This window comes from Salvia splendens, chromosome 12, assembly GCF_004379255.2.
Source record: "Salvia splendens isolate huo1 chromosome 12, SspV2, whole genome shotgun sequence".
NCBI classification, from domain to species: domain Eukaryota; kingdom Viridiplantae; phylum Streptophyta; class Magnoliopsida; order Lamiales; family Lamiaceae; genus Salvia; species Salvia splendens.
In genome coordinates, this window is record NC_056043.1 from 22374887 (window position 1) to 22517633 (window position 142747).

At 39.9% G+C, this 142747-nt stretch overlaps 12 protein-coding genes, 2 long non-coding RNA genes, 1 other non-coding gene and 1 pseudogene across 21 annotated transcripts in view; 7 read left to right on the forward strand and 9 right to left on the reverse strand.

Annotated features, from left to right (window-relative positions):
* Positions 1–17751: 17751 nt before the first annotated feature.
* On the reverse strand, positions 17752–18765 carry LOC121757718. Its single transcript, XM_042153219.1, has one exon. It carries the CDS (start codon positions 18763–18765, stop codon positions 17752–17754), a length of 1014 nt encoding a protein of 337 aa, XP_042009153.1.
* Positions 18766–19758: 993 nt separating this feature from the next.
* Positions 19759–21486, forward strand: LOC121758094 (1-aminocyclopropane-1-carboxylate oxidase 5-like). The gene is made up of 3 exons (XM_042153533.1): positions 19759–19866; positions 19941–20173; positions 20743–21486. Exons 1-3 carry the CDS (start codon positions 19765–19767, stop codon positions 21338–21340), a joined length of 933 nt encoding a protein of 310 aa, XP_042009467.1. The 5' UTR covers positions 19759–19764; the 3' UTR covers positions 21341–21486.
* Positions 21487–30292: 8806 nt separating this feature from the next.
* On the forward strand, positions 30293–33539 carry LOC121756830 (PLASTID TRANSCRIPTIONALLY ACTIVE protein 6, chloroplastic-like). The gene is made up of 6 exons (XM_042152230.1): positions 30293–30831; positions 31172–31240; positions 31398–31502; positions 31933–32052; positions 32897–32986; positions 33059–33539. Exons 1-6 carry the CDS (start codon positions 30358–30360, stop codon positions 33173–33175), a joined length of 975 nt encoding a protein of 324 aa, XP_042008164.1. The 5' UTR covers positions 30293–30357; the 3' UTR covers positions 33176–33539.
* A 1567-nt stretch (positions 33540–35106) lies between these two features.
* On the reverse strand, positions 35107–39267 carry LOC121758183 (PHD finger protein EHD3-like). The gene is made up of 6 exons (XM_042153610.1): positions 39139–39267; positions 38648–38960; positions 37901–38056; positions 37314–37646; positions 36983–37072; positions 35107–36419 (listed from the first exon to the last, which is right to left on the reverse strand). The coding sequence occupies exons 2-6, from the start codon at positions 38879–38881 to the stop codon at positions 35568–35570; spliced, it is 1665 nt and encodes a 554-aa protein (XP_042009544.1). The 5' UTR covers positions 38882–38960; positions 39139–39267; the 3' UTR covers positions 35107–35567.
* Positions 39268–41812: 2545 nt separating this feature from the next.
* LOC121757320 lies at positions 41813–43821 on the forward strand. 3 transcript variants are annotated; one of them, XM_042152866.1, is made up of 4 exons: positions 41813–42492; positions 42852–43038; positions 43197–43301; positions 43479–43821. In XM_042152866.1, the coding sequence occupies exons 1-2, from the start codon at positions 42082–42084 to the stop codon at positions 42993–42995; spliced, it is 555 nt and encodes a 184-aa protein (XP_042008800.1). In that variant the 5' UTR covers positions 41813–42081; the 3' UTR covers positions 42996–43038; positions 43197–43301; positions 43479–43821. The 3 variants fall into 3 exon arrangements, with proteins under 3 accessions (XP_042008800.1, XP_042008799.1, XP_042008798.1); XM_042152865.1 differs by having other exon boundaries at positions 42852–43017; XM_042152864.1 differs by having other exon boundaries at positions 41814–42492; positions 42852–42980.
* Positions 43822–55090: 11269 nt separating this feature from the next.
* Positions 55091–58751, reverse strand: LOC121756904 (zinc finger BED domain-containing protein RICESLEEPER 2-like). The gene is made up of 4 exons (XM_042152329.1): positions 58528–58751; positions 55939–58067; positions 55785–55868; positions 55091–55289 (listed from the first exon to the last, which is right to left on the reverse strand). The coding sequence occupies exon 2, from the start codon at positions 57511–57513 to the stop codon at positions 56533–56535; it is 981 nt and encodes a 326-aa protein (XP_042008263.1). The 5' UTR covers positions 57514–58067; positions 58528–58751; the 3' UTR covers positions 55091–55289; positions 55785–55868; positions 55939–56532.
* A 6268-nt stretch (positions 58752–65019) lies between these two features.
* On the reverse strand, positions 65020–68047 carry LOC121756876 (ras-related protein RABC1-like). Of its 2 annotated transcripts, none has more exons than XM_042152293.1 (7): positions 67863–68047; positions 67606–67781; positions 66490–66558; positions 65995–66060; positions 65633–65754; positions 65375–65503; positions 65020–65256 (listed from the first exon to the last, which is right to left on the reverse strand). In XM_042152293.1, the coding sequence occupies exons 2-7, from the start codon at positions 67742–67744 to the stop codon at positions 65149–65151; spliced, it is 633 nt and encodes a 210-aa protein (XP_042008227.1). In that variant the 5' UTR covers positions 67745–67781; positions 67863–68047; the 3' UTR covers positions 65020–65148. The 2 variants fall into 2 exon arrangements, with proteins under 2 accessions (XP_042008227.1, XP_042008228.1); XM_042152294.1 differs by having other exon boundaries at positions 67859–68047.
* Positions 68048–74347: 6300 nt separating this feature from the next.
* On the forward strand, positions 74348–76343 carry LOC121758133. Of its 4 annotated transcripts, XR_006041346.1 has the most exons (7): positions 74348–74479; positions 74643–74699; positions 74800–74854; positions 74958–75002; positions 75292–75377; positions 75809–75906; positions 76076–76343. XR_006041346.1 is itself a non-coding variant. In XM_042153562.1 (6 exons), the coding sequence occupies exons 2-6, from the start codon at positions 74647–74649 to the stop codon at positions 76161–76163; spliced, it is 339 nt and encodes a 112-aa protein (XP_042009496.1). In that variant the 5' UTR covers positions 74352–74479; positions 74643–74646; the 3' UTR covers positions 76164–76343. The 4 variants fall into 4 exon arrangements, 1 of the variants encoding a protein (XP_042009496.1); XR_006041345.1 differs by lacking the exon at positions 74800–74854 and having other exon boundaries at positions 74350–74479; XM_042153562.1 differs by lacking the exon at positions 75292–75377 and having other exon boundaries at positions 74352–74479.
* A 4700-nt stretch (positions 76344–81043) lies between these two features.
* Positions 81044–81151, forward strand: LOC121759775. Its single transcript, XR_006041721.1, has one exon. It is a non-coding gene; the product is annotated as a small nucleolar RNA R71 (small nucleolar RNA).
* Positions 81152–98203: 17052 nt separating this feature from the next.
* On the reverse strand, positions 98204–99526 carry LOC121757719 (muscle M-line assembly protein unc-89-like). Its single transcript, XM_042153220.1, has one exon. The coding sequence runs from the start codon at positions 99524–99526 to the stop codon at positions 98204–98206; it is 1323 nt and encodes a 440-aa protein (XP_042009154.1).
* Positions 99527–100022: 496 nt separating this feature from the next.
* LOC121757720 lies at positions 100023–111491 on the reverse strand. Its single transcript, XM_042153221.1, has 5 exons — positions 110091–111491; positions 109591–109765; positions 108945–109059; positions 108403–108484; positions 100023–100175 (listed from the first exon to the last, which is right to left on the reverse strand). The coding sequence occupies exons 1-5, from the start codon at positions 111489–111491 to the stop codon at positions 100023–100025; spliced, it is 1926 nt and encodes a 641-aa protein (XP_042009155.1).
* Positions 111492–118329: 6838 nt separating this feature from the next.
* LOC121759156 lies at positions 118330–120435 on the reverse strand. Its single transcript, XR_006041603.1, has 2 exons — positions 118707–120435; positions 118330–118614 (listed from the first exon to the last, which is right to left on the reverse strand). It is a non-coding gene; the product is annotated as an uncharacterized LOC121759156 (long non-coding RNA).
* Positions 120436–130976: 10541 nt separating this feature from the next.
* Positions 130977–132685, reverse strand: LOC121759268. Its single transcript, XR_006041632.1, has 2 exons — positions 131318–132685; positions 130977–131225 (listed from the first exon to the last, which is right to left on the reverse strand). It is a non-coding gene; the product is annotated as an uncharacterized LOC121759268 (long non-coding RNA).
* Positions 132686–136886: 4201 nt separating this feature from the next.
* Positions 136887–138233, forward strand: LOC121757721 (annotated as a pseudogene).
* An 83-nt stretch (positions 138234–138316) lies between these two features.
* LOC121757722 (pentatricopeptide repeat-containing protein At3g21470-like) lies at positions 138317–139768 on the reverse strand. Its single transcript, XM_042153222.1, has one exon. The coding sequence runs from the start codon at positions 139712–139714 to the stop codon at positions 138317–138319; it is 1398 nt and encodes a 465-aa protein (XP_042009156.1). The 5' UTR covers positions 139715–139768.
* A 149-nt stretch (positions 139769–139917) lies between these two features.
* Positions 139918–142747, forward strand: part of LOC121757723 (pentatricopeptide repeat-containing protein At2g45350, chloroplastic-like) — a 7323-nt gene continuing 4493 nt past the window's right edge. The window contains exon 1 of the mRNA XM_042153223.1: positions 139918–140416. Within this exon, the coding sequence (XP_042009157.1) occupies positions 139918–140416 (499 nt within the window). The remainder of the gene's footprint in view (positions 140417–142747) is intronic.

The following is a 142747-nucleotide window of genomic DNA, read 5'->3' on the forward strand; positions in this document are numbered from 1 at the left end:
GATTTCAAAATCCACTTTTATGGGGAGGCGTACGGTCGCTAGCGTCATGCCTGCAAAACCGTCCTCTTCCATACCTATCAGCTAATTGTTAGGTTTAGTATACTGAAAAGCATGTTTCGAGCAAATTCGCATGAATAGGAATCTTGCTTGTATACGGAAAAACTCTACAATCCACTTTTGACCCGATTCAGTATTATTCGAGCATTTCGCACGAATAGAATCAGTATATTATTACATTGTGTTTGCTTGTGCGTTTATAAGATGTTTTATAATCATTCAAATGCATAAGAAGCAAACAAAGCCTAAGTCTTTTGCTTAGTAGACTGGTTGTGGACGTCGTCCACTTTAAGGTAACTACAGTCGGTTCTATGCAATGCTTTGCAAAAGAAAAAGAAGAATTTCACAACCTAGATAGGCTTTGGCTACCTATCGTGAAAGGTTGCAATGTCAGTCCGATTATTTCTAAACCTTATTGAAATAAGATGACGTTGGTGTAGTATAGCACTGAATGGATCTAACAGCAAGACGTGTCTTCATCCTTTCTACTGAAAGACGAGGTCTTGATAAATATCTATTTCTTAATCAATGTACGTTAGCATTGAGCATACGATATTGAGTATCTACTACTTTGACTTACCTAAGGTGTGGGTTTCTCGTCACCCAACGATCCAGGTATATTGGGTAGTGGTGATCATTATCTAGCGGTGCCAGGATTGCTATTATGTTGAATCGTGCGCGAGGTGAGTCTCGTTTGATAATGTCCTCAAGAGGAGCTTGAACAAGGTTTTATTATTCGGAAACTGGCCAGTTGGAATTTAATTATTCCATGAATAATAAATAAGTGTTTCTTGCTAAGTCCACTCTTGGAATTAATAAGATGTTAATTAATTAAGTCCATAGCAGACTTTATTAATTAATGGACATTTCTATCTTAAGCGCGAGAAATAAATAATAATAAACAAAATGGAAACCCGGATTACTTGTAATTTCGGATTTGGATGGGGAGGTCAATATTACGTCCGTAGTGGCTGCTCGTAATATTCCAATATAAGCTTGTATTAAATTGTGGGTTCAATTTAATTAGTAAAAAGCTAATTGGGAGAGCCCATATCCAAAACCTTCCATAGATCCATGACTGGGCCCAATATGAACTTAATATAAATAGGAGAATAAAAGAGACAGAATGATAATTCAAAAATATGGATGAAAATTTCGCCCACTCTAAATTATGAGAGAGAGACGATTTTTTTAAGAATTTCTCCTCCGTGAGATCTTCAGTTCCTCCTCCGTGAGAAAGTTCTGTCTTCTTTATTCGAGTCCTAGTGTTACGATAAGATCAACCCACCCTGATGTCGGAATACAGTTCGGGACACCAGTCAGAAGATCTGTGGTCTAGTATTGAAGATCATCGTGGAGAATTCATGTTTAGGATTTATATTCTATGAGCATGAATTATTTGCGTTCTAGCATGCAATTCTGTGTTAACATGTGAATAGATTAATTCCATAATCGGTCAAATAGATCCTACGTCTGATTTATTTGTTTGTACAAGTCTTCCGCTGTGCAAGGGGCTCCAAAACCCCAACACTAATAACCGTGTGATGCTTTTTATTTTTCATTACTCACTCTCTCTCTACATTCGAAATTCCCCAAATTTCTCTCTAGGTTTTCTTCATCAGTCAACCCTTGGCTACTGATCATATCACACCATGCAGCAGCTTCGACGTCAGCCTGCTCATAAACATCTAATGCTTGGAGTTTCTCCTGCAATAGTTCGGTCTCAAGAAAATCTTGGACAAGGGGGTCAATCACATCAACATAACACAAATTTTCAGAATCAATCGGTTTCTTCATGGCTTCATTGATATCAAAAGTAAATTTCTCTCCATGGAAATCAATGCAAATTATCCCCTCGGCCATGTCTACTATTGTCTTAGCCGTTCTCAAAAATGGCCTTCCTAACAACACTCCACTAGATTCCCTAGCTTCATGCTCACTCATTTTGATCACATAAAAATCAGCAGGATAGGTAAAATTATGCACTCTTACTAACACATTTTCTAAAACTCCCTCAGGATTATGCACGACCTATCAGCCAGTTGGATCAACACCCTAGTATTCGACAATCTAACTCCCTTCAATCGGTTATAGATAGACAATGGCATGACATTTATGGATGCCCCCAAATCACACATTGCATGTTTGACCTTCACATCTCCTATAACTATAGGCAAAGTGAACATACCTGGATCGGCTCTCTTGGGTGGTAACTTCTCTTGCACTATTGCTGACGTTATCCCTTCCACCATAATCTTGCCATCCTTCTGGGCTCTCCCGGCTATGAAGTCCTTTATGAATTTCCCGAGAGGGGGTAGCTTCACGGCTTGGAGGAATGGTATGGTGACATTCAACTTCCCAAAAATCGACAAGTAGTCAACCGGGTTCTCTTTCTTCCTCCGTGTAACAAATCGGAATGGGAATGGTTTCTCCCCTTTTTTCTCCTCTACTGGTTCCTCAGCAACCTTCTTGGAGTTTTTCTTGGGTAGTTCCTGGGTCTGGGCCTCCATTCTGGGCTCTACCTCTTGAGGAGGTTCCTTCCTGGTCAGTAGGGTGTCGGGTTCACTTCTTACACCTGGTGTATCATCCAACAAGAATGGATCCTGCATCCGAGGCATAGGTCGCCCTAATTCTTCCGCTAAAATGGTATCACCTCTTATCTTCGTTCCATTGGATCCTCCACTAGGTTGTTTCGGTTGAGGCGCGTCATAAGTGGTTCCTGACCTCAACGTAACCTTACTCACATTTGCCTTTTCGGGCATTTGGACTGTAGATGGGAGTTTCCCTGCATTTCCCTTCAAATCACCCACCGAACTGGCCAGTTGAGCTAATTGCCTATTCATCATATCCATGTTCGCCTTATGTTCCTTCTGGGCATTTTGCATCCCCTGCACGACCTCATTATGGGATTGCAATTCTCCTTTGATGCTCTGTTGTGAAGCTAGCATTTCACCCATCATGTCCTCAACGGATCTCCTTGACCTGTTCGAGTTTTGGAGATGACTCGGCCCTTGGTGTTGATAGTTCTGGGAGTTTTACTGGCCTTGATTAGGCGGGTATTGGTTATACAGGGCAGGAGGGGTGTACTGATCTTGAGGATATTGATTCTGGTGCTTGCCTTGGAATTGATTTTGGTTCTGATGGTGTTGGGGTCCTGGGTTCGGCTGATTTTGGAAATTTTGGAAGTTTCTCTGGTGGGGTGGCACATAGACAGGGTTCGGGTTCTGGTTTTGTGGGTTTTGGTTTTGGGAATGTTGGTTTCTTCCTGACCAGTTGGGCTGGTAGTCTGGGTTTGCTGGTCCACGGTTAGGGTTTTGGTTCGGATGGGGGTTATACTGGTTCTGACCTTGGTTCTGATTTTGGCTCCCGTCACCCCATCGGAAGTTTGGATGATCCCTCCATGGTGCATCCCGTTGCCTACCTTGAATCCAATGCCCACTAGAATTGAAGTACCCCGCAGCATTAACTTGCTCCATATTCCCGATGTCATTAGGCTGATCATAGTTCGGTCCTTGATTTCCCTGCTCTGCACCCTTGTAATTCCCAGCTGGGGGAGGTGGTGGAGTGCTCTTCTCGATCGCACTCAGAAGTGACTTCTTCAGCTCATCCATTTTCAAATCCATTTTCTGCTCCAGTGTATTTTCCTTATCAGTAACCGAGGTAACAGCAGCCCGCTCTCGGTTGTATCGTTCCCTTGAATGGTCATACTCTTTCTTTGCATTCAGTAGCTTCCTTAGGACTCTCTTTGCTTCGCTAACCCGTAATTGCGTGAAGCTTCCTCCTGACGATGAATTTGCCAGGTCCTTGGTTACCGCGTTCATGCCTTCTTAGAAAGTATGATGTACTTCAATGTCCGCCATGCGATGGTTGGGACATGATTCCAAAAGACCCATGTATCTTGCCCAATAATCACTCAAGGGCTCATCATACCCTTGCTTCACATTAGTTATTTCCCTCTTCAGCGCGCTTGTCTTGGATGACGGAAAAAACTCGCCCAGAAATGCTGACTTGAAATCGGCCCAAGTCTCAATAGAGTTGGGGGGCAGGCGCATGAACCAGGTGTTAGCTTCCCCCTTGAGCACAAATGGCAAAGCCTTCAGCCTATAATCATCCTCCGTCGCTCCTACTGGTCTCCTCTGCGCCCTACAAATTTTGCAAAACTCATGAAGAAACTCATACGGCCCTTCATAGCTCTTCCCACAGTATGTAGGCAGGATTGCGATCACATGAGGCTTCACATCGCAGGCGGTTTGCCCTGGAGTAACGACTATGGCTTGCGGGGGCTCTCCTTCAGTATGTGAGTTCAGCGTCCCGATCTCCGGGTCCACATCTCCCTGGTTGGCCATTTCCCTTGGGTTGCCTTCCAACAGTGGTATCTCTTCTAGTATCGGTCCCTCTATGGTGCCCTTCTCTTCGTCACTACTCGTGCCTAGGTCAGACAAGGTGGTCGACAGGCCAGAACGAGTGGTTACGAGTATAGATCCTCGCTGAAGTATCTTCGGTCTCCCCTGGTCAGGAGCCGAACTGCTTCTCATAAACTGAAATGAAAAGAAAAAGGAAGATTATGCACAATATATACGCCAAAGTATCACACACAAAAGTAACTAGTAACGCCATCCATCCCCGGCAACGGCGCCATTTGAAAGGTCTCAGGATGCGTAGGTGTCGTTCAAGCAAGGATTTATCCTACTGGTCAGGATAGAGATCCTAACTAAGCCTAGACCCTGGTTTCAAAGATTCCTCAACCCACTCCTACTGATCAGTATAGTGGTGGTAAGGGTCGAATCCCACAGAGATGGTGCGTTAAAACTATTATGGTGATATTCTGGATGGTTTGGTTAGCTACCACGCTCGGGTTGAGTCTCTACCTAGGCAAGAACTTAAAAGTAATCTCCTACTGACTAGAATGGGGAAAGAAGTGTAGAGGTGCAGCTGTGTACGTGGAAATGGGGAGACATTTTTGTAACAGAAAATATTTAGAAGGTACGGGTTTCTATTTTGGGCTAGACAGAATATTCAGAGGGTAGTGGTGGTTATGGTGACTAGGCTGACAGATCTGCAGGGTACAAACTAAAGGTGAAGGACAAAAGGCAAAAAGCATCTAAAAAGCAAAAGTGGTCCCCAACTATTGACATGGACATCATCTTCTTTAACAAACACATCCAAGATTCAAATAATAAATCCAGATTCAACACGGAAAACACAGATTATCGACTCGCGAACACAGATCCACAAATAAGAATGCCAAATCTGAAATCAAAACACAGAAACTGCAACTCCGCATACTGGTCAACAGAAAACGAAATGAACTCAAACTAGACTTCACATGCAGCGTTTCACTCACGATCAACAGTTCTACGTCTAACTAAGGAAAATGCGACAGCAACAGGGACCAATAATTTCACACTGAAAACAACTAGAAACACTAAATCTAAGCTAACTAGGCAGAATGGGAAGGAAAAGAAATCAACTTCATAGCATAAACACGTTCGGATCTTCAACAAGTACTTCAAAAGCAGGAAATATCTAAAAGCAACAAAGATCCAACGTAAAGAAAGCAAGTAAATTAAACTACGAAAGCGAATAAAAGTGTTTTGCCACTCCGGGCGATGGAATCTCTAACTACGGTCTTGCTGGCTGGAACGGACGATTTGGAACTCCAGGAACATCTAGATTCTTCAAGTGACCATGGCAGTGGCGAGGAACGAGATTCAGGACTGGGCTGAAGGACTAAACTCCGAGAGAATTCTACCTAAGAGTGATGATGATGAATAATCTCCTTTCTCTCTCCAAGTGGCTTCCTTTTATAGGGAGGCTTACCCTTGATTTTTAGGGTAAGACCTTGCGGTGAGATGACTTCTTTGCCCTTAATTGTGATTGATCAGTCCCAGCTATCCTCCTTCTCCATCTCGAGCAATTTTTGCATGTATACTGGTCAGTACGTGATCGTCCTGACGCCCTTTTCACCTGAAGTATCTGAAACTTTGCCTACTGGCTAGAACGCTTACCCTGCACGCTTAAGAAACTAGTTTTGCAGATATAATTCAATTATGCACATCATACTTATCAGTCGTCCACTTTAAGGTAACTACAGTCGGTTCTATGCAATGCTTTGCAAAAGAAAAAGAAGAATTTCACAACCTAGATAGGCTTTGGCTACCTATCGTGAAAGGTTGCAATGTCAGTCCGATTATTTCTAAACCTTATTGAAATAAGATGACGTTGGTGTGGTATAGCACTGAATGGATCTAACAGCAAGACGTGTCTTCATGCTATCTACTGAAAGACGAGGTCTTGATAAATAACTATTTCTTAATCAATGTACGTTAGCATTGAGCATACGATATTGAGTATCTACTACTTTGACTTACCAAAGGTGCGGGTTCCTCGTCACCCAACGATCCAGGTATATTGGGTAGTGGTGATCATTATCTAGCGGTGCTAGGATTGCTATTATGTTGAATCGTGCGCGAGGTGAGTCTCGTTTGATAATATCCTCAAGAGGAGCTTGAACCAGGTTTTATTATTCGGAAACTGGCCAGTTGGAATTTAATTATTCCATGAATAATAAATAAGTGTTTCTTGCTAAGTCCACTCTTGGAATTAATAAGATGTTAATTAATTAAGTCCATAGCAGACTTTATTAATTAATGGACATTTCTATCTTAAGCGCGAGAAATAAATAATAATGAACAAAATGGAAACCCGGATTACTTGTAATTTCGGATTTGGATGGGGAGGTCAATATTACGTCTGTAGTGGCTGCTCGTAATATTCCAATATAAGCTTGTATTAAATTGTGGGTTCAATTTAATTAGTAAAAAGCTAATTGGGGGAGCCCATATCCAAAACCTTCCATATATCCCTGACTGGGCCCAATATGAACTTAATATAAATAGGAGAATAAAAGAGACAGAATGATAATTCAAAAATATGGATGAAAATTTTGCCCACTCTAAATTATGAGAGATGGACGATTTTTTTAAGAATTTCTCCTCCGTGAGATCTTCAGCTCCTCCTCCGTGAGAAAGTTCTGTCTTCTTTATTCGAGTCCTAGTGTTACGATAAGATCAGCCCACCCTGATGTCGGAATACAGTTTGGGACACCAGTCAGAAGATCTGTGGTCTAGTATTGAAGATCATCGTGGAGAAGGCGCAAGCAATCGACGATTCTTTGGAGAATCAACGAGGTAAATTGGCTAACTCCGTAGAATTCATGTTTAGGATTTATATTCTATGAGCATGAATTATTTGCGTTCTAGCATGCAATTCTGTGTTAACATGTGAATAGATTAATTCCATAATCGGTCAAATAGATCCTACGTCTGATTTATTTGTTTGTACAAGTCTTCCGCTGTGCAAGGGGCTCCAAAACCCCAACACTAATAACCGTGTGATGCTTTTTATTTTTCATTACTCACTCTCTCTCTACATTCGAAATTCCCCAAATTTCTCTCTAGGTTTTCCTTCTCTAACCCTAATCAAAGAAAATTCCGTCCTAGTTTCTGTGGAAATTTTGCAGAATTCTTCATGGACAACAAACATAGTACCGGAAGCACTTCAAGATCCGTCGATTCTAACGCGGCGGTGTTCATGGTTGACTTACTACAAAAACTTAGGGGGCCAGAAAAAGCGATGGAGGCGTTTGCCATGTTCGCATCTGCGATGGGGGGAACCGTACCGACTGTTTCAACATCTGCCGTACCACCACCACCGGAATCGTCAGGGGTTTCAACACCCCAACCAGAGTCCGTTGCAGAACCCACCACTGCCGTCCTGGAGACAACCGCCGCAGAAAAACACAAAGAAGAAGCAGATCTAGCGCCAGGGCTGGAACTATTGGCTGAAAGTAAACCCAGGTTTGGTTTTGTCGTTGAGGGGGAATCCCCTGTTTTAAATGATGAAGTAGTTGGAATCTCTGAGGGGGTGAACCCTGTGTTTTCCACTGTGGATTTTGTTGAGAGAGAAACCCTACCTGAATCTGTGGGTGTGGATCTTTCTGCTGTTGCGCATAGTCGTACTGAGGGGGAAACCCCTGTTTTGGAGAAGTTTGGAGAGGGGGAAACCCCCTGGTGTTTGTGAGACTGTTATGAAGGGCAATGAAGCCCAAGAAAATGTTAGTGAATGGGTGACCCCTATAAAAACAGTGGGTGCTAAAACCCATGACGAGGAAGGTTCGGTTGGGGTAGAAACCCCTATTTACATCGTGGGGGCAACCCCATTGTTGATTGAGGAGGGAGAAGCCCTCGTTTCTGGAGATGTACAGGAACCCGTCAGCGACGGGATGAAATTGATGGTGGATCTGACTGATGTCCCCGACGGGACAGATTCACCGGTTGACGCAAGGGACGCAAGGAGGCAAGCTCGTCGAAGCTTACGTGATGACATCGAGGAACACGTCCCGTAGACAGAAGAAGGGTCGTTGGGTCTCGAGACCGCAGCCACTGAGCAGGTAATCTCTCCTAGACCTAGCGATGGGGAGAGCGACAAGGAGGAGCGCCGCCACGCGGTCGAGAGGAAGAGGAAAGGAAAACAGATTGCTCCTTCCTCGACCAAGAAAGCAAAAGGGAAGTCCGTTAAACCCTCTCTCCCTCCGCCTGCTAAGGTACCGTACGCTGCTGAGTCCGGAAGCCCTGATGGGTCCAGCGACTCTGAAAAGGAACAACAAGAAGAGCTCAACTTTGAGCCGACGGAAATCTGGATCACCAAGGAGCTGCTGGACAAGATGAGGAAGTTCACAGACCCAAAATGCACAGCAATATATAAGGAAAAGAGTGCCGTGTGGAAGTATGCTAAATTTGGGAAAATGTACGATACAGCCGAGCTTAAGGAGATCTCGAGCAACGATGAATTCCGAGCGTATATCGACGCAATCGGTTTTGACTGGTTGCTTAAGCACAGCACCTCCGAAGTTCCAATAGATTTGGCACGGGAATTCTTTTCGACCTTCCATTTTAAGTTCCAATAGATGTGCAACTTCCGCCTCTTCAATGAAGAGCATGTGATGACCATCCGTGAATGGACTCTACGGATGGGTCTGCTGACGCGAACAGAGGACGATGAAGGTTTATGGAACGAGAGAATGGTTGGTCCGCCGAAGTTCACGCCAGGTTTCAGGACACAGAGTGCATGGGAGTTTGTGACTCATCCAAGGGTGGGTTAGTTCAAGACCAGCTTTTCGAAAGCCCACCATATCGAGAACAGGATCCTGAGGTTTGCCTAGACATTCATTAGCTACAATCTGATGGACACCGCCAACAACGCCTTGACAACCCCCGACTTGTACTTTACTTGGTGTATGGCCACGGGAGTGCGTGTCCACTTGGGCTACTAGTTAGCCCAAGCTTGCCACCAAGTAACTGCCAACCCTTCCAGGCACCTATACACATGCCATCTTCTGGGGGCTTATTTGCAGCGCAATGTGATATCATGAGGATCCACAAGTCTTGCCGGGAAGTGAAGATGTGTCTACCCCCGGAGGTCTTCAACATGGATTACTTCTTCAACAAGGGGTTGTTAATCACGCAGGGGAAGGAGGTCTGCTTTTACGAAGTTGGCAAGTCAGATGTGCAGGTGAAACAGGAAGCAGCGAGTGTGGAAGCAGGTAGCGGGATTGAAGTGGAAGAAATGAGAACGGAGGTTGGATGGATGAGATCCGAAATTAAAATGGTGAGAGAAGAGATCGTGGCCCTACGGGGTAAAGTAAAGGACAATGTTGAGATTGAGAGAGTACAGAAAGAGGTCGCCGGAATGAGAACGGAGATAGACGAGATGAAAAGAGAGATCGGGATGAGCAGAGAGGAGGTCGTGGCCTTAAAGGGGCGCATCACTGATCTTGTGGCAGCGTCGTCGAGGCACGCTGATAGGATGGGAGAGGCCATCTCTTTAATGATGACAGTGATGAAGTGGTTGCGCGAGAAATTCCCGGACGCGCCAAAGTCACTTCCTGCACCTAGTGGCGGATCCAAGGCGCTAGGTCCAGGAAACCTATCTATCCAGAAGCCGCCACAAGCCACCAAGCCTCTAACCACCCCGTCTTCCACTAGACCCGTGACCTTGAAGAAGACCGTACCCAGACAGACAGAAGAGATGACAGAGAAGCCGGAGTCGCCGGCAAGAAAGAAAGCTAAAGTAACCCAACAGGCCGTGCCGCCCAAGTCTGGCTCCCGAGGGGGCCAGACCCCGAATTGATTCCCCCCAACCCAAGTAACTTTTACTTTTCATCTTTTATTGCTTTCTGTTTATGACTATCTGTGCCAGCATGCTTCGTTCTGTATCTATGTGTTGCACCTTCCCACACTTAGCCCAATCTTTGGTCTAAGTGTGAGAAGGGGTTGTGCTGTTTTTGCATGTTTGGTTTTGGTTGTTGAACTTTCTCCCACTAAGCCCGGTGTACGGTCTAAGTGTGAGAAGTTTGTTTTGTTTTTAGAATGTTGTTTGTTTGTTTTGTGATCTGTTTTGTGTTGTTTATACTTCCCTATTTCCCCCCTTCACTAGGATAGCTTGGGGACAAGCTTGAGTGAAGTGGGAGGGGGAGGGAATAGGTGCAAGTATTTGTGTTGTTTTGTTTTTCTTTTTCTGTGAATGAGAGTCTTAGAGTCTTCAGTTTTTTTATTTATTTTATTTCTGTGTATTGCGTGATACATGAGCTAGTGGATACAATAAGGCAAAAATTCCCTTAGTAAGAGCAATTGAAGAAAAGATGCACGTCAACTTTGATGCATTTTTCCTTAATAAACTAAAAGCGGTCTGAATGAAGTAAGGACGATGGAAAATGCCTTAGATAACCTAGTTGTGCAGCCCTACTATAAAAGTGAGTTATAAGCCTAAACGCTTTGAGCTAACATGTGAAAAATGGGCAACCACTTGATGCTTAGGGAGTAGAGTATAAAGGAGAAAAAAAGGGTTATGGAGGTATAAGCTGGACGAAGTCCAGGAACTGGTGGTATAAGCTGGACGAAGTCCAGGAACTGGTGGTATAAGCTGGACGAAGTCCAGAGGAGAAATAAAATAAAATTCGGAGGTATAAGCTGGACGAAGTCCAGGGGGAAATTGGGAAAAAGAAAAGAAAAAGACGGTTAACTACCTAAGGGCAGGAAGTAAAAAAAATTACATGACCCAGGAATAAAAAAAAGGATAGGGAAAAAGGAGATGATAGAAAGGAGAAACTCTCATAACCCAACGCATCAGTGGTGTAACTTTAACTTTGGAGTGTTTTGATCCTAACATCCCTAGTAAGGAATGAGTGGTCGAGCGAACCTAACCGCTAGGAAATCCATAGGTTTCTTGACAAACTGACGGACCGTTTAGGTCGACGAAGGAAGAAGGAGGATTTGAAGACTGTAGACGATCAGAGAGAACTTAAGCTTGTGGGGACAGTCACCTAAAAGTTGAAACTAGTGCATGCTTATTTGTTGTGTTTTGTGTTCTTTGTGTGTTCTTTTCTTTTCTGAGTCTGTAGTTGTCTAGGTTTAGGAGTCTGTTTTTGTGTTAGTACCTTGTTTGTAGAATCGTTCTTGGGAACCGAGCATAGAAATTCGTCTTACTTCTTTTTCTTGTCTTTCATACTTGAGGACAAGCATGGTTTAAGTGTGAGCAGTTTGATAAGGCTAATTTCATACATAGGTCTAGGGTTTTAATTCGTAAAATTTCTGGGTCTAACGCACGTTTTAAGCCAGGTGTGTGAAGATTTTCGCCAGGTCCAGGAAAGGAGGAAGACAATTGCGTGGACCTAGGAAATAGGCGAATGAGTGGACATTATGCGGAAAATTGCTTGACGGAGGAAGCCTCGGAGTTGAAGGGTAGAATAGAGATTTCTACGAAGACTATAGAAGGCTATGTCCGCGTCTATAAAAGGCAGAAGCATGCACGCTGGAGGGATCTTCTCGGTTGGAGACCTCGCTAACAACCTGTAGCTTAGTTCACTTTTCACACACTTGGGTTCTTTTTCATGGGGAGATTCAAGGGGGTCATGCACTGGGGTTTACTTGAGCTTTCATATATTTTCGATTGGGTTGTAACACCGTCCTTCAGTGGGGGCGAAGAAACAATTTAATTTCCGCTTTCATACTTTGCTGATTTTGCCGAGCTTCGTTGTTCGAAGCTCGGACCTCTGTTTGCTTTTGCCGAATATTCTCTTATTTTAATGCAAGTTTGATTTTCTGTTACGTCTGTCATGTTGATTTCCGGAATTTTGGAGTTGGATTGTTCGAACTGGGTGCGTTTCGCAGTTGTTTTCTGAATTTATGCAGGTTTGTGGTTGGATCTGGGTGATCGGAGTCTGTTTGTGGATGAATCGGAGGGTTGAGTTCGCTGGAGTTGTGGAGTTGTCTGTGATTGTTTGAATTCAGAGTTGATCGGAGCAGATCTGTGAAAACCGGAGTTATGGAGTCGATTGTGTCTGTTGTTGGGTTCGGATCGCTTGGATCGGGGATGGATTAAGCACCCGACGTGAATCTGAACAAGATTTATTTAATCTTATGCCTAGTTTACTTGTCTTCATTTCGTTTCGCCTACTTTACGTAGATCTGATGTATTTCTGGTTCATAGCAAGTTTCCGGCATCCCAATTTCTATAATCTGTTCGAATCTAGATATATGCTCTGTTTTCTCCATTTGTGTGCTTGAATCGGTTAGGAAATTGCACGTCGTTGTTAGCTGGAGCATGAGTTTGTTATTTGCAGCTTTAGCCGTACTTGCTATATTTGGAGCCATGGTCCCCACTGTTTTATTTTCCCTGTCTAGTCTTAGTTAGTTAGTCGTTTACTTAATCTAGGAAGTAAAATGTGTCTCTCAGTATTGAAGTCTGATTTTATTACATTTTCGGTGTCTTAGGTCTAGCATTTACATTTCGTGCCTAGATCTAGAGGTAGTTAAAATTCTCAACCCTTTTGCGTGGCAGCAGCCGCTTGTTTCTAGAGTCTCTAAGCACTACTTCACGAATCCATCTTCGTGGGATCTGTTAGGGTTTAGTATACTGAAAAGCATGTTTCGAGCACATTCGCACGAATAGGAATTTTGCTTGTATACGGAAAAACTCTACAATCCACTTTTAACCCGATTCAGTATTATTCGAGCAGTTTGCACGAATAGAATCAGTATATTATTACATTGTGTTTACTTTTGCGTTTATAAGATGTTTTATAAACATTTAAATGCATAAGAAGTAAATAAAGCCTAAGTCTTTTGCTTAGTAGACTGGTTGTGGGCGTCGTCCACTTTAAGGTAACTACAGTCGGTTCTATGCAATGCTTTGCAAAAGAAAAAGAAGAATTTCACAACCTAGATAGGTTTTGGCTACCTATCGTGAAAGGTTGCAATGTCAGTCCGATTATTTCTAAGCCTTATTGAAATAAGATGACGTTGGCGTGGTATAGCACTGAATGGATCTAACAGCAAGACGTGTCTTTATGCTATCTACTGAAAGACGAGGTCTTGATAAATATCTATTTCTTAATCAATGTACGTTAGCTTTGAGCATACGATATTGAGTATCTACTACTTTGACTTACCAAAGGTGCGGGTTTTCGTCACCCAACGATCCAGGTATATTGGGTAGTGGTGATCATTATCTAGCGGTGCTAGGATTGCTATTATGATGAATCGTGCGCGAGGTGAGTCTCGTTTGATAATGTCCTCAAGAGGAGCTTGAACATGGTTTTATTATTCGGAAACTGGCCAGTTGGAGTTTTATTACTCTATGAATAATAAATAAGTGTTTCTTGCTAAGTCCACTCTTGGAATTAATAAGATGTTAATTAATTAAGTCCATAGTAGACTTTAATTAATTAATGGACATTTATATCTTAAGCGCGGGAAATAAATAATAAATAAAGTGGAAACCCGGATTACTTGTAATTTCGGATTTGGATGGGGAGTTCAATATTACGTCTGTAGTGGCTGCTCGTGATATTCTAATATAAGCTTGTATTAAATTGTGGGTTCAATTTAATTAGGAAAAAGCTAATTGGGTGAGCCCATATCCAAAACCTTCCATAGATCCCTGACTGAGCCCAATATGAACTATTATAAATAGGAGAATAAATGAGACAGAAATTGATGATGAATTTCATTATGAAATTTTCGTCCACCCTCATATTTTGAGTGAGGAACGATTTTCTTGAAGAATTTTCCTCCGTGAGTTCTTCAGCTCCTCCTCCGTGAGAAAGTTCTGTCTTCTTTATTCGAGTCCTACTGTTTCGATAAGATCAGCTCACCCTGATGTCGGAATACAGTTCGGGACACCAGTCAGAAGATCTGTGGTCTAGTATTGAAGATCATCGTGGAGAAGGCGCAAGCAATCGACGATTCTTTGGAGAATCAACGAGGTAAATTGGCTAACTCCGTAGTATGCATGTTTTAGGATTTATTTGTTCCAAAGCATGTATGTAATTCAAGTTATGAGCATGATACATGTGATAATTACGCGAATAGATTTTGTCTAAATAATCTGCTAAATAGATCTGTATTATGTGATCCGTTTGTTTGCACGCTTCCGCTACCAACCCCAACAGGATCGACCCTGCTTCCATATGCTAATTTATAGTATTCGGGTTGAGGGATTTATTTTTGAAGGGGAGTCGAGTATGTCCAACGACAAAAACACTCTGTGTTCTCTTGAGTTCCTGGACCTGGTGATCCAGTGGATTTAAGGAGCGTAGAGTCTTGACCAAGCACTTGCATTAGTTTTCTCTGTGCACACTTGCTTACTCCGTGTGAAACCATGCTACTACCAGATCGTAGTAGACCCTCCAGTTATCTTCCCTTCCCTTTTCTTCAAGAACAGAGTATGATCAGCATTACTCTGTTTATAGCCATATTTTGTCATGGCTTGGCAAAATCGCCCGAACCACACTCTGGGTGACTGTTTTAACCCGTACAGCGTCTTCCTTAGCCTGTAGACTTGTCCTTTTCCAAACTCTTCCGAGAATCCTGGGAGAGCTTCCATATACACTTCCTCATTCTTCTTCAACTCTCCATGTAGAAAGGCGTTAGTTACATCAAACTGATGTAATGGCCAGTCTTTACAGGCTGCTACGGCCAACAAGGTCCGAACTGTACTCATTTTAGCTACTGGGGAGAAAGTTTCATCGTAGTCTATCCCATAGGTCTGGGTGTATCCTTTTGCCACCAAACTCGCTTTGTATCTCTCGATTGATCCATCTGCCCGTCGTTTGATAGTGAACACACATTTGCAACCTACAGGTTTCTTTCCCTTTGGCAAGTTACATTTTTCCCATGTATCATTTTTCATTAGAGCATCCATTTCTTTCTTCATGGCCTCTCTTCAGTGCTTATGCTTCATCGCCTCTTCCCAAGACTGAGGAATATGAACTTCTTCGTATAGCGCTGCTTAAAAAGCCCGAGCCATCTCCTTGTATTGCCCCCGAACAGTGTTTGCTATTGAGTATCTAGATTTCCGCCCCTGCCAAGAGTACCGTTTTGGTGGTATACCCCGGGTACTCCTGGGTGGTAAGTATCCACTCGATCTACTCGCGCTTGGATCCTCCTGTGGAGCCTCACTGTTTTCCTGTCTCACACTGTCAGTACTAACTTGGGAACTGTGAGCTTACCTCAGGATATGAAGACGGAGATGATGGTGGGGTAGAAGCATTGAACCTCTCGGGCTCTACATGGGATGAGGTCGGCTCGGCGGGTATGCTAACCTCCTCTGGCGGGCCGACATCTAGTGCAGATTCTGGCATTGGACTGGGAGGAGTAAGGGCTTGGTTTGAGACTTGGTTTGGGTTTGGGATAGGTAGGGATGATGGTGTATGGAGCCAACTTAGCGAGTCTGTGTTCTTATTCTCCCCCTGACTTCTAAGTTGGTGGTAAAAGTATTCGGACTCGACAAAGTCACAATTCTAGGTGGTATGGAGATGTTGTGTTTTGGGGTCATAGCATCGGTATCCCTTTTGGTTTTTTCCGTACCCTAAAAACACGCATTTTACAGCATTTGGGGAGAATTTGGACCGGTTTTGTTTCGAAATATGGACGAACACTGAGCATCCTAACACTTTTGGTTCGAGGGTAAGAGATGATGGTATACTTGTATAGGCTGAGAGATAGTCTAAGAGAGTTTTTAAGTGTAAGGCATGGGTCGGGAGTCGATTGAGGAGGTACACTGCAGTGGCTACGGCTTCGGGCCAAAAGGAGTTTGGGATATGGGATTCGATGATTAGGACCCGGGTCATTTCTAAGAGTATCCTATTTTTCCTTTCTGCTACCCCATTTTGTTCAGGTGTATAAGCACAAGTGGTTTGGTGGACAAGGCCTTTTTCGGTGAAGAAGTTTTTCATTTAGGTGTTTACATACTCTCCCCCATTATCTGATCTAAGGATTTGGATATTCTGTTTGTATTGAGTTTGTATGAGGCTATAGAATTGGGTAAATTTATCAAAAACTTTGGATTTAGAGTTTAAAAAATACACCCATGTCATTCTAGAACAATCATCAACAAATAGCAAGAAATATCGAAAGCCATTATCACTAGTAACAGGTGCGGGACCCCAGACATCAGAGTGGATTAAGGAAAAAACAGATTTCGCACGAGTATTATTGAGTTTATATGAATGTCGATGGCTTTTGGCCAAAAAACATGTCTCACAATTCAAAGGATGTGTAGTGGCTAAATTTGGAATAAACAAACGCAAATATCCTATGGATGGATGTCCTAACTGACGGTGTCAAAGCCAGGCCTGTCTGTCAGTCAGCCCTTGAGTCAGCATCGCGGTACCCTGTTGAGCCATCCTGTCTACGTAGTAGAGTCCTGGGTGTTCAGTGCCACGCCCAACTATCTCCCCCGTCCTTGTATCCTGTAAAATGCAAAATCCAGGTTGCATTAGTAAGTTACAGTGGAGGTCCCTTGTTGCTTGACTAACAGACACCAACTTATGAGATAAGGAAGGGACGTATAAACAATTGGAAAGGCTCAATTTAGGTGAGATGTCAATAGTTCCTGCCCCTTGAACATGTGCAATTTCCCCACTAGCAGTTCGAATGTATTTTTTTCGAGTACTAGAAATTTTCTTAAAATCAGAGATATCAAATGACATGGTATCCGTGGCCCCACAATCAAAAATCCAATGATAGTCTTTTTCTTGGGTTTCGGTGAAGGTGGATGAGAGTGCTAAGGCTTGGAAGGAATTTGTACATGTTATATTGGGCTCAATATCAAAGTGTGCATTGTCCTGGGTCTTAGATTTCAACATGTGGGTTTTTTTGGGGTTAATTTGGAGTTTTCCAGATTTTTTGGGGTTGTGGAATAATAAGTGGGTAGAGTGGGGCTGATTATATAAATGTGGAACATTGTGGGGGCCGAAACTGAATAGGGAAAAACTATGGGGTGAGAAGGAAGATATTTGAAAATCTGAGGGGTTAAAATTGATTAACCCCTCTTTACCTCCAGACTCCCTAATTGACATCGCCGCTCCTTCTTCTCTGGGGTGACTCCCCACTGGTGGTGCGCCGCTGCTGCTCGCCGGTGTCGCACCAGTCGTGCCGGCGCTGGTGGCGCGGTTCTCGCCTCCCCAGCCCCCAGTCGCTGCCGGCGATAGTCCCTGATTGGCGGCTGTCCAGACGCTGATGGCCGATCCTCCTTGCGTCGCCGCCTGGCTGCCGTGACTCCACGGGTGGTCAGTGGTGGCGACGGCAGCCCGTCCCCCTTGGCTCCGATTCCGAGCGGCCCTCGCCTTCTTTATCTCATCCCACCACTCGGGATAGCCGATTCGGAGGAAGCATCCTTCTCGGGTGTGCCTCTTTCCCCACAATGGGAGCAGGTAAGCTTGCTTTTGTCTTCCTCTGGTTTTCGGCCGTTCCAAGATCGATTGGATGTGTGTGGCGGGTGGTTGGGCTGCGGTGATGGTCGGCTTCTGTCGATGGCAGCGAGTCCAAAGCCTATTTCGTTGTTTGGTGGTTTTGTGGCTCTGAGAACGCCGTCGTTAATTGCTTGCCTTCGTACCATTCCGTAAGCTTTCCGGACTGATGGTAATGGGTCCTTATCCATGATTTCCCTCTTGATGTTTGCGTATCTGTCATCTAGAGCACTCAGAAATTGGTATAAGCGATGACGCTGTTCTCGCTTGTTATAGTTCTCCACGTCGGTTGGGCTGGGGTCTCGGGTATCGATTGATATCCACAAATCTTGCATCTTGTTCCATAGGCCTTCCAAGGTCGAGTTTCCCTGTTTTATTGTCATAGCTTGTCTGTGCAGATCGTAGATCTGAAATGGATCAGACCCACTTCCGTAGGTGACCGCCAGACCTTCCCAAAGGTCCCTGCCTGTCGCGTATCTTGATACCTCATTTACAAGTTCCATCTCGAGGTTGTTGATGATCCAGTTGAATACACAGTGATCCCGTTGCTGCCATTTCGTGTATCCGGGATCGTCGATTGGGGGAGGTTTTGAAACTCCAGCAATGTGAGAGGTCAATCCCTTCCCCCCAATTGCTCGTTCCATGAGATTGACCCATAGGGGGTAATTATCCCCATTGAGTTTGGTTTTGATGGAGATTTCTCCAAAGGATTCAGGTTGGTTTGAGTTTGGTGGTTGGGAGGTCGATGATGAGTCCGATTTTTCGGGATTTCTGAGACTTTTTTTGAGGAATTCTGCAAATTGGGCAGCAAATTCCATTAGGAAGTTTGTGTTGGTTGAATTGGCTTTTGGTGTGTTGTGGGGTGACTTCGTGTCAGAGTTTTCGGAATCTGACATGGTGATTTGGTTTTGCAGGGGTTAGTAGCTGAAAAGAAAGGAGATAACCTGCTCTGATACCATCTTAAAGATGGTAATCAAGAGAGGAGAGATTGGTAGTAGAAGACATTGTATTGTATTTCTTTTTCTTGTTACAATTTGTGTACAATACATCCCCTTTTATAGGTAAAGATATGAGATAACTAAGGAAAAGATCAATCTATTCTAATTGTATCAATTTCCTATTAATCTTGATTCTTCTACCTAAAATAGAATGGTTTATTCCTTTTTCCTTTCTTAGTGTGAAGTTTATTCTCTTTTCCTTTCTTGATAATTATCATAAAAATATAAAATTAAAAGATCCAACACGTGTGCATGTGGTGGTGACAGACTGTTCTTTGTTCAAAACCATGGACTTCATTCTAAATTAAGAAGTTACCAATGGTGAAAATTAATGATCAAACGTTTAAACATTAAGAAAAAGAAAAAGAAATGATTCAAGAGTTGTGATTTTTATTCTAATCGACAGTTTGAAACATGACAGTTGTAGCAGGAAAAACAATTACTCTGTGGGGAACATAAATCAGCACCATAATAATACAATAATCCAATTAGTTAAGAGCAATCTCGCACTCACTTTTAGTTTTTTCTATCATATTTTTTCATCAATTCCAATTTTGAACAATTTAATTTAATTTTGCAATACTATCAATTAGAGTATATGATTATTTCAGCATTTAATTTCACTCTATCCATAGCTATGGTAAATAAAAAAATTAATTAAAAATGTGGTATGATCAGACGCCTTGACCTTGTGAGCTTTCATTGACATTCTGTCACCGTCCATTCCGTTTGTTCAACGGCTGCTAATCATTTTATACATACATGTATAAAACACATACTAATTACGTGTATGTGTGTGAAGTTGACATGAGGTATATAAATAGGCCTAAAGGTTTACTTCTTTAAGCACACATTAAGTGGTTGAGTAAGAGAGAGAGAGAGAGAGGGAGTTGTCCGATGGCGATTCCTGTGATCGATTTCTCGAAGCTCAACGGAGAAGAAAGGGCGAAAACTCTGAGTGAGATTGGTAATTGCTGTGAGGAGTGGGGATTCTTCCAGGTATTTTCAATAGTTGTATAGAAGTAGAATCATGTTTTTGAATTTTAATGGATATTGTTGTTTGTTTATGACAGTTGATAAACCATGGGATATCCGAGGAGCTTCTGGAGCGAGTGAAGAAGGTGGCATCGGAATGCTACCGGGTGGAACGAGAGCCCGGTTTCAAGGACTCGAAAGCGGTCCAACTGTTGAATGAGTTGTTGGAGAAGAAGAGTGATGGAAGAGTTGAGGATGCGGATTGGGAGGAGGTTTTCCTCCTCTCTGATCACAATTCTAATGACTGGCCTTCAAACACCCCTCAATTCAAGTAAGCATCATTTATTTATTTTTTCTTATTTTTCTTACTAAAATGATGCTAAATGTCAGATATTGGATGATTATAAGTAGGGGCTGAAATTATAGAAATAATCGAAGATTCATTGATATACAAAATTAGTTAGGAAAAAGAAGAAGAAAAAGTCCTACATAAACATAATTTTAAGTTAGATTACTAATTTTAGAATATGTTAGCATGATCTTTTTATATTAATATGTTAGTATTTTATATGCATATGTATATGAAATTTGGCTCAACGAAGTTCCTACCAACAATTTTTTTTCTGTGTTCCACCCATACATACAAAAATTATAATGGGATAGTTAATCATATGGTATTAGTATATAGAATTATATGAATTAACTGTACCAGTCTAAAATAATGGATTGGTATAATGAATGCATGGGCATGTATATTAAAATTTCTCAACAATAATGAAATACAAGATTCTGAGTCAGTCCATGCATGTTGGGACATGACAACTAGAATAAAAAAAATATTATTACCAATGTAGAAACATACTAACTAAACATGCATGTATGTCTACACTCTTATCCCAGGGAGACAATGAAGGAATACAGAGATGAGCTAAAGAAGCTGGCAATCAAAGTGATGGAAGTGATGGATGAGAATCTAGGGTTAGAAAGGGGCTACATCAACAGGGCCTTCAACGCCGGTGAAGACACCACAGATGCAGCCTTCTTCGGCACCAAGGTGAGCCATTACCCCCCTTGCCCCCACCCGGACAAGGTCAACGGCCTCCGCGCCCACACGGATGCCGGGGGGGTCATCCTCCTCTTCCAGGACGACGAGGTCGGTGGCCTCCAGATCCTGAAAGACAGGGTGTGGGTGGACGTTCAGCCTATCAAGAATGCCATTGTTATAAACACTGGTGACCAGATTGAGGTGTTGAGCAATGGGAGGTACAAGAGCGTGTGGCACCGCGTCCTCGTCAGCACCCATGGCAACCGGAGGTCGATTGCCTCCTTCTACAATCCCTCCTACAAGGCCACCATCCAGCCGGCGCCCGGGCTGGACCAGGAATTGTCAGAGGCTAAGAAGTATCCTAAGTTTCAGTTTGGGGATTACATGTCAGTTTATGTTGACCAGAAGTTTCTGCCTAAGGAGCCAAGATTCAATGCTGTGAGAGCAGTTTAGAACATGAGATGATCAATTGGATGGGAACTTTGATTTATTGATGTTTTGTTTCTTCTTTTTTTTCAGTTGCTTTTGTAATTTTATTCTAGATAGGTGTGGTTGTGTGAAATTTGAGTCCCTAAAGCAAAGGCTATGTTGGGAGGCTATCATTCTGTTTGTGAAGAAGATTGCTAAGGAAAATGTGAATCCAATCATGTGCTGTTACAAAATCTTGTCATCATTTCATACTTCAAGAGTCATGTTCACTATATATAATTCCAAAATTAGTATCCACATATAGGACAAAGACTAAATGCATACTACTGCGTGAGATACACCACACGGCATGATACCTACAGTACTCTGAACTCACGTTTCTTCCACGATCAGATTGTTCTCCACCTCCCATATAGATGATGATGGTGATTGTTTTACAGGTGGTAGTGGAAATTTGGCACGTCTTGAGTCACCCATCAGGGTACTCTTTTTGCCATTTCAATCTGTCTCACAATGGATTACAGTGACTTCCACTGTAATCCACTATCTCCAAAAGTTCATTTCAATAAGTCTAACGAAAGAATTAAATAGTTTTGAACTTATAATACCAACTGAGAAACTAACGATATTTGAAGAAAAGGAGAAGGAAAAGTAATACTCCCTCCGTCCCATTGAAGATATCACTTTTCTTTTTGATTTGTCCTAATCAAGATAACTCATTACCAGAAATGAAAACGCATAATTCGGGAAACATTTTCTTATTCACTCTTTATTAAATGGTTTAATTTAAATTGTTTTTTTTCAAATTGGATGAAGAGAAAGGGAGTGGGCTTTAATTGAAGCGGTCCCGGCCCATTTGATATCCACGAAAGGGTAAATATGGTATGTGAGACACTATATATAAAGAGCAGAGAAGTGTATCCATTTTAGCTCAGAAATGAATAAATGAGACGGCGGAGGGATGGGATTTTCTCAGGGTGGTTACCCCTCTCCGGCGCCGATGATTCAACAACCAACAACAGCCCTTTATTTCAGAAAGAAAAAGAAAAAGGGGTACAAATAAAATTGTGGTATGATATGATCCAACGCCCTTTGTATATATGTATGTGTATGTATAGAGAGAGTGAGAGAATAGGGGTAGAAATCAAAAGAGGCATTAGCATTTTCAGGTGTTGCTATTGTTGTTGTTGCTGTGTTAGTTGAGGCTGTGACGATGATTATGGTTTTTCTGAGCTAATGGATCGGGCATTGAGAATCTCGGTCGTATCTTGGCTGGGCGGACCCACCTGGATGGCGTCGTTGAAACGCAACCGGTGATTCGCAGCCATGGCGTGCTTCATTTTCTCTTTTGCCTCTTTTTTCTAAACTGATCTGAGCCTCCTATAATTTTCTCCAAATATTTAATTTATAATTTCCAGAAAATTTTTTAAAAAAATTGAAATAGACACGCTACACTCATCTGCCAAATTCTTATCAACAAATACTATACATTCACATGAATTTTAATTATCCAGAGCTTTGTGATTAAACTTTTAAAAATTAACGATTCCTAAAGTTAAATCCAATTAATTTTGGTAACTTTTGCAATTTCTAGAAAAATTAGTTGAAAAATCAAATCAGGGATGAACTGATGAATGTTTATGCTCAGATGCCCTGATTCACTATTGGGCTGTCTAGCACGTACTTCCTTTGTTCAATAGCAGTGGATGCGTTTCTTTTTGGCACGATATTTAAAAAAATTATATTTTATGAGTTAAGTAAAGAAAGAATAAAGTAGAAAATAAAAAATGTAGAAAGATGAAGAATAAAGTAAGTAAAAAGAAATATGTTTTACTTTTCTTAAGAAGGGAAATGACTTCACTATTATTAAATTCACTACTATGAAACGTATTAAAATGACAAACGATAGTGGTGACTTGTACAACACACATAAGAGAATTGCATGCAAACGATAATTTTCTCTAGTTTGAGTGCTATGGTTTTGAAACTATAGGGTTAGAGAAGAAAGGATTTTATCATTTATTTCTCAATTTTTTTACTCTCTAATGGACTGAAGCAATAAAGATTTCGAACCCTAATGGGCACGACTCAAAAAGAGCTCCAAATTGAGAAGTAGGTCCAAGGATAGATATGACACACCGAAGAAGATTAAAGTCTTACCCATCAACAACTACTTAACGAGCCGTGATGGTGTTTGAGGAAAAAAAAAAAGTACTTAACGAGTAATGGAGATGCGTCCATCGACATGAATACGACAGGGGAGGAACCACCGGCCAATTGCGCCTCATCTCAAGTTAGAGTTGGTATACAGAAAAAACATAATTTCGAGCGGAACGACTGCTTGTATACAGTAAATTCTGAACTCAATTTAACACGACATGAGAAGTGATATTATCATATTGTCTTTTTGCTTATTTATTGAATGCTTTGGAGAATCTACACGTAAGTTTCGAATTAGTTGAGGCTGTGACGATGATTATGGTTTTTCTGAGCTAATGGATCGGGCATTGAGAATCTCGGCCGTATCTTGGCTGGGCGGACCCACCTGGATGGCGTCGTGGAAACGCAACCGGTGATTCGCAGCCATGGCTTGCTTCATTTTCTCTTTTGCCTCTTTTTTCTAAACAGATCTGAGCCTCCGATAATTTTCTCTAAATATTTAATTTATAATTTCCAGAATTTTTTAAAAAAAATTGAAATAGACACGCTACACTCATCTGTCAAATTCTAATCAACAAATACTATACATTCACATGAATTTTAATTATCCAGAGCTATGTGATTACATTTTTAAAAATTAACCATTCCAAAAGTTAAATCCAATTAATTTTGGTAACTTTTGCAATTTCTAGAAAAATTAGTTGAAAAATCAAATTAGGGATGAACTGATGAATGTTTATGCTCAGATGCCCTGATTCACTATTGGGCTGTCTAGCACGTACTTCCTTTGTTCAATAGCAGTGGATGCGTTTCTTTTTGGCACGATATTTAAAAAAATTATATTTTATGAGTTAAGTAAAGAAAGAATAAAGTAGAAAATAAAAAATGTAGAAAGATGAAGAATAAAGTAAGTAAAAAGAAATATGTTTTACTTTTCTTAAGAAGGGAAATGACTTCACTATTATTAAATTCACTACTATGAAACGTATTAAAATGACAAACGATAGTGGTGACTTGTACAACACACATAAGAGAATTGCATGCAAACGATAATTTTCTCTAGTTTGAGTGCTATGGTTTTGAAACTATAGGGTTAGAGAAGAAAGGATTTTATCATTTATTTCTCAATTTTTTTACTCTCTAATGGACTGAAGCAATAAAGATTTCGAACCCTAATGGGCACGACTCAAAAAGAGCTCCAAATTGAGAAGTAGGTCCAAGGATAGATATGACACACCGAAGAAGATTAAAGTCTTACCCATCAACAACTACTTAACGAGCCGTGATGGTGTTTGAGGAAAAAAAAAAAGTACTTAACGAGTAATGGAGATGCGTCCATCGACATGAATACGACAGGGGAGGAACCACCGGCCAATTGCGCCTCATCTCAAGTTAGAGTTGGTATACAGAAAAAAACATAATTTCGAGCGGAACGACTGCTTGTATACAGTAAATTCTGAACTCAATTTAACACGACATGAGAAGTGATATTATCATATTGTCTTTTTGCTTATTTATTGAATGCTTTGGAGAATCTACACGTAAGTTTCGAATTAGTTGAGGCTGTGACGATGATTATGGTTTTTCTGAGCTAATGGATCGGGCATTGAGAATCTCGGCCGTATCTTGGCTGGGCGGACCCACCTGGATGGCGTCGTGGAAACGCAACCGGTGATTCGCAGCCATGGCTTGCTTCATTTTCTCTTTTGCCTCTTTTTTCTAAACAGATCTGAGCCTCCGATAATTTTCTCTAAATATTTAATTTATAATTTCCAGAATTTTTTAAAAAAAATTGAAATAGACACGCTACACTCATCTGTCAAATTCTAATCAACAAATACTATACATTCACATGAATTTTAATTATCCAGAGCTATGTGATTACATTTTTAAAAATTAACCATTCCAAAAGTTAAATCCAATTAATTTTGGTAACTTTTGCAATTTCTAGAAAAATTAGTTGAAAAATCAAATTAGGGATGAACTGATGAATGTTTATGCTCTGATTCACTATCGGGTTGTCTAGCATGTACTTCCTTTGTTCAATAGTAGTGGATGCGTTTCTTTTTGGCATGCTATTTAAAAAAAATTGTATTCTATGAGTTAAGTAAAGAAAGAATAAAGTAAGAAATAAAAAATATAGAAAGATGAAGAATAAAGTAAGTAAAAAGAAATTTGTTTTACTTTTCTTAAGAAGGGAAATGACTTCACTACTATGAAACGTATTAAAATGACAAACGATAGTGGTGACTTGTACAACAAACGTAAGAGAATTGCATGCAAACGATAATTTTCTCTAGTTGGAGTGCTAGGGTTTTGAAACTATAGGGTTAGAGAAGAAAGGATTTTACAATTTATTTCTCAATTTTTTTACTCTCTATTGGACTGAAGCAATAAAGATTCCGAACCCTAATGGGCACTACTCAAAAAGAGCTCCAAATTGAGAAGTAGGTCTGAGGCTAGATATGACACACCGAAGAAGATTAAAGTCTCACCCATCAACAACTACTCAATGAGTAATGGAGATGCGTCCATCGACATGAATACGACAGGGGAGGAACCACCGGCCAATTGCGCCTCGTCTCAAGTTAGAGTTGGTATACCGAAAAACATGATTTCGAGCGGAACGACTAGTTGTATACAGTAAATTATGAACTCAATTTAACATGACATGAGAAGTGATATTATCATATTGTCTTTTTGCTTATTTATTGAATGCTTTGGAGAATCTACACGTAAGTTTCAAATTCGTTGATTCATGTATACTATTTAATTGTTCTTGAATTAATTCAAATAATTACTTGAATAAATTTGCGATCTAGTTTATTTACTTTGCAAAGTCTTTGAAATCCCCCCATCACTCCCAACTCAGAATTGTAGCATGATGACTAAAGCGAAGGGGAAGGATTCAGCAGCTCCTAGCACTGAACCGCCCCAATCGTAGCTATCATTTTTTTATGGTTAAATGAACATAAATTTAAAGGCCGCGCTACGGAGGACTCGAATCTAAGGCCTTTGATCTCAGGCATTATTAACTAGTCGCAGCTATCTTGATTCTATATATGGATGCTCTCTCTATGAACAACCACAACAAAACTCTCCAGCTCTGGCTATTGGAGGTGACAAAAAAAAATATATCGACGATGTTCGAATTGGCTCTCCAGTGGTAAACCAACATGATTGTTAACTCTACGTCGACATAAAGTCGAAGAAATCTGACAGAATTTAATTCCTAAATTTTAGGAATTTAAATATATTATTTCTAGGTATTTTACTTTTTTAACATTTTAGTAATTGTAATTTTAAAGTTTTTTTAATGAAGTATTTAGTTATTTACTAGTATTAACATTATATACTCCTCCATCTTGTAAAAATAGTTTCTTTCTTGATTTTGGTCATTCTCATCAAACTAATTTATTTTTATATCTAATAAGTTTTTTCTTTATTAAGATTTTTCTTTTTATTTTTAAATAGTTTCTTTCTTCCTTTTGGTTATTCTCATCAAAATAGTTTATTTTTATTAGTCTTTTTTTATTATAAGGTGGGTCTTCATATCCTAATTATATTTTCTTTCTTTTTACTATTTTAACAATTTTATGAAGTATTAAACATGTGACATTGCTAAAGTCTTTAATTTTATATTTCCTTCCTACCTCATTAATTGACACTAATTTCCTTTTTTGCCGTTCTCAATTAATTGATACATTTATTTTAGATTATTTTTGGTAATGAATCTCACATTTCACTATCTCATTCTACTCATAATTTATTACGTATAAAATTAATATAAAAGAAGGACTCACCTTACACTAACTTTTTCCATCTACTCTCTATTAAATTTCTTAGAACTCGTGTCAAGTCAACCGATACCAATTAATGAAGGATGAGGGAGTAAGACAGAGAGTATTTCTTATTGTGAAAATGAAAATTAAAGTAAGTACTCCCTCAGTTCCATAGTAGTAGAGTCATTTTGCTATTTTGGTATATTCCGTAGTAGTGGAGTCATTTTCTTTTTTAATAAAAGTCAACATATTTTCTTCTCACCTACTTTTCCCTCTCTCCTACTTTATTATCTCTACTTTTTCATATCTCCTACTTTATTATCTTTTTATTTAATACATTATCTCTGATTGGGGTGCATCCCACTCAGAGTCCACCGGCAGGAAGACGTCGGGGCAAGGGTCGCGGTAAGGGCAAGGGGATGGCATACGGGTCTTCGCAGGCGGTGGCAGGGAACGATGGGGAGGAGGAATGGAGGATTGTTTTGATTGAGGAGCAGTGTGTTGCGCTGTCCAAGGCTTAGATCAGTATTTGCGATGATTCCATTGTGTCGAACAATCAGAAAATCAACAACATGTGGTCTTGCATCGCCAAAGCCTACAAGGTGTTTTCCCCGGATAGGAAAACATACACGTCGGAGGAGTGCCGGAAGCAATGAGACCGAATAAAGGTCATGGTCTCCCGATTTTCCTGCATCTATGAAAACAACAGTCGCACCTTAACCAGCGGCCAGACCATGGAGGATGTGAAGATATTGTCGATGGAGCAATTCTCCAAGCGCGGGAAGTACGCCAAGTTTAAATGCTGGGACGCCTATGTGGTGCTGATGGATTCCGCCAAGTTTCGTGCGAGTGTTGAGGCCAGTTGGCCGAAGCGGCAGAGGGTCAACATCGCCAGCGAGTACAGCAGTGGCGCCAGTTTCCACTACCTCCCCGACGGTGTCGAAGAGCCTCCGACCCCTCCCTCGTTTTCCCTCCGCCGTCGCCCAGTTGGGCAAAAGACGATACAACGGATGTCTAGGGGAGGCGACGACGGGTCCCAAGAGGTCCAATCGGCAGCTCCTAGTGTCCAGCCGAGTCCCGAGCTCGCCCACCTCGCGTGCATGCAGCAGCAGCAGAGCATGATAGACGTTATACAAAAGTGGAGTATGACGATTGACCTCTTACACAAGGAGATGCTCAAGGGGGTCATCGACACTATGCGGCGCAATTTGGGGCTTCCACCCCTTGGCACGGGGGGAGGAGCCTCTGGGGACTTCAATGTCACCATGTCTGCCCAAGGGGACGACGAGGAGTGAGAGAGGGGCCGCGGGTGTCGAAGCTGTAGGATGGGTTTTTTTTCGTGAACTATGTATTTTTTTCATTATATAAATTTTTTTTTAATTATGTATATTTTTTTATTTATATAACATGGTTGCATTTTCTTCGTATTTGTGTAGAAATTTTAATTTCATATTTGTGTGAATTTGTGAATTTTTTATTTTATTTGTTGGGATATCCTAAGTGCTAGACTGCTAGTGCACTATTATGCATTAAGATGTCCTAGTGATATGTGGCAGCACAATTGTGGTTGCTCTCAGTGATGGTTGCTCTCAGTGCTAGTCCGCCGAGAGACATAAGACCATCCACAATAGGCGCCCAGCGACCGCCCAGCCGAGCGCCGGCGCTGGGCGGTTCGCTGGGCGGTCTATTGCAGCCGCCCAGCGGACGATTGGAGAGAGAAACCGCGCAGCGCTGGGCGGTTTCGTGGCGCTGGGCGGTGCGCTGGGCGATCCGCTCGGCGCTATTGCAGCGCCCGGATCGCCCAGCGTGATTTTTTTTTTAAATTCGAATTTTTGAAATTCGAATTTTTTTAAAAAAAAATCAAATATAAAAAAATATTATTTATTTATAAAAATTGTTTTCTATATATAAAAATCAATTTTTATAAATAAATTTATACTAGAAATTCGTAATAGCCCATATATATATAATGGGCTTGCGAATTTATGAAACTCATTCTTGGTTGTCTCTCTTTTATAGAGACATCCTTGAATGTTTTATGTTCCACTTTCGATGTGGGACAAACTCATTCTTGGTTGCCTCTATTTTATAGAGACATCCTTGAATGTTTTATGTTCCACTTTCGATGTGGGACAAACTCATTCAAGGATGTTTCTCTTTTATAGAGAGATATCCTTGAATGTTTTATGTTCCACTTTCGATGTGGGACAATCTCATTCAAGGATGTTTCTCTTTTATGGAGAGATATCCTTGAATGTTTTATGTTCCACTTTCGATGTGGACAAACTCATTCAAGGATGTTTCTCTTTTATAGAGAGATATCCTTGAATGTTTTATGTTCCACTTTCGATGTGGGACAATCTCATTCAAGGATGTTTCTCTTTTATGGAGAGATATCCTTGAATGTTTTATGTTCCACTTTCGATGTGGGACAAACTCATTCAAGGATGTTTCTCTTTTATAGAGAGATATCCTTGAATGTTTTATGTTCCACTTTCGATGTGAGACAATCTCATTCAAGGATTTTCTATAAAATTGTATTTTAAATTATGTCATTTTTATTTTTTTAAGATTTTAATTATGTCTTTTTTTTATTTTTTAACTTTAAGTTGTAATGTTATTTTAAATTTTCATTTGTAAATTTAATTAATGTAATTTTTTTTAATTATGTAATTTTTTTTAATTATGTACTTTTTAAATTTTATTAATATTAGTGAATTTTCCCGTATATGTCTCGTAAATTAAATTTCGTATATTGCGTTATTGTTAATTATTGCATTTTGTATATATTTGTTAATAGTGATGTGGATAGTATGTGGCTAGGCTATGGCTGGGCTATTGCTGGGCTATTTGCTTGTTTTGATGATGTGGCAGAAGGATTTTTAGTGCTGATGATGTGGCAGTGGCTAGGCTATGGTTGGGCTATTGCTGGGCTATTTCTATTGTGGATGGTCTAAGAGAATGAATGGATGATTACATGAGGGAATTTTGTTTAGTGCTGCAGTCGTACGGCAGCGAGCCGCGAATCATGATAATCCATTGGAACAGATAAAATAAAATATGTAATCCAAACTTGTACACTTTCCCTCTCCGCCATGAATGCCGCCGCTATCCTCCTCAGTCCTCACACCCCTCTTCCCGGTGAACTCCAACACCGCTCCCACGCTTTCCATCCCAAAGCTCAACATTATCCGCTCCCTCGCAATCGCCCGCCCCATTTCTTCCAGACCGGACTTCCGCGTCCGGGCTGACGACGGAGATGCCGACGGCGGAGGCCCTGACGACTACGACATGGACGACGACGAGGTAGAGGAGGTCGACAATAAGAAGGACTTCGATGTCGATTACGATACGGCCGCCGCTCTTGCCATCGCCCCCGCCGGCAACTCCGGGGAGGAGGAAATCGCGATGGTCCACAGCAAGAGCTTCGTGTCGATTCAGGGTTGGGATTCCGAGAAAATCGTCGATTATCGGATAAACGAAGACGAGTTTCATAAGATTTGTTTGCTGGATTGCGATTTTTTCATTCGGAAGCCGCCTGATCCCGATAATGACGTCTACGACTTCCGGGAGGTCGAATTCGACTTCTTTTACTTGATTAATTAGTTAATTGATGCTTCTGCCTCAATTTGTTGTGTAATTTATAATTCTAGGTCATTAATTTTGTGCCTGGTTGATCACTATAAGACACAGATATTATTGCCAATTAGAGGTCATTGATTGTTGAAGATAAATCTAGTTCAATTGTATCATGTATGTTGTGTGTAAATGGTCTTGCTTATCTGCAAAGAATGTTGTTACTGTTGCTCATGTAGATTCTAGTGTTAATCTATGAAGATGAATTGTTTGATGATGTATTTCTCTTCTTTATTATCGTTGCTGATGAATTCGGTTATTATATCTTTCTGTTTAGATGTATGTCACGCCTCCAGACACTGACGTGTATGCGATTCCAAAGGTTCTTGCACCGATGCCTGAGAAGGTAGTCTCTTTTGTTTGGTGATGGTTCATATTTACGCCTCTGGTTTAAAGGTTGTTGGTGAGAATGATTTTATAGCTTTGGATGTGATCGCGATTGACTATAAAGTTATCAACAGATACATCATTATGGACTTTTGTAACTTTGTTTCAATTTGCAGTATATCCGATGTGCTCAAAGTGATTACGGCTGCTACAATGTGACAGAGCCACCAATTGATGCACCTAGAGATCCCATGTATAAATCAGAGAGGGAAGTCCTAAAGGTTAGTTAGGAAAAGCCTTTGAACTTTATCATAAGTGGTTTATTAGTAATAATACTGAGCAAATAATATAAGTTTGCTTATCCTTGCCCTCCCTACGTAGAACGGTTGAAACTGTAGTTATATTTGGGTGCACTTCCTAGATAATGTAATATTGCTGGTGGAATTTGGATGATTCATGGTATATAGCATCTGCAATGTTCAATCTTATATTAGGACTTTCCAAATTAATAAGTGATGCTGAATTTTCTATCATATGAGTAGTCTGAGCTTCCAATTTACATCTGCTGGGATTTGGAGTTGGCTTTCAAAATTTCAAGAATGTGTGGATTGCATGTTTCTCTTCTCTAGAAAATTATAAAAGACGGAAACTAGACATTCTTTTCCTACATTATGATATTGACTTAGTGCAATCACGTTGCTGCTGTCACAGGTTTTCTTGACGAAACACTATAGGAACCGCCGGTACGGCGATCCAGAATTTATGCTGGACTTTGAAGAGATTTATATCATTGACTCCAAAACAAGATCAATCTCAAGAGCAACAGTTATGGTAGGAACCTTTCTTTCAAGTTTCTATTTTTCCCTTTCAAATACAGCAATAATGAAAAGAAATACTTCAAACCCTTGGACATGTTGTAGCTGATAGGAGTAAAGGCTGTCACTCAATTAACCAATCATGAAGAGAGCTTGACAGAATATCTAACTCACACTTTGGCTGATATTATTAAAATAGAAGGAAATGAACAAGAATGGAAGTAACAAATGATAAAAGAAATCCTCCGAAGAGGCCCAAGATAATCCTCCGCAGAGGCCTACGAGATAACTCGTCCTAAACTGATACTTTCCAAGCTTTTCCCAATCTACCAAGAATCTCACTATTTATAAATGATTTAATGCAGCAAAACTAATCATGAAACTGAAAAAACAACTTAACAAGATTGCCTATTTCTTCTCCATTAGTTAGCTGAACAAACTAACCACTCAACTAGATTTGTGGGCTATTATCTCTCTTCCATTATCCGTATCAGTAGCACTCTCTTTTAAGCTCTTTGTTGAGTCTAATGTGAGATTTTTTTATGTTATCATCACTGATTCACTATGCATTTCATGTTTGATCATCTCCAATGCACGCCACCCTCCGTAGGTAAAGTGAAACATGAGTTGTAACTCGAACATAAAATAGAGAAACTCAACAGGGTTGTTCTCTCACTTTTTCTTTAGGTTCTTGGTTATTCCCATGGAGCTACTCAACTGACATTCTATCTGCAATTAATTTTCTATTGGGTTTATACTAAAGATAAATTGCTAATTTAAACCTCTATCTTATTCTGACTACAGAAGATGATTACCATACCACTAATTCTGTTACTCTTGATGCTTTCTCCTTTCTGCAGGTGACTGTTCCTGATGGCAAAGACCGGGATAGAAAAAAAGATTTACTCGTTGTTCGTGATAAAGGGAACACCTTCAAAATAATTTCTTCGGTGAGTATGAAAGAATTTGTTGTTCTTGATGGTGTCTGCTCCCCTTCTAACTGATTCTGCTTTTGCTTGCAGGAAGAAAGAGACGACCCAACCACAGTCATCGAGAAGGAAGACTGGAACAAAACACGGGATGAAATGGAGAAGCATCTTAGAAAGCTTCGTGACTTCAGCGTCTCAAATTGGTTCTAGATACACAGTATCTTGTGTAGGAATTACTGTGAAATCGGGGAGAGACGATGAATACCAGCAGGTTCTTGTAGCCGTCTGCCTGGCTAAGAAGATCAAATATGAAGAGCAGAAATTTGGCTGTGGTGAGAATGAGGGGAGATATTTAGAAGAGGTGCCAACAAAATTCACTTCCGTTGTAGTTAAGTTTTGGTAGGGTGTAATATTTTTTGAGAATTTGCTGGATATAATGTTATTTCAAAATCAAGGATAATATGGTGTAATATTTTTTGAGAATTTGCTGGATATAATGTTATTTCAAAATCAAGGATAATATGGTGTAATATTTTTTGAGAATTTGCTGGATATAATGTTATTTCAAAATCAAGGATAATATGTAGCTGAGAAATTTTACATGCATTTAAAACTTCATTTCTAGCGCTTGAATGCATGCAAGTGAAGGAAAACAAAGAGATGATATGATTTAATTAATCAGATGTGATTTAACTAATAAATCTCAAAATACTGTTGGCTATTAATTTTTTACGGAACTGTAAAGCAAACCAAAACATGTTCTTTAGAATCATATGTTAACACGTTGAATATATAAGTCCACAAAGTTTTTTAACAAATGTATGATATCAATTTTGGTGTTACGAATTTAGTTTTTGTTCAACTCATTCCAAAATTATAGTATCATCATACACACAATTCACATTAACGTCGACAACCCTTGCCCGTCAGTCGTCAGGTCAGGGCTACAATCTTAGGCGCTCACTTTTCTACGGAGTAAGTATGAAATTTTACCTGATTTTATGAAGTGTTGTTTTTGAGAATAAGGTGAAAAAAGAACAAAGTAAAAATACAATTAAAGTAGAGATAATATTGTTTCCATCTTAAAAATATGTTCCACGAGACATTAAAAAGACATTTTATACATAGTGGAACAGAGAAAATATTCTAAAATCATCCACTATATATATAAGGATTATAATAAAAAATGAAATCTTACAACTAGTTAATGTTTATTTTTTATTTATAATATATTTTATAAAAAACTTAAAAAATATATGCCTAATAAAAAATGCATGAAAAATAATTTTCTGTGTAACCCAACCTGGCCCGCTTTGGTGGTGGGCTTGAGTGGAGCCCCAAGCTACTTGGCACATGGCATATATGGTTTGGGTTACACCGGCTCAACTCATTTGACAAACTTTATTACTCCCTCCGTCCCATAATAAGAATCACATTTTGCCATTTCGGCCTACCTACAATAATAGACACATTTCATTTATCAAAAATGATAAGTAGTTCTCACATTCCACTAACTCACTTCAGTCACATTCTATTATAAAATCAATATAAAAAAATAAACTCTATATTGCACTAACTTTTCCAACTCACTATTCTTTACAATTCTTAAAATCCATTATCACACCAAATGTGACTCCTATTGTGCGACGGATGTTGTAGTATATTCATTATACTTAAAAGTCAATTGTATTAAACCTATACTAGTTCAATCCTTTTTCATTTAAGGCATTTCTTTTCGATATAAAATCTAAGAATATTGTGTTTAGTGAGAGTTAAGATAAATAAAGAAGAGACGGAATAAAGTGGAAGAGAAGAGAGTAATATGAGATAGAATAAAGTAAGTGAAATTAAATGTTTTATTTTAACCATAAAGGAAAATAACCATAATAACTTGAGACAACTCAAAATGAAATACTTCTACTCAAGTAACTTGGAACAGAGGGAGAAAATGTTAATTTTGTCACGGTACACATGTTACATTGCGAATAAGTATAAATATTTCAGCAATAAATTTGATATCCTCGCAAGTAAGTTGGAAGTTACAAATTCTCATATTCTCATTTGAGAAGGCTTGTATCCTATCAACATAACCAAATTTATAAATAGGGAGGAGAAAATCTGTGGTTAATGTAGGAGGAAAATGCATAAAATAGAGAAGTGGAGTATAACATTAGGCCTAGTCTTAGGCTGTTAAACAAGAACATAGCAAAACATTCAGTGAAGCTTATTACAATTGCAACAACTCATTCAATACATGGGATATTCAGTTAAACCTATCTCATTCAATACAAGGGATATCCAGTTAAGCCTATCTCAACTCCAACTCAGGGGCAGCAACAACTCTTTCCGATTGATTTACCACAGAACACTCAGTATCATGATCTTGTACAAGAATATTTACTACAAACTACAACCGTCAGTCTACAGTTTCACAAGAGAATTTACCTTGAGGTGCAAAAGCAGAATCCCATTGACTACAAAAGGGATGATTGAAGTCAAACGTTAGCCTGTTGCAAAAATGTCAGTTGTTCGAATGATGCAGTAATGTACAAGCATAAACTTCCTTGTTTTCCTCCTAAAAAGAGCGTTTTTGTCAGCTCAATTAGCTTTCTGACTCCATTGCAGCCATATTCTCTTCGTAATTCAGAGTTTTGGCTGCATTGAGAAGCATATCAACCCCACCTGATTTGTTCAAAGCCCCGCTGCACTTCAGTTTTCCATTCAAGGCTCTCTTTTTGGATGTGTTTTGCATATGCTCATATGTCCTCCGGGCTCTCTGGATACGCTGAATTCCACTATCGCATTTTCGGCAGAACCATTTCCCATTTGGTATGGTAGAGCGCGGTGGCTGCATGCAATAGATGTGGTACCCATGATCACAGCCATCGCATAGAACAATCTTATCATCGTCTTTATCAGTCAAGCAAGTTCTGCACAGACAGGAAGGACAATACCAACATGGGCCATGCGAGATAAGCTGCTTAGTTGTTAAACATTTCTCATGGTAAAACTTGTGAGGACAAAAGTTGTGCCCACAAATTCTATATTCTTCATCACCGCCAACTTCAGTTCTACATACTGTGCAGTGCTGAAACTCTTCATTGGCAATAAACTCATTTGAACTCCCCTCTAATTCTTCTGTTGTTACGTCATTCCCAAGCCCATCTTCTCCACCACTGCCATCACATGGTGACAAAAAGGCATTTAGCCTCTCACAAGCTATGCAGTTCTCATGTGAGGATTCAATTCCCTTTGCTATACAGTTGGCACAATGCCAACTTCTACTAGGGATTTCTGTAATGGCAGGCTCAATACAGGAGATATGATACATCTCCTCACATGAATCGCAGGCTAAACCAGTTCTTCCATCTGCCTTTTCCTTGCAACGCCTACAGGTATGGGCTTCATCAAGAGCACATGTCTCTGTCAGCTCCGGTTTAGTGTGCACAAGGAACTGTCAACAAACATAGAAAAAGTCATATCTGCCCCTTAATTACCTAAGATGTGATAGAAGCTAAATTAGTTTTCAAATATATTTTCCACTGAAATCTATGTCTTTAATCACTTCTGTAAGTGTGTAAGGCATAATTAGTACAATTTAATGTCAGGGACTTCAACCATAATATAAATACATTAGTGATACAGGAAAATTGCATTTATGGCCAGCAGAATGTGCAATAGTACTGAATCGATTATATATTTTCAGCTCAATTCTCATATAAGCAGAAACTAAATCAAATACATTGAATAAGTGGATGTCCCATTAATTTCATTATCCTGATGAAACATTTAGCATAGGAAAAACTTTGAGATTGAAGTCCCCAATGCTTTTTTCTAACTTAATGAAAAGTACAGAAAAAGAAACAAATACCTGAGGGTTGCTTACGTGAGGATACTAAAAAATACATACATGTCAATACCAACAGTGTAAGTAGCAGGAAGCCAACAAATTAAGACAATCAGGCAAGAGCCACGAGACAAAACACAGAAACAGCATTTGCAGCGCAAATTATTTACCTGTCCGTGGAAAGAAGTGATAGTTTTGTCTGATAGGCACTTTGCAAGAGCAGTTATATCTGAGCCAATCTTTTGGAGCTTGGCCCAAATCTACACAAGAAAATTCAATAATGATAACTGAAGCTCAAACAAATGCGATACATATGAAATTATGAAGTATTTTTTTCTTCAATTTCATAATCCAAGATATTCCACAATGAAATATTCAAAGTAGCCATAATTAGTCCATAAATAAAATTCCAAGGAATGTGTCCAAATAAATACATCTAATGCAGCAAGATGATCACACCCAACCCAACAAGCAGATATATGTAACTTCAAAGAAAAGTACCTCTTGAACATCAGACTGAAATAGCAGTGGTGACTTTTCATCTGCTTTCTCCTTCATCCTTGTGTTTATGCGATTCAAATCAAAAAAATTGTCAGCCTTTACGCCTTCGAAATTTTCAAGGAGTAAACTGCATAGCTGTGCAAACTGTTCTGACATAAAAACATCCACAAAGGTGGAAGTACAGCGCTCTGTGAATGTTGTAGTATTAGTTCCATTGACTAATCCGCTAGATGTCAAACCAAAATTGGACTTAGTTGCATTCTGGAGACAATCAAGCACAGTCCCAGTTTGAGATGTGCTTTTGCCCCAATCTTCACTAGAACAAACAGAATCCTAGAAACAAATCGCATAAAAGAGTTAATGCTACTACTAAATAGAGGATGTGGTTGAAAGAGTCCAAAACATACCAATTTGTTATCTTTGAATTAAAACAAGTTACTCCTACAAGATAAGTCTTATGAAGTACAAATGATATTTAATCAAAAATTTTCACAAAAAATAAATTATGCTTAGTTCTGGTAAATATGAAATAAAAATATGACAAAGTGAATAAATTGTAAGGTTAGCCTCGAAGATAAGAAAAATACCTTCGCAGGAGTTCCAGTACCACTTCCTTCTGGAAAAACAAGTGCATTTTTAATGCATTTCTTCAATCCACCACTATTGAGCAACTGACAGATTCGATCCAGAATAATGTTTCTTTTGTGCTTGAGTGAGCAATCATTGGAACAATCTGCACCTTTCTGAGGACATTTAGCTAGGTCAAGTAAGCACTTCATTGACTGGGAAAATCAAAAGTATCTCAGCAGCCTTACAGAGAATATACATAAAACTGATAGACACCCACAAAGATGGATGGTTGTAAAATTAGAAAATGAAAATTAGGTAACAAAATATTTGTAAGCATGGGTAGAATTATAACAAGCCATTGCTAAGTGAAAGGGAAGTAGAGAAGAAATCCAACACTACATTCAAAATCAAGGGGAATGATAATTCTGACTCATCAATATTCATAATTCTCTAACGTGCACCCATAGTAGTAATCCTTAACTTAGTTAAAGAGCAGCAACAAAGCATTATTTTTCTAGCTAAAATATCATTTTCCAAACACTGCAGTCACTAGTCCGGCAAGATTGTTCCAACTGAGGTCTGAGAGCCTACAGCTTATAACTACTCACTAGATAACTAACAGTGGAAAGCAAAATAAAATGAGAACTCATAAACAGAAGAACTTTTTCATAATTTCAACAGTAAAGTGAACAAATTAAACTTAGTTTACTAGTGCTAATCTTATAATATAATGTGAAACATTTGGAAATGAGAAATTACCGCACCTTATCAGTCAACTGACTCGCTGAATCATCAGAAACCTTCCCACACTCCATAACCTTGGTACACTTTCGCCTCTTGTAAGTAAGCAAACTATCGCCTCCCAATCCAGAAGGACCAGCTTCAGCATCGACGGCAACGCCATTAACCTTCACCTCCTCAACATCAGAGGATCCTACTAAGCTCTCAAAACAATTTCGACTACCGTTGTCACTACTTTCTTTAAGAGCATCCAGCATGCCTAGTCTTCAATTAAGCGAAGCTAACCACCTAAGAATAGTCTCATAACAATTCGGACCGAGAGTAATCAAGAATTCCCTGCGAATTCAATACCAACAGTGCCAGAAACAATGGTATTAAGTTAGAATACAAAATCAATAAACTGCAACACACCGCTCTCCCGAGAAAAGATGTAGACATATCCGAGTATGCATGAAGTCCAAAATTGGTCGAGAATTTCGAAATTCGTAGAGAAAGTGTGGAGTTGGGAACTTACTGGAGTTGGTGAGTAGAGAAAGAGAGGAATAGAAATGTCGGATTTGGAACCCTAGAGAGATCCCAAATTATCTGAGACAGAGAGAGCAGAGCGGTTTTCCAAAAATTTGAAAAACAGGGGATTGTTTTTTGTGCGCTCACCACTCTCTCCTTCCGGCGGTTTATTACTCTATAAACAAAAATAATGCTCCACGACTAATTAAATTTTCTTTGAAATAAGTACTAATTTTATTACTATTTCATAATAAAAAATTCTATTTTTCTACTAAAATTAATTTTTATATATTTATAATAGAGGTCTCACTTGTATATATATTAGTTTTAAATGAAATGTGAGTGGAATGTGTTAGTAGACGGACTAAAATGGAAAAACGGGACTCCTATTCACGGAAGGAGGGAGTATTTTCTATTTCTATTGCATGTGTCACTGAATTTTCGATAAACTTTATTATCTGGTTTCTTCTTTCGATGAAACTTTATTCTGTACAGTCTTATGTAAGCGTGTTTTTATTGATTTTATTAACTCTCATTGGTTATGTAATTGCATGTATCATATACACTACGCGAATTGTGGTGTTGGAGGCAATTATTTACACTAAAAATTTAAAGCTACTTCATGTAAATATGAGATTTGTAGTTTATGTCGAGAATTTATATTGAGAAATCAAAATTTTTTTCATTTCATTTATAGATCTGATAACTATAATCATATGCCTTATGAAATAATGGAATTTGATGCCAAATCGTCAGTTGATCGTGAATTAAGGAGGAAATAAGGTTGATTGGTAAGCTACGGTGGAAGTAGGTTGCAGAAGAAATGTATAGATGAGTGGCGAAGAAGATGTAAATATTGTATTTATGTTTAGTTAAAGTTTTCTTTTATTTATTTCTGTTCTAACTATTTTTAGGATTAAGCATAGAGTTTTAATTGTTGCGCTTGAACTTAGGAAATATTTTTCATGCACAATGGTGGCGGCGCATCTAGCTCAAGTAGCCGGTCTTCCGGTTCCTCTTTTGACAGCCTGATCGGGCAGACCAAGAATATGTCGCTCAGATCATCACCGGGTGCCACCGAGCAGGAAATGCTCTTTTCAGAGACTTGGTTGAATTTGCTAGAGCCAAGTCATCATCAACCAGACCAGATAGGTCATTGTGAGAGAATGTTGTTGGTTGTGAGTTTGGATTGCTGTATTTTCCTTTTTCCTCCATTATTTGAACTCTTGAAGTATATATTTCTGGGATTTAGGAGAACTTAGGTGTATCTGGTTGATGGTGATGTAAATATGCTCTTTTAAGTGTGTATTCTTATCAATTTTAAGATGCCTATACTATTTTCATTCATTTTACTTGTGTGGATTGTTTAGTAATTTAATAGTACTACTATATACTATGTGTATGTATACATAAATATCTATACATTATACGAATTTTGCTTCAAGTGAGAATACAAGAACCAATTGCACTGATGCACTTATCTGCAGTGAAAGTTTTAATTATTTGCATTTTAACAATATTAGGATATATTACCAATGTTAATGTTGTTTACTTTGTAGATATGTGATATATAAGGGATAATAGTCATTTAAAGTTTGATCAAATTTTGGTATGATACACGAATTTTAAGATTAGATTATCATTAAATCACGAAGTTTCATTTTTATGCACAAATCAACGTCTTTTTGTAATGTTAAAAACGACACTATTTCAATCAAATAAGAAGAGGAATAAGAAAGTAAATGAATATAAAAGAAAAAGACTTATATTAATGAAACACGTCGTTTGAATATCGTTAAAAGATGACATTTTGTGCACGGATGAGACGACTAAGAAAAATTAAAATTTCCTGATTTAATATTTTAATTTCAAAATATGTGAGACATACCAAATATTACCAATATTTGGCAAAACTTATAATAAATAGCTACTTATTATATATTTGTGTAATGTTCCCATGATTAAAAAAATGGTTGTCATAATAGCCAATACCTATCCACTGTAGGATATAGTGGTTGGGATGACTACCTTTTAAGTTAAAATAATGAGGAAATTTAAGTTAAATCTCAAAATGATATAAATATAAAATTTAATATTATAGTTTAGTAATCATTTATAAAGTTAACCCAAAAAATACAAGTTTAAACTTGTAAATAACTAATGTTACCGTGTGATGCGCGATTCATTATTGTACTGTACCTAATATAAAATCACAAATATATTTATTATCAAATGTATGTAATGACACTTTTGATAAAAAAAAAGTGTGAATTTTATTAAAATAAAGTTGGGACATAAAATTATGAGTTTGCGTCCCAACAAGAGAATACTTTTATTACGTAATGATTATATCAATGTGCATAAGTATAGAACAAAAATAGTGGAGTACTATAAATTTAGTGAGATTGTACGTACCCATGTTCTTAATTCATAGTATCAACATTCAAATTAAATTGTTTATATCTATTAAAAACATTTGACTCTATCAAAAAATAGGAAGAAAGTTTATTGGAATGTAAGTAACACTAACACCCAAAAATTAAATAAACGGAATATGCTAGAAATTATTTTATTACTCCGTATTTTACTTGTATCGCTAGATTATTTTTATGTAATAAGTTATGGGCTTTTAAATTTATTTTTATTGTTGGGCCTAATTGAAAAAGCCCTAGAAAATACTCCTCCTCCCTCACGCCTGAATCGCCACCGCCGAACTTCTCCAACCTCCATTCAAGAAATATTTAAAAGCTTCACCCCCATTGCGAAAAATTGGTATGAACTTTTCTCAGTAAAAATTGGAACACTGTAGATTCAAATTTTGGAAAAAATTCTGAAGAAATCACTCTTTCTGCCCAACTTTTTTCTCTTCACAATTTCCCGCCTAAATGGCGACTTTGTAATTTTCCCGACAAATTGGGATACAGACGAAGATAAGATAATTGGTGGCGAGATGATGGGAAAGGAGAGCGATGCAAGCTGTGAAACGGCTATAGTGAAGGAAGATGGACACGAAATTGGTAAACCGGACAGAGAAGCAAGCTGTGAAACGGCTGCAGTGAAGGAAGAGGGAGAGGAAAAGCCAAATTTGGATGAAATGGAGAGAGGAGAGGACTGGGACGGAGAGGAAGACGACGATGAGTATTACCTATCATCAGAGTCGGAATTAGCGGAGGCGTTGGACTTTTTAGACGCGAGAGAAGATGCAGAGGGCGGAATACTTGATGGATCCTTCACGCCGCAGCACACGCGCCGCCCCAACGCTCACGGTGGGCTCCACTCTCGCCCGAACAACTCTTCTCTTCAGCCCATATCGAATAAGTCGCAGAAAGTTGCCAATCACATCAGGGCTTCGCCTTTGGAGGTATTGCCCTCAATGTAATCGTGTGTTTCAAGGGATAAAGATTGTCTTTTTATTTTGCGTTTTTGCTGAATTTGTGGCGTTTGATGTTTATTTTTTGCTGATTATCTGAAATTGAGTGTTCCGTGATTAATAAATCATCCAGGTTCTGTGTTTTTGGGATTCTGGAAACATGTAAGTGCAGTTTATCTTGTATATGTATTTGTGCCATTGTGTGTGTGTTGTTCAAATTGGATTTTTGAGTGTACCCTTTATGGCGTTTAGGAACTGTTATGGATGTTTTTATACGGAGTATTTTGGTGATTGCTTGTCTGTTTTTAAGTTTCATATCATGCTCATTGGTTGTATAATATGATGTGCAGGAGTGGGAAGGAAGGTTTGATGGTGGGATGTCAAACTCTGTTACCACTGCAATTCGCGGCAGTGTTCGCGATATGGCTATTGGTAAAACAAGGACAACTGAGAAAGCGGATCGGGCAACAGTCGAGGAGGTATATGGTGTTTGATAGAGAAACGTTGAATGTGCAGGTTTTTAGATCTTTTACCTAGGTCTGTTCCCTTGTTTATTGACAAGTAAATTCATTCTCGGGAGCTGATTGTTGCAACATTTTGCATGAGATTACTGTCATTGCAGAGTAGCATGATGGTAATAATTGCATTTCTATTTGAACTATACTCTTATGGTTAGAAATCTCGTCTCCTTTCAGGCAATTGACCCAAGAGCCAAGAACCCGTATGGTTTTATTCAAGATGCTTAACAAGGGTATCTTTAATGACATAAATGGCTGCACTGCATTTCAACTGGAAAAGAAGTAAGTGCAACACTCCTTTCTGGATGATAATTCTTTTATTATTCTTTTTTTTGCAATCAGTCTTGCATATTGTGTATTATCCAGGAAGTCCCAAAGTGGTTGAGCTTTTTATCTCATTGCTTAATGAAGGTGCAAGTTGAACTTTGAGCCTCATATTGTTCTTCTCTGCCCCAACAGGCCAATGTATATCATGCTACTAAATCCGATGGTCAGGAGCTTGGATCGAACTTGTTACATGTTCCGATAGCAGTTTTCCCTCGGCATAGGTTGTTTACGCAAATTGAGATAAGATCATATGGGAGCATTTTTGGGAGCTTTTCTTCTTCATGCGATCAGTTGTCAATTTGTGAATTATGCAAAGTGAAAATGGTTAAAAAAAAAAAGCTGAAAAACGAGACACACTCTTTCCTTCAGTATATGTTTGTGTATCCTAGAATAGGATTGAACTTGCAGTGAGCTTTATTTTATTTCCTACTTTGTTCTTTTGTTCACTTAATATTTTTTAACAACATTACATAAACTCATGTGTTATTTCCTACTCATATGTAATCAAATACTAATTCTATATCTAATTCAAACTCTAAACTTTAATCCTACCCAATATTTATGTCAGATCTATGGTTAATAGTGTGTTGAATTTCTATGTCAACGGATACAACTATTGTGTCAACCAGGGCTATATATGGAACTCGATTTTTATAGTTATATGCATCCCTAATTTCACTCCAATCTTCTGTACTACTAACAATCATACTATGTAACAGATTCTGTTGTGAAAAGTCAATATATTCGTCCCTAATTTATCTCCGATCTCCCAAACTACCAATATTCATATTTTTAGAAAGAGATTGCAATCAATCGTAATAATTATTCAGCCATGAAATCTCACATTTCTTCTCTTTTGTAGTTCTCCAATAAATCATCATTTCAATATCAATATTCAACACATTCTCTCCGGAATAATCTTCTCCGGCTGAAATTTATGTGCTAAATCTCTTCCGACATAAGCTTAACGGCCACGTTTGTATTGTATAGAGATTTCTTACGGAGCTCAAGGTATTTTTCATACTAATAAGGTATTTTTCATACTAATCTGAATAATAGATGAATCGTAATGATGAAACAATTTTTCATCTTCCAATTCCATGCCCGTTTTTTGAGTTCAAGTTTATATTTTTTGGTTTATGTTGAATATTTTCGTTCGTTGATGAATGAGGTTGATTCGCAATTGATATTTCGAATTTGTTGATGTGCCTGTGACGCGTTACGTTTTCATGGTGCCATTTTGGTGACGAATTTGTTGAATATTCTTTGCTTTTTGATGCTTGAGTTGATGCTCTATAGATAATCTGCAACCACATTTTTTCCTACTTTAGTTTATTCTTCTAGTGACATTCTGTAATACCCACTTTTATTATTACCTTTTTACGTTAAGATTTTTGTTTTGAGAACGAGCTAGTGTTAGACATTGAGTAAAATACCGTATTGTGAATGAAAATAGTGAATGCTTGAATTGTTGTTGGTTAATCGTGTGGTGTAAGTAGTCGATGAGAATGACATGTGATTCATTCGTTTACGAGTACTTGGAATAACACCAAAGTACTAAAATAAAATACCACAATTTAATAAATATTCTATCAAATATTTGGACCTATCACTTTTATCTATCTTATTCTAGCCTTTTATTTTTTTTTTAGCTGAGACCAATTTTGGGAAGCCCAAAAGAACTAATTCTTTCAACATATGCTTCTCCTAATTTCATTCGGTATGCTTCTTCATCAATATCCCCACTCCCTAAAATATCTCCAACCACCAAATCAATCAATATCTATCGGTTTTTACCTCCAAGTATCCCACATTCACGATTCTCAGGCCATCCACAACGCTGTCTCTTAACAGTCTCATCTCTTCACTATTCATGGGCCCCACTGTACTTTTCATCACATCTCTTAACTAAGAGACAGCACCTGCAACCCTCCATCTCTTAACCGTCTCTTAACCATCTCTTCCCTTAACTATTCATTCAATTTCATTTTTTATTTTTATTTCCAACAAATTCAATTAATAAAAACACACTTCATTAAATAAAATAAAATTATAAGTTAAAATTTAAAAAAAACACATAATTAAAATCCTAAAAAAAATAAAAATTACATAATTTAAAATACAATTTTATAGAAATTATAAAAACTACTCCGCAGGCGAATCATCCCTGAAGGCGGTGGCGGTGCACTGAAGCTATCTGAAGGCGGAATACCAATTTGTCGTGCCAGAAACTCAATTCCGGCAAGATAAGCTTGATATTGGGGAGGCGTCATGCGGGAAGTGTTCGCCATCGTGGCGGTCAAGTACATGGACATTAGGGTGTTCGAGCCCGAGCCCGCCTGGCTTGATTCGCCTCGGCCCCTCCTCCCTCTAGCCGCCTTGGTCCCTTGCGGCCGACGACGCCCAGGAGAGGAGCCCCCTGCATCGGTGGCCGTGCCCTCAACCTCTTGTGAGGTAACCTCGTGTGAGGCTTTGCCGGACCCGCCCTCACTAGACGAGTATTAGCCACCCGCCGTGTGCTTCGTGCGTTTCGAGCTCAAGCCCGTGCTGGACTGCACACCGCCGGCCCACCTTTCAACGTCTTTGACGGCCTCCCAAACATCGACGTGTTTGAATTCTTTGCCGTTGTCGTAAAAAAAGACTCACATAGTCGCTCTCATAATGTCAGCTCTGCTTTGGTATTGAGCCGCTTCATTCTTGTAGATACCGCAAAATGTTTTGACATCTCTGTCGACTCGGTCAAAATAACTGCGGAGCATCTTCATGGTACGGCGGCGGGACCGTGCCGGCTTGTTCTCGTTGTAGGCGTCAGTGACCTTTTCCCAAAAATACTTGCGGGTTTGTTGATTCCCGACGATGGGATCGTACGAGACGTTGACCCAAGCGTTGAACAGAGTCATCGTGTCCGCCCGGCTGTATGGATGACGGCCTATATCCTCCTCCTCCTCGACCGCCTCCTTCTCTTCCACGGCGTCACGTGCGCGGCCCCTGGAGCTTCCACGGCCGCGTCCTCCTTCCGGACTGTGTTCATCCGAAAAATCCTCCCTAATTTGAGATAATCCCTGCGATTGCCCATACCTCGGGGCGGAGGGACGAGAGTATGCATCCACATCAAAATAGAATGAATGTGTGTTTGTGTGTATAATGAGGATGAAATAAGAGTATTTATAGAGTAAAAAAAGAAAAAATAAATAAAAAAAGAAAAATACCGTTGAAAATGGTAAAAAAACAGTAACATTACCGTTTAAATTTTTTATTTTAATTTTTTTTAATTAAAATCGAATTTTCTTTTTCTTTTTCTTATTTCTACTCTCATTTATGTATTGGGCCATTTTAATTTCATAAGTTGGGCCTCTAACTGATTTTAGTAATGTTTAATACTTGACTTCTAGTTAGACATGGGCTAATTTAATTATTTGAATTGGGTCGGCAATGGGGAGATTTTAGTGCTAGAGTGGAAATACTTGTTGTTTGAGTGGAGTTTTGTTTGTTTTTGCTCAATTAATTAATTAATTAATTCCTAAACTAATTATGGTCTGAGTTTCAAGTTAAAGAGCTATGTTTTTTCCGTAGGAAATGACGAAAGATATTCTGAGCACACACGTAGGATGCATGTATTGTTTTAAATTAATATATTTTGCAAAGTTTAATTTTTGCAAATCATTTTTTAAAAAAGGGTGAACTTTTGCACGTCGTTTGAGGTTGGAACATGAAGTTTGTTGAGGAGCTAAGCTTGTGAGGTGAGCTTTTTTTTTAAATAAGGACTATGTCCTAGACATATTTTGATATGAGAAGGAGGTGAAATGTTTGTCTTGCCATGCTTTTGTGTTTTATTGGAACCTATCTGAAGTGGCTTTGTCATATATATTTAATCGAATTCGGGTCCTAGGAGGGCCGCAAATCCTGCTCGGACTAGTGTACACCACATAGATCAGGCGCCATATCTTGTGAGTTGGCCGGTCTAGTGACTTGGTTCGTGACCACGTTCCTTGTCATGTATGTTCATATATGGTATGGTAATGGTGGATGTGGATGGAAAATGATTGCGCAACCGAACTTTATGAAAAATATAATTTTAGTGTTCTTGGGTTCTTTTAATCAAAACCCCCAATGTCACTCGATTATGGCTTGACAAACTATATTTTGGCATGTGTCCACTGAATGCATCAAGTACTTAGCTCTGCATATTGTTTTTAATATGCAGATTGAGTGGCGAAGGACGTGGTGGATGTTGAGCAGAGTAATTGAAAATTATGTCTTGTTTAGTATTTGGATGTGTCGGGTCTTCATACTCGGCATTATTCCATGTCATTAACGCTTCCGCTAGAATTCAATATTTTCCTTGGATTGTTATTCTTTGGGTCTGTGTTCGTCGAAGTTAGTAATAGTTGAAATGGTACTTGTCGTTTTCACGTTTCGTAGTTATTCAATTGTTTTGGTCGTACATATTTTGTTCTTCCCTTTTCTTCCCCGCTTTTTTAATGCTTCCCTAGTCACGATCAATCGTGTTTTCTATCCTTAGAAAATGCGGGAATGACACATTCTGTGGTAACATTAACTTTTGTTTCAAATCTTCTGACATATTCAAGGCTTGAAGTTTGATTTTGTGTTGACAATATGTTGATCTTTATAGTTATCATGTTTGTAACTATGTTGACAATATGTTTGTTGTGTGCATAGTGGCAGTCCACTCTGATTGCATACCCGAGCTGAAGTCTTATGTTGGCCAGGAGTTTGAAACATTAGGCGATGGCATTTCCTTTTATGAAGAATATGCCAACGACTGCCGTTTTGATACTCATAGATTCAGACACAAATTCTCAAATGGTGTCAAAACCTGGTAGACTATTATATGCAGCAGACAAGGTGAAAAGTTGGCTAGCGACGAAGAGGCAACCAGTTTACAAGAGGGTAGTGCAACCAAACATAGACGTTGTTCTAGCAGATGTCAATGCAATGCGAAACTTACATTGAAGTATTCAACTGATTCCAATAGTCCACGATATGTTGTCCGCAACTTTATAGAACAACACAATCACAAGATGATCGATAAAAAACATGTTCGATACATGTAATCCAACCATAAACTTGGGGATATTCATAATAAATTCATGCAGGACTACGCAAAGGCCAATATTAGGCCTATAGTGACTTTCAATTTGCTGAAGGAGTTCATGGGTGGCTATGATTCTATGGGTTGCATCGTTACTCACATGAGGAATGGTACTCGTGACATATTGCAAGAAATGAAAGGTGTTGATGTCCAAATGATTCTAAATAAAATGGAGGAGAAGAAGAACAGCTGTGATGGTTTCCATTAAAAATTTCAGCAAGGTAGAGATGGAAAGTTACTTAGTCTTTTTTGGTGCGATGCTGTGTCGCGAAAGAACTACAAGATGTTCGGTGACATTATATCATTTGATACTACGTACTCAACAAACAGGTAATCAAACTTGTATTTTTTGGCTAACATTTTGTTTATATTTATGTTCTGTTGACATTCTAGAATCCGTGTTGAATTGTTGGTGACATTTTGCTGACGCTCATTCTTGAATGGTCGTTGAATATGTATCGCATGGTGTTTGGCCCATTCACTGGAAAAGACAACCATGGATGCCCTGTTACGTTTGGGGCCAGCTTCGTGTCAGATGAGGCGCGGAATAATTCTCTTTTTTGCTCATTGAGTTTGTTGAATGTATGAGTGTCGCGCCTAAGTTGATAATAATCGATCAGGATTGGGGGATGAAAATTGCTATAAAACGTGTGCTAACAAGTACTAGGCATCGTTGGTGATTGTGGCATATTATGTTGAAACTTTCTGACAAGGTTCTCAAAAAAATACTAGCCAATGAAGACTTGAAGAAGGATTTGGACACCAGTGTATGCTCTGAATTGTTGGAGGAGCTAGTGGAATTTGAAGAAGTTTGGCTAACCATTATGAACCAATATGGTTTACAAGATGAATCTTGGTTCACAACCATGTTTGCAAACCGAGAATATTAGATTCCAACTTTTATTAGGGATTTCCTAATGGGGTCGTTGTTGAAGACAACATCATTCTCCGAGTCCGAGAACAACTTTTTCAAAAGGTACACCAAACCACACTTTAATGTCGCTGATGATGTACTACAACAGTGCATTGGATACCCAACATAACATATCACAACAACTCGATTTTTTTGATGCCACCAATGTCCCCACCTTGTCAACAGAGTTGTTATTTGAGAAATATGCAACATCTGTGTACAGATCGAATCTCTCTGCATGTACAAGATGAGATCGTTGAGGCTCATTGACTATGCAGAATGACTCACTTTGATATGGAAGACAATAACGAGATATACACATTGATAGACAACCATCAAAACAAATGTGTTGTCCTCCATATCAAAGTGAGTCATTCTGCACAGTCGATGAGCCTCAACGATCTCATCTTGTACTTGCAGAGAGATTCGATCTGTATACACAGATGTTGCGTGTTTCTTAAATAACAACTCTGTTGACAAGGTGGGGAGGTTGGTGGCATCAAAAAATTCGAGTCTTTCTGACATGTTACGTTGGGAATCCATTGCACTGTTTTAGTGCATCACAAAGTCAACGAGATTAAAGTGCAGTTTGGTGTACCTTTTGAAGAAGCTGTTCTCAGAATTAGAGAATGATATTGTCTTAAAAAACGACCCCATTGAAAAATCCCTAAAAAAATGCTGGAATCCAATATTCTCGGTGTGCAAATACGGTTGTGACCAAGATTCATTTTGTAAACCATATTGGTCCATAATGGTCAGCAAAATTTCTTGAAATTCCTCTGGCTCCAACAATTCAGATCATACACTGGTGTCCAAAACCTTCTTCAAGTCTTCGTTGGCTAGTATTTTTTGGAAACCTTGTCAGAAAGTTTCAACATAATATTCCACATACACCAACGATGCCTAGTACCAGTTAGCACACGTTTTATAGCAATTTTCATCCCCCAATCCCGATTGGTTATTATCAACTTAGGTGTGACACCCATATATTCGACAAACTCACTAAGAAACCAAGAGAATGGGTCCGCGCCCTCATTTGACACGAAGCCGGCCCCAAACGTAACAAGGTTTCCATGGTTGTCTTTTCCAGTGAATGAGCCAAATACCATGCGATACCTATTCAATGAACATATCAACAAACGAGCGTCAGCAAAATGACACCAACAATTCAACACAGATTCTGGAATGTCAACTATACATAAATATACACAAGTTTGATTACCTGTTAGTTGAGTACGTAGTATCAAATGATACAATGTCACCGAACATCTTGTAGTTCTTTCGCGACACAACATCACACCAAAAAAGACTAAGTAACTTTCCATCTCTACCTTGCTAAAATTTGTAATGGAAACCATCACAACTGTTCTTCTTCTCCTCCATTTGACTTAAAATTGTTTGGACATCAACGCCTTTCATTTCTTGCAATATGTCACGAGTACCATTCCTCATGTGAGTAACGATGCAACCCACAGAATCATAGCCACCCATGAACTCCTTCAATAAATTGAAAGTCATTGTAGGTCCACTATTGGCCTTTGCGTGGTCCTGCAAGAATTTATAATGAATATCCTCAAGTTTACGGTTGGATTACATGTATCGAACATGCGTTTTATCGATCATCTTGTGATTGTGTTGTTCTATAAAGTTGCAGACAACATATCATGGACTGCCAGAATCAGTTGAATACTTCAATGAAAGTGTTGCATTGCATTGATATCTACTAGAACGACGTCTACGTTTGGTTGCACTACCTTCTTGCAAACTGGTTGCTTCTTTGTTGCCAGCCAACTCTTCACCTTGCCTGCTTCATATAATAGTCTGCCAGGTTTTGACGCCATCTGAGAAATTATGTTCGAATCTACGAGTATCAAAACGACAGTCGTATATTCTTCATAAGAGGAAATGTCCTCGTCTAATGTTTCAAACTCCTAAGCAACATAAGACTTCAGCTCTGGGCTTACATCAAGGAGGACTGCCACAGTACACACAACAAACCTATTGTCAACATAGTTACAAGCATGGCAACTATAAAGATGAACAGAATGCCAACACAAAATCAAACTTCAAGCCTTGAAAATATCAGAAGATTTGAAACAAAAGTATCAAGAATGTCACCACAGAATGTCACCAGAAGAACAAACTAAAGCAACAAAAAATGTGATCGTAGATAATCTATAGAGCATCAACTCAAGTATCAAAAAACAAAGAATATTCAACAAATTCTTCATCAAAATGTCACCATGAAAACGTAACGTGTCATAGGGACATCTACATATTCGAAATGTCAACTACGAATCAACCTCATTTATCCATAAACGTAAATATTCAACATAAACCAAAAAATATAAACTTGAACTCGAAAAAAAGGGCATGGAATTGGAAGATGAAAAATTGTTTTCATCATTACGATTCACCTATTATTCAGATTAGCATAAAAACACCTTGAGCTCCATAAGAAATCTCCACGCAATATAAATTTGGCTGTTAAGCTTACGCCAGAGAAGATTATTCCGGAGAGAATGTGTTGAATATTGAGATTAAAACGATGATTTATTGGAAAACTACGTCAGAGAAGAAATGTGAGATTTCATGGCTGAATAATAACTGCAATTAGATGTAATCTCTTTCCATAAATATGAATATTGGTAGTTTTGAAGATTGGAGATAAATTAGGGATGCATATATTGACTTTTCACGGCAGAATTTGTTACATAGTATGATTGTTAGTGGTATGGAAGGTTTGAGTGAACTCAGGGATGCATATAACTGATATAAAATGGAAAAAACGAGATTTTTATTTACGGACGAAGAGAGTATTAACTAAAACATTGAAAAAATCAAATAGGCAGGAACAACGACTTAAAAGCATCCGCAATGGAGGATGTCCCGCCGGACGTCGGATCGGCGTGCCGGATGTCCGCGCGGGACGACCGCCATTAGGCGAGGGTGGGGCGGATGCGGACGTCCGCCGCGGATGTGAGGAATCCGCAGCTTTCCGGCGACGTCCGTCGGGACGTCCTGATTTCTGATTTTTTTTAAAAAAACTCTATATATACGGCTTGTTGAACTTCATATCATTCGCACCACTTGTTGTAACGAGTTTCTCTCTCTCTCTCTCTACGTTTCTATCAGTATATTTAAAATGGCTAGTGGTGGTGGTGGTGGTAGTGATGCGGGTGGTAGTGGTGGGGTGCTGATAACATACGCCGACGAATTAACAAAGAGGTACGAGCCATTATGTCCCGGTAGATAAATCGCCTGATACAAGCGGCCTTGCAGCAGCAGCAGCAGCCGACGGTACCTCGCCCCATCCATCGTTGAGCTATAGTACCCCGAGACCACATCGCTGCACACCGTCGGTTGTATGAGGACTACTTCGCTCCGGAGCCGCTGTTTGGGGAGAATATATTCCGGTGACATTTTAGGATGCATCGTCCGCTATTTATGAGTATCGTGAGCGCTTTAGAGCGTCGATACGAGTATTTCAAGTTCAGGGAGGATGCGGTTGGTAAACCCGGTCACACGCCCATACAGAAGTGCACTGCTGCAATTAGGCACCTGGCATACGGAGGCGATACCGACACGTTCGACGAGTACCTCCACATCAGCGAGTCGACTGCCCGCGATTGTCTGCAGTATTTTTGTGATGGCGTTAGGGAGATATTCAGGGATAGGTATCTTCGGAAGCTTACCCCCGAGGGCTGCCAGGCTCTGATGGATATGCATGGGAGTCAGAACGTGTTTCCGGGAATGTTGAGCAACATAGATTGTATGCATTGGGAGTGGAAGAACTACCCCTACACCTGGAAAGGGGTGTACAATATCGGCTTCAAAGGCAAGAATCCCACGATGATCCTCGAAGCCGTAGCTGACTACCGGCTATGGATTTGGCATGCGTATTTTGGAGTAGCCGGGTCGAACAATTACATCAACGTCCTCCAGTCGTCGCCCCTTTTCAACGAGCAGTGCATGAGCTTTGGTCTAGCCGTCAGTTTCGTCGCCAACCGCAACCATCACAATATGGCTACGATTTGGCGGACGGGATATACCCTATGTGGCCCGTCTTTGTGAAGACGATCAGATGCCCAACAGACGAAAAGAAGGTCTATTTTGTAGGACGTCAGGAGGCAGCGCGCAAGGATGTGGAGCGGGCATTTGGTGTGCTGCAGGCTCGATGGGCAGCTGTGAAGGGTCCATCACGACAGCGGTATATTGACAGCATCACTGATGTCATGTACGCATGTATTATCATGCACAACATGATTGTCGAAAATGAAGGTCCAGCTGGCACTGACTGATTGGGTCAATGATGATGTTGATGCTGCCGGTCCAAGCCACGACGTGGCCACCGCCAATGTACGTATGGGGATACCCCATGGAGAGGCCGATCGGGTTCGTGCATTTCTGACATGCGCCAACAACAAGCCCATATTCGACTCCAGAACGCTATAATTGAAGAGCTATGGACGCGGAGGGGTGCACGTTGATATTTATAATGTAATTTGTTTAATTTTTTTTGTTGAACTGTACTTTTTTTATTTTTTTATTTAATGAAATTATCATTGCACTTTCTCCGCCGTATTCGTGTCGAAATTTTAATTTCGTAAATTGTTTAATTATCACATGTATCATGCTCATAACTTGAATTAAACATGCTTTAAGTATAATTGAAACCTAAAACATGCTTTTCCTACGGAGTAGGAATAATACCTTGATGATTCTTCAAAGAATTGATGATAGCTCACTACTTCTCCTCGTGAAGATGTCGAGTATTAGACCACAGATCTTCTGGCTGATTCCCGAACTGTATTTGATAGCAGAGTGGGCTGATCTCACCGGAATACTAGGACTTAAATAAAGGAGAAAGAAAAATCGATCTCACGGAGGAGAGCTGAAGGAGAATTTTCGTCCTCTTCAGAGAAGGAGAGGGGGACGAAATTTTGATGAAAAATAAAGTATATTTCATGTCTCATTTATTCTCCTATTTGTATTAAGTTCATATTGGGCCCAGACAGAGATCTATGGAAGGTTTTGGATATGACCTCCCTCAATTAGCTTTTTACTGAATAAATTGAACCCCAATTTAATATAAGCTTATATTGGAATATTACAAGCAACCACTACAGAAGTAATATTGCATTGCCCATCCAAATCTGAAATTATAAGTAATCCGAGTTTCCGTGTTGTTGTTCAAATCCCGCACTTAAGATATAAATGTCCATTAATTAATTATTGTCTGCTATGGACTTAATTAATTAACATCTTATTTATTCCAACTTAGCATGAAACACTTATTTATTATTCAGAGTAATCAAACTCCAACTAGCTAGGTTTTGAATTATAAAACCTTGTTTCGCGCTCCTCTTGAGGGCATTATCAAACGAGACTCACCTCGCGCACGATTGAACATAATAGCAATCCTAGATAGGGGTGGGTCGATACGAGATATCGTATCGAAAACGTTGTATCATATATCGTATCGAAAATATCGATATGAAAGAATTTCATATCGTTATCGTATCGAAAGTTTCGATATATCGAACTTTCGATATGGATAATATCAATATCATTATCGTATCGATATTTCGATATATCGTACCGAAATTCGATATATCGATATATCTAATTTTGGTACGATATATCGAAATATCGATATCGTATTGAATACCTGTATATCGAAAATTATAATTTCAAAACTTAAAATTCACACAAAAATTAATAAAACTTCAACACAATAAAATTAATAGTGTTCTTATCTCCATAATCAAAATACAACACAACCAAGTACAAAAAAACACACCATAAAGTTTGAACAAACTCCATCACAATAATTAGCAAAAACTAGTAGTTGTCTTGATCTTGATTCTTGAACACCAAACCCTTCATCTTGTCGAAATCGTCTAGAAATATTAACCTACATAATCCAAGACCAAGAGAGATGAGAGATGAGAATTGAACAATAAAATGGGCATATACAAATTAGATATACAACACAAAGAAGTGGACATTTAATTGACAAATTACAAACACAAAATTAAGACTAATACCTCATCATTTGGTGGATCAACTAGTAGAAGATATCAAAATATCGGATATTAGCAGATAGTTTAATGCAGTGAGCTTCATATCAATGTTATCAAATGAATTAATGATTTAAACTATCTACTTTAGCAAAATGAGAGCTCTACAAACACAAGCTAAAATCAAAGTCTAGAACAATAGACCAATCCTGTCATATCTTCTCATGTAGTACTACTTATGAACTCAATCACAATTTATAAATCAAAGTCTATATTAATAAGACCAATCCAGTCATATCTACTCATATAATTTACTTACGAACTCAATCTCAATTAAGAAGCCTAATGGCTACCACATATCCGATAGCAACCAAATCTAAGACTAATACCTCATCATTTGGTGGATCAACTAGTAGAAGATAAATTTGGAGAACCATCTCGAGTCTCTTGAGTAATGGTTGAGTGACTTGAGCCTAAAAAGAAACATAAAATGGAATTAATAATATATGACAAATAAAGTTTATAAATTAAAGAAACACTTACTTTTTTCAATTTCTTGATAAAAAGCAAGGTCATCATCGGTCTGATCCTTGTATAAGCTAAAATCATCCGCTTTGAGCCAGTCATTGGTGCACACCAATGCCTCAACCATTTTTGGACTCAAACTAGTCCTAAAAGGATCTACAACTCTTTTGCCCAAGCTAAAAGCGGATTCACTAGCTACGGTTGAGCTTGGAATTGCAAAGATATCTTTTGCAATGAGCGAAAGGATTGGATACCTTGTTCCACTTCCTTTCCACCATTATAAAAGATCAAAACAGGGATTAGATCGCTTCTCCATCTCATCGGCTAAGTACTTATCCACTTCATTAGATATTTGATTTAGTTGGTCTTGAGAAACTTCTTCTTGAACTCCATTATACAATTCATCAAAAAGACCCGAACCACCTAGACCAGTATCATCTCCATCACCACTATTTTCTAGAAGTGGTTTCTGAGTAACCAATGTATCACTCACTCCCTTATACTCAGCCCACAAAGTCACTAAGTCATTTTTAAATCGGTCACACAACTCTCGAACCTCTTGGTTAGAATCTCCAAATCTCTTCAACTTCTTCACACTAACTTGAAGCATTTTCAGTTTGTTCCTCGGGTCCAAAAATTGGCAATAAAAATTACTGGATTCATTTTATTCCAATCACCCCAGTACTTGTCAAATTTCACCTTCATTGCTTTTGCAACCTCTGACATAATCGGATCCGAATCATCACATTTTTTTTCAATCTCGATTTGTAGAGCAAACATAGACACAGAAATCATTTGGGATGTAGGAGTTTTTGATGCACTTAACTCTAAAGTGACATCATAAAAATTCTTGAGAAAATGAACAAATGCTTTTGCATTATCCCAATCCTCTTTAAGTGGAGGTCCCGTTCTTTGTTTACCCTTGTCATCCTTTTCATCAAAGTATTTCATGAAAGGAATCCATTCGTCAGCCATTCTTTCAAACACCCTTCTGTATTTCAATGCAACATCAAGCATTTTATATGTTGAATTCCACCTCGTTTTCACATCCATGGGCACCGTTGACATACAAGAAAACTTAGCTAGTACCGCATACTCTCTAAATTTACTCAATCTAGAAGGGGAAGAATGAATAAACACAACAACATTTCTTATAGACTTAATTGCATAATTAAGCTCCTTTAATCCATCCTTGACAATCAAGTTGAGTATATGACAAGCACATCTCAAATGCATATACTTTCCATCCAATTGCAATGTGTTTTCAATATGCAATTTTTTCTTCAAATAATCAATCGCACTATCATTCGAAGAAGCATTATCAACCACAATGGAAAACATTTTTTCTATCCCCCATTCTCTCAAGCAAACCTCAATCATCTTGCCTATTTCTTCCCCAACATGACTAGTTATTTTCGTGAAATTAATTATTCTCTTATTTAATTTCCAATCACTATCTAGAAAGTGGGCAGTGATGACCATGTAATTGATATTCTGAACTGATTTCCATGTGTCTGTAGTAATACTCACTCTTTGCCTATTGAGCACACTTTTAATCCTCTTATTCGTATCTAAAAACAATTCAAAAACCATACCTGCTACCTTCTTTCGGTCGGGAATTTGAAACCTTGGTTCTAATTCATGGACAAGCGCAACGAATCATTTTCCCTCAACAGCCCGAAAGGACACTTCATTAGTAATAACATATTCCGTGACCTTCAACTCACACCGTTTTTATTAAAAGAATGAGGCACTATCTGACTTCCTTTTCCCATAGTCTCCTTTGTCAACACAGTTTGACCCTTGTCATTTCCACTGCAGCATAAAATGGACTTAATTCACACTTCTTCTCCAAGTGATACTTCAGTCCAGTAGTACTCCCAGTAAGAGTTGGTACTTCAGATTTGCAGTAGTTGCATATCCCTATTTTTCTTTCTCCTTGACTCGTTTTCTTCATTGTTTTTTCGAAGTGCTTCCAATATTGACTTCTACCTCTCTTTGTAGGAGCTAAAGGAGGTTTTTCTGAGGAATCTTCTGCTGCTGATCGTTTTCTACTAGTACCCTCATCATTTGTTGAAGCGCTTTGTTGCTTTGATGGTTCAGAAGTAAGTGGCAGTGGATGCGAATGAGAAGCTGTTGATTCCATTCTGAAAAAATAACAACAAAGTGAATATCTTATTTTTATGGATAAGCAGCAATAAAGTTAAAAGAGGTTTCCAATACTAAAAAATCAAATATATTGGGTTTGAAATCAAACTGTCGACGTAGTGTCTAAACCATTTCCTTTAACAAATAAACTAGATAATGTTTAGTGAAAATGATGAGATATTGCTCCTTATTCCTTAATATCTACACATATTGAAGACATATTGCGAACGATTGGATTTGGAGTATACTTAATACTTTTCGTTTATGATGTTGATGCATTCATATTTAATCACTACTTAATTAAACCCATTGCAAACAAATAGCATACCATATTTGTACAACTTGGTTTCAAATAAAAAGTGACCGACTTAATTTGGTAAGATAATTAAAGAATGGAATCATCTTGGAAGTTTATAAACCATGAAGTTGCTTATACAGAACATAAATTAAAATACTCACTTAATTACTTTGAGTCTACTGGAGCTGAAGGGCTATAGAATATAGGAGCTGCAAGCCTGCAGCCGCTCGCCGGAGATAAGAGATGCGGTGGGGAGCGTGAGAGAAGCTGGAGGACGTCGCCGGAGATGGACCGTGGAGGCGTGGACGACCAATTGCGAGAGAATCGTGAGAATGAGAGCGACTGAGCGAGATTGAGAGATAGACGGCGTGAGGTGAGCGATAGGGTTCCAAATCCTAATTCCTATTAGGAGGGTTTCATATATATATTTTCTAAATATATTAATGAATTAAATGGATTTATATATATTTATAATTTTATATTTTAATATGTATTGAATTTCAATATGTTTCGATATATACGATATATTCGAATGTTCGATATAAAACGATATATCAAAAATATCGATATATATCGTATATTCGATATAAAACGATATATCGAAAATATCGATATATATCATATATTCGATATAAAACGATATATCGCGATATAAGGAAATTCATATCATTATCGTATCGAAAACTTACCATACGGTATCGTTTCGTATCGAAAATTACGATATATCAAAAATCCGATAATTTTTCGATACTTTTCAATACGATATGAGAGATATATCATTTTTCCGATATTTTTCCCCAGCCCTAATCCTAGCACCGCTAGATAGAGATGCCCACCGGTTCCGGTTCCGGCGGTTAACCGTCGAACCGGAACCGCCGGTTCCGGTTCCGAACCGGAACCGTGGCAATATTCCCTAACCGGAACCGTCGCAATTCGGGTCGCGGTCCGGTTCAGGTTCAAGATATTTCGAACCGGAACCGTCACCGAACCGACGGTTCGGGACGGTTCAGAACTGGCGGTTAACCGCGGAACTGCCGGTTCGGGTGCGTATATCGAGGCATGGGGGATGGGGCCGACGGCGGCAGCTTTTCAGCAGCAAAACCGACCGGAACCGCCGGTTTTTCAGCGGTTAACCGGTGGTTAACCGCCGGTTCAGTGGCTTTCGAGGCGGCGCGGAACACGAGGCGACAATGGCGCAGCTTTTGCAGACGGTTCGTTGACCGAACCGGTGGTTTTATCCCGGAAACCGGCGGTTTTCCGGCAAAACCGCCGATTTTGTGAAATTTCAAATTTTTTTTTTTCAAATTCGAATTCTTCAGAAGCGAGAGCACTCAACATTAGCAATGAGTCGACGGGGGGCGGTGAACGGCGAGCACAGCCGACCAAAAAGGTAAGCAAGGTAAGAGAACTACGTGGGCTTTGATTCCTCAATAAAATTGTGGATACGTAGGCACCTCAACTTAAATTTGAAAAGTTTAACTTCGAAAGTTTAAGTTGAGCTCAAGCCCTTTTCAATTATTTTCCCCCCCCATTTCATGTTTTTTTATTTACGTTCCGAGTCCGACGACACTTGTAAATTATATTACATTGTTGTATCACTGTATGTATTGTAATTGTAATGTATCGTTGTTGCGGCTAAGTTGTACTTGAAGATCATTAAAATATATTCCCCATTTGATAAGTATCTTATTGGTGAAAAAGTGGGTATCTTTGGGGCAGATGGTACTGGAACACAAATTTATATATGAAATCTGGATGAATGGGGATCAGATTATAGTTTAAAATGGGAAGTTGGGTTAACTGGCCTCCAATGAACCCAGCTTCCCATTTTAAACTATAATCTGATCCTCATTCATCCAGATTCCATATATAAATTTGTGTTCCAGTACCATCTGCCCCAAAGATACCCACTTTTTCACCAATAAGATATTTATCAAATGGGGAATATATTTTAATGATCTTCAAGTACAACTTAGCCGCATCCTGAATGATCTATGAAAATTCTTCTCGGAATCAACCCTTTTTTCTTGCAAAATGTTGCCCATTTTCTAAGCAAACACATATCAGCACGACATATACACATTGCTGCATTTCTAATAGGGGCAATTTGATCTTCCAAAGCAATCAATGCATCTCGAACACACATAGTCAGAACATTATTCAAGCATCTAGCATGGAAAAAATCAGAACAAACTATCTATTAGTGCTAATTTTTTCCATGCTAGATGCTTGAATAATATTCTGACTATGTGTGTTCGAGATGCATTGATTGCTTTGGAAGATCAAATTGCCCCTATTAGAAATGCAGCAATGTGTATATGGCGTGCTGATATGTGTTTGCTTAGAAAATGGGCAACATTTTGCAAGAAAAAAGGGTTGATCCCAAGGTAAGAGAACTACGTGGGCTTTGATTCCTCAATAAAATTGTGGATACGTAGGCAACTCAACTTAAATTTGAAAAGTTTAACTTTGAAAGTTTAAGTTGATCCCAAGCCCTTTTCAATTTTTCCTTTTTCCCCCCCATTTCATGTTTTTTTATTTACCTTCCGAGTCCGACGAGGCGACGACACTTGTAAATTATATTACATTGTTGTATGTTGTTGTATTGTATACTTATGTATTGTAAATTGTAATGTATCGTTGTCCGTTACAACTCAAAATCAATAAAATTTATTTCATTTTCTCCTTATTCGTCTTATTTGTGCTTGAATTATGCATTGTCTTGTTCCGATTTGTTGTATAAAGCCAAATTTCAAATTTTAAAAAAAATAATTGAACCGCGAAACCGCCGGTTCGAAAACCGGAACCGCCAAAACTGCCGGAAAACCGGCGGTTCCGAACCGGAACCGGAACCGCCGGTTTTCGAACCGGAACCGGAACCATGAAATAGCCTCACGGTCCGGTTCCGGTTCCGCCTCCGCCAAAACCGGAACCGGCGGTTCCGAACCGGAACCACCGGTTTTCGAACCGTGGGCAACACTACCGCTAGATATTAATCACTGCTACCCAATATATCATGATTATTGGGTTGCGAAAAACCCGCACCATTTGATAAGTCAAAGTAGTGCATAATCAATACCGTATGCTCAATGCTAACGTACATTGATTAAGAAGTAAACATTTATCAAGATCTCGTCTTTCAGTAGATAGCATAAAGACTTGTCTCGGTGTTAGATCTGTTCAGTGCTCTACCACACCAATGTCATTTTATTTCAGCAAGGCTTAGAAATATACGGACTGACGTTGCAACCTTTCACGATAGGTAGTCTAGGTATATCTAGGTTGTGAAATTCTTATTTTTCTTTGTTCATAACTGACCGTGTTACCTTAAAGTGAACGTCGCCCACAACCGGTCTACTAAAACAAAGACTTAGACTTTGTTAAGTTGCTTATACATTTAAGTATGTAATAAACATCCATTAAATGTAAAATATAACAACATTACGACAAAAATAATCTGTTTTATTCATTGGAAAATAAAATAAGAGTTTTTACAGTATTCAATCACTCGAAAGATGATTTCTAGAGTACAAACTTTAACACATAGTCCATGGACTATTTATGTAGTTCACTCATACGTAAATGCAATCCTCCATTTTGTGAGTTTGGGCGTGAGACCCTCCCAAGAGAAAAACCGTTAAAGCTTTATCCAAATCGGCAATATCATGCTAATGTGGAGTTTGGGTTGCATCGCTGAACCCTCACAGATTTATCAGAGCGCTGGTTCAGGGTCAAGCCTGTATGGCTTAGGGTTCATTCAATTGTTTGCACGTTCTCCTATGTTTCTGTCACTAAAAAAACTCGCTATTTAGTGACGGAATGGTATGTCACTAATCAGCCAAATTTCTTCACTTCACACGATTAGTGACAAATTTAGTACTGACAGATCCGTCATTAAAAAGCTTGTCCCTAAAAATTTTTAGTGATGGATTTATCTGTCACTAATTAGTGACTACCACTTTCAAGTCATTTATCTGTAACAAATTCTTTAGTTGTCTGTCGCTGTCACTAAATCCGTCACTAATGAGCGTTTTCTATTTGTAGTGTGTATGGTCTCAATCAAAACTTGTGTGATCTTGTGGTCTTGTCCCTTTTAGGGAGTATCCCAAAAATAAAATTACGAAGACTTTGTCTAAAATAGAAAAAATCATATTAATATTCTCTCCGTCCCAAGATAAGCGAAACACTTCTTTTGGGTGTGAGATTTAAGGAATTAATATTTAAAGAGTTAAAATAGAGAGCGTAAAGTATGAGAGAGAGAAAAGTAAAGTAAAAAGAGAATAAAGTAAATTGTGAATAAATTAGGTGGTGAATTTTTATTAAATTAAGGAAATGACTCATATATAATTGGACATCTTAAAAATGAGTATGACTCACTTATCTTAGAACGGATAAAATATAAGTTTGAGGGTGCACCGCCAAATCCTCATATATTCTAGAAGATAACTGTTTGGAGTGGTTTGATCCATGAAGTTTCATACCAACAACAGGAAGAGGTTAGGAGAAATACAACGACAGACATGAGACTGAGAATGGCTACACCTACCCTACATGCTAACAACAAAATAAATTCGGTACCCGCAGGGGCGTAGCGTAGTTGGTAACAGAGGGGCGGATCTTGCTGCAATGAGCTTGGGTTCAAATTCCACTGCTATTGTGTAGTTGTTTTAATTTCTCAGGCATAAGTGTGAGGCATTGGGAGATGGGCTTCTGACAGGCAGTAGGTTAAAGCCTCTTCTTTAACGGGCTACTGCGTACCCTAAATAAACCCCTCACATAATGTTGAGTCGAAGTGTGGAAGCCGCAAAGGCAACGGAATAGCCCTTGCTGCAACAAAATAAATTCGGCCCAATGATAATATCGACGAAAAGGAGATGACAAAATACAGGGCTTACATTAACACACCTCTTCTGATCACGCAACACGTGGACTTCATGTTTCAACACTCATGGCAAAAAATTCGGAAATACTATTATTTCAAGAAAATATTTTGTGTGCGCTTCAGTTTTTAAAACGAAAAATAATAAAAAGATCTGACCCTTACTATTTCTTCCTTAGCCGAGTATTAGTATTGGAGTTGTTATTTTGATACATTTCGTATTATGGAGTCCATCCTTTTGTAATAAAAATCAACAATTTTTATTTATTTATTTTATTTTTTATTCATTTTTTTCAATGAAGTCAATCCTTTTTGTAATAAAAAATCAACAAATTTCTTTTATTTATTTTATTTTTTATTCATTTTTCTATTTTTTATCTTCTATTTTATTCCTTTTTAGTTAACATAATTTTTTTTAAACGGCATATCTAAAAGAAATGGTCCACCAGTAAATCACGAAGGGAGCAGTATTTACTAGTAGTGCCCGAATTCGAAGAACTTAAAACAGTTTCAATGCCTTTTCTTCTTTAAATCAAACTTCTTACATCCTTAAAATTAAATTAGAAAAGGAAGCAACTTTATCATCTTGGCTTTTCTGCTTTAGGATTCTATATAAAGAGAGTAGTACGTGGTGAATCGGAAGAGCAGAATATGGAGATTATCGAGTGGAATGATATTCCGGTGGAGCTTCCGCTGAGGATTCTGTCTCTGCTAGATGATCGGACGGCTTCTGGCGTCTGGAGAGATTCCCTCTCTTGGGGCATTACTCGTCTCTCTTTATCTTGGTGCACATTTTCATCAAATTAGTATTCTGTTTCATGCTCTAATTAAACTTAGATGTTAACTCAATTTCAGATTTCTCTTTAGTTTAAGTATGTCTTTGAGCATCAATTAAATGTTAATTTCATAATCTACAAAAACTATAGAATTAACCAAGTGAGATGGACTGTTTGCACTCTCATCCATCTCTTGATAGTTAGAAACATGTATCAAGAAACAGAGCACTCTGTTTTGATAGTGAAGGACTTGGTTGAATATTTTAAAGCTGCTTGATCTTGTATTTAGAGCAAGAGATTATCGAACTTTTATTGATCAGAAAATGAAGTTTATTTATGCAGAGTTCAACAATTTAGATGCTGCTATACATAGATGAACAGAAGGATGTTGAAAAACCTGAACCTAAGAGCAAGTTTTGTTCAAGGATAGAAGTTGGAATTGAATAGGATCCCAAGCATAGGTGAAAAAGATGGATTTGGCAGGATATATTTTGGCGTTGAGGAGACAATGGCCGTCTGGATCAATCGAAATGAGAGGAGGTTTGACACGAATGGTAGATATAAATTTGGGACACATAAGCTTCATCAGGGTGACGGTGCACCGGCCCCGGCATCCGTTCCTCGCCCTGACTCTCCACTCCGGCTTCGACTCCACTGATCGTCCCGTTGCGACTTGCTCGATTTTCACACATGTTTCGGACGGCGAAGCCACCAGTGAAGCAACAATGGTCACATACCAAATATTGGATCTCCTCATTGTTAATGAGATGAGATGTGATGTGGTAGAGGTTGGATATATCACTTCTCATCTAACTCTCTATTTATTGCCTTGTTTTTTTGGTACTTATCTTGTCTTTTCATTTTTTATGAAAATCTTTCCACCTACATATGCTGACTCTTAACTCAAATAGTAGTTTAGTTTCAACACTCCACATTCTGAAATTGCAATTTCTGTCTTGATTTCTATCGACTGTTGATTGGAATTGTAAGGAAGGCAATTGCTCAAATGGAAGTTTCGAACAAATATCATTGCAAATTTGTTATATTTGTATAAAAATGTATGTTCAATCTGGTGGAGAGTGAAATTATGCAAGATATGAGTTGCATATGCCACTTGGATAAAAGAGTCAGCAGCAACTGCTGGATGTATCTGTAGATTCGGGAGGCTTCTGCTTGAAAATGTTCTTTTTATTACCAGCTAAGCCCTCCGCCAAGAGACTTGGCGTATCCAAGATCTGTCGATTAAACACAGAATACATTTTAGCACACTATCTAGTGCTAAGAGCTTGCTACACAACTATTGTAGACATTCTAATATCCTAGTATGTTTGAAAAAAGAAATTCCCTACTGACCTTCCAGACGAGTTCCTCAAAACACTGCTCCACGTTGACACGAGTTTTGGCACTACATTCAATGAAGAGGCAGCCATATTCCCTTGCAAAGTCGATCCCTTCTTTTTTGCTGACAACCCTTTCACTCTCCTGCAAAAGATGTGAGCGTTAGCAAGCTTGTAATAGAACTTTCCAATGACATTACAGCATGTAATGTAACCAATTTTCGGAAGATGGGACTCCTATTAATTAATCAGCTAGAGCTAACAAGGAGAATACCTTATCTACTTTGTTGCCAACTAGCATCTTGATGCAATCTTGATTTGTGGAGTAGAGATCAATTTCTTTAGCCCATATATCAGAAAGATTCGTAAAGGTGTCTCGTCGTGTCACATCATATACTGCATCACAGAACAAATGGTATTTGGGGATAAGAAACTAGTAAAGACAAAGTTATTATGCTAAGAAATGAAAGCAAAAGAAACCATTAAATGTAGATGTAAAAATGAGTGTTTACAAGGTATTTATGATGTGGGTAAAGGAGTAACGTGACAAGAAATAAGATTTACAGTTCCGGAAAATCACTCAAGAACAAAAGTACAAAAGCAACAAGGAAACACAACAAAAATATTTGAACATACCCATGATGACTCCTTGAGCACCTCGGTAATAGGAACTAGTCAAAGTTCGAAATCTTTCCTGCCCAGCTGCAAAATGAGGCTTTAGATTGGCAAGCCATGTAAATTAATAAGTATGAAGTAGTATAGATCAATACAAAACAGATAACACATGCAAATAGAACGATGTTTCCGAACATTTTTGCAATATATGGTTTCATATATATAGAAGCAATATTTTGTTCTATTTCAGCACAATGAGCTTAGTTTAACATACGTTTAAGTGAGTGAATTTTGTTCTTCAACTTTCATATATTTTCAACTTCAAAAGCCCCATCTATGATCTATTGATTGATACAGAATTTAAGCAAATTTGATTTGGGCAAACCACAAACAAGTAAAGGGAAAACCATGAACACATATTTGAATTTACTTCCATTATTTATTTAGGTTGTTTCAGGAAATTAACTAATATCTTTCTATGTGACAATAAACTGCAGGTCATGGAAGCATTCTAACCTGTGTCCCAGATTGCAAGCTTCAATTTCTTTCCTCCAAGCGTTAAGTGTTTTACCTTAAAATCCACTCCTGTAGATAGAAATGGAGCGTTATATTGCCAGAGGTGGCATATCCTTGAGACCGCAAACAAAATATATGAAGGAATGACAGTCTCAAGTGTCAACAACAAGAAAACTGGAAGCAACAAACTAGTGAGCATTACACACGACTCTCAAAATTAAGTCCCGGACCATCCTCGGACCACATGCTTTTCTAGGTTTCTCATTACATCACAGCCAACAAGTAGGTACTTACTCATAGAGGGTTTCAATTTTATCGTACAAAAGTAGAAAGACCATAAGAGAACTTGATGAGTATTGAGTACCAAAAAATTCGCTTCCATTAACAACAATAACCAGCAAGCAATATACAAAATCAAGTTCAGCTCCACTGACCACAAAAACCAACTTTCTTGGAGAGGTTTGTTGACGGTTAAATATCACATAGAAGATACAGAACACAACTTCATTTGTACTACAAAGCAAACAAAACAACGGGTACGGAATCAGAGTGTGAAACCAGATAACTCAACATAAAAGAGTGGGGGTTGATTCGGTGAATAACCTCAATCCGGGAAAGGGAACAAACATAAACCTCTAATCTACTAGAAATTCTGTTTCTACTACCAAACATATAACCAAAGTATCACAAGGACCAAGCTATCCTCACTCAAATATACTCCCTCCGTCCCATACAAATAGTCCATATCCGTTTATGGCAACTTTTTCTCCTTCGCTTTTACTTTATCATTTATTGGTTCCACTATCCACTACATTATTTCAACTACTATCTCATTCTCTCTTACTCTACCAATTACGCATTAAAATCAGTGTCATCCCCAATTAGCCTATTTCTATGGGGCGGAGGGTGTATCACAGATCATCCAAGCCCAAAAAACTGGCAATTGGCTTCATATCATCAAAAGAAACCAATGCATTAGCTATGTCAATAACACAACAGTTCCTAAATCGTATCAATCGAGATCCTAGACAAAAAAGGATACCTACTCAATATAATGCAGGAATAAAATAATATGATAAAAAACACATGCATATTTTGAGATTATGATTGAGGTACCGATTGTTGGAGAGAGCTCCTCGAAAGCATCAGAAGTGAAACTCAGCAAAAGACTACTTTTTCCAACCCCGGAATCTCCAATCATCAACAGCTTGAACAGATAATCAAATTCTGGCGCTGCCCCAGAGGATGATTCCATGTTCTTATCAAAATCTCAGCTTTTTGTTTGAAGAAACCTGATACCACAAATTAAAACTTGGAATATAGACCGATCAAGAAAAAAGACACCCAAAAACCCAGGTGGAAATATGACCTACAATTGAATGCTGGGTGCACACAACGGAACAGATCTAATACAAACGTCAATTATGCGATTAAATATGAATATTAGTAGTAATTTATTCCATGTGTGTAGTTATCCATAATAATTTTTGCCTTTATACAGCTATAAACTGATTGAATGCAGAAAGCAGATGGGAAAATGGCCTAAAGCGGTCGTTTGAGAAAAAACATTTTTTTGCGTCATAAATATACTATATACTACAAATTTTTGTAATATTAACCATATCATGTCCCCGCATTACCAGAAGATTTAATACTAAGAGCATCTCCAGTGGTTAGCGGACAAGCAATAGCTTAGCCATAGCTCAGTCATGCCATATCAGCAGCACTAAATTCCTCCTGCCACATCAGCAGGATAAGCAACTGGACAAGCAATAGCCCAGCCTTAGTCTTGCCACAATATCAACACTAAAAACAAATAATTAAACAATCATACAAAATAAGGAATTAAATTTACGACACATATACGGGAAAATTCTCTAATAATATTAAATTAAAAAAAACATTAATTAAAAAAAGTAAAAAAAATTACATTACTTAAAAAAAATCCTAATCCACGCACGGGCACACCCCTCCGCCGCCGCCTCACTCCTCACCGTCGTCGCCGCTATCCGGGACCCCCAAATCTGCGGCATCTGAGCCCGCGTCAGAGCCCCCGACCTGTGCCGCGCCGGGATTCAAATACTGTCGCATACTCACGAGCACGGCGTGAAAAAAACTCTTCTCCTCAGGGTCAGTTGCATTCTTCCATTGATCTATGACCTTGATCATCTGAGCCCGCACTTGTTGACGCGCCAAGAAGACGAGGTCGGCTGTCGAGCTGCCAACAGGTGGGATGCCGACTGGACCTGCTGGGACCTCTGGCGAGTGCGTTGCGCCCGTCTTTGACCAACCGGGCGAGTGCGGCGAGTAAACGAGGGAGGGGACGGGTCTCCTGAGCATCTTCGGGGAGTTCGTGGGAACCGCCGCTGCTACCTCCGGCGTAATCACCTGAATAGTTCAGGCGCTGCTTCTTCGGCCAGCCCGCGTCGACACCTGCCCGAAACTTCTCGGAGTCCATTAGCACATCGTAGCAGTTCCAGTAGTTGAAGTCCTTGTAAAGCCCGGGCTGGGGGAACTCTTTCTCCGCCAGCCTCCTGCAGTCGTTGTCAGTTTGGCCACTGGACTTCATTCGGGGGGCGTTGGTGTACAAGCCCGAAAATCGGGAGACCCCAGACCGGGTTCGGTCCCACCCCTTCCGGCACTCCTCCCCGCTGCGTGGCCTCCCCTCTGGGCAAAATGCCTGGTAGGCTGCTGCTATTTTAGCCCACAAGTTAACGATCCTCTGATTGTTCGAGGCGAGGGGGTCATCGCAAACACAAACCCAGGCGTTGGACAGCGCGACGTTCTCCGCGTCTGTCCACTTCCTCCGTACCTCCGGCTGCGACGACTCGCCGACCACCTTCTTCCCCTTCTTCTTCTTGGGCGCGCCCCGACCCCGCCCCACGGGAGTGTCCGGTGCCCCGAGATCTATACCCAACTCATCTAAGGAGAAGGTATCAATCCCCTCGAACTGTGTCTCCGCTTAGGTCAATGTGTGCGAAGCATCAGTACCAAAATCAAAGCTGGGGCGATAGACGTCAGAGCCCCCTGGCGTCCCCTGCCCCCACGGTGTACCCTGCGTCCCCTGCATCCCCGCCATCCCCGGCGTCCCCTGCATCGCCGGGTACCCCGGCGTCGCTTGCATCCCGGGTGCCCACCCCGACATCATCGGCATCCCGGGATCCATCCCCGGTCCCCCTGACCCCCGGCATCATCGTCATCTCGGGATGCATCCCCGGTCCCCCCTGACCCCCCGGCGTCCCCTGCCGTCCCGGCATACCACCACCAGATGTCATCCCGGGCATCATCTGCTGCCAAGGGTACATGTTGTTGTAGTACCCGGGCATCTGATTCCATCCACCTCCCACGGGGACCGTGGGAGTTTGCGACCAGCTTGACCCTGAATTTGGCTCGTTGTTGAGTTTCACGTTGTTGATCTTGTACAGAAATTAAGATAGAGAGAGTACTCGTTAAAACAAGTGGTGCGAATGAAAATGTCGCGCAAATCGCGTATATATAGTGTTTCGAAAATTAAAAAAAAATTTGGATCGCCAGTTCCTCGCCGATCGGGAGGCTGCAATAGCGGCGAGCAGATCGGCGAGCGCTAGGAAATCGACGTTCCCTCGCCGAAATTCAAAGCATATCGCAAGGCGTTTGGCCAAAATAATACTCCCTCCGTCCCGCACTACTCGCACTTATTTCCTTTTTGGGCGTCCCAAGTTACTTGCACTCTTTCCATTTTTAGTAAAAAATTTCACCTACAGCCGTCATTTTTTACTTTCCTATACACTCATTTCTTAATCTCCGAGCCGAAAAGGAAATGAGCGAGTAGCCCGGGACGGAGGGAGTATATGCATTCATTGATTAAAATGATAACATCCTCTCCTATTTATAATACTAGAATACTACTACCCTAACTTATTGAATAAGAAAACAAAGATATGGAAAAGATACTATGAATCAAAAAGATAACTAAATAAAAGATATGGGAAGATATGGCAATGTCTCGTATCAACTCCCCCACGGTTAAAATCCACCTTGTCCTCAAGGTGTGAACCACGAAGCAACGAAGAGTTGAAAGAAGAAGCTTTGGCGATTTATCTCCTCCGGGATCAAATGTAAATGTGCACGGTTGCTGTATTCGAGCCAATGCAGATCCATTGTCATCAACTACCGAATCACATGTAAATTTCCTTTTATCAACATAAAGTGAATCCTTGGAAAATTTTCTCAACAATACACTTCCCATAGCAAATCCAATTCTCGCCACAATCCTTGTCATTAAGCATGAGATAGCAACAGGCAACGAAGGTTGCTGCGGGACAACAGAATGGTCATAATTTTCCTCCTCATTGAAAGGCTCGTCCTCTATCTTGAGTCTCGCACGTGGTAGGCCTGGAAACTCGTTTAATTGGTCCCCGGGTGTATGGTTTAAATCCAACGACCCGATTGCTTTGGGCTCATCTCCAAGAGTCTTCCCAAAGAAAAGAGTTCTACCCACCTCATCTACTGGCTCCTTTGTTGTTGCTCTAATGTCATTGTCATCTGCGTGATCAATCTTCGAACATGTAATGGGCTGTCTTTTGTGATCCACTTCCTTATTAACACCCGTCTCCCCATACGACGTCAAATATGGCCTAATACCAGTCACATTGTCACATTGGTTCATTTTCCTCCAGAAACAGTTGCCTCAACAGAATATAAGACGTGTCGGGAATCAGCGGCTTCCGTTGTGTGCTGTCCTGATGGGTCCCAACAAGAATATTGTCGCGGTGTTGGCGACAGCTGTTCATAAGGGGGCACACCATAGGGCTGTTCATGGGTCGCATTTCCCCGTGATTGGCACTGGTCGGGAGTGTCCCAATAAGTAGGCATGCGGGTATGCACAAGCGTCGGTTGTTGAAACGGTAAAGGCGTGTACTGTGGCGGTGGCTCCGACAGCGGAGGAGCGCGAATCTCTTCAACACGATGACCTTGCGTTCGGAATGGCGGATCCCAGTAGGTTGGACGATGCCTGGGCGGTGGTCTATACGCTGCTCTTGACGCTTGCAATTTTGTCAAACGTCGATCAATTTCTTCAAAACGTGATTCCAACCTGGAGGTAGCGGCATCCAATAGGTCGATTAATTGTTCATAACGCTCCATATTGGTGTTGTGTGGTGGCTGCCTGTAGGTGTGTTGATGTGGCATCTCGAGTCGAGAAGGCGGTTCTCGAAGATGTGTGGTTGTGGTGGATCATAGGGTTGGAAATCCATGAGTCTTCGGTTACTGGGAGGATCCCAATTGGTGGGGCGGCAGGTCTAGACCGACTCCATTCGGTGAGGCGGTCGGGATAGCTGCTGCCGATCCAGGATGTATTGTGCACTGCGCCCAACTCCGGCGTAGCTGCGTGACACATGGTTGTGGTCGAATTGGCGATGATAGTTGTAGGACATGATAATAGAACTCGGAGGATGAGATCACTTCGACGCGGCGCACGGGAATCCTTCCCGTCAGGCGTTGGAGAAGTAAGGTTGTCCAACGGCTAGAGCTCGGCGGACAGGCTGGGCTCGACAACCAAAGCAGTTGTTGTGCGCGGAATGTTTTCCATCGGGCAGCGGTGTAGCGTTGATTCGAGATGGTGGGAGGGTGAGAGCTGGATGAAAGCACCAGTTGTTAAGGACCTAAATCCCTAACGTTTGGTAGAACGGAGAACAACTATGAAGAGATAAATCCGGCGCCCGTGTGGGCGGCAAGGATAAGGATCTGGGCGGTTGTGCGCGGGTTCCGACCCGTCGGGCAACGACTACAGATCAGATATACGTTCCGGCTGTGCTCGGAGAGATTCCGTCGGACAGCAGGTAGCGTAGGGAATTATAGATTCAAAGCATATAGCAAAGCGTTTGGCCAAAATAATATATTCATTCATTGATTAAAATGATAACATCCTCTCCTATTTATAATACTAGAATACTACTACCCTAACTTATTGAATAAGAAAACAAAGATATGGAAAAGATACTATGAATAAAAAAGATAACTAAATAAAAGATATGGAAGATATGGGAAGATATGGCAATGTCTCGTATCAAAATACTCCCTCCGTCCTAAGATAAGTGAGCACAAATTTTTCGGCATGGGATTTAAGAAATTGATGTTTTGTTAGTAAAATGGAAAGTGAATAAAGTAAGAGAATTAATAAAATAGAGAGAAAAAGTAAGAGAGAGAAATACCAAAAAAGGAAATGACTCACTTATCTTGGGACGTCCCAAAAATGAATGCGAGTCGCTTATCTTGGACGGAGGGAGTATGTTTTTTAACTAAAATGGAAATCAACAATTAGAAAACGAAAACCAATCAATTACTTGTAATATACTTAGGTTCCTTGGAGCATCCACATCCATGCCCTTAGGTAAAAGCATGGATGTGGGGCCGAACCCATTTTTATTCATTTTTTACTCTCAGCTCTTCCGCTAGAGCACAACTTCCACATTCATGCTATTCTGTAAGAGCGTGCTCAAGGGTCCCACCATTCTATTATTCAATTTAAATACCTCAATTGCTAAAAACATTTTCACAATATTAAAATGCATTAAAAATACCCGAAATACTATTACAAATTACTAAAGAATTAAAAAATTATATAATTAAAATCCTAAAAATTAAAAATTTACATAATTTAAATCCTAAAAATAAAAAATTAATACATAATTAAAATCCTAAAAATTGAGGTTGAGATAGTTGTTTGGTGTAGTATGATTTTTTGTGTTGAAATGAAGGTATTTATAGATGAAAGTATGAATTTTGGGATAAAAATAATGAAAAAAATAAATTAAAAGTGTGGAAAAAATGGATATATTTTATTGGGAAGTGAGAAAATATTTTTTTTATTAAATCTGAATTTTTCAGATTTTTTTATTTAAAAAAAATGATAAACCAACGGCCAATCAGAGAGCATGCCACGTCGGCTGCTCGTGCTCTTGCCGTCGGCACGGCGGTACTCTTGCTATCGAGCACAGTTGTGCCGACGACAAGAATGCAGCGCTGAGCACGACTCTCGCCGTGCCGTCGGCATGCAGCTGCTCTTGCGGAAGAGCACCGATGCGGATGCTCATCTAGGACAACTATGTTCAAATAATATTCATACTTAATTTAAGTCCTTACAATCGAGGACATATCGCAACACATGGTCATTTTTATTCATTTTTTACTCTCACCTCTTCCGCTAGAGCACAACTCCCACATTCATGCTATTCTGTAAGAGCGTGCTCAAGGGTCCCACCATTCTATTATTCAATTTAAATACCTCAATTGCTAAAAACATTTTCACAATATTAAAATGCATTAAAAATACTCGAAATACTATTACAAATTACTAAAGAATTAAAAAATTACATAAGTAAAATCCTAAAATTAAAAATTTACATAATTTAAATCCTAAAAATTAAAAATTAATACATAATTAAAATCCTAAAAATTGAGGTTGAGATAGTTGTTTGGTGTAGTATGATTTTTTGTGTTTGAAATGAGGGTATTTATAGATGAAAGTATGAATTTTGGGGTAAAAATAATGAAAAAAAATAAATTAAAAGTGTGGAAAAAATGGATATATTTTATTGGGAAGTGAGAAAATATTTTTTTTATTAAATCTGAATTTTTCAGATTTTTTTATTTAAAAAAAATGATAAACCAACGGCCAATCAGAGAGCATGTCACGTCGGTTGCTCGTGCTCTTGCCGTCGGCACGGCGGTACTCTTGCTATCGAGCACAGTTGTGCCGACGGCAAGAATGCAGCACTGAGCACGGCTCTCGCCGTGCCGTCGGCATGCAGCTACTCTTGCGGAAGAGCGCCGGTGTGGATGCTCATCTAGGACAACTATGTTCAAATAATATTCATACTTAATTTAAGTCCTTACAACGAGGACATATCGCAACACTTGGTCATTAGACATTAATAACTCTTAAAAACTCTAATTATTCCCCCACCACTGTCCCTGCAGCCCTCCCCTCTCTATTGCCTCCAGCGTAAAGGTAATTCGATTCTCCAAATCATCCCCGATTTAAAATTCGTGGTATTCACTGACTATTTTTATGGTTTGGTAACTCATTTCTCGATCCGGTTTGTTCAGCAAAACTTGTGCACTCTTTATACCGATTTTTTTGCCAATTGTTTTGTTATTTAAACGTTTTGCAGAAAAATGCCGTCTTTGCAAACAGCATTACCTCCTGAGCTTGCCAACAATGCCATCAGGTCAGAGCATTTCTCAATCTGAATTTTTTTCTCTTAATTGTTCAGCCGTAATATGTATGAACTTTCATGCTGAAACAGAGTGTTTTTAATTATGAATTAGAAACATCAAAAAGTCAACAATTCCAGTTCTATTTTGTTGTATAAATGAAGCAATGGTAAGTAGAAAATTAGTATGATTTTCTGACCCCTCTCCAATTGCAGCCTTACCAATTCATTTGAGTTTTATTATGCAACTTATCTTGTAATTTTGATATGCAGCTTTATCGCGAATGCCTAAGGCGAGCTAAGTATATTGGGCAAAAGGTATTATACTTTTATGGAAATTGACGAATATGCATGATTGTTTGATGAGCTGAATTTGTTTTTGTCTCTCAATACTATTCATACAATGCATAACACATAAGGTGTGAGAGTTTTGGGATTGTAGATAATTGATGATCAACTTCCTGCCACATTCAATTGTGTATATTAAGCTATGGATTTATATTCATACATAAGGCTAGCCTGACTAAGAGATAGATTACTGAACATTTGACTCGTTTGGCTTCGTATTGGAAATTTGGAATGCCTCATGAGGGGTTTGTTTAATCAGGTTGGATAGGTTACTGTAGCGTAGCAAATATCCCACCACCTCTCGAATCTTGATTTTCCCTGAGTGAACAGCTATGTCTTTAGCAGGTAAATAGGAACAAAATTTTTACCGTTTCTGTTATGGCTTTGTTTATTTCTGAGCATTCAAATGTTGAGGACCGTTTATTGCAGCAATGCAGCTACAACATGCTTATAACAAACAACAATGCATCCATGTAATTTATTTTGATTATTCGAGAGGACAGGTCTAGCAGATTGCCACATTTATTTCAGTCTTGACTTTTTAAAAAACTGCTTGAAGTAGATAGAAATATTGTATAGGGAGTAGTAACAAGAGAAATGAAAGATATCTATATCTCAGTTACAAACTGAATCAAGCAAATTAGAAAATGCCTTATAGTTAATTTGAAGCTAACAGATTCTACTATTTCAAATTGAGATTGTATTTCTTCAGCAGCGTTTCTTTCATGAACAAAAAATGCGAACGAATCATTCTCCTCTTAACTATTGGAATGCAGAAATTCAACACTGAACTGCTAATTACCATGGTGAGAGAGCAGTTGAAGAAGAACATGCATGAGACGGATCCAGATAAGATTCAAAGGATGAAGGATGAGTGAGTCCCATTTTCTCTTTATTTTTGGATCATTCAAAGTTATTAGTTATTACCATCATTCAATTAACACTACATCAACTGGCTTGAGGCTCTTTGATAAGATGTTCAAGTTTATGCTGCACTTGTCATCCTCTATCGAGGCTTGCTTATGTTGTTTGTTGTACAACAGTGCGGCAAGAGGACTGATCAACCATATGATATACGAGTCTGAAAACTTGTCCGGGCGAAAATTCAATAAAAGCACTGACGGGAGCTGAATCTCAAGTGTGCTATGCTCTTAAAGTTCATGGCGGCTTGCCTTTGGGATCTGCTTTTATGTTTGATTTGATTTCTTTAGTGAGAAAAAAACATTACATCTTGAGATGTGGAAAAGGTTTTCTTTGACTTGTTATGGCCTACTATATGAAATACTAGTAAATTTGATTATTCCTTTTTCATATCTGTCATATTGGTAGAATAATGAAAAACAATTATAGAGTTGTAGTATATATTTTATGTTAACAATCTCACTAAAACGATTATAGAGTTGCAGTTTAGTTGGTATGTTCATTAGAATCTGTTGAGGTAAACGTTGAAAGATAACAATCAAAAGAACACATAATGCAAGGAAGATTTATGTGGTTCGATTAATAAGGATCTTATTTCCTCGGAACAAGTGGTATCAATCTTTATTCCTTAGATTCAGGTATACAAGATACGAAAGAAAGTAAAAAAATATAACTACAAGCTTTATTATCTTAATTTACTCCATATTCTCTTTTCTATTCTATTCTATTTTATTTTATTTTATCTCCATTTAGTTAACTAAACACAATTATCTTAAACTCCATATTGAAAAGAAGTGCTTCAAATAACAAGGACGGAGAAAGTAATCATCCTCGCACAGTCACACTCCCAAACCTTTTCTCGCTATACGAACATACAGTCCCCAACCAACGGAACTCACTCCTCTACGCTGCACAAAAAGCCGTTAATCCACATTGCTAGAAATAGAATCATGCAACACTTATCATGGAGATGCTTTCCAATCATGTAGATAGAATCATTTACTAATGGAATGGAACTTCCACAGCTTTGGCCAGCTGACGTGCAGAGAAGCCACAATCCTACTAGGAAAAATTGCAGGAAGCAAATCCCCAAGCACACTGATAGCAGTAACTTCAGATTAACATAAATACTCTAATGTCTTTCTCATTATAGAGTTTCTCTTAACAACTACTCTCTCTCCGTCTGCGAATAAGAGTCTCATTTCTTTCCGTCATGAGTTTTACGAAATGTTAAAAAAAGTGGATGGAAGAAAGTTAGTGGAATATGAGTCCCACCTATATATATATAGGGTCTTGTTAGGTTGAGATTTTTTAGCTTAATTGAGAATTGAGATGCATTTTCAGCCACTCATTTTGAAATGTCAACTACAAGTAGATTATATCAACTAAGGGTATTATCGTCATTTCATTTCAATAGCCAGAATATCAAATGTCAACAACTCGTATTAAAATGTCAACAACTAAAAAAAAAATTATTTTTTTTATTTTTTTAAAATTTTTTTAAAAAAAATTTTAAATTTTTTTTAATTTTTTTAATTTTTTTAATTTTCACGCGATGTCAACTACGATGTGTAGCCTGCACATCAAATGTCAATAGCCCTGCACATCAAATGTCAATAGCCTGCACATCAAATGTCAACAGCTTATAGTTGACATTATATGTGTATAGGTGATATGAATCATATATGTAGTTGACATTATATATGTGCAGTTGATATGAATTGTATATGTAGTTGACATTATATGTGTGTAGTTGACATGAATTGTATATGTAGTTGACAAAAAAAATAAAAAAAATAAAAAAACGAAAAAAAAATTTAATTTTTTTTAAAAAAATAAAAAAATATTTATTAAATAAAATGTATGATGAAATTACCATTCTGCCCTTTCACAATTAATTAATGTAAAAATATTTTCCATGTGGTAAATTCTGGACCACTCATTTAATAAAAATGAGTGGCTAATAATGCATCTCAATTCTCAATTAGGCTAAAAAATCTCAATTGATCACAACCCTAATATATATATATATATATATATATATAAATTTTAAATAATTTGTGAGTGGATTGAGTTAGATGAATGTGTGGCTTCTTTACCATTTATATTAATTATGAACTGAGACTCATATTGTCCAACCATGCATATTGACACGCGTATGCTTTAACTACACGCGTGTACTTAAGTACTCATTTTTCTTGCCACGTTTCATCGCTTGAACTCTATAAATTCGAACACTCCATCACATTACACTCACCCACTGATTCTTTCCGACCCCTTTTTTAGGCCAACCTCTCGTCTAAATCTTGCGACAAAAAATCGGAAAGTTCATCTTTGAAGCATTCCATTCAATGCCGGGAAGAATGATTTCACTAAATAACCTAAAACACGGTGTTTTAGGTTTTTCAATTGAAATTGTTCGTCGTTGTGTTTTGCGATTCTTTAATTGAAAACATTTTTTTCAGCATTGAATGAGATACTAAAGGAAACAAAATTTTTTCCATTTTTTTGCCAACCTTCACTGGGCATGATATAGTTTTGTATGCGTAACCATAGTTATTAGTCAGAATGAAGGAGAAAATACGACAGAAAAGAAACGAGTTGCCTCGCATATCAATTTCTCAGATTGCAAGGTATGTGACCAAGTGTTTTTTTAGTGAAAAGATAAATATACTTAAATTGAATAGATATAATATCATTTTTTCTACTATAGATATGTTTTTAAATTAATTATTTTTAAAAAATGTTAATTTTACTTAAATAAACCAATATCTGATTTTAGAAATTATAAAGAAGACTAAATTGCCCCAATTTTGTATATGGAGTAGTTATTATGTAATTTTATCACTCCTCTGCTTTTTATTAATTAACATTTTTATATATTAGCTTGCTTTATCACTACTCTTATTTTTATTACATAAACAATTTTTTATGAAGCTTGTATTTATGTACTGTATAATTCATTAACCTAGAAAAATCACATATTTAATCTGCAATAAATGCAATTTTGAATTAAATAATAATTTTTTTCAAATCATGTCTATCTACATTTATATTAGTGGCAAACTCAAGTTAATTTGATTATACACACAATAAATAGAAAAATGGAAGGTAAATAAAAACAGTGTTGAGCTAAGAAATATGATCCCAACCCTCAACCATCACCATGGATATTGACAGGCGTAACTGCATATTTTTGGCCACATTTATTCATCTCTCTATAAATAATGAAATTATATCTTAAATTAAATCAACACACACATCTATCATCCTCACCTCGATTAACTTCATTGTACTTTTTCGACAAAAATGGACAAACAAACAGCCCCCGTTGATTATTCATTGCTTGACGGCGACGAACCGAAAACCTTGAGCGCATCTGAGCTTGAAAGGGTTTGTGCTTTTCATCACCAATAAATTTCTAACATTATTTTGTAAATTAACTTTTATTTGTTTATGTTTCTCTTGGTGTAACAGAAGGCAGCTCTAAATGTGATAAAAACAAATCACACACCCGACGAAGCATCGAGAATATTCTTCGGGGTAAATAATGTCAATAGGCTCCATTCTATCCTCTAGTCCAATTGCACGTGCAGTTTTCAATGCCATAAGTGAGATTCCCGATCCTTGATCTAGTAAGCATTTTGTGAAGATGTATTGCCGATCTCGCATGGAATCACACAACTTCCGGGGTCCCTCTTTTTCATTGGCATCATCCCTGAAATCAATTGTGAGCAATTCATGCTCAAAGCCACTATCCCCTCGTCTTGTAGTTTCTCATTGTTTGCCATCATGTCCTTGAAGAACTTGGAGAACTTGGAAAAATTAGTGAAGAGATCCACTAATGAAACATTCACATTCACTTTGCGGATCACATTCATCATCCACTCGAAACTTTTCTCTTTTGGAACTCTCTTCTTCCTCTTAGGTGGATATGGTGGAGGAGGAATATGATCGGGGAAGTTGAACTTGCTCTTGGGATCTTGTGCCGGACTTGTCGTCATTTTTCTCTTTGATTCCATTTCCACTATCTTCTTGCCTTTCTCTTCCGCTGAAAACTTTCCACTTGCATCGGATTCTTCACCATGTTCCTTGCTCCCGGATGCAGCCTGTTCTTAACCATGTTGGGCCCCATGCACCAACGCGGGACTTTCCTTACATGCCTCGTCCGCCCCTGCGTGTGAGGAATGCAAGCCTAACATCTCATCCGCCCCTGCGTGTGAGATGCCGGAAGTACCTTGGCCGTCCATTAATGGTGTCGAATCCAACTCACGACCATTTCTCAAAGTCACTACCTTGCACTGTTCATTGCCTCTAGGATTGGGCACTGTATTACTCGAGATGGTATTAGGAATTCTTGTATGCGATGCTGTAGCAAGCTGTCCAATTTGAGTCTCAAGATTCCTCATTGTAGCCTCTATCTGCCCAAACTTTTCCACCGTCTTCTCTTTGAAGTTCTCATCTCCTTTTGACTTTTAGTCATAAAAGAGAGAATCTGTCCCAATTGATCATCAACTGATGACTTCTTCTCAAAACCTGGGGGTTGAGTGTTGTTCCTCCATTGAGTACCCGTATTGTTGCTAGGACCAGCTTGATTCCAGTTTGTTTGTTGAGGCCTCCAATTCAGCTGATTGTTGTATTGATTGCCTTGGTTGAACCCTTGACGATTGTTACCAATGTAGTTCACGTCCTCGACTGGTGGTCCTTGAAGACTTGGACATTGATCAGTATGATGTCCACCTTGGCACAACCCACACTTCATAACAGCCACTGCTGGAGGTTAAGGAGTCAGTTGAGGAGATTTCACTGCTTTTGTCATTGAAGACATTTGGGTGCTTATATCCGCCAATTGAGCCTCTATTGCTGTCACTCTTTCAGCATCCTTAGTAGCACCAAATGTATCTCCTGCCTTCTCAGCCGCTCTTCTTGGATTATGCCAATTTCTCTGATTATTCGCCAATCTTTGGAATAAGGCTCTCACCTCATCATGAGTTAGATCATCTAAGTTCCCATTTGAGCCTGCAGTGACTAATCCCGTGCCTTCATTATTGAGCCCCTTGTAGAATTTCAAAAGGTCATGCCCCGGAGCTAAACCATGACTTGGGCATTTCCTTAGCATTTCTGTGAATCTCTTCCATGCTTCTGCAAAGGACTCATCATATTTATGTCGGAAAGAAGTGATCTCCTCTCTCAAGTTCTCGATCTTCATTGGAGAGTTGTATTCCAAAAGAAACAACGACTTCAACTCTTGAAATGTTGCTATGTTGTAGCCCGGTAATGAGTCATACCACGCTCTTGCTTTCTCCCTCAATGACAACGGAAATAATGCCCTCTTAATCCAATGATGCTCCACATTTGGAGGTCTATGAGAGTTAGTCAATTCATAAAAAATATTTAGGTGGCTCACCGGATCTTCATCATCCCGCCCATGGAAAAGATTTCCTCCATTCACCAAACTAATATAGTGAGGTGGAATGTTGACTTTATCATTCGCGTAGGCAAACTCCCTCGGGTGCTCAATTCTCGATCTAAGAGTGTCACCAAACCTTCCCACGGGTGGTGGAATCTCATTGTTGTTGTCTGCCATTGATTCAACGTCTGACTCTTGACAATCCTCCCTTTCTTCACTTAACCTAAAGAGTTGGTTACTTCTGATTGGACTCGGATAGTCCGGATAAATCTCAAACGCTGAACCTCTAAATCCTCTCCTTCGTTGATAACAGAGTAATCCAAACGGTGGTGTACCCTATGATCGCATGTGCATTCACTCTTTTTATATTTTTTATAACCTGCGCAACAGAAAATACACCAAGCACAAGCACAATATATTTCCCTATTACCGAAAGCGAGACCTCTCGACAACTTCGGGGTAAGTTCTATAAAAAGTGTGTGCTTAAGTGAAAACTAAACTACCTAAACTAAGAGTTAGAAAAAATATCACCTAAAAAATATACTCCTTCGTCTTCAAGTCCAGACGTGGTAGATGGCTATCACCTCCTAAGAAGACGAAGTAAGTACCTTCAAAATAAAAAGAAAGATCAAATAAAACACAAAACACAAGATAGAAGTTAAACAATCTATTGCCTTCCCCGGCAACGGCGCCAAAACTTGATGTGTAATTTTAGGTTTATTACAATAAGATAATTTTGCACTCAAGTTCAATTAATTAACCCAAATATTACCACTTCACTGCAAGATTACATCTTCGTGTGTAGTAATTTAAGGTGTCGATCCACAGGGAAGGAAAGATTATTTAACTCTAAAACATAGAAAACACATACTAAAGAGGATTTTGATATGAAGATTTTGATTTCTATATTATGCAAAAACAAATAGACGAACTAAAACAAGTAAGACGATTTAAGAGAAGAACATGTTACTCCAAAGACTCATGGATAAAACAATGATTTATTCTTATATCCAACTTTATCTTATGACTTACGGGACTATGAAATCAATCCTTGATGCTAGCACTGAACATGTTTGACATACAAAAGTTCAAGAATAGTTGAACACATATTCTAAAAACTTATCTTCGTTAATCTAAGAATCCTACGGATGCGCGAGAATCAGAGATCAACTACTATTAGCACATAAAATCCATTATCAAATTATCATTTGAACAAATCTAATTGATAATTAATTACCACAATGATCCAACTTATTCAAAGTTAAAGAGACATTCAAATAAGCCTAAAGATCTACTACAAAAGGTGCACCATAAGCAATAGATTCAAACACTAACTTGTGGTAAAGACGATCATAAGATAAAGAAGAATATAACATAAATCACATGAATAAATTATCCGATTACATGTTTGGAGCAACACAAGATTTTTAGCCAAGCATAATTAAACTAGGAGCAATTGACAATGTAAGAAGAACCCTTTGATTCATGGAGTAAGCTTGAAGAATTAACAATTCTTCTCCCCAAAAACGTCACTTTCTCTCTCAATTTTTTAATCAATTCCTCTGTCCCCCTTGTCACCTTTTTTCCCAGCTTTTCACCTCTCTCTTCTTTTCTTCTACAGCCCTTTTTCTCTCTCCCATCACTTCTCTTCCCTTGGGAAAAGAAACTGCAGCTTGAAACTGCCAATTTGCAGTTCAAATCAACTGCCCCGCCGGGTATATTTTTGTAGCTTAAAATTCACCCGGCCGGGTGGCCACTTTTGAGAACTTGCTGGAATTTTTGTGTTCTAAACATCACACCCGGCCGGGTGGTGGATTTATTAGGCATAAAATACACCCGGCCGGGTGCCTTATTTTGAGCACTTTCTGGCCAATCTATCAACTTGGGAATTTTGCACAACTTTTTCACCACCCGAGCTTCATTCCTTGTTTCTTTTCACTGTTCATTCCTTTTCCTACACCATACAACATACTTTTGCAAGCATCAAACTATATAAATCATGTAAAGTTAGGGGAATAAAAATATACAATTTGATTCGCATCAATAAACTCTGCAGAGTAGTGAAGCCCGAGGTAGGATTAAGAAAATCCTATAAAACGAGACTAAGATATAGGTACTATCCAATATGAAGCATGCATTCTTTTCTCAAGAGAAATAGTCAAGTACTAATTAGGGTGCTGTGCTATTTATTTTCAAAGGATAAATTGCTCAAAGGTAAGTGAGGCCAAAGCAAGTAATTGAGTTGAGGAATAAGCATAGCAGGTGGACTTCTTTTAATATTCAGCACACTAGTGTGGATATAAAACAAATACTTGTGAAATTATGAAATACCATCTTTTCTCAAAATGGAGTAGTGATTATTTTCAAGTTGTTGTCATGCCATAAAATGTTTGTTGTTGAGGCCTATCTGTTGGGGCTATATGCCTTGGGTTTTGGCGACGCCAAAGCTATGTAACGAATTCGGTTTCTAATGGGACCGCAAATCCTGTTCGGAATAATGCGCGCGAGGGCTGTGAGCCATCCAAGGTTGTTCAGCTATGGTGTCCGCTGAAGGTGGCCACCATCACGGTACACGATTCTCAGATATGGTATGAGGTTTTGAAGAACCTAGACTGCAGTCAGACTTTTAAGATCACAAAAGAATTTAGTATGCTCGGGTCTTTTAAGAAAAACCCCCGTGTGATACTGTTGATGGATGACAACTATATAAAATGTACGTTTTACTTTTCGGCATGTGTCCACTAAGTACTCCTGTACTCAGCCTTGCATGTATTTATAAATGTGCAAGTTGAATGTCAAGAGAAGGAGTACTGATCGGTGTCGATGTTATTAAATAATCAAGTGGTTCTTCCCACAATTTGTGTCTTCATACACGAAGTCGTTTAGTAAGGACTTATTTCGTTGTGCGTTTGTGAAGTGAGAATTTCAGAATCTCATCATCGAACTCTGATTTATTGTTGAGATGTTTACTCTAAGACCTTGTAATTGAATACTTGGCTTCTATTCTATGGTATCAATCGACTTGGCATTTGTGCAAATTCTCAAGTTCTTCCCCTTTTCTTTCCCCGCTTCTTTAATCCTCCTCATTAGTCGCGGTTTACCCGCTTTCGCTATCCTTAGCAAAATGCGGTCGTGACACTTTTGGATGGATAGATTTTAATGCATAATTGGTAAAGTAAGAGAGAGATAGAAAAAAAAGAGTATTTGAAGTACTGTTAGATGAGAATGAGACTCGCCTCATTAGAGAAAAATAAGTTATTATAAATTCAAGTAGATTATTTTTATGGGACAGACTAAAATGAAAAAGTGTCTATTTTTATGGGACAGATGGAATATAAAAAAGACAATTAAGAAAAATTAATATTTTTTATATTTAGATTTTAAACTATATAAGATAGACCAAAATTTGACTAAAGTTCATTTAAATGTATTAACCCTGTTAGAATACCTCAACTATCTTGTAACCACATGCGAGATACAAACTAAAAAATCATGTTTTGTACTGGTTCGTATATCTTTTTATCCCTATCGTTGATTAAATTCATGAAAATAATAATTAATTGAACAAAGAAGTCATCTACTCCTTCTGTCCCAACTTAAGGGGGGACGTTTTCCCTTTCGGTACATCCCAACCTATATAAGCCGTTTTCTCTTTTGATAATAATTAACACAATCATCTCTTCAACTTTATCCTCTTATCTCTTATTTTATCTCATCTCATACTTTATTCTTATTCTTACTTTATTCTCTCTTTATCTTTCTTCCTTTATTATCTCTCGTACTATACTATTAATAAACTTTGAAACACCACTACCTAATTTACTATGTCTAAAGCAATATCTCAATTAAACTGGGACCGAGGGAATACATTTTAAACTGATTTGGATATTTGTGTTACAAAAAAATTCAACAATAACAAAAAAAAATTTAAAAAAAGTATGCACCATTGTTCTTCTTATTGTTATTATCCTCGTCCCTTAAAAATAAAAACTATTTTCATTTTGATCGTCCCTTAAAAATAGAAACATTCTAAACTTTCTGTGTTTGGAGGTGGACCCCACAATCCACTAACACTATTTACACTACTTTTTCTCTTCTCATCTCTTACTTTACTCATTTTTCTTTTCCTCTTTCTTACTTTCCCCATTTTTCTTTCTTACTTTACCAATTGTGCATTAAAACTTGTGCCGTTTCAAAATTTTTTTAAGGACAAAGGTTGTGTACTATTTTGATAAAATATAACATTGTTTTAGTTGGCGAGTGAAACAGCTGCATTAAAGTTCATACAAAAACATAATGCTCCCTCCGTACAGGAACAATAGTCTCATTTGTGGACGATACGAGTTTAATGATAAACTGGTTAGTGAGAGAGAGAGGAGAAAAAATAATCGAGAAAGAGAAAGGTGGGTAAAGTATGAGAAAAATTTTCCATTTTTGAAATAAGACTATTTTTATGGACATCTCAAAATTAAAAAAATGAGACTATTATTGTTGACAGAGATACACTATAACAAAAAGATCGGATAATGACACTATTTAATGCTATTAAGAACGCTAATTTGTTGTGTCAACCGATACCATCAATGCTTCATAAAGTGTCTTTATTGTTGGTGTCCTAACTTATATTAGAGACGCTTTCTTTTGCGTCCAAAGTTATTATTATTTATAAAAATTTCCAAACACTAATAACTGAGCCTCTGTTTTTGTGTCTTTAAAAGATATTTTTTAATAAAAGTATGTCTTTTATTGATATTTGTTGAAAAAACATATCTATAATTTGTCATTATTAATACTCCAGCGCATTCAAGTTCATGCCCACAACCAGATTTGTTTTTAATGATGTCAGTGGAGTTAAAGTAAATCTATAATTTGTCATTACCACATTTTCGACAGTGAAATACTTGCATTCAAGCTCATACTAAAAGAGAATTGATTGTTCTACTCTTTATCTTTTTTTATAGGGAAATTTTAAGAGTAAATGTAGGTGTGCATATGAATGTGACGTGTATATTTATTAGGTGCAAATGTGACGTGAAATTTTAATGTTCATGGTAAGTTGTTTAGATAAAAGAAGATGAAAATGCAAATATGAAATATCACGTTATATTAGGTGTAATAAAAAATCACTAGATCTGACCTTATTATAACAAAAACATTATGATTCATTTTCAAAATATAAAAAGCTACATTCAAGTTCATACCCACAATCTTATTTGTCATTTATTACTGATATTTCCTTTCATAAAAAATAAATATAGTTGTGTATGACACGGGTTTTAGTATGCAATTAATAAAGTAAGAGAAAGAAAAAAAGATATGAGAGACGTAATGTTAGTTGATTGTAAGGTCTACATTATTAGTATTACTATTTAAATATTTAAAACTTTCCATATTTAGAATTTGGTCTAATTTTGGACAGCCAAAATGGTAAAAATGATTTTTTTTTAACAAAGAGTATTTTTTTGACGTAAAATATTTGCAAGTATCCACATTTTCGACAGAGACGCAATCACATTCAAGTTCATACCCGCAAACTCATTTGATTGTTTTGTTCTCTATCTCTCTTTATAGCAAAATTTAAGGGTGTGTTCTCTATCTTCAGTATATTACTTCCTCCGTCAATTAATAATGTCTCATTTTGTCATTTTCATCCGTCCACTAATAAATGTTCCATCTGCTTTGTTTTTATTACTTTTGGTAACGGACCTCACATTTCACTAACTTTATTTCACTCACATTTCAATATAAAACTAATAAATAAAAGTAGGACCCACCTTCAATTAACATTTTCCACTCACTTTTTATTATATTTTTTAAAACTCGTGTCCGATCAAAACTGGTCTTATATTTGGACGAGGGGAGTAATGTTTACGGTCATTTGTTTAGACAAAGTAGATGAAATTGCAAATAAGAAATATCATCTTACATTAGGTGTAATCTAACTCATAAGGAGTGACCTTTTCTCATAAGGAGTAGGAGTATAATTTATTTTATTGTAACCAAAAATATTATGATTCATTTTCATTTTCAAAACTAAAAAAGATGCATTCAAGTTCATACCCACAACCCCATTTGTCTTTTATTGATTTTTTTGACATAAAATATATATCTATAATTTGTCTTTATTCATATTTTCAACATTGAAACGGTTGCATTCAAGTTCATACCCACAAACCCATTCGGTTGTTCTGCTTATTATCTTTCTTTAGAAGGGAAAGTTTAAGGGTGAGCTCAGATTATGGGAATCAATTTTCTTTCACCAATGTTATGAAACACTAGATTTTTCCTCAATGAAACTCTTGAGCGAAGATTTATTTCACTAGTATGCATTAAATATATACTGTTGGTTTCTGGGATTACAAGATAACAAAACCGGGCGTAATACAACCCAAAAGAAAGAAAAGGAGAAACTGAACTAAAGAAATTACAATAGAAATCGAAACAACTAAACCAGTATGAAAGCCGAGTCGAGGAGGCCTCTTCCCGCAAGACGAGATACGCCCCGGTAGTGCTCTTCGGTTTGGCGTGTCGTCCCCAAAGGTAAAACGGCTACGTCTCTATTGATGCAACACCGCAATCAGTAGAGCTCCGGCGAACTGGATGAAGGAGAGGGCAGAGCTTCGACAGAAGGACAATGCAGAGAGAGGGAGAGAGCTTATGCAGATGCTTGTAGATGTGTGTGTCCTAATGCAGTGGTATGGCTAGCCTATTTATAGGCCAACCACCATGCAGGGTCAACCAGCCATTGAAGGCTCATCATGGCAAAAACGTAACCGACGTCGGTTACAGGCGTGTGGCTGGAATGTGCCACCCGTGTGTGGAGCGTGTGGATTTCTCACGTGGCAACCGTGACTGTGCCTCGCTTGACGACGTGTCAAGCCACTTGGATTGCTGACTCGGCGGTGGTCCAAAAAGAATAGTTTGGGCCAAGCACCAAGCCCAAAGACCAATTGCCAAGATCCAAGATCCAAGTCCAAGTCCAAGTCCAAGATCAAGATCGAGATCGAGATCGAGATCGAGATCGAGATCGAGATCGGGATCGGGATCGGGATCGGGATCGGGCCCGAGGCCCGCGGCCCGCGACCGCGAGCGCGAGCACGAGCACGGGCACGGGCTCGGGCTCGGGCGGGCGGGCGGCGGCGGCGGCGCGCGCGTGTGCGCGCGTGTGGGCTCTTTCACCCATCTTGGTCCACTATAATTATTAAGTAACATAAAGTCACTTAATTTATACACATTAAAGATGTGTTAATCCTCCAATGTGGGATAATTAACACTAGTTAATTATTCCCTAAGCTCCATCTCTAAGCTTTAATTAAAAGCTAATTATGCCCAACTTTAATCCACTATTTCTCACTCACCGGAAATCGGATTTGAGGAAGTGAATATACTACATTTACCTACGTAAAATGTAGATCGACGCTATGTCATTTAATTTCACAAAATTAAATGTCTCGTCACATTTATTATTTGGTCAAAATCCATTGACCGGGCATATTTAATCCATGATTTTTACAATCCCCCACATGAGTGGAAATAGCCGAATGCATATGCATGCAGACACAAGCTCAACCCTCGCGAGGTATATAAGCATAAGGATAGGTAGTTGTTGACTTTGAACCCTCCATAGTCGATACCATCGGATACACAGGCGGCTTAGTAGCGCGATGCTTTGAACTAATCCCCCACGGCGTGCACCGAGACAATGGTGTTAACGCTTAAACACCTCAACCTCATCCGTTCTCACGTTTTGTGTCCATTGCGGTCTTGGACACCACTTTGGATTCATAAGTGCATTTTTTTTATGAAGCGACCACACTTCGCACTTACATAGGTGATTCTTAGTCAAGTACCTTGCCATACTTGGTCTCTTTGAGAATTCCATCTCTTTGAGATCCTTAAGAACCATTAAAAGTCATAGACTTAGCCTTTACCACTAGGCAAGCTCTCCAACACTCTATTGCTCTCTAGGGAATAGATATAGTTGAGTGTTTCTCATGAACTCTCATAGCTTAGTTGTCCCTTTGAACCAAGTTCTTGGGATCTCCAGTCATCATGGTTGGGTTACCACTATGACAATTCTTTAGTTTGTGGATTTCAAACCCATTCCCTCTAGCAACTTATTCATTTGATCACGGTTTAACCCTTTGGTTAGCGGATCCGCTAGATTATCTATTGACTTCACATAGTCAATTGTAATCACCCCTGTTGTGATCAAATGTCTCACGGTGTTATGTCGTCGACGTATATGTCGAGACTTACCGTTATAGAAACCATTGTTTGCCCTTCCAATAGCCGCTTGGCTATCGCAGTGAATCAGCACTGGTGGCACTGGCTTAGACCAACATGGAATGTCTTCAAGGAAGTTCTTAAGCCACTCGGCTTCCTCACCAGCCTTATCCAAGGCAATGAACTCCGATTCCATTGTTGATCGGGCTATACAGGTCTGTTTTGTGGATTTCCACGATACAGCACCACCCCCAATAGTAAAGACATATCCACTTGTTGAAAGTGAGTCTCTATTATCGGATATCCAATTGGCATCACAGTACCCTTCAAGTACCGGGGGGTATCTCGAGAAGTGTAGCCCAAGATTTTGAGTGTGTTTTAAATATCTCAAAACCCTCACAAGAGCTCTCCAATGCTCTTTGCTTGGATTGCTCGTGTAACGACTTAACTTGTTCACGGCACAAGCAATGTCAGGTCGAGTGCAATTAGTCAAGTACATAATGCACCCGATGACCCGTGCATACTCTTCTTGTGCAACGGGCTCGCCTTTGTTTTTGCTCAAGTGAACGTCGAGTTCAATTGGAGTCTTAACCGGCGCGCCATCATAGGCTTTGAATTTATTCAATATCTTCTCAACATAATGTGATTGTGTTAAGATGATTCCATCATTCGTTCTTAGAATCTTCATTCCAAGAATTACATCGGCTAGACCCATGTCTTTCATGTCAAAGTTTCTCTTTAACATGGCCTTTGTATCGTTAATTACTTGAGTGTTGCTACCCAAGATTAACATATCATCAACGTAGAGACACACTATAACATGACCGTTATTAGTGCTCTTGATGTAGACACATTTTTCGCACTCGTTGATTTTAAACCCATTTGATAACATCACATTATCAAACTTCAAGTGCCATAGCAATGGCGCTTGTTTCAATCCATATAGGGATTTCACGAGCTTGCATACCTTTTTCTCTTGTCCAGGTACTACAAACCCTTCGGGTTGTTCCATATAGATTTCATCTTCTAGTTCACCATTTAGAAACGCGGTCTTTACATCCATTTGATGAATCTCAAGATTGTGCAATGCAGCAATAGCGAGAAGCACTCATATAGATGTAATCCTTGTTACAGGTGAATAGGTATCGAAGAAGTCATGTCCTTCTTTTTGTTTAAAACCCTTTACTACTAATCGGGCTTTATATTTATCAACTGTTCCATCGGCCTTAAACTTTCTTTTAAGAACCCATTTGCATCCTAAAGGTTTAGCACCTTCGGGCAAATCAACCAACACCCATGTGTGGTTTAGCAAAATTGAATCAATTTCGCTTTGAACAGCTTCTCTCCAATGCAGCCCGTCTGGGCCAGCAAAGGCTACTTTTATCGATGTTGGTTCTTCATCCAACATGAAAGCAATGTAGTCAGGACCAAAAGTTTTTGGTGTTCTGACTCTATTACCACGTCTTAGTACTGTATCATTTGGATCGGGCCCTGCACGCTTGCGCGATTCAGGTTCCGCATCTGTTGATTTAGAACTAGTGGCTTCTTCTTCCACTTGTTTAGAACTAGTGGCTTCTTCAATTCTTGTCTCAGAATTGGTTGATACCTTTTCCTTATCTTTGCAAGGAAAGGTATTTTCGAGAAATACAGCATTCCTCGACTCAATTGTTGTTCCTACTGTGATAGTCGATATTTCAGACTTGTGAACAACAAATCGATATGCACTACTGTTAAGTGCATATCCAATGAAGATGCAATCAACCGTCTTAGGTCCGATTGTAACTTCTTTGGGCGGAGGAACCATCACCTTTGCCAAACACCCCCACACTTTGAGGTATTTGTAGGATGGCTTCCTTCCCTTCCACAACTCATAAGGAGTAACATCTTTTCCTTTGAGAGGGATTTTATTCAAGATATAGTTTGCTGTCAAAACAGCTTCCCCCCACATGTTATGTGGTAATCCTGAACTGAGTAGCAGTGCATTCATCATCTCTTTTAGAGTTCGATTCTTGCGTTCTGCAACACCATTAGATTGTGGTGAATATGGAGCAGTTGTTTGATGAATTATACCACTTGCGTTGCATAACTCCTCAAACGGGGCTACATATTCGCCTCCTCTATCGCTTCGAATCATTTTGATTTTACAACCAAGTTGATTCTCAACTTCGTTCTTATAATTTTTGAACGCCTCTATTGCTTCATCTTTGCTTTTTAAAAGATAAATGTAGCAATATCTTGTGCAATCATCTATGAAAGTGATAAAGTACTTTTTACCACCTCTAGTTTGCACCATCTTTAAATCACATACATCCGTGTGAATTAATTCAAGGGGTTTTGTGCTTCGTTCAACCGAGTGAAACGGCAACTTAGTCATTTTTGCTTCAAGACAAATTTCACATTTATCTTGGATATCCAATTCATTAGCCTTTAGTAAATCTAAATTTACTAATCTTTTAATGGCTTTTGAATTTACATGTCCCAATCTACAATGCCACAAATTTGAACACTCAGTCAAGTAAGAGGAAGTAGATGCTTTATTATTATTAGCCAATGGCTTTGCAACACTTCGAGTTGCTACACTAAGCTTGAAAAGCCCATCGGTTACATAACCTTTTCCGATGGATTTTCCAAACTTATACAAGACAAACCTATCGGACTCAAATACAAGTTTAAACCCTTTATTAACTAGTATTGATCCTGACACTAGGTTCTTGCGGATGTCCGGGACATGCAGCACATCCTTCAAAGTGATAGTTAGGCCAGGCGTCATCATGAGAATCACGTTGCCAACGCCGAGGACTTCGGACGATGCTTGATTCCCCATGTTGATCTTCCTCCCTTCAACAGCAGTGTAGGAGGCAAACTTGCTCCTGTCGGAGCAAACATGAGCAGTAGCGCCGGTGTCGATGTACCAGCCTCCCTTGTTATCAACAAGGTTAACCTCTTCAGTGACCACTGCAATGAGGTCGTTCTCATCCCAGTCCTTGAACTCCTTCTCAACGACGTGGGCTGCCGGCTTCTTCTTCTTGCTGCGGCAGTCTTTTGCAAAGTGGCCTTGTTTGCCACATTTGTAGCAGTCGCCTTCAAACTTCTTTGAAGGCTGCTTTCCCTTCCCTTTGTCGTTTGGACGGTTTGGGCGAGGGCGTTTGTTGGAGGGACCGCCCCGCTCCAACAGGTTGGCTTTGGCTTCATTTGGGGTGAAGCCTTTAGCCTTCTTATCACTTTTGCGCACGTCGGCCTCAATGCGCAACTTCACGATCAAGTCTTCAAGGGTCATCTGCTTTCGCTTGTGCTTGAGATAACTCTTGAAGTCCTTCCAACTTGGAGGGAGCTTGTCAATGATCGTGCACCTTAGGAATTTATCGGGCAAGGTCATCCCTTCAGCCACTAATGAGTGGATGATCATTTGGAGCTCTTGGACTTGCTCCATGACGGGTCGAGAGTCGACCATTTTGTAGTCCATAAACTTGGATGCTACAACTTGGATGGATACACCCCGGTAGTGCTCTTCGGTTTGGCGTGTCGTCCCCAAAGGTAAAACGGCTACGTCTCTATTGATGCAGCACCGCAATCAGTAGAGCTCCGGCGAACTGGATGAAGGAGAGGGCAGAGCTTCGACAGAAGGACAATGCAGAGAGAGGGAGAGAGCTTATGCAGATGCTTGTAGATGTGTGTGTCCTAATGCAGTGGTATGGCTAGCCTATTTATAGGCCAACCACCAGCCATTGAAGGCTCATCATGGCAAAAACGTAACCGACGTCGGTTACAGGCGTGTGGCTGGAATGTGCCACCCGTGTGTGGAGCGTGTGGATTTCTCACGTGGCAACCGTGACTGTGCCTCGCTTGACGACGTGTCAAGCCACTTGGATTGCTGACTCGGCGGTGGTCCAAAAAGAATAGTTTGGGCCAAGCACCAAGCCCAAAGACCACCCAAAGACCAATTGCCAAGTCCAAGTCCAAGTCCAAGTCCAAGATCAAGATCGGGATCGGAGATCGGGATCGGGATCGGGATCGGGCCCGAGGCCCGCGACCGCGACCGCGAGCGCGAGCACGGGCTCGGGCTCGGGCGGGCGGGCGGCGGCGCGCGCGTGTGGGCTCTTTCACCCATCTTGGTCCACTATAATTATTAAGTAACATAAAGTCACTTAATTTATACACATTAAAGATGTGTTAATCCTCCAATGTGGGATAATTAACACTAGTTAATTATTCCCTAAGCTCCATCTCCAAGCTTTAATTAAAAGCTAATTATGCCCAACTTTAATCCACTATTTCTCACTCACCGGAAATCGGATTTGAGGAAGTGAATATACTACATTTACCTACGTAAAATGTAGATCGACGCTATGTCATTTAATTTCACAAAATTAAATGTCTCGTCACATTTATTATTTGGTCAAAATCCATTGACCGGGCATATTTAATCCATGATTTTTACATATACTCCCACCGTCTCAAGGAAGATGACCCATTCCTGGGGTGACACGGGATTTTATGCAACTTTATTTTGTATGTTAAGAGAGTAAAATAAGAGAGGGAATAAAGTAGAGATAAAAGTATTTCCAATTTTAGCAATGAGTCATCTTGATTGAGACAATCCAAAAAGGAAAGTAGGTCATCTTCAATGGGACAGAAGGAGTATTTATTTCGTCCCAAAGTAGATGTCACATTTTTCTTTTTAGTTTGTCACACAATTTTTATCTCAAAAAATTTAAATTTTGTTTAACTTTTTTTATTTAAATTATTCTTTTATTTATCATATACTCCTATCAAACTAAAAGTAATTTTATTAGTATTCTAATGAACTTTCAATTGCAAATGTTTGAAAAAAAAATGTAATTTCATCTATTTATGTTGACATGTATATTGCTCTTCATTGTAGTATGCTACACATTTCGATATATATGATGACCTAAATGCAATTTATCTATTTCTAAAAAAATATCAAACTTTCCTTTTTAGTTTGTCCCACAAAAGATGCCACATTTCTTTTTTTTTTTGGGAAAAAACTCCCTCTCACATTAATATAAATATACTATTTTCTCTCTCTACCTAACCTACAAAACTACATCACCTAAAATCCTGTGTCAATCTCCAAGTGTGCCATCTACTATGAGGCGGAGGGAGTAATATGTAATTGTGCCTCCCTCTGTCCTACGGAAGATTACTCCTTCTTTGAGCGGCATGGATTATGTAATATTATTTTGTGTGTTAGATGAAGAAAAGATGAAGTAACAGAATAAAGTAAATTACTATTATAAAGATGTTTCTATTTTGAGGAATTGGTCATCTTAGATGTGATCAACTAAAAAGGAAAGTGATAATCTTCGTTGAATGAATGTAGTAACTTTTTTGAGAAAATATATTTTGTAAATGAAAATATGAATTGTCAATTTAAATCAACATTTCAAAAGTTGCCATTGTATTAAGCTCGTCAAAATCTTGAAATATAGTAAATGATGTTTGTCTTTGAACTCGAAGTTACCGATCAGCAAGTAAGCTTGAGCTCAAAACTCCGACATAAGAAATCCAAAAACACATTTTTGAAGCATTCCATGCAATGTTGGGAAGAATAATTTTATTGAAGAACCTAAAATACCGTGTTTTAGGGTTGTCAATTGAAGTTGTTCATAGTTGTGTTATCGATTCTCTGATTGTTTTCGATACTTAAAATTAAAATCATTCTTTTCAGCACTGAATTAGATACTAAAGAAACAAAATTTTCTCCATTTTTGGTTAAATATTATTGTTGGCCATAATTAATCAGGATGAAGTGAGTGTATGTGTAACAATAGTTTTTAGGCAACATGGAAGAGAAAAAATGTGGCAGAAAAGAAACGAGCAAGGTGTGTCCCCAAATTTTTTTATTACTTCAAACATTTTTGGTATTATATAATATTACACTTTTATCGATTTATGTTTTTTCTTGGTGTAACAGAAGGCAGTGTAATTAAAAATCATACACCCGAGGAAGCTTCGAGATTATTCGTAGTGGTGAATATTTTATGATTTCCTTCTGCGATCATATATCTTTGTGGGTTATGTGTGTGTTTAAATCTTTCTAGCTCGATCTTGATTAATGGGGTATATGCATTTATGAATTTGATAATTTCTAATACAATAGAATGATCGTTATTGCAGAAAATGGAAAGTTGTTCTACTATAATAATGAGTAAAGTAGAGTCATGCCACCAGAGATGATAATTGGAGGGGCAAAAATGAATTTGATCATCTATAATGATTTCTCCTACTATAATAAAAGTAGAATCTTACGTGAGGCAACAGGTGATATTTGGAGAGCAAAGAGGATTTGCTCCTTCTATATTGCATTATATTATTGATCTTAATAATATTTGTATGTAATGTTGTAGCTATTTATAAACTCTGTTAGTGATTTTGTCAACAGGGCTGGTTTAAAGAGGCGATGGGGCTTCGAAGTTTTATTTTTCTACTTCTAATTTTTATGAAATTTTTTATAATAATCTGAAACTATTAACGATTACCACTGCCATTCAAGACTAAATCGCCGTTTTTTTATATAATATGGAGACAAATCACCGATTTTTGAATAATAGGAAAAGACCTTAAATTTGGGAATCGATTGTTGCAGGCAAAATAGCCAAAACAAATGGGCATTTTAAGAGGAAGAAGACGGCGTCATAAAATTTTAAAAATAATAATTTTATATTAAAAGGTTAAATTTTAAAGGTGGAGTACTAAATGGTTGGAGTAAGTTTCCCAAGAAGTGACGTGTTTAATATTAACGTATACTAAAATAAGGTGAACCTCGTTTTTCAAATTGAATTTAAATAAGTTTAAAATGTTAACGGAAATGAATAATTAAAATTACTATTTAGAAGAAAATAAATTTTATGAAGTTAACAAATAGAATAGTCAAATTAATAAAATTTATATTTTAATATTATTATTTTTTTGGGACTTGTCGAAAAAGTTACGAATTTTGGTCAAATATTCGTGTCTCATAATTTTAAAATTAGCAATAAACTAAATTCAACATTTTCTCAATTTTCAATGATCATAAATTATGATTTTCTATTTGTATGGTGTTAATTTGACGCATACCTGTTTCAAATTGATTATGCAGTGGAGTTATTTGTTAAGCGCAGTACGAAAAATGATACTACCTCCATCCCCCAAATATTGTCCCACTTTGACCCGACAAGAGTTTTAAGAAATGTAATGGAAAGTGAGTTGAAAAAATTAGTAGATTGTGGGTTCTGCTTTTATATATTAGTTTTATAATAAAATGTGAGTAGAAATGAGTTAGTGGAATATGTGGTCCACTAAAAAATGGTAAAAAGTGAAATGAGACAAACTTTGGAGGACGGATGGAAATGGAAAAATGGGACAAACTTTCAGGGACGGAGGTAGTAAAATTCAGTGGCGGTTTTGTCCTCATTGAATTCTTCGAATGCACCTTAGATAGTACGTATAATTTTACTAAAATCTTCGTGAAAAAATTGAGATAAATATTCAAATTCATAGTTTATATGATTAATAATCAAAATTACGAGACATATAACTGAATTTAACCAAAGTTCATCATTTTTACTACCATTACTTTCTTTAACTTCAGCACCGGCTTATGTAATTTTCTAGTTCCGTCACTGATACTGCTTCCTCTGTTCCATTAAAAATAAAACATTTTTCTTTTTGGATTATCTCAACAAAAATGGAACATTTCCTAAAATGCAAACAACACAATCTCTACTTTTTTTCTATCTCTTATTTTACTCTGTCTTTATTAATTTATAAAACAACACTATATAAAATCTTGGGTCAGAAATCAAATATTTTATATTTATAAGGACTGATGGAGTATTTTCAAATACATATATATTTGGTAGAGAAACACAAGAAAAGATAACCAACAAAAACAACCTATTAGAATATATATACAACCTATTAGGATCTTAGATATATAAATTTTAGGAAACTATTAAATTGTTCCTGACAAAAACTTCCAATATATGGCAGAGGGAGAGGTTCCTCGCTGGGTGGGTGGCGATGAGGTGACACTGGTACGCGGTCCAGAAGCCCAGGTGCACTGTCCTCCCGTGATTAGCACACCAAAGGAGGTACAGTTCTGTCATTGAAGTTCGGACGGTGGAATTTGATTGCCCCAACAAATTAAAATCCAGGTAAAGCTGTACCAGACGCAAAATCAGGTTGTTGAAGTGGATGGAGCGGGAAATCGTGGACTGGAACTGCCATGCGTCAGGGTGAGTAAGTTCCTCCCAGGCTTTCGGGGCTCAAATTCGATGTGCCTCCGGGGAATTCCCCTCTCCCTACTTCTCCATTCTGGCCCTATGGCCTCTCCTAAACTACACATTCCCAATCTGACCGTCCACTCAATCAAGCTCATGCTCACCTCTCTTCCGAATACCCTAAAGGTTATGGACTCTTCATCCAGATCCGTAGTGACCTTGAATCTAAAGGTAGTGAAAAACTCATTTGCCAGCCTTATAGGTATACTCGGATCCCCATTCTCCAACAGCCAATCAAAACCCAACGCATGCAAATGCACCAAGAGAGGCTCATGGGAATTCAATTCATCAAGTGCTGGGAAAAAGAGTACCTTCCCACTCTTAATCTACTTGGTGCCATCGTCCTTGTCATCAAACGCATCCTGAAGCTTTTTAGTGCTGAAATGCTTCATGTCTTCTATTAGCTCGTCAGTGAGCTCCACCTTCCAACGTCGGTACTTCAATCTTTCCACGGGAGGATGCATCAACTCTCGATGGTTGTGTGGGAGCTGCTTCTCGCCATACTCCTCGTCCTCTAGGGAGACGTCGCTTTCTGACCCCGATTCTTCACTTGCGGTATACTCACTGTCACTCGGCTCCTTTCGGCGCGGTGGGGCTCTCTGATCTGACTCTGTGATGGCGATGCCGGTGTTGACCGTGCGTTGCTTCTTGCTGCTTGGTTTCTTCTTAACAGGGGCTTTCCCCTTCCTTTTCCTCTCCTTGCGGTATCTGTCCTCATCTCCGTCTTCATTTTCCTCCGGTCTCTCATCTGTTGGTGTTGAAGGCTCCTTCTGGGCAGTAGACTGGGTCTCCAAGCGGATATGGGTACTGTCATCTCCTGGCTCTGGGTGACCTACTGACTCCGATGCAAGGTCCAGACCCTCAGCCATCGTGTCAGTTTCTTCTCTCTGGTCACTCGGCGTGGGTGAGACCACCTCGGTTGCTGTCGAGGCATCTTTCAAGTTGGTAGCCGACAAGGATTCATCCCCAGGTTTTGTAGGAGTAGCCCTGTCTTCTTCACTAGAGATTTCCAATGCATTTGCTGCCGTGTTTGCTCCTGCCTTGCTGGATGTCCATTTCCCGAGGCATCTTTGCGATATTCTCTTTGGCTTCAGCCGTTCTGCCTTTGGATCACCTTTCAACACCAATTTTCTTTTAACTACTTTCGGTTTCAATACTGGTGGTACCACCTGCTCTGGTTCCGCTGGTTGTACCTCGGTATCCTTCTCCTCGATTTGTGTATCACTCTCCCATACTTCTGGCTGGGGAGTCACCGACTTCAGCTCTTCCTCTTCGGTCTGTTTCTCTTCCACCTTGTCTACTGGTTGGTGGGCTAGGCCTTCTGGGCCGTTCCTTGTACCAGCTTCTTCACTCTCTCCTATTGCCTCCGATGCGAGGTCCAGACCCTCAGCCATCTTGGCAGTGCCATCTTCCATCCTAGTTACCTCGTTCAAAAGCTCCTCAAACTTCTCATCAGTCATAAGGACTTTCTTTCTAGCCGTTTCGTTCAGATCTATCCCCTCCCTTTCCATTTCTTGGGGAACGAGTTTCGCTACCGGTGTTCTCTCCGATTCATCTTCTTCCTCCCGGCTCTTTTGCTCCTCGCTTGCTTTCCATTCGCCTTCCCCTAGGTCAGAGTCATAATAGGCAGAAAGAGGGTCAACATCCATTGGTTCGATTTGTTGGCAAGTCGGGGAGGGTTTTGAGGATTCTGATGGTGCGGTCGTCAAGGGAGATTTCTTTTCTGGTGGGATTGTTGAGGAAGTTGGAATGGAATCGGTGGGTGCACTGTGGGTTGAACATTTGTTTCTGGGGTAGGTACTATCGGGGTTCCTCCGGTCATGCTTGATCCGCCTCCGATTTGGCTAAAACCCGCCAACACAGCCGCCCAATCTTTATTTGGGTCCTGCTTCCTGAGGAACTCCGCCAGTTCGTTCAAGGGAATCATCGCCAGAGCCTGAGGAATCGGCTCTTGTGGTTGCGGTTGTGGGTTTGGCGGCCGCTCTTCAGTCGGCGGTTGTATTTCTGGGGTTTCATCTCGGAGGTTTGAAAAGGGTCTCACCGAGGCTTGTTTGTTGGTCGCTTTCTTTAAATCAACTTGTTGGGGAAGTGTGTCTGCGGGTAGAAGGTTTTTTGCAGCATCCCCCTCTTTTTCTAATTCACCATCTAAGAATTCCTCTGTATGGCTGGTAGTTGAGCCCATGCGGCTCCAATAAATTCTGATTTCTGACAAAAGTTCATAATTGCTTTTTCTATCTCTTCATCAGTCAACCCATGGCTGCTGATCAGATCGCACCGTGCAACTGCTTCTACATCAGCCTGTCCATACACATCCAACGCTTGGAGTTTTTCCTGCAATAATTCGGTCTCAAGAAAATCTTGGACTAGGGGGTCAATTACATCAACATAGCATAGATTCTCAGAATCGATAGGCTTCTTCATGGCCGCATTGATATCAAAAGTAAATTTCTCCCCATGGAAATCTATGCACATCGTCCCCTCAGCCATGTCCACGATTGTCTTAGCTGTCCTAAAAAACGGTCTCCCTAACAATATACCACTAGACTCCCTAGCTTCAGACTCACTCATCTTGATCACTTAAAAGTCAGCAGGATTAGTAAAATCATGCACTCTCACCAACACGTTTTCTAACACACCCTCAGGATTTATGCATGACCTATCAGCCAGTTGGATTAATACCCTAGTGCTTGTCAACTTCACTCATTTCAACCGGTTATAGATTGACAATGGCATGACATTTATAGACGCTCCCAGATCACACATTGCATGCTCAACCTTTACATCTCCTATAATTATAGGTAGAGTGAACATACCTGGATCGACTCTCTTGGGTGGTAGTTTTTCCTGCACAATCGCCGACGCTATCCCTTCCACCATGATTTTTCCATTCTCCTAGGCCTTCCCAACTATGAACTCTTTGATGAACTTCCCAAGCGGGGGTAACTTCACGGCTTGGAGAAATGGTATGGTGACATCCAGCTTCCCAAAAATCGATAGGTAATCGATTGGGTTCTCTTTCTTCCTCTTAGTCACGAAACGGTAAGGGAATGGTTTTTTCCTTTCGCCTCGTCTACCGGTGCTTCCTCAGCCCTTCCGGAGTCTTTCTTGGGCACATTCTGGGCTGGAGCTTCTTTCATGGGTTCTGTTTCTTTAGGAAGGTCTTCCCTGGGCAGCATGCCTTTGGTTTCATCTTTTTCCAATAGCGCTTCATCCAAAAAGAACGGATCTTGTATCTGAGGTAGGGGTCGGTTTAGCTCTTTTTCCGAGATGACGTTTTTCAGCAACTTGGTCCCACTAGGCTCTCCACTGGTTTTCTTCGGTTGGGGTCCCTCATAAGCAGTACCGGACCGCAATGTGACCTTGCTCACGTTTGCCTTTTCAGGTACATGGACTGTAGATGGGAGTTTCCCTGCATTTCCTTTCAAATCACCCACCGAACTGGCCAGCTGGGCCGACTGCCTATTCATCATATCCATGTTCGCTTTATGTTCCTTCTGGGCATTTTGCATCCCCTGCACTACTTCCTTGTGGGATTGCAACTCGCCCTTGATACCTTGCTGCGACGCGAGCAATTCTCCCATCATGTCCTCCATGGATGGTCTGGTCCTGTTGGAATATTGTGACTGGTTTGGGCCTTGGTGCTGGTTATACTGGGAACTTTGGTTGGGCTGGAAATTTTGGAAGTTTTGCTGGTTCTGGTTAGGTGGGTATTGGTTATACTGGCCAGGAGGGTTATACTGGTCTTGCTGATATTGGTTCTGGTTCTGGTTTTGGAAATGATTTTGGTTCTGATGGTGTTGGGGTGCTTAATTCGGCTGATTTTGGTAATTTTGGAAGTTTCTCTGGTGGGTGGTATGTAGACAGGGTTTGGGTTTTGGTATTGTGGGTTTTGGTTTTGGGATTGTTGGTTCCTTTCTGACCAGTTGAACTGGTGGTCCGGGTTTGTTGGCCCATGGTTGGGGTTTTGGTTCGAGTGGGGGTTATATTGGTTCTGACCTTGACCTTGGTTTTGATTTTGGTTCCCATCTCCCCATCGAAAATTTGGGTGATCCCTCTATGGTGCGTCCCGTTGTCTCCCCTGGATCCAATTCCCATTGAGTTAAAATACCCGGCAGCATTAGCCTGCTCCATAATGACCGAGGCGTTTGGCTGATCATAGCTCGGTTCTTGGTTTCCCTGTTCTGCACCCTTGTAGTTCCCAACTGGGGAAGTCGGCGGTGTATTCTTCTCGATTGCGCTCAGGAGTGACTTCTTCAGCTCATCCATCTTCAAATCCATCTTCTGTTCAAGTTTATGCTCCTGGTCAGTAGACGAGGCACTTGCAACCCTTTCTCGGTTGTATCCATCCCTTGAATGGTCATACTCCTTCTTCGCACTCAGTAGTTTTCTTAGGACCCTCTTCGCTTCGCTGACCCGTAGCTGCGTGAAGCTTCCTCCCGTCGACGAATTGGCCAGGTCCTTGGTTGTTATGTTCATCCCCTCATAGAAGGTATGATGTATCTCAATGTCCGCCATACGATGATTGGGACATACATCTAAAAGGCTAATATACCTCGCCCAATAATCGCTCAAAGGTTCATCGTACCCTTACTTCACACTAGTTATTTCCTTATTCAGCGCGCTTGTCTTGGATGACGGGAAAAACTCGCCTAGGAATACTGACTTGAAATCAGCCCAACTCTCAATGGAGTCGGGGGGCAGGCGCATGAACCAGGTGTTAGCCTCCCCTTTCAGTATGAACGGCAAGGCCTTCTGTCTATAATCATCCTCAGTCGCTCCTGCTGGCCTTCTCTGTGCCCTACAAATTTTACAAAACTCATGAAGGAACTCATACGGCCCTTCGTAATTCTTCCCGCAGTATGTAGGCAGAATTGCGATCACATGAGGCTTCACATCACAGGCAGTTTGCCCTGGGGTCATAACTATGGCTTGAGGTGGTTCTCCCTCTGTATATGCGTTCAGAGTCCCGATCTCAGGATCTTCTTCTCCTTGAGCGGCTATCCTTCTCGGGTTCCCCTTTATCCTTGGTATCTCTTCCGGTATTGGTCCTTCTACGGTGTATTGCTCCTCGTCACTACTCGAACCTAAGTCAGAAAAAGTTGTTGACAGGCCAGAACAAGTGGTCACGAGTATAGTCCCTCGCTGGAGTATCTTCGGTCCCCGATGGTCAGGAGCCGAGCTGCTGCTCATAAACTGAAACGAAAGGAAAAGAGAAAAATTATGCACATTATATACGCCAAAGTATCACTCACAATAACAGTTAATAACGCCATTCATCCCCGGCAACGGCGCCATTTGAGAGAACAGGTTTGTGCAGGTGTCGTTAAAGCAAGGATGTATCCTACTGATCAGTATGGAAGTCCCTGCTAATCCTGAACCTGGTATCAATAATCCTCAACCCACTTCTACTGGCTAGTATAGTGGACATAAGGGTCGAATCCCACAGAGATGAATGCGTTTTGGGAATTGTGGTGATATTCTGGAAATGTTTGGTTAGCTACCATGCTTTGGTTGAGACTTATCTAGGCTGGAATTTAAGGTGGTACTCTACTGACTAGGAGGTGGGAAAGGTGTTGGACAGGCGGCTGTGTACGTGGAAAGTGGGGAATATGGTTTTCAGGAAGTATATGGAAAGTACTAGTTTACTATAAAAGGTTAAACAGAATATCAGAGGAAAAAGAGGTAGTTAGGTGACTAGGCCTACAGGTTTGAAAAGTAACAGCTGAAAATTAAGGAAAAGTAAAGGACAAAAGCAAAAAGTAACTAAAAAGTAAATGTGGTCCCAAATTTGGATGTGGACATTGTCTTCTCCAACAAGTCTAAACAATAATCAAACAACTCAGGTTCCATGAACGAGAAATGCAGATTAACAACTTCACAAAAACAGATCTACAATCTAAACTTCAAATCAAAAGATTAAACTAACGAAACTGAAATTATGCTTACTGGGTAACATGCAAGGTGGCAAAATAACGTAAAATCGGATTTCACACTAAGGCACTTCTGGAAAATAAATCTAAACAGCCACTGAACTAACAAATCACAGATCGAACAACTCCAAATGAAATCATGCTTCCAACACTTAGAAATTACTGCAACAACTAGATCTAAGCTACCTAGGCAGAATGAAACAGATTTGAACAGAAAGACATGCATAAAAACAACTTCATTGCATAAAACGTTTAGATCTCAACAAAACACTTCAAAGGATGATAAGTACTGAAAATGCAGCAGATCCAACGAAAGAAAACAAGTAAAGGTTAACTAAGAAAGCGAATAAAGATTGTTTTACCATTCCGGGCGATGAAACTGCTACGACTACGGAATAAACTGGCTGGAACGGTGGAAGGCGAATCTCCGGCGGACTTCTGGAACTTCAGGTGACCATGGTTGTGGCGAGGAATGAGAATATGAAAGACTAGGCTGAAGGACTGATCTGCCGAGAGAGAACTACTCTAACTAAGAGTGTTTTTCCTAAAGTTGATCATTTCTCTCTCTAAGTGGCTTCATTTTATAGGGAGGCTTGCCCTTGATTTTTAGGGTATACTCTCTTCGCGAAATGACCCTTTTGCCTTTACTTGTGGCTGATCTTTCCAACAATCCTTCTTCTCCATCTCGAGCCTTTTTGGCATGCATACTGGTCAGGATAACAACATCCCGACGCCCTTTTCACCTGAATTCTCTGAACATTCCCGTACTAGCTAGAACACTTCCCTGCACACTTTAGCAACTGTTTTGCAGAATATATTCCAATTATGCACATTATACTGACCAGTAACCAAGGCCTAGAATACGACTTATCAATATGCATCATATTTTCTTTCCTCTTTCATAAACTCATTCACTTTAACTAAATCTGGAGATTTAGTTCTTGGCATCAATTAATCAAGAGATTAATTAACTTGGTAAATTCAAGAATTTTAACTTGAATAAAATTTGCAAGATCTCTCTAATATTAATTCAAGGGAATTTAAGCCCAAGTAATTAATTCATTCGATTCATTAGCTAACTTAATTGTAGCTATAATTATTATCCTGGCCCAATTAAATTATACTAGCCCACGGCACATGAAAATATTTAGGCTTTGTTACTTTAATTACTATGTTTGGCCCAAACAAAAGAACCAATAAGAGAGCCCAAGTAATTATAAAAGCTTCCTCAACCCCACACACGTGAATTTCTCTCTCTCTCTCTCTCTCTCTCCCAACTCTCTATCTATCTCTTTCTTTTCATTTTTGCCAAACAAGAGATAGCCTCAGTTTCCTTCACGATCGGAGGTCCAAATAATATCCTATCGTCACGAAAATTTAACCAAAGGTGGATGACTCATAAAGAATCATTCCTATAGAAGGAGATCAAACTTTCACTGTTCGATCTTCTGTTATTAAGCTTTTAAGTGGCTGCCGTTTCAACAGTAGCAACGTCGGTTTTGTACACGATCGGAGGTTCAAACATTGTCCGATCGTTCTGAAATATTAAAGGAAGGTAAAAAATCTTCTAACTTCACTTTGACTGAAGGAAATTATATTTGAACGGTTAGATTTTCGGTTATAAATTTCCAAAGGTGCTTATCTTCCAAAGAGAAAACATTTTAGGAGTTTTTCCTACTTTTTATTGATTATTTGGGAGCATGCTTGGTTGTGATTCTAAGTTCTATATGAATTCATGTTATCATGAAGTCCTTGATAAAATCATGCTTGAAAAGATTTAACTTATGATTTGAAATCATTACCTCAAAAGAATGATAAAGATTTATTTAAATGTGCTCATGCTTGAAATTCTCCTTCTTGAAGAATGCTTGCTTGAAAACTTGCTAAGAAAGGTGGAAAACTTTTTCTGTCTACTTGCTTAAAATTTTGGGTGAAAAGGGATTTTTGGTGTGTAGGATGTTGGTAGAAAAAAGCTAAGTGTGCGTCGAAGAAATGTGAAACTGGATTTTAGTGTGTAGTAAAGCTATGTGTTGGAGAAGTTATGAAACTAATATTTTTGCAACTCTCCTTCCTTATACTAATTTCTGTCGACACCCGCGTGAAACGAAAATAATTGAATGACAAATGAAATCTTTTAATTCAATGCTCTTCATGATTTTGAGAATATGTCTCCCTTGAGCCAGATTCTTGTCTGCAGATTTTGCAGAAAATAACTCACCTTTACATTCACACATATATATGAAGGGGTTGGCAGCGAAAGCGTGCGTTCAATATCCGATCACATGAATTTGATCTATTTAGCAGATTATTTAGACAAATTCTATTCGCGCAATTTTCACATGTATCATGCTCATAACTTGAATTAAAACATGCTTTAGCATATAAAATCCCTAAAACATGCTTTGATAAAGTTCCTTGTGAGGGGAAACCTTCCATGTGCCCAAGAAATACCCAAAGCGGTGTTTGATCTTAATTTTTTTTGTGTTTTCAAAGATAAAGTAAAGATAAAGAGCCTAGCCTCCAAAAATTAAACTCAAAATGGTTTTGGATGGAGAGAAAGAAGGTGAGAAGAAAGTGTAAAGAAGGAGGAATCCTCTTTGAGGACCTATGACCTCCCACAAAAAAGATGTGGGCAACCCTAGGCTACTTTCACCCAAAGCAAATACTCCATTGGCTCCACATTCAAGACTACACAACCATAAATGCATACATATACTTGATTTAGTCAAATGAACATAAAACAAGCAACCTACAATGTAGGAATTTGGATAGAAATCTCACATGGGAGATGCTCTCAAAGGAGTCTTCATAATAACATTCATCAAAGTCTGCCCTTAAAGTCTTACAAAGAGGATATTTATAGTTAGGGTTGGAAACCCAAGAAAAGGGCTAAAAAACAAGGAAAAATGCCTGTAAAAGTTGAATCGCCCGGCCGGGCGTTTTGGGAAGGTGAAATCGCCCGGTCGGGCGAACTTTCTGGATTCGGCGCTGCTTCTTCAAACGCCCGGTCGGGCGTTCTGGGATGGTAAAATCGCCCGGTCGGGCAAACTTTCTGGACTGTGGACGATGCTCAGCGCACAAACGCCCGGTCGGGCGTTTTGGAGGTGTGGATTCGCCCGACCGGGCATTCCATCTGCCTCCTCCATTCCCCTCCTAATGAAGTTTGAAACGCCTTCCCGAAGCCTTTGTCTCATTGATCTCGTGACGGGCCTTCCGGGCAGCTTAAGGGGAGTCGTGGTCGGGTCAGCCCTGGCCTTGGACTTCCCGTTCGTATCATCCTCTCCCTCTTGAGAAGGATTTGTCCTCAAATCTGGGTCGTCCCCTACAAAATCAAACGGGCTCAAGTCAGCCACATTAAAAGTACAACTCACGTTATACTCACCAGGAAGATCAATGATGTAGGCATTGTCGTTCACACGCTCTAGGACCATAAATGGGCCATCCCCTCGCGGGGTAAGCTTGGATCTTGCTTTGTCGGGAAAACGTATTTTCCGAAAGTGTACCCACACCCAATCTCCGGGGTTGAACAACATTTTCTTTCGCCATTTGTTCACCCTTTGAGCTACTTGTTCCCCCATCTTGCGGATTCGTTCTTGCACTCGAGTGTGCACGTCTTGTACAAACTTGGCCTTCTCCATCCCACCTACATCAACCATATAAGACAAAGGCAAATCGGTCGTGGACAAGTCCAACGGGGTGAGTGGATTGAAACCATAGACAACCTCAAAAGGGGATTGTTGGGTGGTGAAATGTATGGTCCTATTATAAGCAAATTCGGCTATAGGCAAACATTCTTCCCAAGAAGTTTTATTTTCAAAAACCAAGGCACAGAGAAGAGTTCCCAATGAGCGGTTTACAACTTCCGTTTGACCATCCGTTTGGGGATGTGCGGTGGTAGAGAAAAGGAGTTTGGTGCCCATCCTACCCCAAAGTGTTTTCCAAAAGAAACTCAAAAATTTGACGTCTCTATCACTTACAATAGTTCTCGGGACCCCATGGATTCTTACAACCTCCTTGAAAAATAAACTAGCAATGAATTTGGCATCACTTGTCTTCCGACATGGAATGAAGTGAGCCATTTTGGAAAACCTATCCACCACCACAAAGATGCTATCATTTTTCCGAGGAGACATTGGGAGACCTAGAACAAAGTCCATGGACAAGTCTACCCAAGGATGTGTAGGAGTAGGCAAAGGGGTGTAAAGACCATAATTGTTAGATTTAGACTTGGCTTGCCTACACTCTAAGCAACTACTACAAGACTTTTCAACATGCTTCTTCATGCAAGGCCAAAAGAAATGCTCACTTAGTATGTCAAAAGTTTTAAGCAACCCAAAATGACCCATTAGGCCCCCTAGGTGAGCCTCCTTAATCAACAAATTTCTCAAAGAGCATGAAGGTATGCACAACCTATTCTCTCTAAAAAGATAGCCATCCAACTTATAGTATTTATCAAAAGCACCTTTTTCACAAGCTCCGTAAATAGAAGAAAAGTCATGATCATGCTCATAAAGGTCTTTAATAAACTCAAATCCAACATATTTGGAGGCACACATAGTAAGCACACGCTTTCTCAAACACACGGTATCACTTACAAGTAAAGTGCCATCATGTAAGGTCTCAAAAGGCTTCCTAGAGAGAGCATCGGCAACCACATTGTCCTTTCCCTTCTTGTACCTAATGACATAGGGAAAAGTCTCTAGGAAAACACTCCATTTAGCATGCCTTTTATCAAGTTTATGTTGACCTCCTAAGAACTTAATAGAATCATGATCCGTGTGTATCACAAACTCCTTGTGCATCAAGTAGTGTTGCCAATTCTCAAGGCAACGGACTATAGCATACAACTCCTTGTCGTATGTGGGGTAGTTCAATTGGGCTTGATTTAGTTTTTCCGAGAAGTAAGCTATGGGCTTACCCTCTTGCATGAGAACTCCCCCGATCCCCACACCACTTGCATCACACTCAAGTTCAAAAGTTTTATCAAAATTAGGGAGTGCTAGTAAGGGAGCATGCGTGAGGTCATTTTTCAAAGTACTAAACGCTCTCTCTTGCTCCTCCCCCCCACTTAAACTCAACATTTTTTTTGACAAGGTGGTTCAAGGGTGAAGCTTTTGTGGAAAAATCCCTAACAAACCTCCTATAGAAGCTAGCAAGGCCATGAAAGGACCTAACCTCACTCACATTCCTAGGTGTTGGCCATTCCCTAATGGCTTTCACATTTTCCTCATCTACCCGCACTCCTTCCTTTCCTACAACAAAACCAAGAAACACAACTTCCTCATCACAAAAAGTGCATTTAGGCAACTTGGCATATAAAGTATGCATTCTCAACACTTCAAGCACATTCCTAAGATGACTAGCATGCTCTTCAACACTACGACTATAAATCAAGATATCATCAAAATATACCACCACAAATTTCCCAATAAAAGGGCGAAGCACATGATTCATCAAACGCATGAATGTAGAAGGGGCATTAGTTAAACCAAAAGGCATCACAAGCCATTCATATAAGCCAAATTTGGTTTTGAAAGCGGTTTTCCATTCATCTCCCTCTTTCATGCGAATTTAGTGATATCCACTAGCCAAATCAATTTTAGAGAAACAAATAGAGCCACAAAGATCCTCTAACATGTCGTCTAACCTAGGTATAGGGTGTCTATATTTGATGGTGATTTTGTTAATTGCCCTACAATCTACACACATCCTCCAACTTCCGTCCTTCTTAGGTACAAGAATGACGGGTACGGCACAAGGAGATAGACATTCACGAATTAGACCTTTGGCAAGGAGTTCCTCGACTTGCCTTTGTAGCTCTTGTGTCTCCTTGGGGTTCGCCTTGTATGCGGCCCGGTTTGGGAGTGATGATCCCGGCAAAAGGTCAATTTGATGCTCGATCCCCCTCATGGGAGGGAGTTCACTTGGGAGTTCCTCCGGGAATACATCTTCAAATTCCTGCAACACACTTTGGACAATCAAAGGATACGGGTCAAGGTTAGTAGCTAAGCACAAATCCTTACGGGCCACGAGGAGAACGGAGAGGTGATTGTTTAGTGCCCACCCAAGGTCGGTTTTACTAGCTATCAAACATTCCTTTCCCCCTCTTGTTTGTGGGTGCTCTCCTTTGGGCGCTTTTATTTTTCTCTCACCACCCCCACTCTCACTTGGCTTTTTTAGCTCACATTCTTCTACTAGCCTTTTTTCCCTATCTCTCTCTTTCCTTTTGTAGATGTTGGCTAGCCTCAAACACGGCACTAGGTAGCAATGGCTTCAAACGAACCTTCAACCCGTTGAGCATGTAGAAATACTCATTCGTGAAGCCATTTTTGTAGACCCTTCTATCAAACTCCCATGGCCTCCCTAGCAAAACAGGACATGCCGTCATAGGAATGATATCACATAGGATTTCTTCCTCAACTTCTCCAATCTTCAATGGAACTTTGCATTGAGCCTTCACCCTCAACTCTCCGGAGTCCCCTAACCATTGCAATTTGTAGGGGTTTGGGTGTTTAAGTACCTTCAATCCCAACTTGGCCACCAACCGGTCACACACCACATTTGTACAACTCCCTCCATCTATGATGACCAAGCACGTCTTGGACTTCACCTTACACTTCATATGAAAGATGTTGCACCTTTGCTCCTTATGCTCCTCAAGGTTGGGTTGTACATTGAGCATTCGGAGTACAACCATAGCCCTTAAGGGTGTATCTTCTTCTTCGCCACTAGAAAATGCTATGTCGGTGTCCGGGCTCACTTCTTTAGTGCCCACACCCTCCCCATCTTCTTCATCTTCCTCACTATACACGCTACCATCTTGCCCGATAACCATTACCCGTTGGTTTGGGCACTCGCGTGCATAATGGCCATACCCCTTGCACTTGAAACATTGAACCTTCTTGTCTTCCATAGGGGCTATAGCTTTAATAGGTTGAGTACCCGGTAAAGCCTTCGCGATCGGCCTCCCTTGGGTGTTTGGATTGGCCATGTTTTCCACCTTCTTGCCGGGAGCACTCCACTTGCTAGTCCCCGTCCCTCCGGTTTGGCTAGACGCCCATTTAGCCCGGCTAGAAACCAACTCCTTACTTTGCCTCTCAAAAGTGTCGGCAAACCCAATCACCTCATCCAAGGAAATTCCCCTCAATGCCTCCACTTGCACCTTGTGCTTCAAGTTGATGTTAAGGCCATGGATAAATCGATCTTGAGTCGCCTCTTCTCGCTCCTCCACCCCTACCTTGCTCATCAATGATAGGAGTTCATAGTAGTACTCCATTACGCTCTTCGTCCCTTGCTTCAAATCTTGAAACTCCCCTCGAAGTCGGAGGAAATAGGACTTTGGTACAAAGGTAGTCCTCATGAGCTCACACAACTCCGCCCACGAACCCACTTCCCCTCCCCTAACCATCCTTCTCCTCCTCATCGTATCACTCCACCATGTATCCGCATTGCCACGAAACTCGGCTATTGCCACCTTCACCTTATCACCTTCCGAAAAGTTATGGAGTGAGAAAATTTTGCTCATTTGTGACTCCCATTCCAAGTAGGCCTCGGGATCAAACTTGCCGTGGAACTCGGGAAATGTGTGCTTGATAGACTTGGTGGGATCATCATACCGCGGCTCCATCTCCTCCTCATAGTTTCTATATCTTCCATGCCTACCATTCCACCCATGGTGCCCCATGTTTCCATTCCCTCTTCCGCCCATCATGTTCCCGAACCTACCATTCCTATTCCCATTCCGTCCTCCTCCTTGTCCCCCACGCCCCCCATGATCGTACCAACCATATGGCTCTTCCTCTCCATTACTCCCCTCGGAGGCATCATGATGTGTGTGATTGCTCCTAGGGGTGTTTGACCTTGATAGTCGCACGGCCTTCAAAGCGTTGAGCTCGTCGTGGAGAAAAGTTTTGTTTTCATGGATGGATGCTTGGTTCACCTTGAGTTCCTTCAAATCCCCGAACATAGCATCTTGAGTGACATGCATTGTGGTTTGGCCTTCTTTTAGATCCCTCAAATCCGTCATAATTTTTTCCATCAAGTTTTTCAACTCATCCCCTGCCACACTAAGACTCGTGCTCGCACCCGGTTGCGGATCCCCCATCGTGGTGGATCTAGTACGAGGTGGCATTCACAATGGTACCTACAATAAGAAATAAAAATAAACTAGGATCTAGTCCTAAAGGTTAGTAAAATCCACACTCACACACACAAGAAGGGGAGATTTTACTAAGAACTCACTTCCCAATTGGTAATCCCACCCCCAATTCACTCACCAATGTCACTCGGAAAAAGGCTTAGAATATAGTGAGGGCTAGGTTCACTCACTCTCAATATCCAACTTCCAAAATGCAAGTGCTAAGACAAAGCAATCAAGGTATACACATAGGCAATATAACCAAGCAAGTAAAGCCAATTAAGCATGTGAAAGTAAGGTTCAATGCCTAAGGAAGCTAACAAACAAACTTAGTTGAGCTGAAAATTTATGTAACTCTTGGCTGATCTTTAGGAATTTTTTTGATATGGCTACCCAACCCCAAAATTGATGAAACTTAGTAGATAACAAGATTAAAGGGTTTAGAATGAGGGAAAAATATCCCCAATATAGCATGTTATCAAGAGGACCCTCGATTTTACGTTTTCCCCAAATCTGTCAAATTAGGGCACAAAACAGGGCAACAACTTTACACATTAATTTGACCTATCAAATGATGGAATTTTTGGCTGAGATTTTTCTGGAAAATAGTTCATATCTCAAGGTTCATGCACACCAAAAATCAGCTCAATCCTACAATAATTGACCAATAAATAAGCAAAGGCTAAAACAAAAGAAATAAGGAAAAACAAGGAAAAGGAAATTTCATAGAGGTTTAAAATCAAACACTTGGTAGGCACCTAGGCTCTAGATACCAAATGATAAAGTTCCTTGTGAGGGGAAACCTTCCATGTGCCCAAGAAATACCCAAAGCGGTGTTTGATCTTAATTTTTTTTGTGTTTTCAAAGATAAAGTAAAGATAAAGAGCCTAGCCTCCAAAAACTAAACTCAAAATGGTTTTGGATGGAGAGAAAGAAGGTGAGAAGAAAGTGTAAAGAAGGAGGAATCCTCTTTGAGGACCTATGACCTCCCACAAAAAGATGTGGGCAACCCTAGGCTACTTTCACCCAAAGCAAATACTCCATTGGCTCCACATTCATGACTACACAACCATAAATGCATACCTATACTTGATTTAGCCAAATGAACATAAAACAAGCAACCTACAATGTAGGAATTTGGATAGAAATCTCACATGGGAGATGCTCTCAAAGGAGTCTTCATAATAACATTCATCAAAGTCTGCCCTTAAAGTCTTACAAAGAGGATATTTATAGTTAGGGTTGGAAACCCAAGAAAAGGGCTAATAAACAAGGAAAAACGGCTGTAAAAGTTGAATCGCCCGGCCGGGCGTTTTGGGAAGGTGAAATCGCCCGGTCGGGCGAACTTTCTGGATTCGGCGCTGCTTCTTCAAACGCCCGGTCGGGCGTTCTGGGATGGTAAAATCGCCCGGTCGGGCGAACTTTCTGGACTGTGGACGATGCTCAGCGCACAAACGCCCGGTCGGGCGTTTTGGAGGTGTGGATTCGCCCGACCGGGCATTCCATCTGCCTCCTCCATTCCCCTCCTAATGAAGTTTGAAACGCCTTCCCGAAGCCTTTGTCTCATTGATCTCGTGACGGGCCTTCCGGGCAGCTTAAGGGGAGTCGTGGTCGGGTCAGCCCTGGCCTTGGACTTCCCGTTCGTATCATCCTCTCCCTCTTGAGAATCGATGATGGCTCGCCCCGTCTCCACGTGAAGATCTTCAATATAAGACCTCAGATCTTCTCACTGGTGTCCGGGACTATACGCCGATATTTGTGTGGGCAAATTTCACCAACGTATTAGGACTTGAATAACGAAGACAGAACTCAGCTCACGGAGGAAGGAAATTTTTGATTTTTCTCTCTCAAAGGAGTGGACGAAAATTTGTGAGTGGAAAAAGGTGTGTTTTCTGTCTCCTTTAGTCTCCTATTTATATAAGTCACATATTGGGCCCAGTCAGGGATCTAAGGAAGAATTTGGATCATGCCTCACCCAATTAGATTTTTACTAATTAAATTGAACCCACAATTTAATATAAGCTTATATTGGAATATTACAAGCAGCCACTACAGAAGTAATATTGCATTGCCTTTCCAAATCCGAAATTACAAGTATTCCGGGTTTCCTTTATTTGCGTTCAATTTATTTCCCGTGCTTAAGATAGAAACATCCATTAATTAATTATTGTCTGCTATGGACTTAATTAATTAACATATTTTATTCTCCAAGAGTGGACTTAGCAAGAAACTCTTATTTATTATTCATAGAGTAATTAAACTCCAACTAGCTAGGTTCCGAATAATAAAACCTTGTTTCGAGCTCCTCTTGTGGATGTTATCAAACGAGACTCTCCTCGCGCACGTTTCAACATAATAGCAATCCTAGCACCACTAGATAATGATCACCACTACCCAATATACCTGTATCGTTGGGTTATGAAAAACCCGCACCTTTGGTAAGTCAAAGTAGTGGATACTCAATATCGTATGCTCAATGCTAACGTACATTGATTAAGAAATTAATTATCAAGACCTCGTCTTTCAGTAGATAGCATAAAGACTCGTGTTGCTGTTAGATCCATTCAGTGCTATACCACACCAACGTCATCTTATTTCAATAAGGCTTAGAAATAATCAGACTGACATTGCAACCTTTCGCGATAGGTAGTCTAGGCCTATCTAGGTTGTGAAATTCTTATTTTTCTTTGTTTAGAACTGACCGTGTTACCTTAAATTGGACGACGCCCACAACCGGTCTACTAAAACAAAGACTTAGACTTTGTTACGTTTGCTTATACATTTAAATATGCAATAAACAACCATTAAATGTAAAACATAACAACATTATGACAAAAATAATCTGTTGCATTTATTGGAAAATAACTATTAAAGTTTTACAGTATGCAATCACTCGAAAGGTGATTTCTAGTATACAAAACCCTAACAATATATACACCTTAATTATAAAACGTGACATATATACATATGTGAGGACTTCAGGTCGTTTTCAGTGAATAGTACCGCACTATTCATATGTTGACTATGGTTAAATATGGTAAGAGTTGTTTTTGTTAGTGTATTATTATTGCATAGTCGTTTCTGATTTGTGTCTTCATTTGTAGGAAGTTAGAGTTTCCTGAATATAGAATATTAGCTTTGCGAAGAAGCTTTAGCTCGTTTTTGTAACATCATAAATTAAATACAATTAGTACATTTCTATTTGAAGAGAAATGACTATATTTTGTAAATGGACATTTAATATCCATCTAATTTATAAATGTACATGGACAATTATTTTATTGCTTCATGTATCTTCAAAGTCCTTGATCAAGATTAGTTTCACATTAGCGCTTAACTAACAATTAAAATCCAACAAGGATTTTAATACAACGAAACATAGGAGTTTAAAATATTACTTACTTTAATACTCCCTCCGTCCCGCACTACTCGCACGTTTCCTTTTCAGCACGGAGATTAAGGAATTAGTGTATAGCAAAGTCAAATATTACGGCTGTAGGTGAAATTTTTTACTAAAAATGGAAAGAGTGCAAATAACTTGGGACGCCCAAAAAGGAAATAAGTGCAAGTAGTACGGGACGGAGGGAGTATAATTATTCACTCTATAAACGTTTAATGACGTTAATTTTAGCTGGGTATTACAATATTAATATGGATTTATCAATCCCTTAGAGCATCCCCATCGCTGCTCGATGGGGCGGACCGCGTCCGTGCCGACGGCGCGACACACACATGTCCGCCGCTGTGCTCGTGCTGATGGCACGGCGCTGCTCGATATATCGAGCACATCCGTGCCGCTAAGCAGGGCGAAGTGGCAGCATTCTATTGGCCAACGGCAATGCCGTTGGCTTTTTCTATTTTTTTTAAAATTCAATTTTAATTTAAAAATCGCTTTTAAATTAAAAAAAATATCTTCACACTTCCCAATAAATTATATCCGTTTTCTCTCCACTTTTACTTTATTTTTCATTTTTTCCCCAAAATTCACATTTTCATCTATAAATACCCCATTTCCACACGAAAAATTTCTTACCATACTATACAATTCTTATGTAAATTCTCTCATCAATTCTCAATCTTTCACTCAGGTAAAAAAAATTTCCGGCTCCGGCGATCACCCCTCTGACTCCCGCGGATGGAACTACGAATGGTTCAACCCAACACCATTCCCTCATCCGGATGCGGAATTCTCGCCCCCTCCTCAAACCTAAGGTTCTCAAATTCCGGATGCCACCGATGGGCGATACAGGTGGGCACCCGAACAAGGATCGGGAGGGAGCGACGACTCCCAAACTCCGGAGGACAACCCTAGCGCTCCTCCTCCTCTTCCTCGTATTGTTCCTACTAATAGTCGTGGCGGTGACCCTCACGTCCGCACCGCAAACACTCTGCCGGAGATGGAGAAGATGTTCAAAGTCTATTTAGAAATATCCGAAGATCCGGAAACCGGTATGAACCAAACCGGGGAGAGGTTTTGGTGGCGCGTCTCTCGTCGGTACAATGCCAACCGACCGGAGGGAACCATCGACCACAACGAGAGTATGGTGCGCAATGCCATCTTCAGAGCCAACGAAGAAATCCAAAAGTTCCAGGGCATTACCTCCAGGAACAGCGGTCGGCGGGGAGCGGCACGAGCGAGGCCGACATCATCACGACCACCATGTCGACCTACCAATCCATGCATTACAAACCATTCAAGCACCTCAGCGCTTGACAGTAGGTGCATAGAAATCTGAAGTATAGGGGATGCCTATCATCCTCCTCCAGCAAACGGTCGAGGTCGTTATCCCTATCCGACGGCGGCTCTGATGAGGTGGCAAGCCAGCTTGCCGGAGCTAACATGGGTAGCCCCGACACCGGCCTGAGCAGTTCCCAATGACGGCCGCAAGGAAGGAAGAAGGCGACGGCCAACCGCCGTCGCGCCGCGACTCTATCCGACCCCGCTCCCGCTCCCTTTGTGCCACCTCAACCCCCACCAACTCGTTGTGGACCCTTTTGGCTCAACTCAATTTGGCCGATAGGTCTCGGATGACTCCCGAGCAACTTGATTCACGTTTGACAATGATACGGGGTCTCCGTAAAACATTGAGGATAGGGCCAGAGGACTAGTCTTCCACGGGAGTATTTTTAATTATATGATTTTTAATTTGTAGAATTTTAATTACGCAATTTTTATTTTTTAGGATTTTAAGTATGTAATTTTAATTTTTTAGGATTTAATTATGTAATTTTTATATTTTTAAAATTTGTAATAGTAGTTCGAGTATTTTTAATGTATTTTTATATGTAGAAATGTTTTTAGTAATTGAAGTATTTAAATTAAATAATCGAATTATGGGACTCTTGAGCATGTCCTTGCGGAAGAACATGGATGTGAGTGTTGTGCTCTTGGGGAAGAGCAGGGAGTAAAAAATTAATAAACGTGGGTTCGGACCCACATCCATGCTCTTTGGCAAGAACATAGATGGGAATGCACTTAGAGCATCCCCATCCGTGCTCTTGCCAACGAGCACGAATATGGGCCCGGACCCACTTTTATTATTTTTTTACTCCTTGCTCTTAGGCAAGATCACAACACCCACAACCGTGTTCTTCCGCAAGGACAAGCGCAATGGTCCCACCATTCTATTATTCAATTTAAATAAAAACATTTCCACAATATTAAAATGCATTAAAATTACCCAGAATATTATTACAAATTATAAAAAAATAAAAAATATATAATTAAAATCCTAAAAATTAAAAATTACATAATTAAACTCCTAAAAAAATAGAAATTACATAATTAAAGGCTAAAAATACCCATGTGGAAGACTATTCATCCGGCTCTACCCCCAATGTTCTTTGGAGAGCCCGCATCATTGCCACATACGATCGAAGTTGCTCGGGGGTCATAGTTGACCTATCGGCCAAATTGAGTTGGGCCAAAACCGCCCACGAGTTGGTGGGGGTTGAGGTGGCACATAGAGAGCGGGAGCGGGGTCGGATGGAGTCGCGGCGCTACGGCGGTTGGACGTCGCCTTCTTCCTTCCTTGCGGCTGACATTGGGACTGCTCGAGCCGGCGTCGGGGCTTCCCAAGTTAGCTCCGGAAAGTTGGCTAGCCACATCATCGGAGCCGGCGTCGGATAGGGATACCGACCTCGACCGTTTGATGGATGAGCTAGAGGAGGAAGATACGCCTCCCCTATACTTCAGATGCACACGCACATCCTGCCAAGCGCTGAGGTACTTGAACGGTTTGTAATTTATGGATTGGTAGGTAACTAAGGCGGCACTGATGATGTCTACCTCGCTCCTAGCGCTCCCCGCCGACCGCTCTTCTCGGAGGTAATATGTAATAGCCGAGACTTAGATTCTCGAGAATTTCAAAATTTAATACTATAATTTTATTAAAAGAATGAAGGAGTATTTATTATTTCTTGAATAAGAGTATAAATACAAATTTCAGAAATTCAAAGATAATGAATTACAAAGACTAGAAAGAAATATACATCAACCATCGTCAAGCCTTCCGTTCATACGGTAAAGAAAGTGTAAACTATGCTATACAACTCGCGATCCTAGCGACTATGTCAGCCTTCATCAATAGGCCGTCTCGGCCCAGAATTTCAGACGAGCCCGAGAGGGTGAGACCATAAGAGAGGACAGCTCGGTGGCCAGCCTCAGCTCCTGCCAGAAACACACGAAAAGGGAGGGGGGTTTAATGTCATGAAATAATATGAAAGCTAACAATGGGTATGGAAAGGGTTAAGGGACAGTACCTTTCCAGAAAAAAAAAGGGAAGTGCCCGGCTAAAAGAAGCAAGCCAGCCGGCACACTCATCCAATAGCTGCAGGATCTGGTAAGACCAGGAGGGACAACTCGTACCTCCAGCTCACAGCCACCAGTTGCCGAGGATGGGAGTCTCAAACCCCTACAATTCAGTGGTGCACCTGCCACAGAAGACAAGACCTATAAATGAGCAAGGTATCAAGTGTTCACAAGTACTAATTCAGTTAAAGGGGCTGCAGAGTGCAGCAGCCACTACAAACTCACGAGTACACCCCAAGAACCACCAGAATCAGTTGGGAAAGAAGCCAAAAGAGTCAGAATATACACTCTGCAAAGCTGCAGAGAAGGCAACCAACACATAACCAACCAGAGACCCTTTTTCAGCCAAGTACACCAGCCTTTTCAGGCTTTCAGTTAGATCACAAGCATAAATAGGACTCAACGCTCCCGCCCACGCCATCACAAAAACAATCGCATACAGTGGGCCAAGTGAGAGGGAGTCGGAGCCTAGAAGCTAGCTAGACAGAGATCTCAAGAAGCCACCGCCAGTGGAGAGGTAACACTCTCCCTTTCTCCCCCCATAATACAAGCATGATAGAACGATTTCATGAGAATAAGTAGGCAATCTACCGCAGAACTTAAGAACACAGCATGCTAGCTTCAGTGCCCAACCAAAATCTCACTAGAACCATATCAGGGAGCAACCCTTAGTAGTTAGCACGCAGGCATAACAACCAAGCCAAGAATACTTAAGCCATAAAATATGCGCCTCAATGAAAACCGAGACAGAATCGCGGAATAAAATCCACAGCCATGAAGTAAACACAAGTCTCCAGTTAAAAGTAAGGGTCGGACGAACCAGGAATGTATATATATGCTAACTTAGGAGTTCGGTCAGATTTAGCATAGAATTATCGATTCTTGTTTAACCCCTCAACAAAGAAATTAAAAGACATGAGAATTTGAAAGAGGGGACTTAGCTATGGCGACGGGCGACGGTGCTCTCGGCCGGAACCGGAACTCAGAGGATGTGGTGCCCTCTCCCCCTCCCCTGCCGAGCGTGAACACCATCGGCAGCAAACAGGCGGCGAGAGGCGATTAGGGTGACAGCAACGCTGCGAGACTTTCAACGGTGCAGCAGTGGAGGCTTCCGTCGTGGGACAGCGGTGGTGTCCCTGATCCCGTCGGCGAGCAGCAGCAAATTTTGGGCGAGACGGCGGCGAACGACGGTCAGCGGCGCCGTCACCGGGAAGGAGGAGGGTGAGGAGAGCTAGGGTTCGCCCGTTTCCAATTTGGAATTGGGAATTTGGAGAGAGAATGAGATAGGGGCTGATGCAATTGGAGGAATAAGAAATTTGGGTCTGATTCATTTCTCTTTGGGCCCATTTAAATAAAAAAGAGTTTGGGCCGATTTTAATTAAGGAAGAAATATTCTAGGCCCGAGAATTATTTTGGACCATTAACTTGGTTGAAGCCATTATCCTAGTTTTCGATAATTTTTTTTAAAGCGGACTTTATTAGTCACAGAAAGTATTTTTTTTAAATACTTAAGTAATTCGGGAAATTTATTGTACCCGCACAGTTCGGCCAGATTCCGAATAAATTAAATCACCGATTTAATTAATGAGTTGAGCCTTCTAAATTTAGAAAGAAAGGAAATAAAATAATAACCACATGCTTAGGCATGCATTCATGCAAGATGAATAATTTTTAAAGCCTAATTTAGGTATATTTGTGTTTTATGTGAAAACATAAATATTTTATATGAGTTGTCATGCCTAGTTTTGATTTATGAATGTCTATCTGTTTGGCTATGCCAAACTAGTTTAATCGAATTCGGGTCCTAGTAGGGCCGCAAACCCTACTCGGACTAGTGTACACCAGGGACCGTGAGCTAGCACCAGCGTTGGTCGATCCAGTGACCGTTGGAATGTGGCCACATTCCCGGCTCACCAGATTAGATATTGTATATCATCAGGAGTTTAATGACTGCAGTCTAATTTCAGAAAGAAATAACAGTTTTAGTGGCCAAGACTTATTTTCAGAAAAACCCCGCGTTCACTCAGTTTGGCTTACAACTAATACAGAAATGTTTTCGGCATGAGCCCACTGAGTGCATCAAGTACTCAGCTCTGCATATTGTTTACCTTAATGTGCAGGTTGATCGTTGTCAAGGCCGAGGAGGTGTTGGGACAGAAGATTGAATAAGTAGGAAGATAGCTGTTGCAGTATGTCTTCATACATATTACATTTGTCTTGGTACTCTTCCGTTGCGCAAATTTAGAACTTGTTTTTAGCAAAGACAATTGTCCCATAACTAATTTGGTTCAGTATGATTTGTACTCTCAACACATTTCAGACAATGTTTCCTTTGAATTAAGCATCTTATGATGAGTTGAGACAGTTTCAGTAAGATTTAGTCGCGATATAGGTACACTTTCTTTGACTAGGGAGATGTGGTCGTGACAGAGTGGTATCAGAGCATCATTCTTTCGCTCTGACCCAAGAATCTTCCTTCTAAGCCTCAGTCCAGAACAATAGTACTAGGCTAGGATGTGAACAGAATGATAAATACAAGATCCCAACACCTCAGCTCGACACGATCAACTGCAGCAGAAACATGGGATGACTCCCGCTCGTCTAGAAGAGAGTTTTAAAGAAAGAAAATATTTTTCCGTTTTGAGAAGGAAAATGAAATTTTCTAGATTTTCAGAAAAAGAAAAGAATTTTCACAGCCCTATATGGGAACGAAAATGTTTATTTGAAATGCTTGTGTGACGCAACGTGATAACTGATACTTTGCATAAGATATACTTAATGTATCTGTGATTTATTTTCAAAGAGCTTGACAGAAATGTATAGCTGTCATGTGGGCCCATGTATGCGAACCTAGAGTGCTTTAGAAAAGTACCTTAGGTGAGACACATGCGACCAAGTACTAGCAGAACGAGAATTTGTTACCGCCTTCCAGGGCGATGAGACCAACTAACACCCATCAGTTTGGGTAAGCTTCTAATTCCAAGGAATTATGAGAAAGAAACGACGAACCAAAAAGTACTATTGTACTACCTATAGACAGCAATTAAAGGAAGTCCATTCCTTAACACACAGATAGTATACACACACACACATATATATATATATATATATATATATATATATATATATATGTATACTAGACGATGAACCAAGAAGTTCCCAATGTCTTATAAAGACCAAGTCATAACGAAAATAGTGTACTTTCAAGCCTGTTCGGGAGATGCATCCCTACACGAAAAGATATCGTACCCACGACCTAGTAAAGTGATCTAAGCTGGCGTAACAGGCCCAAGTGGCTACGTGACCTAGAAACGATACTTATAGCGTGCTATGGAGCACGATGGAGAATGCAATGTTTTACAAGAACCAGCGTTCTAAGTTATCGAGAACAATATGAAAGTATGACCTCCAACTGCAGTTATCAGTTTAACAGCACGAGAAACCCCATCTTGTAATGTATGGTTTCCTAGAACACAGTTATCATGTCCGAGCTCCACAAGAACAGACAAATGAGTGTCACATAACTAGAACCGATGATTATAATCAATAGTACTTACTTGGATTCCCAATGAAATTCCTTCTAAGAGTCCTCCCAAACGACGGTACCCCCGTCAATTTAGACTTTAGTTTGACTCGCAAGTAACATGTTAGTATTCCTTTTTCTATGCGAGAATTGACTCACTTCCAGTTTATGGACTGCAGTCCTTTGACTCATTGTTCATAAAGAGTAAAGTTTTGACTGTGTAAGTTCCGGTCATAAATTCTAAAGTTGTTTATATCCATGACCTTCAGAATGAGCTTATTCTTCATACATTCTCTGAACCTCCTTGGCGAGGGTTAGGGCGAACGACAAGCGCGAATTCAGACCAAGTTATATGGAAAGATAACTGAACCGGTTGGATCAGTTAGCAAATGTCGTTGCCACTTGATCAAGTTGATCTCGCTTTCGCTCGTTTACCCACCAAAGTAATTTATAACTCCCAATTTTGTACTACTTTAACAGTAAAGCGGCAAGTTCGGGGTCGATCCCATAGAGAAGTTGGTGTATCAGGCGTGTGAATAGTGAACAGGGGGTTGGCTGCTGCCACGCTTTAACTTGGGAGTTTTTAACTACTGATTTACTCTAGACAGAATTAAACTGGCTAATTTGAACAAGGTAAATTTAACTACTGGATCAAGTGCATCATAACGAAACTGAAACTAAAGCAGTAAATGCAAGGATGAAAATGAAAACAACTTCGATTAAACTAGAACAGTACAGCGCGAATTTTAAACTAAGCTAACACTCTGGAAATTACGAAAGCAAGTAAAACCGAGAAGAGCCTCGGCGGGAAACTTAAGACTTTGCCGACAGATAACAAGTATTCTGCAGCGCTTCTTCAGTCGCCCTTTTCTAACTAAACATTACTTTATCTAAGCTAAGCTAAGCTATTCTAGAAAACTAAACTAAGCTAGAGAACTAAACTAAACTAGGTGAAAAGTAAAGGATCCCCTCTCCTTCATGTGGTGGCACATTCTCTATTTATAGGCTCGGCACGACCTCCAGCTGGATAACGATCTTGGCAGGGAATATTCGCTCATGCTGAGAGTGAGCGACTCATTGATTGTTGCGTGCTCTTCTTCTAGAACGACGACGCTTTTCAGTAACAAATTTGTGACTCAGCTCCGTCCTTGCGTCTCATATATCAGCACGTGTCCCCTTCTAGAACGTTGTCCTTGATAACAGAATGCTGCACACCATCCAGCTCATAGCCTCGCGTGTCCTTCTTCTTACATCCAGTGGTCCCCTCCTTAACTGCTTGATTACTCCCCTTGATCAACTTCCCCAGAAATCTGGCCTTTTTCGCCTATTGTACTCGCTTGATCAGTTTAATCTTGTTGCTTTGGTCAAGCGGCAGTCCTGCACATTTAACACTTGCTTTGCGCGATAAACCGATCAAGTAGAGTACATTTTACCCTTAAACCGATGCATGAAATGACCCTTATCACTCCTGGACAACGATGTTCTCTCGTCTATTTAAGACTTGTGATTGACTCACAATTTTTGCAAGAAATACGCCCCTTTCATTTTTTTCACGAAAGCGGTGATTCAGTTTCAGTTCCCAAATTTGGGATACTCCTATGTTTCAAGCATCGTTATTTGTTGTTGTCTCTTTTGAGCCACAATATAGGGGATTTATATCCCGATTTCTTGGACCCATGCAATGAAATGTCATTCTTATGATGCTAAGTTTGTGATCTCCAGAATGATCACGACACTTAAACAATTTTCCTCAGGGAATTTCATGTGGTGCTGGAACTTTTGTTCACCTCCCTATTTTGAAACCCTACAGAGGTGAAATTATTCTACCTCAGTTCCAGTACATGTATTATTCTTAGTCTCGGAATTTTTCTGCAATTTGAAGTTAAGGCAAGCATATTGCACTTTTCCCTAACGAGCTTGGCCTCGCTGATTTTTCTGAATAGTTCATTTCAGTGTGTTGCCTTAATGAACCTATGAAATCATTGATGTGATTTTGTTATTCCATATCAAGATGCCTTTGAAGCATGATCAATGTTCCTTCATTGCAATCGCCTAAGTTTCTAAATTTTTGCTGTTGATCATCTTAGGCGATGACATGTTTGAACTACTATCCTTGATGCTCAGATCCTTTCAGTTTAATTGGACAACTGTACTGTCCTATTTGGCAACTCACTATGGAAATTTACAGTTAATTCATTTCCATCCAGTTTTCATGACCTATCTCATGATTATTTCTAACTCCCACCAGGGGTGAGCCTCAGCTTCTATGAGTTTATCTGAAACCAGTTGAGCTACGTAGTTCTTTAAATGAACTCAGTACTTACCTTCAAGGTCGAGTATCGACAAAAATTCATATGGGTTGAACAAGAGATGTTATTCTTGTCCAGTTGGGTATTTAGGAGCCCTTCAAATTTTCAGTCATATTCTCCTATGTGAATATTAATCCAAGTTAAGACTATTAGATTAATCATCGAGTTATTGATACGAGACTATCAGAAAAGGCATGGTCTCAGTTTCTCTCAGATACACGTGATAAATACGTCTCATTTGAGACACGTGCAGAAAATGATGCACCAACCAGAAGCGTCGCATAACCGACGGCACAAAGCGTTAAATATTTCACATCTACGTACCGCTTGTAACAAGCTGGTAGAAAATCGAATATTATATAGAGAAGTAACTAGCCTTGAGCAGAGAAATATCAAGGAATATATGTGGATTAAATGACATCCGATGAGGTAAAAGACCTATATAACTGTTTGATCGATCGAAATGCTTATTCCGAGTAGGATAGTAAGCCACAAGAACAAAGACTACGTCATGGTTATATAGGGAAAGCCATGGAGAACACATGGCTTTGGAAGCTTAAGAAGGCCATTTATGGCTTAAGCAAGCATCTAGATCGTGGAACCAGTGTTTCGATCAAATTGTTCGCAGGTTTGGATTCGAAAAGTGCCCAAATGAAAGCTGCGTATATAAGAAAGTTGAGAAGGGGAATGTAGTGTTCTTAGTTTTGTATGTAGATGACATTCTTCTAATTGGAAACAATAAGAAGATGTTGTCATCAGTGCGAACTTGGTTGTCAAACCAGCTCGAGATGAAGGATATGGGAGACGCTGGACACATCCTCGGGATCAAGGTTCTTCGGAATCGAGAAAAGAAGATGTTGTGCTTATCTCAAGAACCTTACATCAACACAGTACTTAGTCGTTTTAGCATGCAGGACGCCAAGAAAGGTTTCTTACCTTTTAGACATGACATCCATCTATCTCAAGAGATGTGCCCAAAAACGTCGTCTGATATACAAGCAATGAGAAGGATTCCATATGCTTCGGCAGTTGGAAGTCTCATGTATGCTATGCTTTGTACGAGGCCTGATATTTGCTTTGCTGTTGGCATGGTGGCAAGATATCAGTCGAATCCGGGCCAAGGACATTGAACTATCGTAAAGAACATACTCAAGTACCTTAAACGGACTAAGAACTATGCTCTAGTTTACAATGCAGTCGAGCTTTGTCCTTTGGGATATACTGACTCAGATTTTCAAGCTGATCAGGACTCGAGAAAATCTAATTCAGGATATGTGTTCACCTTAGGAGGTGGAGCCGTAATTTGGAAGAGTGTGAAGCATAAATGCATCGCTGACTCAACCATGGAAGCCGAGTATGTGGCCGCTTCGGAGGCTGCAAAAGAGGTAATATGATTCAAGAACTTCCTTATGGATTTAGGTGTGGTTACGAATCTGCCCAAGAGCATCACCGTTTATTGTGACAATTTTGGTGCTGTGGCAAATTTGAAAGAACCAAGAGCTCATAAAGCGAGCAAACACATAGAGCGGAAGCATCATATCATCAGGGATATAGTGCAGAGAGGAGACATAGAAGTGGTCAATATTGCGTCAGAGAACAACCTGGCAGATCCTTTTACAAAGGCATTGGCGGTGAAACCGTTCGACTGCCACGTTGAAGGGATGGGAGTTCGACTCATTCAAGACCTCAACTCGCTTTCAGTATAAGTGGGAGAAATTTAGACGTGTACACTACTATGTTGTATACTCGAAAGTTGTTTTGAGTATAAGTGGGAGAAAGCTGTTTTGAGTATAAGTGGGAGATTGTTAGGGTTTGTATACTAGAAATCACCTTTCGAGTGATTGAATACTGTAAAACTCTAATTATTATTTTCCAATAAATGCAACAGATTATTTTTTCGTAATGTTGTTATGTTTTACATTTAATGGATGTTTATTGCATATTTAAGTGTATAAGTGAACATAACAAAGTCTAAGTCTTTGTTTTAGTAGACCGGTTGTGGGCTGCGCTCAATTTAAGGTACGCGGTCAGTCCTGAACAAAGAAAAATAAAAATTTCACAACCTAGATAGACCTAGACTACCTATCGTGAAAGTTGCAATGTCAGTCCGATTATTTCTAAGCCTTATTGAAATATGATGACGTTGGTGTGGTATAGCACTGAATGGTTCTAACAACAAGACAAGTTTTTATGTTATCTACTGAAAGACGAGGTCTTGATAATTAATTTCTTAATCAATGTACGTTAGCATTGAGCATAAGATATTGAGTATCTACTACTTTGACTTACCAAAGGTACGAGTTTTTCGTCACCCAACGATCCAGGTATATTGGGTAGTGGTGATCATTATCTGACGGTGCTAGGATTGCTATTATATTGAATCGTACGTGAGGAGAGTCTCGTTTGATAACATCCACAAGAGTAGCTCGAAACAAGGTTTTATTATTCGGAACCTAGCTAGTTGGAGTTTGATTACTCTATGAATAATAAATAAGAGTTTCTTGCTAAGTCCACTCTTGGAAATTAAAAATATGTTAATTAATTAAGTCCATAGCAGACATTAATTAATTAATGGATGTTTCTATCTTAAGCGCGAGAAATGAATTAAACAAATAAAAGGAAACCCGGAATACTTGTAATTTCGGATTTGGAAAGGCAGTGCAATATTACTTCTGTAGTGGCTGCTTGTAATATTCCAATATGAGCTTGTATTAAATTGAGGGTTCAATTTAATTAGTAAAAAGCTAATTGGGTGAGGCCATGTCCAAATTCTTCCTTAGATCCCTTACTGGTCCCAATATGTGACTCAATATAAATAGGAGAATAAATGAGACAGAAAATACACTTTGTTCATAACAAAATTTCGTCCACCTCAGATTTGAGAGAGGATCGAAATTCTTCTCCTTCCGTGAGCAGATTTCTGTCTTCGTTATTTAAGTCCTAGTACACTGGTGAGATTTGCCCACACAAATATCAGTCTACAGTCTGGGACACCAGTCAGAAGATCCGAGGTCGAGTTCTAAAGATCTTCACGTGGAGAAGACGCAAGTCATCTTCGATTCTTAAGTGAGTCAACGAGGTAAATTGGCTAACTCCGTAGTATGCATGTTTTAGGGATTGTTTGGTCTAAAGCATGATTATAATTCAAGTTATTAGCATGATACGTGAGAAAATTACGCGAATAGAATTTGTCTAAATAATCAGCTAAATAGATCAAATTCATGTGATCGGTTTTTATGCACGCTTCCGCTGCCAACCCCTTCAGTATTCAAGGATTAATACGAGTAGAACAAAGTCTGTGCTAAATCATGACAAAGAATCGCGGTAAGCACAAAAGCATCTTGAAAGCGGTGAAAGTAGACTACCTCAGCTAAGCGAGAGGTTACGAGATCATTATGCCAGCTCAATGACTACGATTACGATCGATGCAAGTATTAGAGAACTCAATATCTGACGATGAAATCAAAGATTAGAAATGGCTTCATCAGCCAGACGAAATAAAATACTAAATGAATGAATTGAATCAATCATATTATCTCAGTCACCATATAAAATGGTGCTTAAGGAATAAGAACTTAAGATCTAGATACAAGAACTACTAGACCTGCGTTATTAGACTCAGTGTGGGACCATGTGGTACACCAGAATTCTTCGTGAAGAAGGATAGAACGTTGAGAGTTCAACAAGTTAACACTCAAGAACAAGTACCCTCTACCGAGAGTAGACGGCCTCTTCGACCAGCTTCGAGGAGCCGGCGTATTCTCGGGGATGGACTTGAGATCGGGTTATTATCAGCTGAATGTTCGACAAGACGATATACCTAAGACTGCATTCTGCACTAGATATGGCCATTACGAGTTCACTGTAATGCCTTTTGGGCTTACAAATTCTCCAGCTGTGTTCAGGGACCTAATGAACCGCGTGTTCCACCCATACTTGGACAAGTTCGTCCTAGTCTTTATAGGTGATGTGCTCATCTACTCGAAGAACGAGAAGGAACACGAGGATCATTTGATGGCCACTTTAGAGACGTTAAGAGCCGAGGAACTCTATGCTAAGTTTAGCAAGTGTGAGTTCTGGCTTAACGAAGTGAACTTCCTTGGACACATAGTGACAGTAGAAGGGATTTGAGAGGACCCTGCTAAAGTGGAAGCTGTGCAACGTTGGTAGTCACCAACGACGCCCAATGAAATTCAGAGTTTCCTAGGACTGGCAGGATACTACCGACGATTCATTGAAGGATTTTCTAAGATAGCGAGGCCAATGACTCAACGGCTCAAGAAAAGGAGTTAAAGTCGATTGGACCCCAGAATGTGAAGCAAGCTTCCAACTGCTAAAGGAAAAGTTGATCACGTCACCAGTTCTAGCCGTGCCGGAAGCGGGAGTCAACTATGTGGTGCATACAGATGCATCGAAGGTTGGACTCGGGTGTGTGTTGATGCAGAAGGGCAAGGTGATTGCATATGCATCACGCCAGCTAAGGCCGCACGAGTTGAACTACCCGACGCACGACTTGGAATTGGCAGCAGTGGTGCATGCTTTAAAGATCTGGAGACATCATCTCTGTGGAGTTCGATGTGAGATCTTCACAGATCATAAGAGTCTCAAATACTTCTTTGAGCAGAAGGATCGGAATATGAGACAACGCAGATGACTAGAATTAGTCAAGGACTACGACTGTGGTATAAATTACCACCAAGGCAAAGCCAACGTGGTAGCAGATGCCTTGAGCAGAAAGACTGCACCCCAAGTGGCTACTTTCCTCACACAAGAGGAAGAGCTCCTCCGTGAATTCGCCAAGATGCGACTGGAGATAATAAGAGCCCCGGAAACGGTAGACAACAGAATTTCCACCTTAGTCATAGAACCAGACTTAAGAGCCAGAATCATCGACGCCCAGAGACGCGATGAGGCATTAGAAAAGATTCGTCTCAAAGTGAGGACCGGAAAAGGGGACATTACCGCGAAGAGGCGGATAACGCTCTCACTTTCGAAGGGAGACTATGCGTACCCAATGAAGAGGCACTTAGGAACGAGATCATGAGTGAAGCTCATGAGACGCCCTACACTGCCCATACTGGAAGTACGAAGATATATCAGGATTTGAAGAAGCAATTCTGGTGGGATGGCATGAAAAGAAGCATAGCATCGTTTGTAGAAAGATGTCTGGCTTGTCAGCAAGTGAAGACTTTACATCAACGACCTTATGGGAAATTGCAACCTCTCGAGATTCCCGAATGGAAATGGGAGCACATTGCAATGGATTTTGTGGCACGATTGCCAAAATCCCAGCGAGGAAATACTGCCATCTGGGTGATTATAGATCGCCTTACCAAAAGTGCTCACTTCATACCAATTCGTATCACCTACGGATCAGATAAATTGGCACAGATTTATGTGCAAGAGATCGTGCGCCTGCATGGTGTACCAGTGACGATCACTTCAGATTAAGATTCAAAATTTACTTCTAGATTTTGGATAAGCCTACAGCGAGAGTTAGGCACTCGGCTGAATTTCAGCACAGCATTCCATCCACAGACGGACGGACAGTCTGAAAGGATGATTCAGACATTAGAGGATATGTTGAGAGCTGTAGTGCTCGACCGTGGAGTGAGCTGGGAGCCAGTACTACCACTTATAGAGTTCGCCTACAACAACAGTTACCAGACAGCTATCAATATGGCCCCATATGAAGCACTCTATGGGAAGAAGTGTAGATCACCGCTTTACTGGGATGAAGTTGGTGAGAGAAGAATTCTCAGACCAGACTCCGTAGAGGAAATGATAGAAATTGTCCGACAGATCCGAGAGAGAGTCAAAGAAGCTCAAGATAGACAGAAATCCTATGCAGATGCTCGCAGAACCGATTTACAGTTCAAAGTAGGAGACAAAGTCTTTCTGAAAGTATCCCCATCGAAAGGGATAACTAGATTCGGCGTCAAGGGCAAGCTAAAACCGCATTTTATCGGACCTTACGAGATCCTAGAAACAGTTGGCCCTGTGGCGTACAGATTAGCACTCCCGCCAAGCTTCGGGAATGTAAACAATGTGTTTCATGTATCACAGTTGAGGAAATATGTGTTTGACCCCAAACACATAGTACACCAAGAAGAAATGGCGTTAGAACTAGATTTGAGCTATGAAGAAAAGCCAGAAGCAATTCTGGACAGAAAAGTAAAAGAATTGATAAATAAAACTATCGTAACAGTGAAAGTCCTATGGAAGCACCACGGCCGCGAGGAGGCGATGTGGGAGCTCGAGGGCCAGATGAAAGAGAAATACCCAGAGCTTTTTACCTAACAGAGATGAAATTTCGGGATGAAATTTCGGGACGAAATATTTGTTAAGGGGGGGTAAAATGTAATAACCGAGACTTAGATTCACAAGAATTCCGAAATTTAATACTAGAATTTTATTAAAAGAATGAAGAAGTTTTTTTTATTTCTTGAATAATTTCAGAAATTCAAAGCTAATGAATTACAAAGAATAGAAAGAAATATACATCAACCAAGCTATACAACTCGCCACCCTAGTGACTATGTCAGCCTTCATCAATAGGCCGTCTCGGCCCAGAATTTCAGACGAGCCCGAGACGGCGAGACCACGAGAGAAGGCAGCTAGGTGGCCAGCCTCAGCTCCTGCCAGAAACACACGAAAGGGGGGGGGGGTTAAATGTCATGAAATAATATGAAAGCTAACAATGGGTATGGAAAGGGTAAAGGGACAGTACCTTCCCAGAAAAAAAAAAAAGGGAAGTGCCCGGCTAAAAGAAGCAAGCCAGCCTGCACACTCATCCAATAGCTGCAGGATCTGGTAAGCCCAGGAGGGACAGTTCGTACCTCCAGCTCACAGCCACCAGTTGCCGAGGATGGGAGTCTCAAACCCTTACAATTCAGTGGTGCACCTGCCACAGAAGACAAGACCTATAAATGAGCAAGGTATCAAGTGTTCACAAGTACTAATTCAGTTAAAGGGGATGCAGAGTGCAGCAGCCACTACAAATTCACGAGTACACCCCAAGAACCACCAGAATTAGTTGGGAAAGAAGCCAAAAGAGTCAGAATATACACTCTGCAAAGCTGCAGAGAAGGCAGCCAACACATAACCAACCAGATACCCTTTTTCAGCCAAGTACATCAGCCTTTTCAGGCTTTCAGTTAGACCACAAGCACAAATAGGCATCAACGCTCCCTCCCTCACCATCACAAAAACAATCGCATACGGTGGGCCAAGTGAGAGGGAGTCGGAGCCTAGAAGCTAGGTAGACAGAGATCTCAAGAAGCCACCGCTAGTGGAGAGGTAACACTCTCCCTTTCTCCCCACATAATAGAAGCATGATAGAATGATTTCATGAGAATAAGTAGGCAATCTACGGCAGAACATAAGAACACATCATGCTAGCTTCAGTGCCCAACCAAAATCTCACTAGAACCATATCAGGGAGCAACCCTTAGTAGTTAGCACGCAGGCATAGCAACCAAGCCAAGAATACTTAAGCCCTAAAATATGCGCCTCAACGAAAACCGAGACAGAATCGCGGAATACAATCCACAGCCATGAAGTAAACACAAGTCTCCAGTTACAAGCAAGGGTCGGACGAACCAGGAATGTATATATATGCTAACTTAGGACTTCAGTCAGATTTAGCATAGAATTATCGATTCTTGTTTAACCCCTCAACAAAGAAATTAAAAGACATGAGAATTTGAAAGAGGGGACTTAGCTATGGCGACGGGCGACGGAGCTCTCGGCCCGAACCAGAACTCAGAGGATGTGGTGCCCTCTCCCTCTCCCCTGCCGAGCGTGACCACCGTTGGCAGCAAACCGGCGGCGAGAGGCGATTAGGGTGACGGCGACGCTGCGAGACTTTCAACGGTGCAGCAGTGGCGGCTTTCGTCGTTGGACAGCGGTGGTGTCCCTGATCCCGTTGGCGAGCAACAACAGATTTTGGGCGAGACAGCGGCGAACGACGGTCAGCGGCGCCGTCACCGGGAAGGAGGAGGGTGAGGAGAGCTAGGGTTCGCCCGTTTCCGTTTTGGAATTGGGAATTTGGAGAGAGGAAGTGGGGGCCAATGCAATTGGAGGAATAAGAAATTTTGGTCTGATTCATTTCTCTTTGGGCCCATTTAAATAAAAGAGAGTTTGGGCCGATTTTAATTAAGGAAGAAATATCCTAGGCTCGAGAATTATTTTGGACCATTAACTTGGTTGAAGCCATTATCCTAGATCTTTTTCAAGAGTAAAAATGGGATTAATTCACTAAGCCACAGAAGAAAGGAACTATGTAGCCGTATCGAGATAGTTTTTGATAAGTTTTTTTTTTAAGTGGACTTTATTAGTCACAGAAAGTATTTTTTTAAATACTTAAGATAATTCAGAAAATTTAGTGTGCCCGCACAGTTCGGCCAGATTCCGAATAAATTAAATCGCCGATTTAATTAATGAGTTTAGCCTTCTAAATTTAGAAAGAAAGGAAATAAAATAATAACCAGGCATGCATTCATGCAAGATGAATAATTTTTAAAGCCTAATTTAGGTATATTGAATTTTGTAAAGGAACGTCGTCGCCCGACGCGTAATCTCAGGACAGGAAAACACCCGTTTGCAAGAGTTTAAGCAATTGAGGTGGGCTTCTTTTCTTTCAAAGCGTATTTTATGTGAAAATATGAATATTTTATATGAGTTGTCATGCCCAGTTTTGATTTACGAATGCCTATCTGTTTGGCTATGCCAAACCAGTTTAATCGAATTCGGGTGCCAGTAGAGGCGCAAACCCTAATTGGACTAGTGTACACCAGGGACCGTGAGCTAGCGCCAGCGTTGGACGTTCCAGTGACCGTTGGAATGTGGCCACATTCCTGGCTCACCGGATTAGATATGGTATATCATCAGAAGTTAAATGACTGCAGTCTATTTTCAGAAAGAAATAACAGTTTTAGTGACCGGGACTTATTTTCAGAAAAACCATGTGTTCACTCAGTTTGGCTGACAACTAATACAGAAATGTTTTCGGCATGAGCCCACTGAGAGCATCAAGTACTCAGCCCTGTATATTATTTTCCTTAATGTGCAGGTTGATCGTTGTCAAGGACGAGGAGGTGTTGGGACAGTAAATTGAATAAGTAGGAAGATAGCTGATGTAGTATGTTTTCATACATATTATATTTGTCTTGATACTTTTCCGTTGCGCAAATTTAGAACTTATTTTTAGCAAAGACAATTGTCACATAACTACTCTGATTCAGTATGATTTGTACCCTCAACACATTTCAGACAATGTTTCTTTAGAATTAAGCATCTTATTATGAGTTGAGACAGTTTCAGTAAGATTTAGTCGCGATATAACTACACTTTCTTTGACTAGGGAGATGCGGCCGTGACATAATATTCCTAGAACTTTTGGATCCCTTCGTTGGCTCTATATATGGCATTCCGCACCATACTATCATTGCGCTCGATGGTTCCAGCCGGGCGGTTTTCATTGTACAGTCGGTTCGTGCCTATAGGGTTTGCAGCGGAAGCGTGCGTTCTAACGGATCACATAAAATTCTGATCTATTTAGCAGATTACCTAGACAAAATCTATTCGCGTAATTTTCACATGTATCATGCTCATAACTTAAATTTAAATATGCTTTAGCACAAATAATCCCTAAAACTTGCTTGCTACGGAGTTAGCTAATTTACCTCGTTGATTCACTGAAGAATCAAAGATGGCTCGCGTCTTCTCCAAGTGAAGATCTTGAGTACTAAACCACAGATCTTCTAACTGGTTCCCGGACTGTAATCTGATATCAGTGTGGGCCGATCTCACCAGAGAACTAGGACTTAAATAAAGAAAACATAAATCCTCTCTCCCGGAGGAGAGGAAAATCGTCCCCTATATGAATAGGGAGGGGACGAAAATTTTGGAAGAAAATACAAGTGTATTTTTTGTCTCCTTTATTTTCCTATTTATATTTAGCCACATATTAGGCTCAGTCAGGAATCTATGGAAGAATTTGGATATGGCCTTCCCCAGTTAGCTTTTTACTAATTAAATTGAACTCACAATTCAATATAAGTTTATATTGAAATATTACGAGCAACCACTACAGAAGTAATATTGCATTGCCCATCCAAATCAAAAATTACAAGTATTTCGGGTTTCCATTTGTTTGTCATCAATTTCCGCGCTTAAGATAGAAACGTCCATTAATTAATCAATCTCTGCTATGGACTTAATTAATTAACATATTATTATCTCCAAGATTGGACTTAGCAAGAAACGCTTATTTATTATTCATAGAGTAATCAAACTCCAACTAGCTAGGTTCCGAATAATAAAATCTTGTTTCGAGCTCCTCTTGTGGACGTTATCAAACGAGACTCACCTCGCGTACGATTCAATATAATAGCAATCCTAGCACCGCTAGATATTAATCACCACTACCCAATATACCAGGATTCTTGGTTTGCGAAAAAAACGCATATTTTGATAAGTCAAAGTAGTGCATGATCAATACCGTATACTCAATGCTAACCAAGTCAAAGTAGTGCATGGTCAGTCCATCAAAGTAAATGATAGATAAACCTATACTCCTATTAAATTTTAAATTCTCTTAGTTTATGCTGTGTAGTGTATATCAAAACTACAAAACCAAGTTTTCACTACTCTCTTTGTCAGACACACAAAGACAAAGACATGGAGTAGTATTATTAAGTGAGTAACCTTGTTCATCAGGTTGGGAGAGGCCAGGAATTCTCCCAGCAAGAAGACCCTGTTTAACCACTGCTAATCCATCTCCAGGAAATCCAAACGATCAAAGTAGAGCAATCCCAGATGCTATTGCTTCCCTTCGATTAATCACACCTCCAAATTCAGCATTTTGAGTTCTCGACTCAAGTTTTTCTTGAGATGGAGAGCAATTCCTCCAAGAAAGGCTTGAAACAGTGTGCATAATTGTGCCCATTCTAATTAATCTCTACGCCAAATAACGGTAGAGACAGATCAAAAAATTTAACTCTTCTTTTCCCAGTAGAAAAGTTGGACGACCAATATTCAGTCCCGCTCTTGCGTGGAATTTTAGGTCTTTATCGGTCTTCTTGGCTCTCCTCAAGCTAAAGAATCCCAAGGAATGAAAGATGCTTTGTTAGGAGTCTAAGAGCATCCGCAGCGGTCGGTCCGTCCGACTGTCTGTCCGTGCCACTGTTAATTAAGAAATTAATTAAGAAATTAATTATCATTACCTCGTCTTTCAGTAGATAGCATAAAGACTCGTCTTGCTGTTAGATCAAATTCAGTGTTATACCACACCAATGTCATCTTATTCCAGTAAGGCTTAGAAATATGCAGACTGACATTGCAACCTTTAACGATAGGTAGTCTAGGCCTATCTTGGTTGTGAAATTCTTATTTTTCTTTGTCCAGAACTGACCGTGTTGCCTTAAAGTGGACGACGCCCACAACCGGTCTACTAAAACAAAAACTTAGACTTTGTTTTGTTGCTTATACATTTAAATATGCAATAAACATCCATTAAATGTAAAACATAACAACATTATGACAAAAATAATCTGTTTCATTCCTTTGGAAAATAACATATAGAGTTTTACAGCATTCAATCACTCGAAAGGTGATTTCTAGTATACAAACTGTAACAGTGCCAACCTCCGAATCTTCGGAGATACTCAAATAGGATTTGAATAATTGATCCATCTCCGCCGGAGTGTACGGGGTGCGGACACCACGAGGAGTATAAGTAGGAGTAGGAAGAGGAAGAGTAGGAGTGGGTTCGGGTGCCCACTCGTATTGCCAATCGAGGGCAACTTGGTCGTCCACCGGGTAAGGCCGGTAGACACCTGGAGCTTGAGAACCTTGGGAAGGAGGAGATGCCGAAAATTGCATTTCCGGACTAGGGAATGGTTGTGAGCCGAACCATTCGTGGTTCCAACCGCGGGAGTCGTAGGGGTGATCGCTGGAGCCGGACTTTTTTTTATAAGAGTGAAAGAAAGATTGAGAATTGATAAGAGAAAATGAGAGAATTTAGATGAGAATTGTGTAGTGTGGGGAGAATTGCGCCAGCGGCACGGACAGACAGTCGGACGGACCGACCGCTGCGGATGCTCTTAGACTCCTAACAAAGCGTCTTTCATTCCTTGGGATTCTTTAGCTTGAGGAGAGCCAAGAAGACCGATAAAGACCTAAAATTCCACGCAAGAGCGGGACTGAATATTGGTCGTCCAACTTTTCTACTGGGAAAAGAAGAGTTAAATTTTTTGATCTGTCTCTACCGTTATTTGGCGTAGAGATTAATTAGAATGGGCACAATTATGCACACTGTTTCAAGCCTTTCTTGGAGGAATTGCTCTCCATCTCAAGAAAAACTTGAGTCGAGAACTCAAAATGCTGAATTTGGAGGTGTGATTAATCGAAGGGAAGCAATAGCATCTGGGATTGCTCTACTTTGATCGTTTGGATTTCCTGGAGATGGATTAGCAGTGGTTAAACAGGGTCTTCTTGCAGGGAGAATTCCTGGCCTCTCCCAACCTGATGAACAAGGTTACTCACTTAATAATACTACTCCATGTCTTTGTCTTTGTGTGTCTGACAGAGAGAGTAGTGAAAACTTGGTTTTGTAGTTTTGATATACACTACACAGCATAAACTAAGAGAATTTAAAATTTAATAGGAGTATAGGTTTATCTATCTTTTACTTTGATGGACTGACCATTTAATCCATCAAACACTCAATTCTAAGTTTAATTTATTTATCATATCACAAAGTAATTACCTTCGAAAGCAACAATATATCAGACTTCTTTATGCTGAGATAAGTGGCTAATGAGGATTAAAGTTTCAAGCCTTTTCATGAATGTAATCTTAAGATGAAGAAAATTCTCAGACAGGTTGGAGAACTTACCAAAGACCAGAGGATAAGTCCGGCGGCCATGGCGTCGGCTGGAGTCCCATTATACCGTATAAATTCTCCGTGCCTGCGGTTGGCGAATGGAATGAGGTAAGAAACAATGCCTCTAATGACCTTCAAAGGTTCCGTCGTGAGATTCTTTTATGTTATCCCTTCTACGACAGGTTCCTGTATCGATTGATGATTTAGGAGGAACGGAGATTGACCTGAGGTTCGCCAGCCCCAAAGAGGGACGCCTTTTTGTCATTGTCGCGCCTGTCCTGAGATTTGCAGATGGTTAGTCACGTAAATCAGATGTGATGCCATAAGCAAAAACGATGTCCTGATCATCATCTCACCATATTTTGCAGATCTTGGTGATAACGCCACAATAGATCGAATAGGGACGCCAGAGGTGGTCATAAGTGCATTCGGGCGAGACGTGATTGGAGAGAATGTTGAAGGAAAGGTTTTGAGCTCTCAAGTTGCAGAACTCGAGGGAAGAACGTATTACCAGTTCGAGTTGGAGCCACCTCATGTTATAATCACAGCAACTGCAGAAGGAAACCGCCTCTACCTGTTCAACGTGACAGAAAATGGTAAATCATTCGTTGCCTCCACTTCAAACCTACAACTGCAAAATGTGGCTTCTCCAAGTAACTGATTTTTACATACATCTGGTTCTCACTTGTCAGGACTCCAATGGAAGAAACATTACAGGGACTTGAAGAGGATAGCCGACTCATTTAGGGTCGTCTAGTGCAGAAACTCATGTAATCGACACAAACCTCCAACATCTATTATACTACAAGAAAAGCTAATGAAAAGGCAACACGCATTCTCTCACTCTGTAGCTGAAAAGGCAACACGCATTCTCTCAGCCATCTCCCATCTTTCAGAAGCTGCATAGATATTCGACAGAAGCCTATAGTGATGAGAATGCTCATTTATGAACTCCAACACCTTTGCTGTCATATAGGTATCAGAGTGGGTTCTACATGCCCCCAGCAGCGACCCAAGGATCGCGTCACTTGACTCCACGGGCATCCCCTTCACTAGATTTAACGCATCCTCAAGCCTCCCTGCTCGTCCCAGAAGATCAACTAGACACCCATAATGCTTCACACAATGTTTCACTCCGTATCTCTCCATCTTCGCGAATGACTCCAACCCCTCTTTGACTAAGCCTCCACGCGCGCACCCAGAAAGAACAGAGAGGAATGTGATCTCATCGGGTCTCATGCTCGACTCCTCCATTCTGGTAAAGAGCTCGATGACCTCCCTGCATCGGCCATGAACGGCCAATCCAGTTATCAAACTATTCCAAGTTGTAGAGCTCTTTACAAACGCCTCCTCAAAGATCAGCCTAGCGGTTCCTAGATCTCCACATTTTGCATACATGTCGACCAATGAGTTAACAACGAACTCGTTCAACTCAATCCTGCTGTTAAGAAGCCTCTCATGAATCTCTCTGCCAACATCCAACATCCCTGCTTGAGCACAAGCTGAAAGAACACTTACAACCGTGACCTCGTTTGGTTCAAAACCATCTTCTTGCATCCTCGTAAAAGCATCCATCACTTCACTAAACATCCCATTCTGTGCATATCCAGAAATCAACGAATTCCAGATCACCAAATTCCTCAAACTCATCCCATCAAAAAGCTCTCTTGCCTTCACCGCATCACCTCTCTTGAAGTAACCTTTTATCATAACCGACCACACGTAGAAATTCCTCGCTCCCATCTTCTCGAATACCTCCCTCGCCGCCTCCATATTCCCATTGCTGGCGTACACACTAACCATCGAAGTCCATGTCACCACAGTCTTCAAACCCTCGGGCACAGCATCAAAAACTAACCTAGCCGTAGCCATATCCCCATGTCTGGCGTACCCAGTGATCATGGTGTTCCAAGTGACCGACGTCCTCTCCGTCGTCATCGCAAACAAGGCCAACGCAGCTCCCGTGTATCCATTCCACATGTACCCTCCAATCATCGTATTCCAGGAGGTTAAATTTCTATTAGGCATTTCGTCGAACAGTTGGCGCGCACTTGCTATGTCGCAACATTTACCGTACATGTCGATCAGCGATGTCCCCACCATCACATTGCTTTCGATTCCCGACTTGATGATTTCAGAATGCACAACTTTCCCGAAATTAAGCAGAGAAAGTGAAGCGCAGGCTTTGAGGACTAAAGGGGCGGCTGGGATCACAATGCCTCCGCAGCAGCGGCGCATTCGGATGTACGTCAAGATTGCGGCTTTAGGTTTTCTGCGGTTGATGCAGTTTTTGATGGACTCAAACCAACCGGCGTTTTGCCTCATCGAGAGCAGTGTTGGCTTTCGTCTTTGCGCAAAGTTGTTGAAAACTAAAATATAATGTTGAAAGTTGAGATGTAAAGTAGTAAATAATAGGCTAATACTAATAATAAATAAAATCGATGGAGCATCATCTCGGAATTATACTGTTCAATGATTTGCCGAATCCAAATCTCATCTCTCACAATACATTGATCAAGTGCTCGATCGGAAAGTCCCACAAAATCGCAGCCGTCGCTTATAACAGAATGCGAGAGTCGGGCATTTTGGCAAACAGCTTCACTTTCACATTTCTGCTTAGTTGCTTCGCGTCGTTTCAGAAGCTACGATGCGGCGAGACGGTGCACGGTCATGTTTTGAAGATCGGATATTCGTGTAGCGTGTTTGTGATGAACAATCTCCTGGATTTCTACAGCAAGTGCGCGGCGGATTTGGGTGTGGTCGTGAAGGTGTTCGATGAAATGTCTGAGAGAGATGCTGTCTCGTGGAACACGATGATCAGGGCGTACATGAGCTGCGGGGAGGTAGCTTGCGCGATGAGGCTGTTTGAGGCGATGCCGGGGAAGAACTTGGTGTCGTGGAACACCGTTGTTTTGGGGCTCGTGAAGGGGGGAAAATCGGGTTTCTGGAGCAGTTTACATTAAAGATAACGTAAATGTACCCATTTTGTTATCTATTCCACATATGGGAAAAACGCCAATGAAATTGGCGTGTCTTTAAGTAAAAACGCCAATATTAATGGCGTGTTTACGCGTAAAGACGCCAACGTAGGTGGCGTTTTATACTTGTGTCGTATTTTGGGTGTATTCTCTCCAATTGCAATTACGTTGAAAAACGCCAACTTGGTTGGCGTGTACTACTGAAAAAACGCCAACCTGACTGGCGTGTTTACTTGAAAAACGCCAACCTGACTAGCGTGTTTACTTGAAAAACGCCAACCTGACTGGCGTGTTTACCTAGTAGCAAAAAACGCCAACCTGAGTGTCGTGTTTTCACAGGCTGATATACCAGCCGTGCCTCCCCCAAATTGCGAAAATCTCACAATACACGCACTTCGCGATTTCTCCAAGCTGCGCGCCTCCTCTCCGCAAAATCTCCCTCCTCTCCGTGATTTCGGCCTACATTCATCAATCGGTGCTATTCTTCCCCAAATTCATCTATTTTCTTCGGTTAGTATGCTTACATTTTGCATTATTAGAGTAGGTGGTGGATAGTTAGCTAGGGTTTGTAATGGGTTGTGAATTGAGTAGAAATATTATGCATTTTGGATTGGTTGAATGACATTATTGTTGATTATTATGTTGGATTGTTTTGGTTTAAGTGAATTTGTGTATAAATTTGATTATAAACCTAAACCCTAGGGTTGTTATAGCTAAAAAATTGGGCAAATTGTTTTGGTTTATGTGGGTTTTGGTTGATGTATGTTGATTAGTTTGAATTGTTAAATTTGTTTATATTGTTAGGTTTGTCAAATTGAAATTGGACAAATTGAAATTGTTAGGTTAGGCAAAATTGAAATTGGGCAAATTGAAATTGTTAGGTTGGACGAATTGTTAATTTAAATTGTTAATTTTGTGTAGGTGAATTGGATTATGATTTTGAATGTGCAATGTTGTGTAGGTGAATTATTTGATGTTGGTGTTCAATTTTGTGATATTGGATTAAATTGTATCTAATTATTGAAATGGTTTATGGTTGGTTATTGTTGAATTTGGATTATGAATGTTGTGTAGGTAAATTATGGCATCATCTTCAACCTCTCGTCGTCGGCTTGCATGTGGTCCTGCGGATCCATCTGTATTATATTTTCAGAGACAACACGTCTCTAACAACATATGGGCAGGAGTTCCATCCGAATATGTACGCTGCCGACGATATGAAGGAATAATTTGGGATGTTCCCATCCATCAATATGTCTTGGCTATAGTGGACCAGATGGGGTTTGGAGGTATATTAAGGTGTGGTAAACCAAAAGACATTGACCACCATCTTATCACAGCTTTGATTGAACGTTGGAGGCCAAAGACTCACACGTTTCACTTTCCAGTCGGTGAAGCGACTGTAACACTGGAAGACGTGGAGGTCTTATGGGGCCTGAAAGTTGATGGAGAGGCTCTGACAGATTACATCCCCCCGATGGGAGCGGGATATTGGAAGGACAGGTGTTTGGATTTTCTAGGATTCATACCGGACGCATCCGAGCTGAAGGAAATGGCTTTTAAGCAGACAAGCTTATCGCGTCAATTGAGGATTGAGTTGTCTGGTGACCACGAACACAACATATATGCTCAGCGGGCTCGTATCTAATGTCTGCTATTACTTGGTGGTCTGATGATCCCCAACGGCTCCGAAAATAAAATTTCGTTCTTCTACCTACACTTTTTCATGGATATAGAACGGTGTTCTACATATAGCTGGGGTGGTGCGACGCTTGCTTGCTTGTACCACAATTTGTGTGAAGCGGCCGTTGCTAAGAGGACGAATGTAGGGGGAGCCTTAACTCTATTACAGCTTTGGGTTTGGGAGAGAATCCCAAATATTAGACCGAGGATGCTCCTGTGCATACAGACTATCTACCATGTGCAAGCGCGTAAGTTGTTCACTAATTCATTTTTTAAGCTTAATGTTCATCAATCTTCGTGTTCTTCGCTCATAATTTAAATTTTTTAGATGGAATGGTCCGGCGTCATATGTAAAAGCACCCGGACATTGTATTGAAAATTTCCGAGATCAGTTCTCCATGATGCATCTTATAAATTGTTTTTTGTGTTTTGTTTTTATAGAAATTATTTTGAAAAATTTGTATCACATGTAGTTTATTTGGAGGCCTTATCTCCACCGAGAGTTGCCGGAAAGTTGTGATGCTGGTCGTCCTATATGGATGTCAATAACAACGCTTATTTGTTGGAATCTGGCTGAGCCACACCTGCCACACCGAGTGTTGCGCCAATT

What these genes read in the sequence shown, in the direction of transcription:
- LOC121757722 (XM_042153222.1), bottom strand. Translation starts at nt 139,714, where the DNA reads ATGCGCCGCTGCTGCGGAGGCATTGTGATCCCAGCCGCCCCTTTAGTC.
- LOC121757718 (XM_042153219.1), bottom strand. Translation starts at nt 18,765, where the DNA reads ATGTCAGATTCCGAAAACTCTGACACGAAGTCACCCCACAACACACCA.
- LOC121756830 (XM_042152230.1), top strand. Translation starts at nt 30,358, where the DNA reads ATGCCGCCGCTATCCTCCTCAGTCCTCACACCCCTCTTCCCGGTGAAC. An exon ending in CAGAGAGGGAAGTCCTAAAG is followed by an intron (nt 31,503 to 31,932) that starts GTTAGTTAGGAA and finishes CTGCTGTCACAG; the next exon opens with GTTTTCTTGACGAAACACTA. An exon ending in CCTTCAAAATAATTTCTTCG is followed by an intron (nt 32,987 to 33,058) that starts GTGAGTATGAAA and finishes TTTTGCTTGCAG; the next exon opens with GAAGAAAGAGACGACCCAAC.
- LOC121756876 (XM_042152293.1), bottom strand. Translation starts at nt 67,744, where the DNA reads ATGGAATCATCCTCTGGGGCAGCGCCAGAATTTGATTATCTGTTCAAG. An exon ending in GGAGCTCTCTCCAACAATCG is followed by an intron (nt 66,559 to 67,605) that starts GTACCTCAATCA and finishes TTCTATCTACAG; the next exon opens with GAGTGGATTTTAAGGTAAAA. An exon ending in TTGAGGAACTCGTCTGGAAG is followed by an intron (nt 65,257 to 65,374) that starts GTCAGTAGGGAA and finishes TTTAATCGACAG; the next exon opens with ATCTTGGATACGCCAAGTCT.
- LOC121756904 (XM_042152329.1), bottom strand. Translation starts at nt 57,513, where the DNA reads ATGGTTTTTGAATTGTTTTTAGATACGAATAAGAGGATTAAAAGTGTG.
- LOC121758133 (XM_042153562.1), top strand. Translation starts at nt 74,647, where the DNA reads ATGCCGTCTTTGCAAACAGCATTACCTCCTGAGCTTGCCAACAATGCC. An exon ending in CTAAGTATATTGGGCAAAAG is followed by an intron (nt 75,003 to 75,808) that starts GTATTATACTTT and finishes ATTGGAATGCAG; the next exon opens with AAATTCAACACTGAACTGCT. An exon ending in ATTCAAAGGATGAAGGATGA is followed by an intron (nt 75,907 to 76,075) that starts GTGAGTCCCATT and finishes GTTGTACAACAG; the next exon opens with TGCGGCAAGAGGACTGATCA.
- LOC121758183 (XM_042153610.1), bottom strand. Translation starts at nt 38,881, where the DNA reads ATGCTGGATGCTCTTAAAGAAAGTAGTGACAACGGTAGTCGAAATTGT. An exon ending in TTCAGTCTGATGTTCAAGAG is followed by an intron (nt 37,073 to 37,313) that starts GTACTTTTCTTT and finishes TTTCTTGTGTAG; the next exon opens with ATTTGGGCCAAGCTCCAAAA. An exon ending in TCACTTCTTTCCACGGACAG is followed by an intron (nt 36,420 to 36,982) that starts GTAAATAATTTG and finishes GTTTGTTGACAG; the next exon opens with TTCCTTGTGCACACTAAACC.
- LOC121758094 (XM_042153533.1), top strand. Translation starts at nt 19,765, where the DNA reads ATGGCGATTCCTGTGATCGATTTCTCGAAGCTCAACGGAGAAGAAAGG. An exon ending in AGGAGTGGGGATTCTTCCAG is followed by an intron (nt 19,867 to 19,940) that starts GTATTTTCAATA and finishes TGTTTATGACAG; the next exon opens with TTGATAAACCATGGGATATC. An exon ending in TCAAACACCCCTCAATTCAA is followed by an intron (nt 20,174 to 20,742) that starts GTAAGCATCATT and finishes CTCTTATCCCAG; the next exon opens with GGAGACAATGAAGGAATACA.
- LOC121757320 (XM_042152864.1), top strand. Translation starts at nt 42,082, where the DNA reads ATGATGGGAAAGGAGAGCGATGCAAGCTGTGAAACGGCTATAGTGAAG. An exon ending in TCAGGGCTTCGCCTTTGGAG is followed by an intron (nt 42,493 to 42,851) that starts GTATTGCCCTCA and finishes TATGATGTGCAG; the next exon opens with GAGTGGGAAGGAAGGTTTGA. An exon ending in ATCGGGCAACAGTCGAGGAG is followed by an intron (nt 42,981 to 43,196) that starts GTATATGGTGTT and finishes GTCTCCTTTCAG; the next exon opens with GCAATTGACCCAAGAGCCAA.
- LOC121757719 (XM_042153220.1), bottom strand. Translation starts at nt 99,526, where the DNA reads ATGGATGTTGACCCTCTTTCTGCCTATTATGACTCTGACCTAGGGGAA.
- LOC121757720 (XM_042153221.1), bottom strand. Translation starts at nt 111,491, where the DNA reads ATGGGGCACCATGGGTGGAATGGTAGGCATGGAAGATATAGAAACTAT. An exon ending in CGAGGAACTCCTTGCCAAAG is followed by an intron (nt 109,060 to 109,590) that starts GTCTAATTCGTG and finishes GTTTTGTTGTAG; the next exon opens with GAAAGGAAGGAGTGCGGGTA. An exon ending in CTTGCTAGCTTCTATAGGAG is followed by an intron (nt 108,485 to 108,944) that starts GTTTGTTAGGGA and finishes CTATGTCATTAG; the next exon opens with GTACAAGAAGGGAAAGGACA.